A 144,179-nucleotide genomic window follows, 5' to 3' on the forward strand; every position below is an offset into this window, starting at 1 on the left:
TCATTAAACTGGGCTGCAATGTATGCATTGCATACAAGGTCAGGCAGTCCTGCATCAGCAGAGGAGTCATGATCTCAAGCAGCTCCATCCAGAGCTGGATGTATTATCCCAGGTGCTGGAGTCATGGCAGGGCTGTGTCACAGACATCTTTTATGAAAAATCCTTTCCTTAGGATTTTTCCTCCTGAGAAGCTGAAAGGCCTCAGGAACAAAATGTAAACATTGATTATCTGCTGCTCTGGAATGCAACAGGTGGATCTTTGATTGGCCCATGCTGGTTGTTTCTAATTAATGACCAATCACAGCCCAGCTGGCTCGGACAGAGAGTCCGAGACAAAGCCTTTGTTATCATTCCTTCTATTCTATTCTTAGCTAGCCTTCTGAGGTAATCTTTTCTTCTATTCTTTTAGTATAGTTTTAATGTAATATATATAATAAAATAATAAATCAAGCCTTCTGAAACATGGAGTCAGATCCTCGTCTCTTCCCTCATCTTAAGACCCCTGTGAACACCATCACAGGGCTGGAATGTGTGTTCTCTTTCAGATATGACTGACAGGACCTCTCCCAGTTTCATGTCACACTGCCTTGCCAACAGCAAAGTGGGATATATACAGCACACTAGTTAATTTATTATGTTATTCTGCCCTGTTCTTTCAATAAAAAAGTTTGGGAAGCACCATATCTAGAAAACCCTCTAGGGTGCGTGTCTCAGTTTGGACACAAGTCTAGGAGAAAACACCCTGGACTGTTTCCTTTAAAAGGGTTCCAACCATCCGTTTTCACAGATAGGAAATGAATTCTAGTGGATGAAAGCGAAAAAACCCCCAACGGTTTATTGACAAACAGAACACCCACAGAGCATGGGAAAAAGGCAAATAAACGCTAGATATTGAACAGTCAGACCTTACTAGAATATATATATATATATATATATATATATAGAGAGAGAGAGAGAGAGAGAGAGAGAGATAGATATAGATAGATTGTTTGTTCATAGATTGATTGTTCATCAACAACAACCGCAGCAACAACAAACAGGATCAGGTGCTTTCCCCTCCGGTGCAGTTCCGGGCACGGCCAGCAGGGGCGCTGGTGCTCCCGGCCGGGCAGGGCGGGTGCGATGGTTCCCCAGCGCCTGCAGGGGGCGCTGTGGCGCCAGTTCGGCCGCCTCTCTGCACGGTCATGGCGGCTTGGGCGGCAGAAAGGGAAAGAGAGGAGGTGGCTCCTCCTCTGAGTTTGCAAAACTCGCAGGGAGCAGCTGGTCTCAGTGCCACTCCAGGTGGCGAGCTGGACTGTAGCAGTATCTTTGGAGCAGCCGGCTGGAAGACCAGAGGCGAGTAGACCCCAGGGGTGTCAAATCAAAGTGCAGCACTAACCCCAAAGCAGCGGCAGAAGCAGCGGGGGTCCTGGCGGATGCGGGAGGCTGAACTAAAGTGTAGCAAAACCCCCGAAGCAGTGGCAGAAAACAGAGCAGGGTTGTGTGGATGATCCTTCCTTTGCGCAGCTCACCCGCCACTGCTGGTCCCGAGGCCGGGCTGCCGCACAGAGGGAACGGCCCGGCAGGGAGCGCTCCCGGCTCCTGGGCCTTGGCACAGCACGCACCGGCCCTGGGCTCCCAAATGGCAGAGGGGCAGAGAAACAAACTGGCTGGCCCTGGTCGCAGTGCCTAAAGGAGATTAAAAAAAAAAAAAAAACCAAAAAAAAAAAAAACCAAAAAATAACAAACCACAAGAGGGGAAGATATAGGACAAAAACCACAGGGCAACAGGACCCCAGGTCAGACCCACCATGCCGTATGGCAACTGTGTGGATCACCCCACCAGAAGGAAAAGCAGCTCCTGGCTCCCAGCCTCCACAGGATCCTGGACCACCCTTCACCCATCACAGTATTCCCAATTCCCAGGCTGGAATGGGGGGGGCAGTGGCACTTTTGGACACAAAACATGGTTATGGAATATGAACGATTCCCAAGACAGCAAGGGGAAAGAGAGGGGAAAACATAAGTAAATAAGGCAAAAATGTCTTCAACTACTAGAGCTGCACTGTGAGATGTGGGCTCATAGTACAAGCGCCAGTAGTAGAGTGGCTACGTTTCATGCTGTACATATATCTAATTATCAACTTTGTTGCAATGAGGTACAAACAAATATGATAGAATCATAGAAAGTCTTGGGTTGGAAGGGACCTTGAAGATTATCCAGTTCCAACGCTCTGCCATGGACAGGGAATCCTCCTTTAGAGCAGGTTGTTCAGAGTCCCATCCCACCCATATGTCCATCTATCTATAATATGCTTGCCAGAAATTAAATATTCTGTACTCAAATGGTGCCACCTATAAAAGCCAAGATCTGTACAAACATAGCAGTTTAACATTAAAAATAATTTACCATATGACCTGCACTCTCTTTCTGATTACACTGTTAATTTTAATGTAAATGCATATTTGTATTCTGAAAAAGATATTTCAGTATCTGTATTGTTTATAGCTGGAGTAGGGAAACACTTTATGGAAAGCAATTTGTTAAAATTAATTCTTCAGTTGCCCATGGATGTGCCATACTCATCATTAAATTTATTTCATATTAAAAATTATCGCTGAAAATATGTTAGTATATAATTCTTAGTTTATAATACATTTCTAAGCACTTCATTGCACAGAAGTCACATTCTACAGTCTAACATTATGTACAGATCACATGCTATAAATTCTGTCTCTATTTTACATAAGCAATTCAGCAATTATCCAAGCATTTTTCTGGGCAACTGTATCAGAACACATACATAAAGTGAATGTAAGAGTACTCATATACTGTCACCCTTAATAAGAGTAGAAAGACTCCACCCATATCTTTAGATAAAGGAATGCAATTCCACAAATTGAGGGGTCCAGAATCATTCTTTGGGATAAACAGAGGGGAAAGAGTTTTTACAGGAGTCACTTGGTGTCTAATCTTTCCTCTGCCCTCAAGGAATAATGATTTCTAAAAACATATGTACTGGAAAAAAATTATGCCCTTAACAAGGGCTAAACTCCTACAAACACACAAGCTCTGTAAATGTATAGCTGAAAATTATGTCTATAGGAAACTTTTGGAGAAAGTGCATGAAATTCATAGAATATTTTTCCCAATTAATGGGGCCCACATGGGAGGATTTGACAGAACAAAATAGACAACTACATTGCAAAATTCTATGTCTGAGATGCTTTCACTAGAATCTCATCATACTCCATGGAGATGAGTGGCATTGATGGCTAAAGATTTTGTTAGTTTTTTATATATTTTTTCATATATTTGTAGCTTTGTAGATTTTTTATATATAGTTGTATGGTTTCTAGGACTTTTCCTGCCCTTTTTCACAATAACCTAACCCTTATGTACATATTCTTGAAATTCTGTTTAGTCTTATACTTAAGAAGAGACCTCCTGACAAGGACATCTTGTTTTCCACCAGAACTTAAGAGACACAAGAAGAAATGAGTCAAAGAAGCCCCTGGACCAGCTCCAAAGGGCTGGCACAAGGGTGGGTTACTGGGGCAACCGATCTCCTATTGGATGTACCTGCTAGATATAGTAATTAATTAACCTTATAACAATTGTAGAAATCCTTTATCACGTGCACAGAGCCATATTTGTGCATCTGAAAGCTTTCAATAAAGAGTTGCTTTTTACTACTTAAACACTGTTAAAAGTTTTGTCTTTTGATTTTAGGCAGCAACATTACAATGGACTACACATCTCACCCTAAAGTGAGATGCACATAAAGCAAGTCAGATGATTTATGTCCACTAGGTGTAAACACATAAATTGCACATCTTATAGATAAGATGAATCCTATCCCATATTAATTTTTAGCAAAACTTGTAACTGTGAAAGCCCCACTACTAAGTACCCTTCAGCAAGTAGAAACACATTTCTTGGACCATTTTATGGGTTCTGCTTGCCCACAAATAGAAACTTGCATGCCAGAGAAAAACACATTTTTGTAACATGTTCAACAGAGAGAAGGCTTCAGATTTTTCCTAGAGATAAATAAACTTAATTAGAATTCAAAGGAACATTTTTGACTTCTTTCTTATTAAGGGATAGAATCTTCTCCATTTATGGAAAAAAGAGTACATCTACTAATGTAAAAAAATGTGGAAACAAGATGGTTTGGCATGCATTTCTTAACTGTGTTTCATCAAGCTTCTATTCTTTGTGTAAGTTCTCAAGTTTGCTACATGAGCAAATCTTACACAATGACTGTCATTAAACTCCTCATTTAAACAGTTGATTCAAGTGGAATATCATGGTTCTCTAGTCTGCCAGATAAGCACTGGAAAGCGTTGCTTTGCTATTTGATGTTTCCCTTCTTTTAAATTCTAAAGAATCCCATGACTTTCATAATAAGCAGCTTTACATTTTAAACTCAATGAGCAGAGACACTGAAGCAAAGGAGAAATCTATCATTAAAAGAATAAACATCTCCGTTGATGCTTCATTGTTGAAAGGCTTTCTTGAATAAAACAAAAACCTTTTCTTGCTTTGAGACACAAGTGGATTTCCAAATCCCGCAGTGGTCGCAACAAAAAATGAGTTCAAGTCCACGAAGCAGAGAGTATTTCTGCAAAAGCAAACCCTGTCAACAAAGGATATTCTGTTTCAAAGTACTATTGCAATGGAAATTAAGACTCTGGCATTTTTACCCACATGAATTCGCATCTTCATTGCAATCCTAAACAAAAGGATACAAGGAGTTTATGGGCAAATAGTAGATTACACTGCCGATTAAATAAGGTGCTACAGTTTGGGATTGAAGATAGGTTGCTTTCAGCACTTGCTTCAACAATAGAAGCACAGAGTGGTTTGGGTTGGAAGAGACCTCAAAGTTCATCTTGTTCCAAACCCCTGCCGTGGACAGGGACACATTCCACTTAGACCAGGTTGCTCAGAGCCCCATCCAGCCTGGATTTGAACACTTCCAGGGATGGGGCATCCATAGCTTCTGTGGACAACCTGTTCCAGTGTCTCACCACCCTCACAGGGAAGAATTTCCTCCTACTAGCCAATCTAAACCTGCCCTCTTCAATTTAAGACATTCCCCCTCGTCCTATCACTATATGCCTTGTAAAAAGTCCCTCCCCTGATGTCTTGAAGCCCCTTTAGGTACTGGAAGGTGTTATCAGGTATCCCCAGACCCTGTTTTCATAGGAGAGGTGTTCCAGTCCTCTGATCAGCAAAAGAAAACAATAGAAAAATTGGGAGTAGGCCTAAAGAACATTTGCACAGCAACTCTAGAGACTGCAAAAATACTCCAAATGAGTAAATTTTAACAGCAATCTCACATTTCAGTTACTTTCCTTGTATACTGCAGGATCACTGTAACTATAATTGTTTACATACATTTATATGACTGAGCAAGAGCTAGAGAGAAAGATTCCAATTTCAGCCATTTCTTAGCAAGGAATGATCTTACAGTCATTTATATTATACTGTCATTGATTTACACCTGTAAATCAACATATGAATTTCCCAAAAACCCAACAAACCAACACATACAAACTCACCCAGAAAAACAAACCTGCTGTGGTAACAATAGTTCACAAACAAATCTTGGAGACAGATGTTTCTTTTGTAGCTGAAGGGAGCATTTATGACAATGAAGAAAAAAGGGTTTCTCAGTTCTCCACAGTCTCCATTGCATCACTTACTGAATATTTTTTGTAAAAATCATTCCTCTCTTTCTCAAATTTGGTGCAGACTTTGTTTGCAAAATATCCATTTTTTAGACAAAATGTTATGATTGGAAAACATTAGTTCTAAACCAAAAAGCTGCCTGGCTGCCTCTTTTTCCCAGTTCTCCTTTACAGCCTTCTGGATGTGTAAGTGCACCAAAGGCAGTGACATAAAGGTAATGATCTCAGGGTACTTATTTAGGCTTTAACTGCATTTTAAACTAAAGAGTAGAAGTACAATGTCTGGTGAGGAAATACATGGCAAGATTCCAAAGGCTTTGACTTCTTATTAAAATCTAGAATTAAAATCTTCACCCTGTAACCAGCTTTGCCCAGAAGGAGGAGTATGGAGGACAATAGGTACTGTCAATGTGCATGTAACAAACTCATTAAAGCTGTACTGAAGTGTGAGTGCAGTACTAAATATCTGTACTTTGTACTTGAAGAAAAAAGTTATCGAATATCTTGGAGATCATTGAAACATTGTTCAGCTTGAAAAACTGGAGGGAGAGTAGGAAGGACTTAATATATCCTTTAGAAATATGTTTCATATGAAAAGTAGGCCATTTGAGAGTATTCCAAGGAGCACCATGTGCTTAGCATTTGGATGCAGAAGTGGTGCAAGGTAACCATCATTCACCACCCAAGTAAATCACTTGGACAACTTGCTTTAATCCAGTAGTGGTATCATTTAAGCATCAAAGAAAAGATTCATTATTCTTTCTTTGGGTTTCACTCATATAAATTTTAGAGGTCTTTTGCTATGTATAACCAATTCTTGAAATTCATCTCCTGCACAGGTAAGCAAACCCTTTCTCCAAAGCAGGAAAATGTCCCAAGTTTCTCTGAATTTCAAAGATGTTTCTTTTAAAGACATTTACTTAAACACAGGCATCACAATTCCTTCTTCCTCAGCAGGTAATTTCTCAGCAGAATTTGGCTGACTTAATTGGTCTCACACTTGATTGTAGAGAAGCTTAGTTCCAGAGTGCATATACAGCAGTTAAAACACAGAGATCATTATCCAGTCTCTGCATAACTACATGATACAACCCAAATTCTAAGAGGCTTCAACTGTTTTCCTTCTTAAAGTAGAACCCAAATATTGTGGTAAAACTTTAGAAAAATATCTTAATTAAATCTTGGGGAGTACAACATACTCAGGAGACCACAAATGCATGATCAGATCAAAGTTGAGTTTACACAAAAGAGGAATGGCTGAAAATTGCATTTCAAAAGATGAAATAGTTGTAAAAGAGAAAGAATGTAAATTCATGCTGTCTTTCTGTGGAAACACTTGTTTTTGTGAATCTGCTCATACAGAACTGTATAAATTCAAATATTTCAACAAATTTAAAACATCATTTTACCGTTGTGCATATGAAAGACCAAAAAAATTCACAGATCCTTCAATGGTGTGTTCAACTGTGTAAATTACAAAGGTTTAGGGAATACAGATAGTGGAAACTCGTCTTTTCCTAATACATGGAGGTTTCAGAAAATTTAGGAAAAATGGATTAAATAAGGTGTACATTTTTCTTTACGAGCTAAACCCAATCTATTGTGAATTGCAGCATTTTAAAAATCAGTAAGAAATCTCTTATAATCACTGAATAAATGCACAGGTTTAATATTGAGTATTAATCCTTTTCTTTGCATATGACCTAAAGACAGTACGATTCAAGGCACAACTTTATTACAGCTAAGCAGTAAAATGAATCTTGTTAATGAGAATTTGCTTGAATCCTATTCTGAGCCTTATATTGAGATATAAGTGCTTCCCTGAAAGATTACCTTGCAGTAAGTATTCATCCTCCTGAAACATAAATTCTGCAAATTGTTTTCTGATGGGCAAAAATGTAGCTCAATCAACAAAGAATGAGCAGTTCAAATAATGTAAAGGAGGAATGATTAAAAAAAAGAAAAGTAGGGCTTGCAAATTTGCAAATTATATCATCACAGAGAATCTGCCTGGTACTGCCTGTTCATAGTCTTAGCAAGATTATATCCTTGGAACAACACTTGAGAGCTTGAAGAGAGAAGGTGGCATCTCCACAGCAGCTACTAAGACAAAACTTTTACATATCAGAGAATAAGGAGGTTTTACTGGGTAAGTACATTCTGTCTGGGGTAGAAAGGCACAGCAATCACAAAGAAAGAGTCAGCTTGGAACATGACAGACAAAGAAGGAAACTGCAACACCACTGGAGTGTTTTTATCAGTTGCCCAAACTTCAATTTACTCCAAAGAAGAAATTATCTGCAAATGGTGAGGTAACTTAGGGTCATCTTTTTATAGTTTTTAACTTCCCAGTATCAAAACCATTTCATAAACATTCACATTAGTCCAAATTTCCAAGAAATTTCCACCTCCATTTTGTAAGATATTTCCATTTCTCTGTTTTATAAGCTACCATCTTTCCCACAAATAGTAGAAAATAACTTCAAGAATGTAATTTCAAAATGAATAAAATTTCCCAAAAAGGTAAAATGAGAAAAAAATGTATTTGAAAGAACTTCTTCAATATAATTTTACCTTGGAACAGATAACACTGGAGAACTGCTGTGACTGAAAAATATGAAGTTTTAAACCTCATCCACTGAAGATAATTATCTTCAAGTGTCAAGCATTAAAATAAAAAACACAGGTTTGCAAGAATTAAACCAGTAGAAACAAGTAAATACTGCAATTACACAGAGGCACTGGAAATTTTTGTAGGCTAGTCATGAAAGCCGGGTAGGCAGATCAGCATGGTAATTTCTAACTTCTGAATGGGAAAAGAATTGAGCCTCTCCTCAGAGTATGAGGGCTACATTGCCAATGAAATGACTATTCAGTGGTTGTAAAGCAACAGTGTTTCAGTACCACACTATTATTTACTACATCATATTTAAAATTTTCTGTTAAAAATGAGTTACAGATGTACATTCCCAATTCCCAGACACAGTTCTCACTAGGTCTTATCTGCACCACTTGCAGATGCAAAGGATCCACAAAGGAGAAAAAAATTCCTTTTCAGACAGAAAACACTGTCCTGAACATTTAAGAGACAGATAAACATGCCAAGAAAATAACATTAGAATGTGAATCCAAGCAATTTCTTTGGAAAGCCTTTAGCTACCAACAAACCTCCTATGAAACCTTCCAGATTTTGGCAGCCTTTGACAGCCAGAGGATAAACCACACAAATAAATGGCTGTGCTACCCACACCTACAGATTTTTCTAACTGTTCAACCTTTATTTAGTATTTCAACCAATTTTGAATGACCCTCCAGATGTTCATTTATCTGCTTTGTCAGGTCCCATTCCTCTAAGAAGAATTTTGGCTTCCAGAACTAAGGGTTTGCTCCCAAGAGTTCCTACAAGAAAAGGTCCTTACCACAAGTAAATCATTAAACCAAACCAGGAGTATAGTAGCTGTCCTGATCCAAAATAATGACAAAGACTTTCTAAAAACCAGAGACAATTGAGGCTTTGTACCCAAATATTTTCCTGGACATGTTCACTTCACTGGTACTAAACATACTGTGTGTCAGTACTGTCTGACTTGTCCAAGGAAGATACAGGACACTGTTTAACAAATAAACAGGAAGTTCTGTAAGAGGAAAGTAACTGAATTATAATCATCAGGGTTTGTAAGAAATGGGGAAATTATTTCTTTTGAAGGAGGAAACAAACACAAAGAATTCTTGCAGCACATTCAGCCAAGCTAAATGAGGTGAGCATATGTTTTCCATACTCTTTCCTCAAAGCACACAGAGATCCTGCCAGCAAAGTTCTGAAATGACATTTTGTTTAACTACTACTTTACCATGAATGTATCACATCAAAACTTCATATTCACAGGAATAAGGTCAGGCTTTACTCACTGATGTAAATCCAGAAAAAGCATCACCAGAACCTATAGATACTGTTTGTGCATGCAAATCACAAACATTCTTAATTCTCTCTTGTTTACCTAACTAAGGCATTTAAGTCCATACAAAAAAGGGGCAATTAAAAGCTCAAAAGGAAAACATATATCACATATGTAAAATAAATTGTATAGGAGCTACTAATTTACAGAATCAAGCTAGAATTAGGATTTAAATGGTCATTGAAATATATATGAGATTTTTTTTTTCTGTCCTTTGCTTACTATAAAACATTTGAGAACAGTATGGCATTTGGGATTGCAGTTTTGTTCTTAAAACTATTAAAATATATAAGCAAATCTACTTGTGTAGCTGTTAAGGACATTCTTGGGGAAGTTATTTGAATTTTCACATAGTCTGGCAACACATTTGCAATTATTTTGTTTTATTTAGAACTCATGAAATATAATTACAATTTAAAAGCTGATTCATATTTAAATTTGACCATTTGTAATTTTTGTTTAAAAGCTGAATATTGAAGTTAAAATAATACAAAATAGGATTATTTCAATGTATTGAGTATGGTATTATGATTACAACTGATTTTTGTGTCTGTAGCAGTTTTTATTCCAGAATTGCAATACGTTAATTATAGCTTCTGTTTGAAAAAGCCTTTGTCCCAGGAAGCCTGTTTAGCACATGTTTAGTGAGATAAATGCACAAGCTTAAATTTAAGTTCATTTTAATGTGATTTCCTGAACAGTGGTGTGGTTTTAGCACATAAGTAAGAGAGGTTTTTTTGCTTTACAAATGCAAATTTACAAAAACAGTGTCCCTGAGGTCTTCTTGACTCACATCTCTTTAATGGATTTTGCTCTACTGTAATTCAGAGAAATGAAACACAGATCAAGACACATATTTTTCCTTCATTTGGGGCAGATTTCAGACCTGGGACTTTTTCAGACCTAGGATTTCTCTGAAAAAAAATTACTTAACTGTGCAAAAGTGGGAACATAAACCCAAATCTGAGGTTACTCAGATTTCCTGGTTCTTTCAGATTTGCCTCTGAAATTGCAGAAAATTAACTTGCTATAGGAACATTAGCTCTCTGGTCAAAATGCCAGTGAGAGTCATTGCAGCTTTACAAAGCCAACAAACATAACAAGAATGCGAAACACATGAAGAACATAAAGAGATGTACAAGTATGCTCTGTTCTATCATTGTTACATGTGCTTCAGGAGCTTCCCTGGGCAGAGTGATTTAACCAAGTAACAGGTCTAAACCAGACAAATCCATTCCAGTACCAAGACACCAGTAGACACAAACCTGATCTCCTCTAGAGGTGGACAAACACGTTAATCAAAGAATCATAGAAGAGCTTGTATCAAAAGTACTTTTAAAGGCTATCTAGTCCAACCTCCCAACCACGAGCGGGAACATCTAGACCAGTTTGTTTGTTCAACAGTGAATCTGAGTCAATCTCCTAAATCTCATCAAATGGCACTTCTTTTCCTTTTTCAAGATGCTATTTGAAGACTATTGCAGTAGATTATAAGAAGATCTGGGTAGTGAGCAAAGGGAATGAAAAATCCACTCTCCAGCACTTGATCTGCTGCTTGGTGACTGCCCAGCCCTCTAATTTTTTAAGGTCTCTCTGCAGAGCCTCTCTGCCCTTGAGGAAGTTGACAACTCCTTGCAATTTAGTGTCATCAGCAAATTTACCTTCAAGTCCTGCATCCAGGTTGTTATAAGTTGTTGAAGAGCACAGTTGAAGCCTCTTCGATGGAGGATAGAGCCCTGTAACCCCACTAGTGACTGAGCACCAACCTGATGTCACCCCAATCCCTCTATGAATATGGAAGTTTTCTCAAAGGGAAATCAACTCTGTTGGGGAAATCCTGCTAATGATAAGCAGGAAAAATGTTATGTAACAGTACTCGATCCATTGTCATGAATGAGGGCACAGACTCTTTCTTCTTCCAAAGGCAATCAAATTTATTTGCCATCAAGCAAGGCCTTATATACTGTAAAACTAGGTAATACTGTGCTAAAAATACTCTGACTAAACTTATACTTGATAACATTCTTGTGAGCTAAAACAAACACACATTGGCAGCATGCCACCTCCTGTGTTGCTGTCCACATGTCCTCTTGACCAGTCAGCACTCTGATCATGCAGTGTCCATACACACATTAAATAACTTGTTTTTAGTCTTCATGCCTGCTGTACATTTCCCAAAGTGCTTTTTGTGAACAGAAGTAAACAGAAGCGAACAAAGGCCCTTTATTCTGTAGGACTTTTCTTATTTCCTACAATCAACAGAACTTAAGCACTTTGAATCTAGTATGTTTGTACATCCACTTTTCAAAAACACTGGAAAAGTCGTGATGATTCCTATTTTCTTGAGGAATAACAAACGCCATGAGGTAGGAACGAGGCAGAAGAGAGGATAGAGATTTCTGAAAAACTACCAACAGTTCCTTACAATCTAACTAATCTGAATACAGGCCCATTACCCAGTGCTAAGCATCAATACACACCAATGTATTTCTACTTCTTATTTTAGTTTGCACAGAGGAGGGAGGCAGTTGGTAACCCACAAAACTTTACACTAACTCATCAAAACTTTACAATGTTTATACATCTCAACAAATAGAAGCATCAGCATTCATTGGTTACAGATTACGTAACTATTTCATTAGTTAATGATCAAACCTCTATTTGCTTATTGTATCTCTTGCTTCTAATGTTAATTAGTCCTCACATGCAATTCATTCCTCTACTTGAGTCAGGGGCCCATTTTTAGTAGGTGGTCAACCAGTCGGTTGCTGCAATCTCCTACTGCTGTAATTATCTTTTCCCCAGTTACTGCTCAGTTCTGCTCACTTCATTCCTGGTGGCTCTCATCCAGAAAGCCCATTCATCTTCACTTCCCTATTTCATAAAATAAAGAATTAGCCAAGCAATTGCTTAATGAGCTATGCTTAGCTATAACTACTGATCAACAACTAAAAAAAAATTAATTGCAAATTTTGATTCAAGTCTTGAGGGCTCAAACCTCGCAGGGCGTGATATCAGTACCACAGAGCACTCACTCAGTGCAACACCTAATGCATAAAATTGTTGAAAAACACTAGGGGTTTTGTCATTTCAAACTGCAACTCCTGGCTGTCCCAGGAGCACAAAGGTCTGGTGGGAAGCAGGGAGCAGGCAGCACAGAGCAATGTTTATTAAGCCAACATCTGGGTTCTGTCCCGACTTCAATTTCTAATTTCAGAATTTAGCCTCAAGCAATATGTCATTACTTTTCTCATATTGGAGTAAGAATAACATAGATAATTACAATAACACCATTTCTGCAGAAAAATCTCATTTCCCAAAGTAGAATGCAAGTCACCTTGCCTAGCCCCTGCTAACACTCACACAGTTTGAAACTCCATCTGCTCTAGATAAAAAAAACTTTGAAAACATGGGCTTTCTGTGAAGCTGGAAACAGTCAAAAAGGTAATATGATCTTTAACAGACAGTTATTTTTCTAAATATGGTATCCAAAGAGGGTACTTGAGAGGTACTTTCCATTTGGGATATAGTTCTGGTGCATCTGGCAGTGAAAGGTGAACTAGAGCATTAACTTTGCTTTGTCACTGGTATCTCTGAATGTGACAGAATTAATGATTTCCCATGACCTGAGCACACAAGTCTACATGTTCTCAGAGATGGCAGTCTGCCTTATGAAGGTCTCAAAACAGCTTTAGATCTGAAGGGAAAAGATGATATAGACCTTTCTTGTCTCTTTCAATCTTTCAATACTTTTTCAATACTTTGAAAAAAGGACAAATTAAGACCAGAATGCCAGCTGGAGAGACCTGTACATTGATGAAGTTACTGAACCTGGGGTTTGTGGATTTTTGGTTATTTTCCAGGTGTCTAGTGCCCTGGTTGAGTTACTGAAGAACAGTCCAAATGCCCTGACACCCCAAACTTAGATGCTGCCATGAAAGTCCTATTATATTACAGATACTTTAACTGTCAGCAGAAAGTTAGAGGCTGCTCTGATTTGTGACAACAGCAAAACATTATTTTGCAATAAACTTAATAAATGTGCAATAAGACTATTATTAAATAATAAATGTAATTAAATAACCAGCTTATTAGTATTGAAAGCCTGGCACTGTATGTTATTTCTTATGCTATTATCAATAGTAATAAATACTTAGCTTGATAAAGCTGAACAGTGGCAGAAGAGTCTTTCTTAAATATTTGTTTTGCTTGACATCAAAAGCAGGAAGTCTAAATTGTTTCCCACCAAGAACATCCTGGAAACCCTCTCTGGGAATTGCAGCCCTCTCAGAAATACCACACTCCATCACTGAGCACTTATTTAAAACACTTGGAAGAACATGAGGCTGACACAATGTATGAGAACATTCTTGCAGTCTGCCCAGCTTGCTCTTTTTTTGGTCATTTGCCATCTTGCCAAGACATTCATTCCACCTTTCACACCATTACTCATAATGAGAAGATTTATTATTTTTATTTGAACACTGTGATCAGCATGATTTTTCAGAGTGCACATTGATCTTTTCAGATTTGTGTTCACAGAGATTTCTTGACTAATGTGAGCTGGCAGATGACGACCTCAGTGACCAGGAGATTGTCCCAAACATTGCAATCAAATAGCATGTCCAATGACATTGTGGCGTGTATATTTTTTTTCTAAATTGAATTAAGTCCAGGTTGGCCAGAGCTCTGATCAACCTGGTCCAGTGAAAGGTGTCCCTGCCTGTTGAAGTTCTAAATGCTGAGAATTTTAGACAGGAGGGTTGGAATGAGAAGATCTTGAAGGTCACTCCCAATCCAAACCATTCTATGATTCTATGAAAATAATGTCATTTTACCAAACCAGTCCCAAAGACAGGAAGGCCCCTCAGCAGCAGGAAACTTCTCCATGGAATTCAAGCAGACTGAAAAATATGCATTCAATTAAATCCATCCATTAAATGAAAAAGACAGATAAGATAATTAAACAATAGCTCTTTCTTGCTATGAACTGTAAAAAGATGAGGGGAAGCAGCATTGTGGCCATATACTGCACTGTCCTAGGAGCTAATGCCATCCTGCAGTCCTAAAAGGTGGTGGAGCCTGTTATGGAGATACCAATTTTGGAGTATGACAGGTGAGATACATGTCCATGAAGGACTGAGGAATGCTGTGGGAAAATGTTGCTGCAAATTCAGCTTGGCTGTATCATTCCTCTGCCTAAATCAATGGCACTGTAGGGGATGTAACACTAAGCTTTGGTCTGCTCTGGTATGTCCATTCTAATATTCCAGCTTACATACTTTCAGGATTATTTAGCAGGGATTTCGTTTTCCTGAAGTGCTTTTCTCTTTTTTTCTGAATAGTAATGGTTATCAGACTGCTGCCAGATAACATTTTTCTGTCTCTCAATGATCCATCAGCTGATATTCTTTCCTGAAAGCATTTCAAAGTGTCTGTAAGATAGGCCTAGGCTTTGTAGGCATTTCATCTTTCAAATCTGGTTTCTGTATTACCTATAGTTTTTGAAAAGCTACTTTCTACTGTTATTTCTTCTGTTATTTTTAAGAGAGGCTACTTCTGTACAGAAAGATTTTGAACTCACACCTATTAGAAGTTTACCTTCTGGGGTATCTGCACAGATGTCTGAGAAAGACCTCCCTGGAAGCTGTAAGGCATATTCACTCTCCATGGATATTTCATCTGTTTCAGTAAATAACAGGTAGCTCTGGGATGAAAACCAGATGAAGATGGTTCTGAAAAACTGCATCTCATTCCCCAGGCAGCAGGGTCTCTCAATCCCTGCAGAAGGGAAAGGCAAGACCTCAAATTGCAGCAGTTACACCCACCCAAGCTTTCAGTCAGAGCCCTCTTTTAGGAAGCCTCACTCTTAGATCCTAGAAAAGGTGATGTATTTAAAGGACTATGAAACAAAATTGTTGTTGCTGCCTAATTTTCAAGGCTATAAGAAAAGGTTGCTCACAGACCTTGAAGAAAATGTCAAGGTACAGAGGATTTTTCTCCTAAAACCTTTTTGTCCAGTTGAAAGTTTACTGCTCTCAGACTGGAGTGGAAGCAAAAATAATGTACATACTATAACAACCCCAAGGCACAAGATGAAAAAAAAATAGAAAGAAATAATTCCTATCAAGGTTAGAGAAACATAACACAAAAATTACAGTAATGTAGCTAACAGGTGTAAGAAAGAAAAATTGATGGATTAGATAAGACTGGATCAACATGTGACACCAGCGTGGCCTGACCCTTAGAGCAGAGGTGCATAAAGAGCAAATTACTGCCAAAAGCAGCTTGTGATTGACTGCCAGGAAGAATTAATTTGCCAAAGTGGAAGAGGAGGGTGAGGCGAGATTCATGTGTGAGAGAAGACAATGCATACATACTTCTGGGAGGTACAGTGCCAGCCAAACAGACCTAGTAGGCAACTTCAACCTCGACATGATTCAGAGATGTTTCGATGGCACAGCTGATTTCTGAGGCATGTAGGAGAAGGAAAATAAACCCCAAAGTTTCTGCACACAGATATAAAGACAACAGCCTGCACTTGGGGTGGGCCGAGGGTAATGACTGTTAAATGATACACACTACACGAGGTAACTGGTTTTTGGGTGCACAGTGTTTGTGGACAAATTCCCATGGGAGCAAGAAAATCTGAGTGTGTCCCACCATTACTGTTTGCTATATTCAGTATCAGGTGAGAGACTAAAGAGCTCGATGTTATATCTGAGAACAGATAACTACCTATGACATTTGGGGTCGGACAGGGGATGCACTGTAAAAGTACTTGTCCCATTGTCTCAGGTAGCAAGATGGGGGGTGTGGGGGTGTGTATTTTATTGCCATCTGTTAGAACCAGGTGGGGCAGCTACCTTCTGTTAATTGGGCCACCTGTTAAAACCAGGTGGGGCGGTTTGCTTTATCTCTTCCACAACCAATCCTCCCTCTGGGAAATATCTTCTTTTAATAGGCCATTGAGTGTCACTGCATGGCTGATAAAATTCCATCATCCCATTGGGAGATGCTCCACCCAGGGGAGGAGCCCAGCATTCCTACCTGGATATAATCTGAGATTTGGAACACCACAGGCAGCCTTTTCCCACTGGATTCCCAGAGGAGCAGCTTTATTTTCCATTGGATTCCCAGAGGAAGACCAGGCCCATCTACACCACCACTGGACTTTCAAAACAAAACTCCACCCTTCTACAGGATCCCTGCTCCAGCAGAACCACACCTGTCACTGCAGGAGGGCTACAGCCACCATTTAATGGGACTGCTGCCAACACCCTGACCCACAGGGTGTCAGGTCATAATCTGACCCTGTCACTGTTGTTTTGTATTACTGAATTTTTATTTTATTTTTATTTTTTCCTATAAAGAACCTTTATTCTTACTCTCATATCTTTGCCTAAGAGCCCCTTAATTCCAAATTTATAATAATTTGGAGGGATGGGGGGTTTACATTGTCTATTTCAAGGGAGGCTCCTGCCTTCCTTAGCAGATACTTGTCTTTTCAAACCAAAACACTGAATTTTCCTCATCATTTTTTTCACAGAACTTGAACACAATCCTATAAGGAGGTAACAAATGCCACTTGTTATCTAAAGTGGCTAGCAGGAGCATGTCCTCCTCACAGCATGAAAGCACATTATACTGATATGCTAGAGAGAGCCATAGCCAAACTAACATTTCTCACATGCCCTATGGAGTCTAACAATGATAATATTTTGATTTCAAAACTGAAATTCAGGCTACGTTGGCCAAAGGGCTTTCCAGAGCTCAAGCTGACCCCTCTGCTTTAGAAGAGTCTGAGGTACTTTTGCCTTATTCAGATTAAGAAATGTTCTGCCTTCTCACTCCTTCCAGTCCAAAATTCTTACCTGAGCATACTGTAACTGAGAACTAAGGTCAGGTGTTTATAATTTTCAGGACAAAATGACAGTAAATTTGAAGATTATTGCAGCTGGGTTTGCCAACATACATGTGCCATTAACCAGTACAACCAGTGAAAACTTCACTGTTCCTTCTTATTCCACTTTTGTCACCTAATGCCATGAAAGAACATGGATTATTTTTTCCATTGAGGAGATTCATAATGTTGCACATTATTCCATTAGCAACTGAATGACTATTCTTTCCAAGAAAAAGTGAAAGAGACTTCAGACATTAAAAGAAGGATTAGTAAAGGACCTGGTGACTTTTTAAGATGATGCAAATGTCTTTTCCAACTGCTTTTGAGTTGAACTTCCCACATGCCAGTTTAATTCTCTTTTCTAAGGCAACGAACAGCTCTCCTAGCATTGTGATGACACATGCATATAGATAGGAATCTGTCCTGAGCTCCCAAAATGCTTCAAAAGCCCAGAAGACTGCATTTAAAGTAATTACCAGAGCACTTGCCTTCAATGTATATACCACCTTGCAAATTGTCAGTACTACAGAATGCTCATGTCAACTCATATGGGACCAAAATTATACTAAACCTGACAGCAGCCACACTGACATCACATATGTTCCAAAATAACCCTTGCTCAAAGCCTCAGAACTACAAGAGCATACATTTTCTTGTAACAAAGCCATCATTTCTTTTGTTTGTTGCCTAGAACTAAAACTGGCAAACCAAGCCTAGGTTTCCCTCTAATGCAATTACTTGCTGATATTGTGCCAAGTTCAGACTAATGGTTTTCATGCATCAGTAAATGTATTTGAAGTGAAGATCCTACAGCAGATTTCATACTAACTTGAATATATTTTTATTACTAAGTTTTTCATAAATGGCCTACTTCTTAGCTTGTAGTTCTGCTCTCATAAATATTTCAAATATATAGTTTATCCTTCAACTTCCCAGGAATTGCCATATTAGCTATTGAGGTTTTTTCAAGATGAAATTGATAAAACAAGGGCTTAGTAATGGCCCTTCAAATGAGATAAAGGTCTCATTTTCTGTCTGTCATTAGTTTCAGCTGACTAATTTCTCCACACTGGGTACTTTTGTGTTGTGTGTGTGTGTGTGTGTATGTATATATATATATATATATATATATATATGTGCGTGTGTGTGTGTGTGTGTGTGTGTGTATATATATATATATATGCAGAGAGAGAGAGAGAGAGAGATACTATAAATTTATGTGGCTTTATCACATGAAGGAAAGGAAAATAACAGACCATTACAATTCTGTATGAGCTGTCACTAAGCACTAAGGTGCTCCAGCCTTGCCCAGCCTTTCCCCATCTCATAATTTTCTCCTGCAAAAAATGAAGCAACTCTGTGAAAACTGGGGGGTTAGGGAGGGGTGTTTGCGTAAAATCCCCATTTTAGGCATTGAGCTAAATAGAAGTGGAGACATGACAGTGTACTCCAAGAGATAGAAAGTCTAAATGTGAATACAACTCTATGACATACATCTTTCTTATGCTGACAAAATAAAGGCCTGTTTTCTGAATGTCTCCCTTGAAACTGTAAATCCAAATTCCACACCCACAGCAGTCTATAAGCAGTTTAAACCTAGAGTGGGTTAGAGAGTTGAAAGGAAGTGAGGCTTCTGCTCCAATGCAGGCTCCAGCCTTCCTTCTGTTTGAGGTTTTGAGGTTTAGGGGTTTAGAGAACCTGGGATAGAGGGCATGGGCTGTCTAATCTTTCACTTACAAAGTCTATTTACAAATATATTTTTGATCTATATTTTCTAGGCATGTAGGAGATAAGAAACTTAGCATTTATGCTCACATCACAGCTATTTTTTTATTTGTTAATGAGTATTACTGTTCAATTTTATTTTCTATCTTAATGGAAGCTAGCATGTCTGGGGATGGGGGGAAGAGTGTTTTTTAGTTCTTCTAAGATATAAACCACTAAGTAACTGCATCCACACATGGGAGTGTTAAAGAAAGTAAACTTTTTCTTTTTTTTTTTAAATCTATGTCAGGAGAACCAAAAAAGTTCTGAACCTCATGCAGAGAAGCCATGATACCATGGCAGAGATACCTTGTAAGAGGCTGTTTTCCATGGTTGTATTCTGTCTGGAACAAGTTCCCTTCTAATCTGAAATAGCCCAAGTGTATTGACTGCCAGGCGACACTGCAAGGAGTCTGAATTTGTGCAGAATGTAGTAGAAGATAGGCATTAACCTCTGTGTGTGGAAGCAGTGCTTTGATTTCTGGCAGAGGGCTGATTTCTGTTTGCTGCTAGGGTAAGCTGCTATTTAATTTCACGGTGAATTGTGTCACAGCTCTGTTTTTCTTTGCACTCTAAATCTTAGTAAATTGCCAAACACAATATACTTTTGCTTTAAACAACCTGTTCTCATTGTCCATTGATGGGCAAAATTCTAGCTTACTAAAGTGAGTATAATCCAGTAAAATCATTTTACCCTGTGCAGGCAGCAGTGCATCAACAGCTTATGTAAAGTATCAGCCTCTCTCTTTCATACTTAAATGGCCTGAGATTCACATGAACTGACTAACTCTATTTTTAATACACATATCCCCACAGAGCCCTGTCTGGTAGACAATGGATACAGTGACACTCATTTTAAAGATTAAAAATTCTGACACAAACAAGCTGTGGGCCAAATAAACTGTGCCTAATAAGATTCAAGAAGTCGTGCATGCCTCTTCAGAGGCTTCAAACAGTGATAATCTGGCTTCTCTCCACTAAGTCTCTCTTCTTGCTTTTTCCTGCATGCATTTCCCTACCACGGGTGGAGAAGTTGGAAGCAAAGCCTTAAACAGTTTCCAGAATGCAGGGATATTTTGTATTTTAGAAAGAAGATAAGAAACATACTGGGTAAGAAACATCACCATACCAAGAACGAAGTATAGTGAGCCTCTAAGTCATACATAATATATTGGCCTCTAAGTCATATCTAATATATTGGCAGTTGTTCAATGTTATTAACATAGAGCTATTCACCCAAGGAGAGACAGTAGCTGGCATTAGTGCAGTTATACAGATTACAAGAAGCCCAGATGAACAAAAGTGTCAAAGCTGTAAGAAAACCCCATTCTCACTCATTCTACCTCAGTGGTTGTTGAATCTGTTGAGGCTGAGAGGAGACTGATTATTTTATCATCGTTTCTTCTTACTATGACATACACAAGCTGATTTTCATAACAGCATTTTTCCTACCAGCTCTGAAATTTCTCTTATAAAATCTCTACTGATCATTTCCTGCTTTGCTTCATCTGATTTTTTCAAATTTCTGACAGACAGTTAAGTTATTCCACTGACTGGCATATGAACATTTATTTACATGCTTAAACATTTATGTAAGTGTTTAAAATGTGCCACATGGTCATCAAACTGGACTGGTGTTTCTCATACTCTATCTCTTGCACATTTCTTTTCTTAGTCAAATTTTAGAAGTCATTTTAAAATGGGGTAATTAGAACTACAGGCATACCACATCTTTTAACAGTCACATAATAATATTCTCCTTTGCTCTCACTTCCATGTGATTCTTGAGACTGAGCTTGATCTTTTGATCATCAAGAAGCAATATTCTTAACTTCATTTTTATCCTGTGAAATGCTCAACTAAATGCATAAAACATTTTACATAGAGGGCTTCCTTGCATGAGGATTTTTTTCAGATGGATCAGGGCCTTCAGTCCTCTCTTTAATAGCCAGGCAAGCACAGAAAATTGAGGTTTGGAGGTGCAAATATATCCCCACAGATATAATGGATGCTTTCAGATCATGTTTTGTTTGCATTAAAATGTTTGAGCCCTAAACTGACATTACATTTCATGACACAAAATAATCCAATGTAAGGACTTAATTAATTTGGGTTCTGATTAAATGGAAAATATGTGACCTGTTAAAAAATGATAATTTCTTTCTAAAAGAAAATATCTCTTCATCCATTAGATGACACAATGTTCACAGCCATAGGTACATCTTACATTAATTACTGATGGTCCAAACAACATATGGCTTAGTTTGAATATTTCATAAAGTTCTGCCATGGGGTTTAACTTTAAGTGAGTCTTCATTCCACCTGAAAGGCCCCCAAGACCTTTACTTCCCTAAAAACAAACCCAAATCAAAGAAAGGCTTGGACGGAATCCAGGCAACCTATTATAATTCAGAATTCAAAAGGCATTATCAGAAGGAATGGTCTAAAGTCACAGGAAAGGACAGAAATAACACAAGAAAGCTTTTTCTCCCACATTCTCTAACGTTATTTCATTTGTGTGAGAAATTATAAGGGAAACAGTAGACCACATATTTTCTGTGGATTAAAACAACATACATTGTTCAAGAAGAGCAGTCTCTAGCAGGCTTTGTATTTAAGAAAATGAAACACAAGCTATCATTAGTATTCTCAGCAGAAGATATAAAAATGGACTTACCTGTTGTCAAGTATTCCCTTAAGGTAGTCTGGGACTAATAGGAATAGGATATGGAAGCTCATCTACCCATTAAGTTCTTATTCAGGCTGTGCTAGCAAAGTACCTTGAAAATACCATATAAATGATCCTCAAATATGAAAGATTTCATCTACATTTCAGCTCCTGAGGGGAATTTTCCCTGTATATATATATATATATATATATATATATATATATATATATTCTCTGAAAGGCTGTCCAGGGTCCCCTCTGAAATAGTTAACAGGAACATTAATATTGTAGATTTTACATTATCATTGGAAAAGTGTCATTCTGAAGATGCACATGAAAGAATCCCACACTGTTGAGCTACCTGATTATCACCTAGGTTGACTGATCTTTCCATGTATCTTTATCTATCTAACCTTGCTTTGTCTTCCTAAGTGAAAATCTTTGGCACTGGCCAAAGCATCCTAAATCCCAAAGTCACAATCAAGTTTCTTCAAGATCTGTCTTGTAAATATGTTATTAAGGTCTTCTTAATGTAGATTTTTGTTGCTGCCACTTGTTAGTGGCCTATTTTCTTTGTCTATTTTCTTACCACATTGCCTAGAGGGGTAAAAATATGTAGGTGCCTAATATGTAACTCAAAATAAGATTCAAATCATCTGGGCTTCCTTTTTAGCTCTGTGAACAGAGGGCCTCAGAGCATTCCAGTCCTGTCATTTATTTTGTATTTGTAAATCCTACTTGGAGAGTAAGGGAATTATGAGAACTGCTGGGGACAAGGGAATAATAATCCTTACCAATATTTCCTTTGAAAAGCAGACCTTGAGTTCCCTAACAGTAAATCTTTCCAGTGGATTAGTCACAGAGACTCACTGCGAGAACATCATACTTCTGCTGACATTAAAATCTCTTCTAAACATATTTAAAACCATTTATTTTGTTTATGAAACAGCTATTTTCCAATTGGTGTTGTTCTGCTTATTGATTACTGAGAAAAGTCATTAAGTTTTCATTCACAGGCATTCAAGGTTATAAAAGATTTTCTTTCATTCATTATCTGCAGGAAAATGGCCTTTTCTACACACTAGTCAAAATATGGAACTGTTTCTCTGCTTAAATTGCATTAAAGGAGAACTCATGAAAGGCCTGGTTTGGGGGCTTTTGCCCAAATCATAAAAATAAATGAATCAAAGAAAGTCAAAGAGAATTTTTCAGGAGGCAATATGCATCAGATAACTTCATCAAACACTTGATTTAGGTACAGCATTAATAGGCCAAAGAAAAGTGTCACAAGCAGTATTTTAATTAAGCCAGTCCTTACAGGCAGTCTTTCTTTTAAAACCAAAAAAACAAACCATCAGTAGTTCCTTTTTGCTACTAGTGTTTCACGCAACTAAATAAATTAATTCTATTTACTCATTTAATTATAGGTACTATGTTTTGCTGAGTGGTTTAGGTTCAATGCTAATGTGAAGTTAAATGTTCATTTATGAAAAAGAGCGTCCAATTTTTATAGGATTTTTTCCTTTTTTTTTTGTAGGATTGAATTGAATCACATGAAAGAAGTTTGCAAGAAACCCACTACACCTAAAAGGCAACTTCAGACTTATAGACGCCATCTAGCTTTTGCACACCAGCTATTTAAATCAAGGCTCTCCAAACTTAAAACAGGACTTGAATGAGGACTGAAAAAAAACTTTAAATGGACTGAGATTTTATACAATGGACTGGAAATTATCCAAAGTTTAAAAGTTTTTATGTAACATTAGTCAGTTTTGTTTGCCTTTGCTCAGAGGGAAGGGAAATGAAGTTTCTTTTCAGGGAACTGTTCCACCAGGTGACATCTGATGAGTTTAACATCTGGACAGACTAGGAGTCATGCAAAAGATACACAAAAGATAGCAACCTGTAATGACCATCAACTCCAAACATCACCCCTGGCATGGTTGGAGACACCTGGTCTGGGAAAAAGAGATAAGAATGAGAACCCAAGCAACACCGGAAGCGAAGAAATCTGTATCCAATAGGAAATCAAATACTAAGAACTGCACGACTTGGGACCAATGAACATTGAACCAATGAATTTCTATGGAGTTTGACTGGATAAAACATGTGAAAAATCTACTAAAATTTATGTGTGATGGAGTGATTTTCTCTGCACAACCTGGGCAATGTGTGGATGAAATTACTTCTGTTGCACATCCTGGCCAAAACAACATCCTGGCCAGAATAAAGTAATACCTTGACTCTCTAACACGAAAAATGTTTTTGGAGAGTTTTTTTGTTTTTCCTGCAGTTTTGGTGACACCATAGCAACCACTTAGGACAGCATGAAAAAGAGGAGCTATACTATCACTTGTCAAATCAAGTATGGCTGGAAAAGGAAAGGGATTTGTTTCCAAATACAGAAAAATAAAATACATCAATTGCAGTATTACAAGACAAAATAGATAGTTAATCCAAATAACATTCATGTTGTTTTCATCAGCCTTTTTAGCAAACTACGAGGCATAATGTTCATTGTGAAGTAACCACATGTAATGAAACGAACCTGAGACCAAATCCTAAAAGCACTTTAATAAGATTATTTCACTGTAGAGACAGACCAGGGAACATGTGTCAGAGACTGAAATGTTTTAATTTATGACTTAGACATCTTCATGAAAGAGTTTTGCCTATAATAGCAAAACTGTATAAAAGCTGCAGAGAAAACTACCCCTCCCTTCCTTCCTTCCTTCCTTCCTTCCTTCCTTCCTTCCTTCCTTCCTTCCTTCCTTCCTTCCTTCCTTCCTTCCTTCCTTCCGCCACTTCCGCCACTTCCGCCACTTCCGCCACTTCCGCCACTTCCGCCACTTACTTCCGCCACTTCCTTCCTTCCGCCACTTCCTTCCGCCACTTCCTCTTTCTCTCTCTTGTTTTCTCTATTCTCTCTTTCTCTCTTCTTGCCTCTTTTACTATTAAATAAAAAGTATCAAGTTTTTTGGCAACAACTTCTAACCTCATTTGGTTTCAATCAAGTTTTGGGGTATCTTTCAAACGTCCCTGGATTAGATCCGTATTATTCACAGGGACTTAATTTTCTTTGCTCCTCTGTGTTTAAACAGCTTTAAAACAACATGCAATAAGGAAAGCTGAATTATTATTATTGTTAGTATTATTATTGTTATTATTATTATTGTTATTCATAAACTGTCCTGTTATTGCTCCTAGACATTTTCTTTGTTTTGTGTTCATTTTTTTAATTTTATCAAAGCATCACCATGCTCTTCCTTAATCTCATCTTTGTTTCCATACACCACCAGCAGGCATCTCACTAATTAGTTTTCTAATTTTTATAGGATATGTCTGTCTCTTTCTTACTCACCCTATCTCATTATTTTCAAATGAAATGGCATTAACACTATTCTTAATAAAAATATTTTTCTCAGATGCAGTCTTAAACAAGTGCTACAATTTATCTTTGAGCAAAGACATCATGGTATCAATTTAGGACTCAGAACAGTAACTGTCCTCAAATTCCTTCCAATCCAAGTACAGTTGGCTGAGAATTGATTTTTCCATTGCAATGTGGTGTTGGCATGTGTACATTGTATTGAGTGGGCTGCCTGCCAGCCTTACCACTGCCATGCAGGACTAATATAATATTATATAGACTTACAAGTTTAGTTTTTTGCAAGCTACCACAAAAAGAACTGGAACTTTTTCTTAAATAGGACCAAGATTGTTATTTGATTGACATTCCTTCCAAGAGAAACTAAATCATTATGAATTCCTGACTGAAATAGAACTGTAATTGACTCCATATTGAACAGTCTCTACTAGAGATGCTTTTTTGCAGTCTGGTCTAGGTTCTCCACAATGATTTCCAGGGCAGGGATGATGCATTTGCTACCTAGTAATAAATCCCCATCTGACATGTCTTGTTTTTTATTTTAAGACAAATACTGAAACTCTGTGCTTGACACTAATGGCAATGTTTCCCTAACATCATCTTCTCATGGTTTATCCACTGGGTTTATCCGCTGATCCAAAGAAACAGTTTCAGAAGTACTTTAAGCAGGAAAAAGTAGGAATTTTACTTAAAGGGAAAGATTTATATCCTTGCTACCAGGCACTCACCTACAACTAAAGTTCTCCCTTTGTGCTATTAAAAGTGTTGGATGTACAGTGAATAGGATCAGAAAATCCCCTGGGGCTAAAAGCACACCGATGAGCTTCCCACATTCATTTCAGCTCCAAACTACTTCCCAAGATGATTGTACCGACACAAAAAAGGGAGTGGGAAGAAACAGAGAAAAAAAGATGGATTAGTTCTTTTGATGATGTGCCAGCATAAAGCATTCATAAAGCTGCTACCTAAGGGTCATTTTGAAGTTTGTGCCACCCACAGAGTTTGTGGTTCAACAGAAGCTTTTCATTTCATAATAATTCTCACTGCACCATCACCTCTTATAATCCCTTTGGTACAGGTAAAAGTATTGGGGCATGTACATGAAGGAGCACTTTTGGGGGTAAGGAAGTGAATATATAACACATTTCATGATTTCTGGAGTACAGTTGAACTTAAGAGGCATAATTCAGATCCCAGTCTGTACAGAAACTTGTTGGATTTTCTGATTATTTTATTTCTTGATTCTAAGCTTTCTTTTCAATGCAATTCTGAAGAGCAGATCTAGAAAATCAAAAATCAAAAGAGAGGGGGGAGAGCATGAGAGAGCGGAAAACTCTACTGATTTTGAGTATCCAAGTCCAAAACTGTAATTCTGAAAACTCCTCTTCAGTCCCCATCTAATCTTGGCCATGGTGTGCAGGAGTCCTGTATCTCTTCTCAACTTTTGAATTCATAGAATCATAGAATGGTTTGGATTGAAAGGACCTTAAAGAGAATCTAGTTCCATGAGCAGGAACACATCTCCATAGACCAAGGTGTTCAATCCAGCCTGGCTTTGAACACTGCCAGGACTCAGCCACCCACAGCTTCCCTGGACAACATGTGCTAGGGCCTTACCATCCTAACAGAGATTTTTTTTCCCTAACATCTAAGCTAAATCTAGTCTTTCAGTTTGAACCTCAGTTTGAACTCCTTATCCTATCACTACAGTTCCTGATGAAGAATCCCTCTCCAGCTTCCCTGTAGCCCCTTTACATACTGTAAGGTTGCTATGAGGTTTCCACACAACCTTCTCTTCTCCAGGCTGAACAGCTTTCTCAGTCTATCCTCATAGGGAAGGAGTTGCAGTCCTCTTATCAACCTCCTGACCTGCTCTGGACTTGTTCCAACAGTTCCATGTCCTCATGTTGGGGGGCCCAGAGCTGGATGCAGCACTGCAGAGGGGGCTCTCACCAGAGCAGAGCAGAGGGGCAGGATCCCCTCCCTCCCTCCCTCCCCTGCTGCCCATGCTGCTTTGGGTGCAGTCCAGGATACATCTGGATTTCTTGGCTGCAAGTGCACATTGATGGCTCATGTTGAGTTTTGCATCAATAAAATCAACTTTTCCTGGCTACCTGGCATTGTATCCTTGCTCAGCCCAGAACTGCCAATCTGATAATGTTGATAAATCTAAAAATGCGAGAGAAAATCCTCAACCTAAATTGCTCAAGGATTTGCAGACTTTCTCAGGACATAACATGACTCTATTAATTTAAAAAAAAATGCACTTTGGTATTATTCTCAAGACTCCATTCCATTTTGTGTGAGTGGGATTGGGAAGTGATTCTATGAACCATACCAGGTACAATACCAAGCAGAAAAAATAAAGCCCACTTCCCCACTCCTCTTCCCCACTGAGCTCCCTGATCATTTAAATCCCCTAGCCACTTGCCAATGATACAGTCACAGTTTTTCTGGTCCTCTCTTTTGATCCCATATTTTCTTGAGAATTATCAGACTATCTATACATTATTCTTTTCCAGAGTTACAGAGCTATCTCAGGAGGAAGAAACTGAATTCATGTCCTGACCTCCTATGTAAGCTCTCTAAAAAAAAAAATTAGCTGCATAATGAGAGAGAACCTTGAGGATTGGTTTTAAAAGAAGAAATTAGGTCTTTCACAGATCTTAAAAGAAAGAAACTGATCTTCACTAGCTCAAAAGAAATAAAAATAATTTAAGACATATATATGGTCAGAAATATTTTAGTACATCCGTGGCAGTACCACGTACCTTCAGTGTAATTTGAACCATTTTAAGTGATACTTTGCACAGGGTTCATGCTATCCTGGATTTCATTTTGATGAGACAAACTTTCCTCATATTCACTTGCAGTTGCAGAGGGAAAGAAATTTAGGGTTCACTATGATGTTGAGGGGTAATACTTCTACTGCCTAGCACAGCACCTAAACTGGACTTTCTGTGCCCATAATGACTTGTGAGTTGTAGGGGGCAAGCAAATCTGAGCTATCAGAACTTCACTCTTTGTTGCAGCTTCCTGCATACACTTTCCAAGTCACCAAAGGCACAAATTTCAAGCTGCAGGGAGTAGTACTCTCTCTTAGCTTTGGGTTATATCAGCTAAGCTGAATAAAGCCTAAAGACTTAGAAATATACACAAATGTACTTAATATTTTTTGTGGGCATCTAGAAATGGACATGGAACTAAGTTTAAAATGAGCTATCTGTAGAAATCATAATCCCTCAGTATGGATTTACAAAATTAATTACAATTTTCCTAATTTCAATAGTTATAGTTTACAGTACCACTGAATCATTTAGATTGAAAAAGGCCTCTGAGAGCATCGAGTCCAACCTTTGACCAGTCACCACCATGTCAACTAGACCATGACATCAAGTGCCACGTTCAGTCATTTCTTTAACATTTCCAGGGATGGTGATTCTACCTCCTCCCTGGGCAGCCCATTCCAATGCTTAGCAATCCTTTCTGTGAAGAACTTTTTCCTCATGTTCACCAGGAGCCTTCCCTGATGCAGCTTGAGGCCCTGTCCTCTTGTCCTGTCACCTCCTGCTTGGGAGAAGTGGCCAACTCCCACCTGGCTACATCCTCCTTTCAGGGCCTTGTAGAGAGTGATAAAGTCACACCTGAGCCTCCTTTTCTCCAGGCTAAACACCCCCAGCTTAACTAGCTTAAGTTGTCATTTATTTTCAAAGATACTTCAAAATTTTCCATCAAAAATTTATTGAAAATAGGATCAAGGTAATAAGAACTTTTTTTTTCCCAGTGGTTTGCACACAAATAATATGTTGTGTCCTCTTTTGACTTCAACAGCACACTGCTGAATAACATCCTCAGAGCTGTCCTAGCATCATTTGAACATACTGCTGCAGGAAGATATTAAAGTGCTATTTAAATAGTTGTTAAATAAAAGCAGTCTTGCCTGGATTCTGTTACGTTTGAGAGACTGGAGAACAAATCAATGTGGCTGAATGGAAAAGAATGCGATCAATAGGGGGACAAAGTATATTTTCAAGGCACTAAAAATCTGAAAATTTAAAAGTTTCAAAATTGAAAAATTACCTGTCTGCATCCTTTTAAATCAAAGTTCATGGAATTTATAGAATGCTAGATGTCAGATAATACCATGCGTCTCAGAGCTTAGCATTGCAGTTTTCTGATAATGTACCTCTGAAGACCTAGACTTCAAAAACAGCTTTGGAATCATCAGCCATGATTTATGGAAGCAATAATTCCATTTCTCCCTATATTTCATGTCATTAAAAAGAAAGATTGGTCTGTCAGTTGAAATTATCTTTCTTCAGGTAGAGCTAAAAAGAACAGTAAAAACTATAAATGAACCACACTTCTGACAAGTGATTTTCCAAATATTAGCTACACAGGTACTAAACAAAAGCCTGAGTTATCTTGAGTGTTATTCAGAGCTTCTTTTCTTAGTTTTATGTGCAAGCCTCCACAAGGTATATCCAGCAATGCCGCTGGAGCTGGGAGGAGGAAAGTTTTGAGCCTCTAGAAAGGCTTAAAAACCAGAGTTTGGTTATTGGCATATAGCCCTAATTTGTGTCTTGGTATAGATAAGGACCCCAAATAAAAAGAGGCACAGAATACCAGGTTGAAAGGAACAGCAAAGGTCATCTGGTCTAACCTCTCTTGGCAAAAGAATGAAACTGGTTGGCTGCAGAAACAGCTTCTCTTCCTTGTAAAGAGAAACATAAATCACAGTTTCAGGGTCTGATTTCAAGTCTATTTTGGGTGCATACACATATAATTTTGTTTTCCTCTCAGTAAAGGGTAGTCACTAAAAGCAATTGCAAAGCTTAGGAGAGCTTGAGAGAAAACAGATGTGGTAACATTTACAGCAGAAATTCACTCCCTGGTTTGCTAACACCAGACAGTCCTTTTCCAAGCATCTCGTAAGTGTGCGGAAAGTACCTTTCTATAACTGATAAAATTTAGGATGCCAGTGAATTTCTGCTCTCTTACCATGCCCCTCTTCTGGCTAGTCCAAAAATTAACCCTGTCCTAGCCACAAACAGAACAATCTCCTATATAAGTGATGCCATTTTACTGTCCAATGTATATCATTATACAATGGCTCTTGAGGATTATTTTTCTACTTTCTAATGCACAGCTATGCTTAATTTCTCTCCCAAGTTTGCCCTCTGAGTTCAGGTCAGCAAACTATAGGTATCATTCTTTTTCAAATATCTTGGTTATCTAAGTAATCATTAGATTGGTCAGACAGATGTTTCACTGGTTCTATTAGCCTTAGCCAATAATTTTTCATTTATTTTTGATCCTTTATTAATTCTATGCCTTTATTACTGTTTTTCTTAGTCATAAAAAAAGGCAAAATGTTTAACAACTGCCAACTAATTTCCAAATCAGAACAGGTTTCTTGCTAAATCATGGTTTAGGTTTGTGAATGGAGGTAGGTATAATATTTTTGAGCCTGTGGACAAAACTAAACCAACAGTGTGTGAAACCCAAATCATCCATTTGTTCATATACTGCTGTGTCTGCAAAGTCATTCAAATTTTGCAGGACATTTATTCAAAACTTTCCAATATAAAGGGAAGAAAGACAAAAGGCAGACTGCTAGGAATCCACTGAGAGGCTGTTCTCATTAGGTTTTGACAGTAGAGAGCTGCCACTTTAGAAATGTGGAAGAGAGAAACCTGATATTGCAGACATCATTGAGCAATATACAATTCACTGACTCAGCAAAGGTTCAGAATTCACAGAATCACTGGGTTGGAAGAGACCTTCAAGATCATCAAGTCCAACCCAGCCCCAACACCTCAACTAAACCAGTGCACTGAGTGCCACATCCAGGCTTTGTTAAACACATCCAGGGATGGTGACTCCACCACCTCCCCAGGCAGACAGTTCCTCACTAACCACAGTCTGAAGGAGCACTTCATTCTTCCCTCTTAAATACTTAATCTCTGTGTCACCCAGAGCATTTTTTACATAGAAAACTATTCCTAGTTTCCATGAAACTCTTTTGATTGAGCCAGCAGAGAAGGGAGACCTTGTTGCAGTTTGGTCCCATTGCAAACCCTGTCACCAACAACTATGTGGGCATTACCTACTTGAAAACACTTGCTGAAGAGCTCATACAACTCTGACCAGACAGAAAGGTACAACACTTGTTTAAATGGCAGAGCTGTGCACTCACATTTGCAATCATTTAGATCTGATGGCAACAGTGGGATTACCACCAGAAGGTAATCAGAGAACTTCTGCCAAGTGAGACTTTAGCAGTTCACAGAACAATTAAAAATCTGAAGCAGTACTTTGGACCATGTAAGAGAGGATAGGTTTTTTTTTTATTTAAAGTGTTTTAAATTGTATTAATGTAGTTTTACACATTATTTAGTGACTGCTTAAAGAGTAATACAGTCTCAAGCCTCCAGCCCCACTAATTTTGGGTTTTTTTCATTAGTAGCAGAAAGCATGCTAAATCTTAGGTTCTCTAGCTGGTCAGAATGACCCCAAGATATTTTAAAAAGTCTCTTTTCCCAGCCCGGCGCTCAAATAAGGAGTCAGGGCTCTTCAGTTCTTGGTCTCAAGGTTTTTTTTGTTCCTTATCTATAAAATTCTTTCTCCTGTCCAGCTGAGGTCTGCTCAGCAAGACAGTCCGAGGCATTCTGCCTGCTCCTGGGGCGGTGTTATGTCAATATACTAAAAACTACATGTACTATATTTACAATTACTTTTCAATACCTATCACCTATGTTAGACAGTGAGCTTCTACTCTAAACCAATCCAAAAGTGCCACCATCATAGCAGAAGATGGAGGCCAAGAAGAAGAAGGAGGAAGGTTGGACATGCCCAGACTCCTCCATCTCGCCCCCTGAACCCCCATTCTAAAAACCCCAAAAATCTATTTTTTCACCCCATGATAAATCCACTATCATTCTACTTAAACTGTCGTGGCATGCAGATCTTCATATAAGGTTGGTAACTTGCTCCATGGGTCATAATCAAAACCACAGGCGTCTTGGGCTCTGTGCCAGGGTCTCTGAGCCCCCTGGCAGGGGCCTTGGCCATCCAGGACAGCCAGAGGGATGTCCTGAATTCCAACAGCTAAATACCTTTTAAACCATATGGTTAAAAATATTGTTTCAAAATCTAATTAATAAATCTTTGCTTTCATTCATTCACCTGTCCAGTGCACAACCCACCTTTCCACCAAGTCTGGACTAGCTACCACTAGCTACCAAGAATCAGTGGGAAACAAGAAGGGAACAACTCAGTTTGACTTTCAGAAATCTCAGAGCTAGCCAGCAGACATGTTCTTAAAAACTTCCCTGTACAAATGATGTGGAAGAAACTTGCTCTTTGCCTTTCCTTTTTAAGTTTCCTACGCCTGTGCTCCTGTTCCCCATCACATTCATTCTCCATCATCACCTATCATATGAAAGAAATACTGTACAGCACACTTCCTGCAATCACATGGGAGCTTTCAACATGCAGCCACTAGTTAATGTGCCAGAAAATCCTCCACCAGAATTTAACAGCACACAGGGTGCAAAGACCTGACAGAAACAAAGTCTTGCATATTTCCTTCTGCAAGGAAAAGCACTCAGCACTGATTTCAGAGGCAGCAGTGCCTAACTCCTAATTACCACTGTTTCCCACTGAGCAGGAGCCAGTTTCTTCCTCTCATAAACTTTGCATAGATCCAGCTTTTCACAGGTCTTGGATCATGCTTAACTCAGAGAACATCACTTTTCCTTCCTTGCAATTAGAGTAGTACATACCAGGAAAAATAGAGCCAGCAGCTGTTTGCCTGCTGATGACAATGAAGGGAATGCTATAGGGATGGAGGAAAGGTACTATAGAAGCCATCTCAAAATGGATGTTCTAAATGGGTGGTCACTGTTTCTGCACTAAATACTGTCCTTCACATCACCGAGATGAAAAATCACTCATTTCAGTGAAAAGCACAGATTCTGTTTTCTGAGACATTGACAAATAATTTGGATGAGAGACTATGTCACAGCTTTTGTAGAAGTCTGTCATTTTTATAACACCTTTGCATCTTAGGAATCTTACAGTACATTGTGTTATTTTGAAAATGTTAAATGTACATAAATAAATGCGTGTTTTCTTGCTCAGGGACTAGTCTGACTCTTATAGAAATCAGGTTTTCAATCTTCACATTATTAATAGCAGCAAGGACTGACCGGCCCAAATTTCTAAACTAAAAAATATGCAACAATAGTTTAAAATAATAACTACAAGGGAGGTATTCCATGAAATGAGAGGAAAGATATGTGTCCTGATAATTCTATTTTCTATTGGCTTCAATAGCCAAGAGATTTTATTGACCTTTCTAACATTTGATGCAGTGCAGTAACCAGAGAGAGAGATAATAAAATCTACAGATTGGAAAGGCCTTAAGGAAACAGAAAACAAAAATGAAGGGAAGCCTTGTGTCCTTTATTCAATCTGTCAACTTCAGCCTGTAAATTTGAGTTCATTTTACAGGCAAAATTAACTCTTTGCACTGAGTAAAGAGAGTCCCTTTACTATGCATAATGTCATAAAATTAATGGAATTCTATACTGAAAGATAGGCACATATAATATTTCCTGTGATTCTCTTGCCTTAATACACTGTGCCTCAAGAATATGGGCAGAAAACATTTTATGCTTAATCATAATCAAAATTGGCTATTCCAAAACAGAGAAGTTAAATTTCAGAAAATATCTATGCCCAAAAAATCTTCAGAATATTGTCAGCTAAAAATTTGTGAGAACTACTATTTACTTAGCTATGGAAAGCCAAGACAGACGAAAATCAAAGTAGCACTTCTATGATCCTTTTGAAATGTTTCTACTGAAGACTGTTATAAATATTTTATTGGAAGAATAGAATTTCCAACTGTCCCTTGAAAAGCTGTTGTGCTGAATTTAGAGATTCAATTCAACTATTAAAGTATCAAATTGAGATTTTAGTCCTGCTTTTATTGGAAATCAAAATGCAAGTTTATCCTGTGGACCCCCTAATGATGCCTCTATAATAGCAGCATTTTGGAACTAGACTCAAATGGTTTATGCCATTCATCAAACTGATACAAAAAAAGAAGAGATTTAGTCTTGAAATAAAATAGTAATTTTTCCAGACAAAAAGATTGCTGAGAAGATTCCATTTTATTAAAGATACAGAAGAGGGCAGCTGTTGTCTTTGATTATATTTACAAAGTATGAATCAGTTTTAATTTACTAAGATAGCAAACCAGAATAAATTAATGATCACAATGTGGGGACATATGCAGATGATAAGGATAATTACAGCCCCTCATTTCAATTATAATTTCAGCATGTTGCTGCTGGAAATATCTATCAGGCTTAAGGAAACAACTGCAGACTATAATTAAAAAGTTTACCGAGAATGGGAGAAAAGAATCCAAGATGAAAATAAAAGGTTTTGTAAAGAAGTAAATTGAAAGAGGAATCAAGGGCTCCATACCTGAATTCACTCTATTTGCCAAATGACAGTCTGACAGTTAAATTGCCATGTAGTTAAGCTTTGAATAGGTGCAAAACAAAGAGATTTTTATCCCTTATAGTGACAAATAAATCTGTTGCTACTTAAGTAACGGCACCCAGACAGAGCACCCCAAGCCTTGTGTATTAGTCAAGTGATCATTTTGCAGATGCAGAAACAAGGACATTAAACTGAAAAATATATTTGGTTTAAGGCCATAGAGAATAAATTTCTTTAAATTTACTGCAAATATGAGAAAAAACTACTCCTCTCCAGAATTAAGAGATACTACAGATTGTTAAAATATTCTAAGGATTTCTTGTTCAATTTTGTTTATGCAGTTACTTCAAATGGTGCGATAATTTTTAGCATTTGCTATCCCATCACAAAATGTACAAGTAACAAAACAATGTTATTTACAAATCATCTATGACTTTGAAATGGGGATTAATGTAGAACAAGAGGAAATTAGGGAGTGTTTTATATTGCACAGAAAGTAAACAGTTCAAATTTGCAGGAATAAGAAAAGACAGATAAACACAAATAAGTCTGACTTTCTGAATTAATTCTTCAGTGTATGGACTTACATAATAGGAGAAAATTATTTCTGCCTTTCTTTTCACTGTCTACTTGAATATTGATACTTTAGAGACTATCACAAGAAACTCTATAAAAGTCTATGAATTTCATTACAAATTTGCAATACTCTGGTGAAGCCAAATACTGTGAAGAAGAAAGCAGCAATCTCTGAACAGAACTGCATGAAAATCACTTATCTGCAGAGTAGTAAATTGATCCATCTGGCTGCAAACTGATTTGCAAGAAACATAAGTATCTAGTCCTGTCTGTCCATAAGAAAGAACAATTGGTTTGTTTTTTTTTTTTTTTTTTTGTGAAAATATATGGAAGGAAAAGGTTGATTTTACAACTATGTCTGAGTAACTCTATTCCCATTTGCAGTAAATTCTATAGTGAGACTGTATGCATTTCACATGCATGCAGCATGCATTTCCACTATATGTATAATGCTTTCATTTGCCTGATAGAATCAGTTACCAATAAGTATTGTACTGAGACTAGTCATCACAGTCAGGATTACTTTTGCAGTGATAAAATTACAAGAGATGTCACACAGATCATGGAAGTTTTATGTCTGTCTCTATTATTACTGACCAATTTTTTAAAAATGCATGTCTGGCAATATCAGTAAATTGCTTGCTCCCTCTGGTCTCCAATCTAATCCAAAGAAGCCAGATTAAAGCCAAAAATAATCAGCTATAACACCATAACCTGTTGTAACATTGTAACAGGCTCAGCCAGCCGGACAGTCCTTTGTCTCCCTCCCTGGATGCAAGAGGTATGCAGACAAATCCTGTCAGACACACACATCATGCGCAACACCCAAGGGTTCACCAGGTTTGGGTTATTTTGGATCAATTTATTATCCTTGTCAGACCCTGAAACTCATCATCTCTGGTCCTGACATCTTCTCTGGGGAGCACAGCCAGAGGCTGCCATTCAGAAACAGCAATTTCCTCCTTCCTCTCTGTGTGGATTTACTTTGGCAGTTCTCTGTAAGCTCTACATACTGGGGAGTATAACCTAATCATTCCAGGAGAAGATTTCATTCCACCAACGACTTCTGTTTCAATCTAATCAGGTGTCATTGGTATACACATTTTCTGTGCAGGGCATACCAATATTTCAAGTTTAGATTTCTGCTGCAGTCCCTCTCTTGGGAAAATGATAAAAGGTGCTCCTACCAGTACTGTATTAAGATTATGTCTATGTAACATAATTGTTTCTGAGGTAGCTAATTTCTTTTTGCTACTGCACAGATCAGTTAAGAAGAGACAGTCTCATAGAAAACTAATTTTATCACAAACATATTAAAGCAGAGTCTGTATGGCTTTTACACGTGGTTAAAATTAGACTAATTAACAACACTCCGTGATAGCTCATTAACAAGAAGCAAATATAAGCTCAGTACCATCATTAAGTGCCAAAGGCCAGCTAAGGCAATATTCATGTGAAAAATCAGGAACATCAAGGGATGTAGCTCTAGTACTGTTGATGGCAAAAAAGGATCTTATAGTATCTGGTTCAGAGTCACCACTGTGTAGCTGCAAGATTTTTCAGACATTCTTGAGTGTGAGTTTGTTCATAGGCCAATTAAACTACAGCCTTAGGGGATAAATATGAGAAAGCAGTGAAAAAAAAAATTTTTTTCTGATGCACTTCTCATAACAAGGAGAGATATGACATAGTGCTGTACAGGGACTGAACATTTTTACCAGCATAGCAATATACTGGATAAACCAATTAGGAGGTTTAGAAAATAAGGAGACTGTCAAACTATATCAGCTCTACACTTTCAGAAGAATACCTTAGAAAATCTTCTATTTATATATTTGAATATTCTTATTTTAAGTCAGGAGGCTATAAAATGACACATTTCATCTTATATTTAATTAGCTGGCTGAAGCAAAGTATTGTGTACCCTATATTGATAGTTTAAGGATTACTTAGGGGCACGGTTCAAAGCACTTAAATTATTCTATCAGTAAGCAAAATATATCCATTTGTATTAAATAATTTCTACTCATTCTTCTATATTTTATATAACTGTATTCACCATTAATAACTGTAATTTATTTTCTTATGCAGCCAAGACATTAAGAAACATAGCTATAGATTTATTCCTTAAATGAAACTAGGATATTACTCTTATCCATTTCAGCTAATCAAAAAGATGATTTTAGCCTCTCCCTTTAATGAAGAAATGTATATTGCAGAAATATGACCAGTGGTGCACAGCCAGGGAAAACACAGACAAATCAGTAGTAGCTTTTAGAAACATTACACAAAATTTCATTCCAGCAATGCCAGATATTTCTTGCTAGCCTATCAAGTTAGCAAGAAATATCTATTGAATCCAATTTTTTTTTCTTTAATTAAAGGCTATGTAATCAAAACAACTGCCAAAATTGAATGGGCTCAAAAGTGCAACTGCCTTGTAAAGTAGAAGATTCTCATCAACTTCAAGGAAGAGTCGTAATCAAGACTTTTAACATTTTAATTGATATAATGCACTGACTTATTATGTATAATAGTTCATGCACAGCATACAACAAGCAAAAGGCAAGTTCTCAGACATTTGTGTTGCAGTCACACCATATATTAGCTGTTTCAGTTATCCTGTACAATACATGCCCTGTATCTACCTTGTACAATTCAGCATGGCTGAGTTGACCAAAGAAATTTCATAGAATATTCTTCATATGTTTACTAGGTATGTAGATTTTATATTAAAAAAACCCAAACCAAACCTAAAAAAAAACCCACAAAAAAAACCCCACAAAAAACCCCAAAAAAACCAAACAAAAAACAACCAAAAAAACCACAAAAAAACCCCAAAAAAACACCACACACACACACAACCCACACCAAAATCAACCAAATCCAACAGTTTTTGTTTGCAATAATGCCTAGAAAACAATAACACAATTCTCCTACGAAATAAGAAATAAATTCCATGGAAACTAGGACAGATGCAGAAGAATGAAATAGAAAGTATAACCCATGGTGGCTAAGCTACTTTGCTGGGTCCTAAGAAACCTACTCTGCCATTAGCAAACATGTAGATGACACTGAGCTGGGAGTGAGTGTCGATCTGCTGGAGGGTAGGAGGGCTCTGCAAAGGGACCTGGGCAGGCTGGATAGATGAGCCAAATCAAACAACACGAAGTTTAACAAGTCCAAGTGCCAAGTTCTGCATTTTGGCCACAACAACCCCCTGCAATGCTGTAGGCTGGGGACAGAGTGGCTGGACAGTGCCCAGGCAGAAAGGGACCTGGGAGAACTGGATGGCTCCTGACTGAACATGAGCCAGCAGATGGTGGTGGCCAAGAAGGCCGATGGCTTCTGGTCTGTATCAGGAATAGTGTGGCCAGCAGGAGCAGGGAGGTCATCCTTCCCCTGTACTCGGCACTGGTGAGGCCACACCTTGAGTACTGTGTCCAGTTCTGGCCCCTCAGTTTGGGAAGGACATTGAGATGCTGGAGCACATGCAGAGAAGGGCAACGAGGCTGGGGAAGAGTCTGGAACACAAACCCTGTCAGGAACAGCTGAGGGAGTTGTGAGTGTTGAGTCTTGAGAAAAGGAGGCTCTTATCACTCTCCACAACTCCCTGAAAGGAGGCTGTAGCCAAGTGGGCTTCAGTCTCTTCTCACAGGCAACCACTGACAGGACAAGAGGACACAGTCTTCAACTGCACCAAGAGAGGTTTAGCTTGGACATTAGGAAGAAGTTCTTCCCAGAAAGGATTATTGGGCATTGGAACGAGCTGCCCAGGGAGGTTGTGGAGTCACTGGAGGTGTTCAAGGAAAGATTGGATGTGCCATTTAGTGCCCTGGTTTATTTGTTCAAGGAAAGACTGGATGTGGCATTTAGTGCCATGGTTTATTTGACAAGGTGGTGTTCGATCATAGTTTGGATGATCTCCAAGGTCTTTTCCAGTCTGGTTGATTCTGTATTCCTTTTCTTTAAACTAAGAAGAAAAGAAAAATGCTTTGTTTTACCATTTTGTATGCTTGCAATGAAGAATATTTTTTTTAAATTAGAAATGGAATCTAAATCTCCATATTTGTCACACTCAAAGTTCTGTCCTGTTTCGTTGGCTTTGTGGGGTTTATTTTGATTTTTTTTCAAAATGAACAAAAGGTTCCATGAAAGGTTCCATATCAAATTCATACCAAGTTTCCATTCCATGAAAGGTATGAAAGGTTCCATATCAAAATACATCTCTCCTACTAAAGATTATTTTCTAGAGTTTACTCAGATTTGAAACTTGTATCTATCCAGCTGAAACAATGTATTTCAACAAGAACTACATGGTTTTGCTGTCAGAAAAAAATCCCAACTAATGACATTTCACTAACATGGAAGCAATTAGGCACTATGATAGTTGTGTTAGCGTTCAAAAACACATAATCACAGAAGCAATTATATGCGGTGCTTTTTATTGAAGACCTCTGGGAATCAGGGTGATTTCCACCCAAATCTGATTCCGACCATGTATTCAAGGTGAATGTGTTTTATACTCTATCGTTATATAACTTTCATGATAATTATCAAACTTATATTGTTCTACTGTATACACAGATTTCAGCTAAACATAGCCCCCTTTAAATTTCCAACAGTTTCTCACAATTCTTCTTATGGTTATATAATAATTACATTTAACTACTAAACAATCATCACATCTAACAATTATATCATTTATCATACTGCTTACGCAGGTGCAGTGATCTGAGAAAACACAAGGTCTAATATTTTCAAAGACTATTTTTAACATTTTCCAGGGCTCCACTATCAGTTGGATTCCTGGGACTCTTACAAACTACCAGCAAGAATAATTATTGATCTAGACATTAATTTTTCAAGGGAGAAATGTGCAAGAATACAAGAATAATAAACTTGAAATGTAATAAATGTTAAGTTCAAAGATAAATGTAATGTATGCTATCATACTCAGCCATATCATCTTTCCCCCTAAAAACTCAGAGGATCATGGACACGATTCTTCACAATATCTGAAATTAAAGCTACTCCTGCAGACTGTTATCTGTAATGCTCTTATAATACCACAAAATTTCTAACACTGTCTTCCATGTTCTCTGCTATGGAAGTGTCTGGGACAGTTTGTGATTTTGAATGTCTGTCTTAGCAAGTATGGTTACCTCCCAGTGCAAGCATTATAAATTTAACATCACTGTGGTGTCCTTGGCTTTCACTCCAGATGTATTTCTTAGCACTGATTTTTATCCTAAGAGCAGTCTAAGAAATAATGTACTCCCAAGCCTGTGACAAAGGCTTTCTAAATGTGATTCTGTGTTAGTTGTGATTTGAAATGGCATCTCCCTTTTGTTCCATCATGGCAAATCTTCACTCTTGCATTAGTCTTGGCTTGCTTCATTTGCAGATGATAAGTACCCTAGTTTACACACTTACTTAAAAGCATTTAAACAGTAGATAACCAGTACTTTAAATATTAGTGTATCTAGTCAGAATAATGGCTTTGTATTTAACAGCAACACCAAAGATTTTAGGGGGTTTTCTCACTTTTCTTCTGTATTCTTTGTCCTTTTAACCACTATTTCATTCTTCTTCAATTTACTGGTAATTATCACATAGAGTTGCAAACATTTAGACCTGAGAGTGGTTGATTTTTACTCAGTTCTTGAAAATATTAATATGACAAAATGGTTTTGTGCTATTTGATTGGGACAGTAGGGGAAAACTTCAAAGAGCTCTAACTCCCTTAGGGTTTACATACTTTAAAATAGCAGTATATCTGTATTGCTGGGGCAGGGGAACAATAGACCTTCAAATTAATATTACATTGGCAGCAGGTTTTTACAGACTATTTTCAGGACTGTGTGCTGACTCCCTAGCTTAATGAACAGTTTGATTTAAAGCTTAAAATTATTAAGTGTTCCTACCAGAGTCATAAATAATGCAGTTTGTAATATTCCTATCGAGCATATAAAACTACATTTGTCTTCCATTAACAACATGCTTTTTAAGTAGCTTGACCTCTTCAGATATATGAGAACATGCAATTAATGCAATTTGTCACAGGTCCTTTACATTTTAATAAGACATAATTAGTTGTCTGTTTAGTCTAATTAACTTTGAAACCCTGACACTTCTTGCTCTCTATATAACCCACAGCTCCTTATTTGAATTGCTAATACTGGGCAGAGTGCCTCCATACAACAAGAAATTTAAATCTTTGTAAATCTGTGTACCTGTACAGACTAGGCAGCACTGAAATAACCTGCCAATATTTGCATTACCTTTTCCAAAGCCTTTTTTTGTCAATCTGTGACAATATATGGGAGTCAATAACATGGAGGAGTCAGTGTGGGAGCATTTTGGAAACAGGTGGAATTATTGTACAGTACTATTAGACTTCTATTAATGATCAATAAACTGAATAATTCTGGTTTAGTCATACTTCTCATATTTCAGACATGATTTAACAAATGAATTACAGACTCAGCCCAATGGAGATGTACATCCTTTGTTTTCTTTGAAGTTAACCTGTACCTCATGAAAAATCAGGTGAAGTATCAAACAGATGGCCTTGAAAACATGACATTTGAGTGATCACAGAAAGGTATTGGCTGCATAGAATTAACATTGAACATTGAGGTAAAATCTCCAGAATAGGTAAAACATGTTAAAAGCTCTGATATTCAGATTTCAAATTTTTTTCAGCCATATGATATGACAGTATATATTGATTTGAATGCAGATTATTACTTTAAAATATGACAGATTTATTTTATATTCTCCTCAGGAATATTTTAATTACTTAGAGGACTGAATTTGAAGATAAATTTCACAATTCAACAGAATAATAAATAAAGTACAAGATTTGTCATTGTGTCCTCTACTGAATAAAATAATTCTCTGCAAATGTACTGCAAAACCTAATGATCTTCAGAACTGTAGAAACATGAGAATGTAAGAATCTCGACAGAAAAGAAAAAGAGCATGCAGAGAACAGAAACTGTTCAATGAAGTGCTGATTTATGATCATATAGAGCATATATAACACATTCAATGGAAGGTTTTGTGAGTCAAAATAATATATATTTTTTTAATCCTGACAAGACGAATAATTTCATAGTCTCAGGTTCTGTGCATGGCTCTCCCAAAATGCCAAGTAAGGGGATGTATAAATCTCACCTACTATAACATACAGACACTGACAGGGACAGAATGAGCACCAAAACAAATATGAAGTAGAAATGATTTTTTATTACTTTAGGTACTTCTTGGTGTCAGATAAAAATGAAAGCATTACTAAAAATTTTGCAGAATGACAGCTATGCCTTGTGGATAACTACTACAGTTTGATATATGAGGCAGAAAATGTGAAAAATATTGTGAAGCACCACCTTGACACAATGATGGAATGCCACAGTAAGCATGCTAACTCCAGAAGAATATAGTAGACCAGTGTTAAATAAAGGTAGGAGACCTCAGGTCCAGCCAAAAAAACCAAAAAAGAAACAACTCAACACTATCTTTTGAAGAACAAAAGTTGCAAAACTTTTTTAGACAGCTGCCCAAGTTCTGATGGTCTAGTTTGAACAGAATTACCCTTTGGAGTTTCATAGGTACAGAGGGATTTGAAAATATTTTTACAAAAATATTACAAAACATCAGAGGGCACAGAAATTCCAGCATCATAGATTTTGTGACAACTGACAATGTATTTTTAAAAGCACTCAGATAAAGCATGTGAAGGCTCAATAGGCAGTAGCTATGTGGCTAAAGCAATTTAAAATAACTTTTATAATTTTATTTGTCAAGTCTGCTCCAAGACTGACTATAAAAAATGAAAAGCTGAAAAAAAGTAACTGCCAAATTCACTGAACATTCAGTAACATGCACACGTAACATCATAGACACAGACCATAAACTAGACAGTTCTGTATTTTTCATACTTCAGTATTGCCCTATGCTCCCCCTTAAATCCAGCACCCCATGAGAACCCCAGTTTGTGCTTAAAAGAAATTTAGAGAATATCAAAGGGAATAAAGCCAACAAAATCTGGCCAAAGCAGAAAGAAATCATCTTACTAAGTTCAGCAAAATGTAAGAACAAATCACATGAAAACAGATTTAGAAATATGTCAAATTTGTTACTAAATAATAGTGAGTAATAGATCTCTACTGGGAATAATGGGATTAAATATTGCATATGTGAGAAGTGAGAAGCAATCTTTCATTTAGACACGAGGAAAACTTACTTTTTTAATCAAAGCATTGCAGACATGCTTAGAATCATAGAATCATCTAGACTGGAAAAGACTTCTAAGACCTAAGACCTCTAAGATCTGTGAGAGATGCTTTCACTGTATTTGTTTCAGAGCTCATAAGCACTTAAGTTCATCTTTAGAAGACTATTCTAGCTCTAGAACCTTTCAAAGTGTTCTAATCATAGAAAGAAAAGTAATTCCTAATAAGCAGCAACATTTGAATGCAGGCAAGCTTGGATCAATAGCAACTTAGGAGATATTATTCAGTTTCATAGCACATATTTTAAGTGAAATAATTTTTGTGTGCCTATAAGGAAAAATCGCAGCAAGAGTTCTTACATTAATCTATTCTAAATTAACTTGAGCCAGATGAGAAAGTCCAGTGAAGAGTTTTGGCACTGCTGACAGTAGCTGACATGCAGGTATGATTGATGTCTGCCTTCCCTCCAAGGATAAATGGAAAGCTGGCAAATGCCACATATACATAATGTCTCGAATTTTAAGCCAAATTGGTTTTCAGACATCCTATTTGACGTTTCCCCCTCATCCTTCAAATTATTTCTTTGTGCATGTTGCGTGTTTATAGAATATGTTTTGCTGTATAGTCTGGTTTTATCATATCTCCTTTAGGCTTTCTCCAGGCAGCTGCAGTTATAAATTGGCCAAAAAGCACTGCTTGTAGCAGAGATGAAATAGAGATTACTCCTGACAAAAAAAAATGTTAAAAAAACAACCAGCCAAGAAAAAGAGAGGCCTTTGTATTGAGTCATTAGCAGAACACTGAATTTTTATTCTACTCACTCCAAACTGCCACCCAGGCTACTGCTGCTAACAGGTAGTAAAATAATAAAGGAGAACTTTGGTCTTTCTGATGTATGGTAGGAAGCTAAAATAACAAAAAGCATGGAAAGCATTTCAAAGGTCTCATTAGCATAGGGATGGTCCTGCTGGAGCAGTCTAATAAGGTTCAGGGAAGATATGAGTTGTGTGACCTCGGGAACACAGATCTCAGGACATGAAAGATGCCAGTGGAGGTTTTACCTAGTGTCTCCTGTGATTCTTCCACACTACTGTCTCTAGTTTGTCATGTTCTGCGCCTGTTACTGAATAAAATAAAATGACCTATGCTTCAAGGTTCCTCCTATTCCTGTTTCTATTTCATCAAATAGGAAAAAAATAGCAGTTTATAAGCTTATGGGTTATCTATTTACTCCTGGGAGACATACACAAAGCCTAGGGCAATGAATGTGTACATGATATTTTCAGTTACAGTCAGAACTCTGAGTGCTATTTCTGTGTCTGTTACAAGAACTTGGTGAGCCAAGGTCTGGCTATGAGTGGAAAATGAGGAGCTGCACAAGTGCTTGGCAATCAGCAAGCAGACACTTGTTTGTTTAAACACTATTAAGCACAGCACATTGATTTGCACTCTGTCATATTCACATGTAAGTAAAATGGATAAAATCCTGAGTGAAGAGGGTGGAACTCCAGATATTGATCCCCAGACTTATATTGACAACTACAGGTTAAAACATAAGTATAACCAGCCTGAGTTTCCCCTCGAGTTAAATCCCTAGGCATGCTGACAATGTTCGAAAAGTGAGAATTTACCTACAGGCAAAACAGTTTGTTGGAACTGTAGCACTTCAATTAGAGATAAGATGTGTGAGTAGCTGTGGACATCTCAGCAGGTGTTGGCCCTGTCTTTCTATTTCTCCATCAATTAAAAAAAAAAGGAATAAAAACTATAATAATAAATAAACAAAACCCACCAAACCCCCAAAGCTAGCTATCTGGTATCCTGCAGACATCCTTCTTTTGAAATCATTTAAATATTAGGCTAACATTTGCATTTTCTTCATGCCTGAAGAGTAAAACTCCAAATCAGTCTTGGAATGGATATGGGTTCTTCTCAACATTTGGAGACTGAAGAACCAGTGCTCCACAAGTTTTCCATTTTAAGATCAAACTAACTTGCATCAACTTGTTTTTACAGCAATCAACTTTAATATTATAGGCAAATGTTCATATAAAATTCTGATTCCAGGGTCTACTCTGAAATATTTCATTGAACCTTTCCTCCCTTAAGATTTTTTAATCATATTCAATGATTAAATGATATTTTAATCATATTCAATGCATTGATCATGATGCAAACTGTCCAACTTTGTCCTGGAGTTATGCCTTTGAAATACACACAATAACTCTTTATTAATAATACAAAAGGAGATATGATGTATGAACATGTTCTTTCCCAGCTCTAGCAAGTATTGGAATATTCAAAATTTGATTGATGCATTGAACACCCATTTATTTTAGATCAAATTTGTTGGTGAAGCCCTGATAGGATCCTCTCTATGCTAGATTCTCCATGCTAACTATTAAATCCAGAAGAAAAAGCATCAAGGAGCACTTGGGGGGATTGAAATTGCATCACAACGGACAATGTGATACAACCCTGCTGATAACAAGCTGAAACAAAACTGCTTTAAGCTGTTCTAGTCTATCATTAGAGCCAGATCTATGTTGACATTGAATGCTACTTACTTTCATATCTATGTTATCCAAGAAACACCTTGATGTGAAGATGACAGTTTTAACTATAATCACCATCACCTTATTTCTCAAAAGTAGATGAAAGCCTCAAATGTTGAACCTCTCATTAGATACTTTTCATGTCTCATTACCATACTTAGCTTTCCAAAACTACCAAAACAGAACCTTGTTTAACATCAGAATTCAACAGGTAATTAGCACAAAGTAGAAATCACAGAATAGCCTATCTGTAGATAGAATAATAAAAGCAACAAATATCTAAATTCTATTGCACATCCTTTATGTGCAACCGCATAAATCTTAATTCTGAGTGACTATATTGGCACAACTGCAAGGAGGCCTTTGCAACCTTCTGTCCATCACTGGCTTACAATTAATCTCTCCCATTTAGTCTAGAACTCCTGCTAACTAAAAGTACTAATCAATCTATCTATCAGAGATCCTGGAAGCATTAGAGAAAAGCAGAACATACTTTAATTCTCATCATTTCTCTGCCACCACACTCCTGGCACATTCACTTTGGGACTCTGCAGAAGAGAAAGAAAATACACATTTTTTTTCAAAACATTCAAATTCAAAGGACCAATAACACAATAAGTGGCAAGAGGCAAACTGCTGCTAACTGGAACCACAGGATATAAAGTAATCATTCCTGTATTATAAAATTAAACTGCGTCAAACCAACATTGTCCCAAATTCACTTCACAACCCAGCTCAAAACTTCTTGACATTGACAGATGGCTCAGTGTCTGAGACCAGTACTTCAGATTGCACCTGCCAAAATGATACTGATTTAGACAATACACTCTCAAGTGAGACTTTGCTTTTCATTTTAACCACTTCTCAAAAAAAGCAAAACAGTATTTTCCTTTAGGTAAGTTAAATGATAATATAATAGTTGATACACGAATGAGTGCTTGATCATCTTTTTCTCCCCATAAAAGCATAACCATTATAGAACAAAAAGCATTATTAAAAATATTTACCTGTATTTCTCATGAGAGCTGCAATGGATCAGAGATGGATATCTTTGAACTTATTTTGAATTCTACACAATGAATTTTTTATATATGGAAATCTTATTATTTGGTCTCTCTAGGAAAGCTTGGCTGATCAGCAATCCAACAGTCATTTCCTTGCCCTGAAACAAAACTTAAGGCATTTAATTAGTGATTATTTGTTCTTTACTGAGGCATACTTGCTGAATTCAGGGGGAGTTTAGTAGAGCAAGAACTGGAAATAAACTTGGGTGAAGATATTAACACCTATTCACCTGGAAATAGTATTTGTTTTTTCTCGGCTTACTTTATATAGCTGCTGCTGAACAAAACAGCACCTAGTTATTAACAGAATATTGCATAGTTATTAACAGAATATTGTAAAATGAATAGCTTATAAAATCCTCTAGAGAGATGGAGGAGAGGGGAGATACCTGATTTTTTTCAGAACTGTACATTGAAGTTCTGTTGTCAGACAGTAAGAGTCTTACAGGATTTCATCTGTGTCAAAGGGGACTACATAAATATTTTGATATACTCAAAAACCTCTTGGATACACTGCATAGAGAAATTCAGGTAGTTGAAGCTATAAAGTGAACTTTATTATACATTGCTGAGTTTTCTACTCAAACCACATCACAGCATTAACTCATACCCACCCCTGTTTTGTGTGGACTGAGTACACAGCTTTTGCTCTCATTCTTCCTTTCTTCCTGTAATGCTAAAAATTAGGGGCTTTGGCATTTTATTTCATCTACCATAGATTTCACTTTGGGCTTGCATTCTCAGGGGAACATTTTGGACTTGTATTTTGCAGGGACATATGGTACAGATGTACCATGGGTCCTTCTAGACTAGAAGTGTATATATATATATATATATATATATATATATATATATATATATATATGTATCTCAGTTATCTGTCATGCTAAATAAGCAGACTTAAGGACTTCTCATCCTTATTAATCTTAGCTCTTTAGTAGAAAAGCTTTAGCTTCAAATGGTCCTCACTTCTGGTTTCTATTTTACACATTCCAGTTTCTTTCTTCTCAGGTTGTTTCAGGGAAAGAGCAATCCAAGAAAAGCATTAATATATCACAAATGTCCTTTATAATATAGTTCTCTAAAAACAATCAAAACAAAACTTCTTTAATTCAAACCTTTTTTTTTTCCTTCATGATCATGAAGATATCTCAATATCAGTTCCCTAAGATCTCCAAGTGATTTGCTCATACTGTTGACTGACAGAAGTACCAACTCTGCCCCTGCAAGTAATAAAAACAAACTGGCAGAAGGTTTCTAAATATGTGTGCTACCTGTCAGATTCTGAAATAGAATTTCAGCACAAACCAGGGATATTGTACCTTGAACTTTACTACCTTAAAGGTAGTAAAAGACAATAGGAAGGTCTCAGTTATTTCTGTATCTGCCTGTGTTTCTTTAATTGACCAGCAATTTTTATTATATTAAAAGCAACAGGCACCTGTGCAACAGAGTGATGACTTCTTTTGCTACACAAAACTTCTGTTTTTCTTTTCTCCCCGCTCACATATTGCTTTCTTGTTCATGAATGTATCTTTGCCATATGAAGACATCATAACAGAAAGCTTACAGGCTAATTCCAGCCAGTTTCTTTGCAAAGTATTTATGTTTTAAATCATGCTCCTTCTGCTGATTCTGTCCTGAAAGCCACAGATGGCCAATTACTCATTTTCTCAACCATTCAGTCTAGATCAGGCTGAGATATCTTTGAGAAACCACCAAGTCCTTGAACTTTCAAAGTTTGGTAAGTTGATCTTCCCATCTCAAAAGGTAATAAGCACTCTTTTGTGTCTTCACAGACTTTACAGCACCGCTGCTGTGTATTCTTAACATGAAATCACTTTTTGTCTAAGGCTGGAATACAAACCTACCTTCCAAACAGATGCAGAGTCTAATACTCATCTAAGTTACATGTCATCAGAGTTATGTTATGTTTGTACGTCTCTGGAAATTAGCTGAGAGATAAGGAAAAAAGAACAGTTCACTTGGTCTATTTTGTCTGGCCAGATAATTGGCCAATAAATGGCAATAAAAACCAACAGAGCATTCCAACTGCTCATTGCTTAGGCTCCTAAGAGGCTCCAGTCTTGTATGATCATCACCCAACAGCTCTGAGCAGTCCAAAAAAAAGATGGATCAAGGAAAATATTTATGCATTTCAGAGTTGTATGGATGAGCTATAATTGACACAAGATTCTAGTGAATTTGAATTAAACTAAAAGGGAGGGCATTTGTGGATGTCGGGAAAGAATACGGTACAAATGTAAAAATGTTTGATGTGCAGAAGTTCCTGCAAATATGCTGAGTTATTTCTTCAAACTCCAGATTAATTATTTGTCAGTGTCAGCAAATATTTTGACTGTGTTAGCAGGCAGATTCAGGACTTAGTCAGAAGGTGTAGCAGTGCCTGGAACAGACAGCACTGAAGTGGTGTCTTACAGTTGTTCTTTACTACACAAGTTTGCTGTAGTTCGTGATCTTTCTTTTACCAATATCAAGACTTTTTAAAAGAAATTATAGCTTTCATTTCCATCACCCACTTCAACCGACAAAGCAGAGTTGTTCCTGATTGTATATAGTCACTCCACACAAATAAAGAGCAGCTGCTACACACAACTTTTAGAAAAATGTCTGAAAGGGAACACAAAGGCCCCGTCAACCATCTCTGTCTCTTAGTAGAATGAATTAACATTGATATAAGTTCTCATTTATTTAATCCATTAAAAAAAAGAAAAAAGTTTTATGTGGAGTTTTTTGGTGGGTTTGGGGGTATGGTTTTTTTGAGTTTTGATTGGTGGCTGTTGTTACTTAACCGGATCTTTTCAGCTAATTATATCCCTAAGTGATACTCAGTGCTAGCAGATGTTTAAGGGATTCACATAAATCACCTTCCTTTCCAGTCCAAGTGAAACCCTACCACTTCAACACTACAGCAGAGTGTTCTTAATCCCTTTCTATAAACTTTAAGAACATAATCTATCCAAGCTAGGCAAGACCCATACTAAAAGCTGACAAGTGTGCTACAGTGCTGAAGTAATGTCACTCTGCAAGTGACAATCTCCTATCCACAAAAGCCATCAAGAGATGCCTCTGTGACACTGTAGAGGAGACCAGCTTCTGTTTCACACTAGGCTTATGAGATAGTAGGTCACAGTGGCCTTATTTAAATCACTCCTCAGCTCTTTGGACATCATTCAGTAGTTGATTTCACACTTAGGGATTTATCATAAAGGAAGCTGTTATTGGAAAATACATCTCAATTTTTTATCACTTGACTTATCTTTAGGAAGTGATGGAAAAACAGGGACCAGTTTCTACATGATCCAGATCTTTCACTTCCTTGGCAGAGGAATTGACTTGAAATTAGAAGCTGAAGGCTGAATTTAATCTCTCCTCTCTTCAATGCTCAATGCCTTTAAACAAACCTCTTTACTTTCAAAGTTATGAACACCACTTGCAATACCCCCTTGTGTATTCAGAGGGTCACTCCTATTTCACCCCAGGCACTGAATTCCAGGGTGAAACCAAGATTCTTTTGCTCTGGGTAGATGCAAAGGAGAAAATACCAATGAGATATTCTTAAGAGGTAAAAAACCCACAAACTTTACTGGCAAAGTTCAGAAAATGAAGGAACACTGAAAATAAGAGTGCATACAACATAATATCACTTATGATGAGAACATAGACTTAGCCCACTGGACATAGAAAATCTTTAAATTCATTTGATGTTACATTCTATGGGAAGAAGGAGAAGGAGAAGGAGAAGGAGAAGGAGAAGAAGAAGAAGAAGAAGAAGAAGAAGAAGAAGAAGAAGAAGAAGAAGAAGAAGAAAGGGAGAGAAACAGAAAGACTTCTGGAAAGGAAAAATATAGCAGAACAGGCATAGCTATGAACTCCTGGAGCAGGGAGCTGAACTCAGAATATAGGAAGAGAGTACCTATTATTTAGAACTTTGTGGGCTCCCTAGCATTTCACTCATGTGAAGTATGCCTTGAAAGAGAATTTATTATTTATCATAATGACCCTTGAGAAGCTCTACTTCCCAGCACTTCATCAAGGTGCTGCAGTGTGAGCTGCCTAGATTTCAAGATTATTTTAACCAGGATTTAAATATTTATGCAGTCTTTTACTTCAAGATTTCTAATGTATTTACCAAACATTAACATAATATAAAATAAATGTTGTTGTTTTGTTGTTGTTGTTGTTATTGCTAAAAACATAATACATTTATTGGTTTGATTTTTGGCAGGAAAGCAATTGTGATACATTATCATTCCTAGAACTGTAACAGGAATTGCAAATGGAAAATATGCCATCCAGAGTTATTTGCTTTCTGCGACAGGCAGAGACATACTTTCAGTGTCAAACTAGTTTTGACATGTAATGTGAAGACCACGCTACCTTATAGTTATAACTATCTTGGGGTAACAATGATACAGCACCAAAGCATTTTATTTGTAGCAATGGATTTTTTGGGTTGCCTTAAGTAAATGAAAATACATCTTATGATCAATACCTCATTTTCATTAGAAAATGTCTTTTTTTAATCAGTCTTTGGTCTGTTCAAAGGCTGAATCCTCTGCATATTCTGTTTGGGATTGAGGTTTTTTTACAGGAGAGCTAGCTAAAATACTGAGATTTTTAAATACATTTTCCAGTTATTTTCCCATTTTTTAGCAGTGGAAGAAGTCTTCCAAACAAAACGTTTGGCAATGTTTCATGCTAAAATAATGCATGAACTTGTGCAGAATATGATTTGCTTTGGTGAAAACTCCAACCATGCTCAAGTTATACCTCATGCCCCTCATTGTCCTGGGGGTACATAGTCTAAAGGTTGTAAGCCTGTTTTTAAAAGCTACTAGACGTCAAGTACCTGAAGTTGTTGATTTCCTGTAAATTCAGATGTCTTATATGCATTTGTATTCTATCCTGGTCTGAGCCCTACAGTATTTGTTGTACCTTAACTAAACAATTGGTAAATAATCAACAAGATTTGACGTAGGACCACAGACCAATATTCAGACAGAATTTGCCATTGAAGACTGTGAGGTTCTGACTGATGCAATGGAGCACTTGGGAGCTGCTTTCTAAGCAAGGCACTGCTTGAAGCACAAAGAGTGGCAGAAAACAGGGCCAATTGGAGGCAGCAATAATATGTGTACAGAGACATGACATTATGTATACACACCACTGGAGCAGTTCTTAAAGAATGCATTTTACCTAACTGTTGAAATTTCCACAATTACACATTAGGCAACAAATCAGTACATCATAGAAAAAAAGTGTTATACTTTGAGATTCATTAGTATTGAGATCGGTTAGGTGCACAAGGAAGTTTCTTTGTCTAGGAGAGGCCAAATTAAAAAGTTTGGCCTTTCGAATGAAAGAGATACATAAATTAGCTATATAATATTTGCACACAATATTCTTTATTTGTGAGGGCACCAATTTTAATTTTAAAAAATTTAATAACCATCCTCTTTTGATTGTTTCTTCCATCAGGGCTTACTGCAGCTACGAAACATATTAATTTCATGTTTAGCAGCATAAGCCCAGTCAATTACCAGATGACATCCATGTGATGTATCTCACAGATGAGCAGTTCCCATCAACAATTTTAATTTATGCCTATTTCACACGAAATTTGTTACTCATGCAAATTATCCAGCTTAAAAGTTCACTGGGCCTGTGCAAGAATATCAATACTACATCAACTTGCATAGAATTGCAAACAGAAACTGGAGTTATCTCATGTGAGCAATAATTCTTTTCTGACCCAGTCTGTGTTGTGAACAATAAACAATACACTCTTTGACCCAGTTCGTGCTGCTTTCTCAGTCAGTAGTTATGGTTTTAATTAGCCATTGCTTTCACAGAGTTTTAGTTTTTTTTTTTGTTTGCTCTTTATGAATCAGAGATGGCATACAGTCTAACTAACCAAACCACTGAAGCTCAGGCAAAAGGAAGCAACTGTATCTGTTTATGTTAATCTCTTCAGAGACCAGGATTATTTGGATTAAAAGGAACAGCCATTCAGTCTTTTTCTCATCCAGGGACAGCTAATAATCTGACCAAAATTACTAGACCATTAAAAAGAGAGTCAACTCTCTACTAACAAAGAATGTGTTTCAACTGCAGAAAATCCTTTCCCCTGTGGAAAAAAATAATTTCACCAGTTTAGAACAAGATTTAAAGTGTGAATAACACATTGACACATGGTAAACTGGGTCAAATTTTAAATACACTTCAAAAATCAATAAAAATTCTCATAAAAATGAAATTCCAAGTGTCATGGTTTGACAAATGCCAAACACCAAATGCCAGGCCCTCACAAAACTCATTCACTTACCCTCTTTAATTACAGTTGGGCAGAGGAGAGGGAAAAAATGAATGAAGGCTTCGTGAGTTGAGATAAGGACTGGAGAAAAAAACATTCTAAGGGCAAAACAGGTTCAATTTTAAAGGTACAAAGGAAATTTATTATTAAGAGAGTCAGAGGAGGATAATAAAAAGTAAAGCAAGTCTTTAAAACACTTTTTTTCCCCTCAGCCCTTCCCTCCTTCTTACTAGTAGCACAAGGAGAGAGGGCATGGGGGTTTTGGTCAGTTCGTCACTTGAGATCTTTTTCCATTCATTCAGGGAGAGGATCTGTTCCCTGCTATGCTGTGGGGTCCCTCCCATGTGCAAACAGTCATCCCAAATCTGTTGTGATGTGTGTCATTCATCCACAGGGTGCAGTCCTCCAAGGATAGGCTGCTCTAGTTTGGAAGCAGGGCCCTCCCTCTCTGTCTCTGGAAGCAGGGCCCTCTCTCTCTATCTCTGGAAGCAGGGATCTCTCTCTCTATCTCTGGAAGCAAGGGCCCTCTGTCTCTGGAAGCAGGGCCCTCTCTCTCTATCTCTGGAAGCAGGGCCCTCTCTATCTATCTCTGGAAGCAAGGGTCCTCTCTCTCTGTCTCTGGAAGCAGGGATCTCTCTGTGTCTGGAAGCAGGGCCCTCTCTCTCCATTCAGGTCTCCCACTGGATCACAGCTTTCTCTGGCATTCACCCGCTCTGGTGTGAGCACTTTTCCCATGGGCTGTGAGTGGATCTCTGCATCCCCCATGAACCTCATGCATTACAGGGGGACAATTTGTTTCACCATGGTCCTCACTATGGCATGGGAGAAATTTCTGCTCCAAAACTTGGAGCACCTCCTCCCCTTCTTTCTTTCCCAGTGACCTTGGTGTCGTCGTCTTCTTTTCCCTCTTGTGTCCTCACTTCCTTCTCTTCTCTGACTAGAAGAAAAACTGCTGCTTGTAGGTACCATTGCCAACAAGTTCCACCAATTCAAAGATTCTTGCAAGATCCTACAGTGCCAATGTTATAGATGAGTAATGAGATGACTGGCTCTTGCAATTAAGAGATTAATATTGTGTGTAAGTTAAGAGAAGATTTATTGATGTATAGTTATGCTATGTAGCTTTTTGTGTAGGTGTCCTATGTTCTCCCCATAGTCCCCTTTCCCCCGTCTGTACTGTTGCCACTAGACAGCCTGGGTTGTCCAGGACAGGTAAAGAGAAGGTGCTGGTTTGATTTTCTTCTTTTAATATGTCATCACAGAGGTGTTACCAACCTCCCTAATTGGGCCAGCAGCAAGTCCATCTTCAGAGCCATGAGAGATTGGCTCTGTCCAACATGGCTGAAGCTTTTAGCAGCTTCTCACAGAAGCTACCTGTGTCTCCTCCCCACTACCAAAAAATCAGGCTGTGCCAAATCAACACACCAAGAAAAATGGAAGATGATGAAGACATCTCAGCTAGAATGTTGTGTCAAAACTGCAGTAAAATAATTTAAAAGCTGTCTGTAAAAATGATGGATCAGTATGCCTAAGTACTCATGATTTAAAATCATAGCTATTAAACAAAAGTGCTTTTCTTCTTTTTAATGAGTACCTAACTCATTAATAAGTTAGCTGCTTAGGTTTAAAATTCTTCAGTCTGGCAGAAACTAAAACAGTATAAACAGCTCCTAAATGGGCACATTACAATTATATTACCCCTTCAAGGACTACTAACTAGACAATAAAAAGAGAGGGCTGGCTTTATAAAATAATTCACCCTCCATATCAAAGTCTAATTCAGCTAACCTGTTTCTTTATTTTACAAGTGGGTATGGTGCCCTAGTGACTTCTGACTTCCAGAAACTGCAGCATTTGACTGTCCCATTTCCTCCCATTCACTCTTAGGCAGATTCTGTACTTCTCACTGGAAGAATTTTTATCTAAACAAATATCTAGAACTGTATTTGCCTTTGAAAATATGTTCTGATGAACATTTATTATTATTACTATTACCATTATTATTTTTACCATTTTTATCCTTAGCATGTATACCACAGTAGAAGCAAGCTCTCAGTTTATTCCATGCCCTAGCCACCTACACACTTCCTAACTACAACTTTCAGGGCCTAATTCCAAAATCCTGGGCCAAAAATGAAGCATAATATAAAATTAGAAAGTTTAACTCAAGCCAAGATTTCACTTATTGTGATGGATTCTTTATTGTAACCTCTGAAATAACAAAGAGAAAATGGAAAATCATAGATTTCCCTTCCTGATTTGGAAGGAACCCATGAGGAGTAAAATAAAGCAATCAAATCCTAATCAAAACCTGAGCAGTTTCATTGCTATGTCCTTCCAAGGTTGAGTAAAATGCAAGTTGCATACACAACTGGCTAAAATACTGTTTTATTCAAACACACTCCATCTTGCTGCATTTAAGAGTATAAATTCAAAATGTTGAGGTTTCTAGACTTTGGTATGGTGTTCCCTGTGGGGCAAGTGTGTATATATACATATATATATATATGTATATATATATATATATATATATATAAAAATGTATGTTTTTACATATTAAGAGCAGAAGATGAGTATTCAGTAGCTTCCTTTCATATCAATTTGGCTTCTAATTGCATTGTCAAAACTATTATCAAGACGATCAAGACATTTACCTGTAGCAGAACACAGTTTAAACTAAAGATTGGGAATACTTTTAGGGACAAATTTGAAGTAGAAAGGTCTAAGTGTAATACAATCATTCACTTAATAGAGAATTTCATGTTATGTACAGAACAACTCTGACAAAGCAGTTTTGTGTCTGACTCAATTCAACATTTTTTACTACAATATCCCAGTATCTCCTTCACTGGAAAGGGATTATTTCAAATTAAAAAGACAATTTCAAAATTAAACTTAACATCAGTATGGAAACTGTGACACTTGTTTTCAGAATAAAATTATCCATTTCCATAGCTTTTTTAATTTCCAATTATTCTAGATGCAATACCACATTTTTTGCATTAAAATCACTAAAAGGCTGAGAAGCATAAGTTTGCTTCCTACCCAATACATTTTATAACTGGTTCAAAACTGCTTAGGCATAGAAATAATTTTTACTAGGGTTGAGAAGTCAATTGAATGACTGCTTGTTGAGGTCAGGGAATGATAAGAACTGCCTCTATACATGTTATGAAGGCTATACAGAGCTTGAAAGTAGGTAAGTACAATTCCACTGCTGAAGTAAAGGTAGTTTGAGGGCTACTATTTATTGTAGATATAAATCAAAGCAGTGAAAAATGTGTTATCAGAAGCCATCAGAATTATGAATGTAGATGATGAAGTAAATACACACACACAAAACTCAGAGGATTTCTTTCACTTCCCCAAGCATCATGACCAGGAACTAACCTGAGGTATTTCTATCAATAACAATTGATAGAAGTTCAAACAGTTCACATTTTTCTTGCATATGTGCAGTGAAACATCAAGATGCAAGATGCAAAACAGAAAATACCCTTCAGGTAAAAGGAAAAAAAGTCTTCACTGGAGTGGTCTGTGATGAACATCCCTTAGTAGGAAAAAAGCACATAAGATTAAAAAATATTCATTGGTTGAAATTCATGGCAACATTCAGAGGGTTCTCAATCAATCAGAAAGTTTTATTAATAAATTATGTGCTTGACATGGAAATTGGTATGTTAGTTCCTGACCTACTATATAGGCACACAGGAGTGGGTTTGGGATAAAACAGAAAGGTAAAGGGAAAAGAGAAATTTAGCTCATGACAGGAGGGGTTGGATAAAGGTGTAGGGTGGAAGGGAAAAGAGAAATTAAACAGGTTATTTAAAAAGGGGGAGATTAATTAAAGAAAGGGAAAGAAAAAAGGGAAAAAAATGAGAAAAAAGAGAGGCAAAAAGGGATCACCAGCCCCTGTCAATCCATCTGATGGCATGCCAATCCTGGTCTCAGCATCAGTCCAGGCAGTAAGTGGCAATCCAGCTGCATCAGTCTGGCTGATGAGATGTCCAGGGGCTGGAGGGTGCCACTCAGGCATGGAGTGGGGTGGGGGGGTACCTCTTTATGGACAGATTTCACTGCCCCAAAGACAGGTTTCTCACTTTCTATGCTAATTAGTTATCATGCATAGTCTGTTCTTTCATATCTTTTGGGCCTGGGTTAGAGAGTTTCAGGGGTCTTGAGTCATCCCAGTCCTGCCTTACAGTCCATGTCCACTTGCTGCCAATCATTCCTACACTTCTGCTCTACTGTTGTGGGTCTTTCCTGTGAAAAAATGCTGCCCTATTTCCACCTGGCCTCCCTTCTCCTGCCAAAACTTAGTCTTTCTCACAGGATTTTAATAACAATAGTCCTTGGTTATTACCAACCATCCTTGTCTGTTACTACTAAGAGTTCCTTGGCTCCACAGCCGCACAGTTATCAGTGCTTGACACACACATTTGCCAGTTATCTTTTGGGAGTTGAGACCTCAAACAGATCTTACTTTGGACCTGTTTACTGATCTCAACAGGGTTGGCCTTAGTCACAGTAATTTTCCACCCTGGCCAAAATTCAAGTTGGTAACTTTCATTAATGGTTTGGCAACAGAAATATTATTCTACTTGGGTTGTTATTCAGACAAGAAAAAAAGTTTGTAAGGTTGCTTGTAAAAAACCAGGTGCTCATTAGACAGCACTAGTTCCTGGGAACAGACAATGTTTCTGATAAGCTGGAGAGGGGCTTTGTCCAAGTGCAGTTCATTGAGGCTGAGGCCTAATGAGAATTTCTCAGATAACAGTGCAGCCTGAGGGAGGATGTTGTGAGTAAAGGCAGCTTCTCTAGGTCTGTACATGGTCTAACACTAGGACAGCTTTCCCAGGGCAGATAAGGAAATCCCAAATTTTGAAATTTTAAACCTCAGCTGACAAAGCTCTGAGTATTCTGACCTAATTTCCAAATTGTCCTGTCCTGAGCAAGAAGTTGGACCACAAAGTTCTCTCTAACAACCACTTTTCTCTAATTCCAAGATTGGTATTAACTTGAAAGAAAAATGCAATATCAGCATACAGCACATTCCAGCAGGTTGTTACCAAGCAGCTCTGAAAAAAGAAGGCAACAACTTGACAGAAATAGGAGAAAAAAAAAAATCAGATCCTTTTCTCTCCAGCTGATTTGTCTTAATTTGCCCAGGAGAATTTCACTATCTGTTATGAGAGGCCCATCATTTGCCTGGCTTTATTTTATTGGAACTGCAACAGCAGATCAACATCTCTCACCTTTTTCCTTCCCAAGACCTGCCTTCTTTACATATTTTCTGGGGAAGAGAGAATTGTTGAGGCAGAGAGGAACATGTAGCAGAGTTAGGACACTCCACAACAGGTTGAACATGAGGCCACTGACAAAGTGTTTGGCATTTGTCCTCAGAGCACCAGTGGCACCCAGGCACCACTGCAACATCTGACTGTCAAGTGGAATGATTCTCTAATTAATTGTCTCCATTATTTGCTATGTCACAGACCTTTAATTAATGTGACAGTTTCACCAGTAAGGATTTTACATCAATGTCTGGATCAATCATAAAAATATAAAGTAGCCCTGGCCCCCAGGTGACCATGGCAATGAAGGCATTTCTTATTGATCTCTCCCCATTAGGAACTTCATTTTGACACCTTGTCCTATCCTGCTGTCAAAGGGGGAGCTGGGGAGGACTCACATTTTTGATAAGCTTCTTGGATGAAGTATGAACATAATATTATATCTGAGAACCATTTATTGATAAAGAAGGATGAGTGTTCCTACCGAATGGGGATAGAAAAGAGAGCAGAGAGAGAAAAAAGATAAACAGAAGACAAGGACAGATCATTACTGCAGTACCTCTGGACACAAATAGGAGACGAAACAAACAACATGCACAAGCTGGAATGTCCAAAGGTAAAAAGAGGGTAGTTTATTTCCCAACTCCAATATTTATAGACTTTCAAAAGTGACCATGGATTGGAGGATGAAATTGCCACCTCTCCAGCCACACTGGTCAAACCAACAGTCCATCAATTTTCTCCTCCTCCATAAAGTAATGCAAAACAATCATTATTTACATGAAAAGTGTGTGAGAAACTCCATTACAAAAATGTAAACATCCGAAGGTTTAGAAGAACTTAGAAGAACAGGGGGACAGTGGGGGGTTTCTTGCAGCCCGATCATGGAAGCTTTCTCTGCCCTGATTGACACTTCAGGTGAAGTCTCCAAGGGGACAGGGCTGCCAGCATGTGTACAGCCCCTATAGGAATCCTTCACCTCATGTATAACGTACGTTGAGGCATAAATAAGAATCAGATTGGTCTGCCTTACCATCCTGTGACTCAACATTTTTCATAACAATAGCAGTAGAAGAAAAGAGAACGACACAGAAAGAGACTGAGAGAGAGAGGAAGGCTAGGAGTATCTAGCAACTTGGAATTTTTAACATATTTAATATCATGTAGCAACAGAACAATATAACTCACATATAAGTTCAATATTCTGCATAGTCATTTTGGAAGCCTTCTGGACTTGGGTACTAAGTTCTCTATTTTGACTTCACACTCAAGTCCAACATGCTGTTCCACCTCCAAAACATAACAATAGCAACAAAAATAATAAAGGCTATTAACATTGTATACAGTTATTCTGTACTACAAACACACTGGTTCTCCGTCCTTTGGAGCCAGGAACATAACTATAACACCAGAATGAGGTAATAATTCCCCTGGAATTATTTCTACCCCTATTAACACACACTCTTTTCTTTCTGATCTCTTAAAGTATTCAATATAATCAATTTGTCAAGTCTCCCATAAGCCTTGTCCTTCTCTTAGATGTAGTGCAGTCTCCTCTAAGGGATGCCTCTCAAGCTGGACTCAACATTCCTCACAGGCTGGAATGCATGTCTTAAAATTCTCTCTCATAAAATGCCAGCCTCAGGCACAAACCTGTAAGTACCTTTTGCCCAGAGTGGCTTCATTTCACATGCAACCACTCCAGGGGGTGTTCCAAGTTGTCAGCTACTGCCTCCTGGTTTAATGGAGGTTCTATCTGGTCAGCTCATCTAGCCTGTCATTCCACTTCGCCACTGGATCATCCCCTGTTTGGTGAGTGGCTATCCATACTACTGTAAAGTCACTTTCCTTAGCAAATGCTAAGAAGTTTTGCCATTTCTATTCCTGCCAAACCAGGAAAAGGAATCCCATTTACCTCCCACTTATTCTGTTCCCAGAACTGAAGTTATTCAGTACAGCCCTTAAAGACAGCAAAGGAATTAGTATAGATGACAATAAGACAGAAGAACAGATATTCATGTTTGAAAATACTTCATACAGACACCAGTTCTCCAGCCTGGGCACTATCTTTGCCTCCAGTGTCAAGCTGTTGCTCAGTATTGGTCTGTAAGGTGACTTCCCAGTATTTCCTCACCTTGTCTTCTCACTTAGCTGAGGCATCTATCACTGAGTGAACTATGCATTTTGCAAGTGTGGGGAGAGGAGTCATGTAATTTATATACTGGAGGGAAAGTCGTGCCACTCTCCTGATCTGAGGTGCTCCATTTCTGAATAGTTATCAATTTAGTGGTCCCTTCTGTCACTTTGAAGATGTCACAGTAATGTTTTATTTGTGTATACCACCTCCTAACAGAAGCTCTTTGGGCCACCCTGTCACGGGAATGGTGTTCCTGTTAAAACTGGACTTTAAATGATTCCATCAGCACGTGAGTGCAAATCCAACTTCTTCTGCCAAAAGAAATAAAACATCTTTGGAAACAGTAAGTACACCAACACTGTTGCAACAAACACACGAACAAAAACACTGCACCACCAGAGTAATCTCCACAAGGGATACCCTATTTTAATCAATACAGTTCCCCTGTCCACCCAAAATTTTTCACTGAATCCTGCTTCATACACAGAGGAATTTGAGGGAGGTAAATGGTTATTCCCTCTCTCCCCTGCAGTTCCTTCAGCAACAGATTCTCTGTGTGTCGTTGCAGCCAGAAAAGCCCTAAGGCAGTACTTTTTCTGCCTAAACTGGGTGAGGTCTTTAGTTTCCTTGTATGCAATTTATCTGGTATACTCTCATCCCAGCTCAGACCTATTAAGGGAGGTGCATCTGGCCTTATGTTATACTTCTCTGCACATGATTTCTTGGACATCCTGTCTGGCCATTTTGACACTACTTGTTCTAGTTTTTTGGAGAGACTATCCATTAATCTTTTTGGGATTTCTTTCTGCCAAACTTGTGACTAAACTGCCTGTTTCATGAGGGGATGTTTCCGCCCACCCTGGTTGGAATAGGAGGAAATCCTGGGTGAAATTCTTCGACTAAATTGAGCATGTCTCACTCTACAAGTTTCTGTCCTCACTGTGAAATGGGGCATCCCAGCAATTACAGACACTGGGTGATAGTAAAGTATTTAGGTAGTTGAAAATACTACCTTGCTTATTTTTGTTGTGCGTGTGCTTGTTGTTTTATTAGATGTATTGTTTTACTCTTCATAGTAAGAGAAGTGCATGTTATGTTACACGCTCTCTGTAATTTCATAGGTTGAAACATGTTCATGTTACAGTTGTTAAAACAAAAATGAGGGAGTGCAGGGATGGGATATACCCCCACAAAAGCCTTATATATTCTTAATTTTTTGAATTGCATTCAGAATGACCTAAGCCCCTTACAACGAGATTCTTGTCGATTGCAGGCTTACTTAAGACTTATTAAGAATCTTGAAAATAGAAAATGGGAAGGACCCTTTCTGTTGATAACCTGGGGGAGAGGATATGCTTGTGTTTCCACAGATTCCAGTCCATGATGGATACCTGCAAGACTAGTCCAACCAGTCTTGGTTACTCCAACTTCATCATCAGGTGGTGGGGAAGCTGAGGGAATAAGATGAATAGAGCTTGGTTGGTTCAGGAAGTGGGCCAAACATCAGGAAGTGGGCCAAACATGTTCCAATGTTGGGGGTGGGTTTTTTTTTTTTCATTATTCTTGTTTGTATAAAACAAAAAAGAGGAAATTGTGGGCAGAGATGGGATAGAATTGAGTTACAGGCTGTGGGAGTCGCCTGCAGGTCTCTGCCTGACCTTGTGGGGAGGAGATGCCACACATCACACCCCTATGGAGAGGAGGCTGCTGGAAGCGGCCAAGCTCCTGAACAGCACATGATCACCCCATGTGGGGACATGGAGAAAGCACATTGCTCATGTGGCAATGTCTGATTGGTCGCTTAGTGAGAATGATCATATAAGGAAATAATGTGTCTTGAAGAAGTATTTAAAACCAGCTTGTTTCTTTGAATAAAGAATTCAGGTTCCCTGCTGGTCTTACTCTATGCCTCAGTCATTTGCAGGTCTCTCAGGAGTTTTGGGGTTATTCTTTTTGTCCATTTAGTTCCAAGGGGACTAAGGTGCTCATTCCAACATTTCTGAAAGAAGAATATCAGAATTTTAAAGCCCTGTACACATGAAAATTACTATTCTCCTGACACTTAGAATCATTTGCAGCTTCTTTCTCAGTTGGCTGTGAAAGTTTTAAAAACATTAAAGTCCTGATTCCAGCCTTTAAATTATTTTGAAATTCAAATCCTGTGACATTTGAAGTAGAATTGTTTCACAGCTGTCAGGAAATATAGAGGCAGAGTTGTTTCTCCCAAGTCACACAACAGCTTAGTATCTTACCAAGAATAAATATTTCTTTATGGGTCAGATCATGAACAATTTATTTTTTTCATACACTTACAGACATATAAGCAGTCATGTTTTATAGAAAGGATGTTTACTCTGAAGAAGGACAACAGAAAAATGGGGTGCTTCAAAATCTGATCAACAATAAAAAATGTTCATATAATGTAGCTTCATAGAGACCAGCACAGTATTCATGTTTAAACCTGCTATTAGAGTAAAAATATCCTGATGCTTTCTTTGGATCCTTTATGAATTTAAGATGAAGAAAAAGAAAACCTCAAGAAGAGGAAGAGAGAATTCAGATGTTTATGCAAAAGGATGGATTAGATTTCAGCATTCACTTTGCCTTAGGTACACTTCAGGGAAATTCATGACATAAATATGCATGTGTTTGTGCAAATAGGCATAAATCCCACGCAGCATTTTAACTGCCATTTTCATTTTGAAGTATACAGGGAAAAGATAAATATCTCTTTTATCACTGTTCTCTTTTTCTATACCACCATATATGGTATTTGCTTTTAAAAGTTTTTTGGCTCCCAAGAAACTTCAATATCCTTATTTAACTCTGCTATTAGGAGCCATCAAAAAACTCATTTTGACAGCCATCTTGATAGCTTTACACCCTACCTCTGAGTGGCAAGAATTCAGCTATTCACTAACTGTCTGTGACAACTCTCGCACACCTGCTACTAAGCCCATCACGGCAAGAAACAAGGTCTGACATGAAAGCTCTCTCCTAATAGAGAAAAAATGATCTTCTAAAGTTTGTAATGAAACTGCTGCCTGCAGCGGTGGAACCACACTGATTAAGACAGGACAGGACAGAGTCATTGTACAAACTGTAGTCAGTCAGCCAAAGGAAATTTCCGTCAGAGGAAGATAAAACTAGCACATGTCAGCAGAGCATGGCATGTGCCAGCACATCTTTACAGCTACTTTTTCCCCATTGGAAGTTATGAAGTGTGGGAGCTTGTCCTGGAGGGAACAGGCTGCAAACTGGCCACACATCCACACTGCAGACAACCAACCAACCTCACGCCTCAAGAAATAAGAAGCCACAACTAATGGCATCCAGACAGCTTATGGTCCTCTGCAAAGGACTCTGGGACCAGTTGGGAGTGGCCATGGAGATCAACAGCCCATGACTGGCCAGAAGGCTTCTAGAACATTCTATGAGAGACTATAGTGTGTGTATATATATATATATATACACATACATACACACACACACATATGTATATGTGTGTGTGTGTGTGCATGTGTGTGTGTGTGTGTGTGTGTGTGTGTAGGCCCCACTTTGAGGACATCTGAAGCAGCCCCTTTATGTTTTGTTTTGCACCCTCATTTGTGCCCTTTTATTTATTTTAATAAACATCTTCAGTTTTGGCACTTCAATTGTGCCTGTCTCTTCCTTGTTGCTGTGCCACATGGCCACACCTTAGTGGAACTCCTAGAACCAGAGAGTTTCCCCATGCGCCCCACACATCCCTCAGGCTGCTGATGCCAGCCCGTCTCCAGGTGTTCCACTGCTGGCTGGCTCAGAGATCACCAACTGTGACGGTGTTCACAGGGGTTTTAGAATGAGGGAAGAGACGAGGATTTGACTATGTTTTAGAAGGCTTGATTTATTATTTTATGATATATATTATGTTAAAACTATACTAAAAGAATAGAAGAAAGGATTTCATCAGAAGGCTAGCTAAGAATAGAATAGGAAGCAATGATAACAAAGGCTTGTGGATTGGACTCTCTGTCTGAGCCAGCTGGGCTGTGATTGGCCATTAATTAGAAACAACCAACATGGGCCAATCGAAGATCCACCTGTTGCATTCCACATCAGCAGATAATCAATGTTTACATTTTGTTCTTGAAGCTTCTCAGCTTCTCAAGAGGAAAAATCCTAGAGAAAGGATTTTTCATAAAAGATGTCTGCGACAACCAACAGTCGGACACATACCACAGCAATGAAGCAAACGGGATTATGAATCAGGCTTGGCCACCTCACCACCCCGTTGCTGCATATGCAGTGGGAACATAAACACTGTGGACATTGTCTCATGCCTAAAAATATTCAAGGCCATGTTGGATGAGGCTTTGAGCAACCCGATCTGGTTAAAAATGTCCCTGCCCATGGCAGAGAGTTGGAATGATATGATCTGTAAAGTCCCTTCCAACCCAAACCTTTCTGTGATTCTGGGATCTGCTTAGGGCACCTGTGTGTGCCAAGCAGGACGTTTTGGACAAAACGGACAACTTCAGTGGAAGACTTCAGTCTAAACCTCACCTGCTTAAGTGAGTCAATGAGACAACTCAGGTGTTAGAGAACTGAATAATTAAATAAATTAATAGAATAATAGAATAAATGTTCTAAATATCTATCTAAATAATTAAATATAAACAAAGAATAATTAAATCTTCTTTCTCGTATATGAAATGTGTTTGTACATACACATTTCTGGTTTGGAAAAACTAGTTCAGTGCCTGTTGTATATGGGTTCAGGATTAAAAATTACTTTTTCAAGCTGAATGGAAATTTTAATTTTTTTAATCTTGCAAATAATATAATATTTCAGCTATTCTACTTTCAACTGCTCTCCATCCCATTTCTGAGTCCAAGACCAGACTTTTGCTATTCTAAACACCTGTGTATTCTCTCAATTCTTCCTCTTTCTGTGTGTGTTGATTCAGGATTCAGTCTTTCAACTAACTCTTCCTCCTGAGAATTTAATTGGACATTAACTGGCAGCTCTTAGTGGAATAGTGGGCTCTGACTGCAGTTTTATCTAGAGGCTCTGCTGAACACCTCCCCCAGCAACCGGTATCTTACAGCAACTGCCAAGTAATTTCTACTATAGGCACTATAGTAGAAATTATAAACTGATTTTCTCTACTTTTCAGCAAAATAATTCTTATTCTTTCCCATGTGTATAACATCACCTTGATATTCAAAACATACATGGATTTGCAAGACAATCCCCACATCTTCTTCTCACCATTCTGAGATCAAATTATGAAATGTACAGAAAGCATATAAAGCAAAGAAATAAATAGTAAAAATAAATATTTCTCTTCTAATATTCATTTTCTGACATTTGTTCAGTATCACCCCAGTTTCTTCCATTTTCTCAATTAATAAAAATATTAAGAATTTTAAAATACCTTTACTATTAGTTCTAGATTTAGGAATTTTTATATATAATAGTAATTTCTGAAAATCTTAGAGATTACTACATTTGCAGTTGAAATGCTAGCTCCTAAACCTTTGAAAGCCAGTCTAAAATCTACTAACCTTGAAATGAGCACTATCAGACCTTTTAAATAATCTTCCATTATTTTCAGATCACATTTGCTATAAGAAAGGAAATAACATTTCAGGAAAGTTTGATGCTTTATGTTTTATCTGGAGTGTGCACAAAGCCTAAGAAAAGCCAGCTAGCCAGTTTTTGAAAACTATTCTGAACAATTCTGAAGACAGAATTTTAATTTGTGTGCTATTCAGAACTTCCACCAACATTTTCACTGAAAGTAAAATCCAGCTTTACCGATAGAAACATAAAAGTGAAAAACAAAACCCAAATCTTTCAACCTGCTTTTACCTCTTTAAATGTCAGAGGTTTGGCACAGTTGTAGTTTCTTTCTGAGGCTAATTAGAACTTCTCAGTTTTTCCTGGAGGTAGCATTTAATAGAGCACTGCTCTGCAGTATCTCTTAGCTTCTGAAATAAACAGCAACTAGAAAAACAGTTCCAGTAGGGATAGAAAGAGCCACCAGAAATAAAGCAGTACATTCTGAGTCTGAATGTGGGTCATACAAGAAAGTTCATCCCAGTATTATGGCAGTTATTTTTTGGAGCTATGCCATTGATAAATTGAATTTTTTAGAACATGTAAAGCAGAGACTTTTTACTTTGAAAACAAATGAAGTTTCCTACTTTCTTTGTATACACTGGCTTTCAATCACATTTTGAAATATGATATTTCTTCATTAGAGACAGAATAGAATTTAAAATATAGTTATATACACGGTAATCTTCTCTTATTAGGTTATAAAGCTCTGACTCCTTAATATCTCATCACACATCAGTGCACAGTTTTTAACAAGCCTTTCCCAACTGATGAGTCCATTCCCCTAGCACAACTGTGTAGCTCAAAAATCACAAAATACACCAGCTCTGCAACTGTTCTAATTTATAAAGTAGTTAATATCCCTCCCAGATTCCATATCTTGATCCAGATATTCACTTACATCTGAATCAGCAGAGCAGCATACGGAGAATATTTTGGCTGTTAATCAAAGACAGATGGAATACAGTGAGAATATAATGATTTTCTACTATCTACTGATGGGTTCAACATTCAGCTCTGAGGTTTCCTTATTATCTGTATGTTTTCTGCACTCTTCAAGGTAGGAAAAAGCAAGAGAACATGGAACATGTTCTCATGGATTGCAAGGAATATGGGTCATTCTGATTTTGGAAAGAGGATTGGAAGGGTAAAAGGGAGACAACTTGTGGGTTGAAATAAAGAAAGTTTATCAGGGAAAGCAAAAGCCACACACACAAGAAAAACAAAGCAAAACAAGAAATTAATTCACTGCTTCCCGTGGCCAGACAGGTGTTCAGCCATCTCCAGGGCAGCAGGGCCCCATCACAGGTAACAGTGACTGGGGAAGATACCACCATCAGTCTAAGTGTCCTCTCCTTCCACCTTCTTCCCTTCACTTTATATACTGGGCATGATGCCATACTGTCTGGAATATCCCACTGGTCCCTTGGGATCACTCATCCAGGCTGTGTCTCCACCTGCCTTCTCAAGCACCCCCAGCTTATCAACCCTGTTGATAACACAGAAATGTTTTGGTTGTGTTCCGCACAAATCCAAAACACAGCCCCATATCATCACTGGGAAGAGCCCAGCACTGTTCCAAGACACTGTTCCTAGAAATTGGTTAGAAAATAAAAGTGTACAGTCTTAAAAATTTTGTGAAATAGTAAAATTGTGCCACTGCGTCCTTCTCCCCTGGCCTTATTTAAATTCTACATCATATTATTTCTCATTTTAGCTGATTGAGATATTTTTACTTTTCTCTAAGTCTCATTTGGAAAAGTGAGGCTGGTTTTATTATGATTTATAAAGATTTAAAAATATTACAACTTAAGTCAATAAAACTGATTTGACACTGTTGAACAAAGCCTAAAGTAATGTGATCGTGCAGAAGTTATGAGACAGGAATGTCATTAAACTCTCTACACTTTCTCCAGTAACTTAATTAATTATAAGAATTTTGGATAGCATGCTTTCTAAACTTCAGCTCTCTTCCAAAAGCTCTAGAATTCAGTTTTTCACATATTGAAATTTCCTTTCTTCTTCAAATTAAATTTTCTGTAATATATTATTCTAATAATTTAAAAGAAAATATTACATTTTGTGTTCACCTTTGGTTCATTTAATCTACCAAAAAAAGAGACATTTCCAAATCATACTAAATCAGTACTAAATTTTGTGTAGAGAACTCACTCTGAGATATTTTCTACTGCCCATGGAGTCACAGAATCCACTCTTATTCACACACTGTCATGTCTATATTGCTTTTGAAAATTTTTCTCAGAAGAATCCTTATGTATATTAAAATAAAGCTTGTCAAATAGAATAGATATGAGCAGCAATACAGGTTCCTCCAGCTGTCAGAACCACTGTAAAGAGACCAGGCATTCATGCATGATGGTCAGAAAGTTTATTTTTGAACTTTGGGGGGACTTAAAAAAGACCCAAAAAAAGTGGCATTAGTGTTTTGTTTCTTTGTCTGAAGAAAGCTGATTTTTTCTGAGGTCGCTTTACATCGGTCCTACTGAAGATGTCCTGCAGTTCTTCTACACTTCTACATGGAGTCAAATTTATTTTTCTTAAAAGACATTTAAGTCCTGTATTGCTAGAGTGATGTGGTAGCATTCGTCTTTGTCTTAGGTTACAACGCAAGATGTAACCAAAAGTATGTATTCTATCACCATCCCTGAAAACCAGATAGGGCAGAGTTTTTTATCTCTTCAATGACCCATCCCTCATAACTCACTTCAGGGGAATATCTTCTGTTAATTTGCCATCAAAGTCTCACTGCATGACTGATAAAATTACAGCATCCCAATGTGAGATGCTCTGCCCAAGGGGGAGGAGCCAAGCATTCCTACCTGGATATAATCTGAAATTTGCAACATCACAAGTGGCTTTATCCACTGAATTCCCAGAGGAAAAGAGCTACATAATCACCACTGGACATTCAGAGGAAGACAAAATCCTTCTACAGGATCCCTGCTCCAACAGAACCACACCTGCCGCTGCAGGAGGACTGCAGCCACCATTTAATGGGACTGCTACCAACACCCTGGCCGACAGGATGTCAAGTTCAATTCTGACTCTGTCAGTGTTTCTGTATTATTACTGCATTTATTTTAATTTTCCTATTCAATGGTATTTCTGACTTGGTATCTCACACTGGTTTGCTTTCAAATGAGTACAGTGTTTTATATGACCAATTGCTTTCATTAAGTTTTGAAATAAATTCCCATTTTTATAGAACAAGTGCAAATAATCCTTGTACACAAATAATAAAACCTATATAGTTTAGTACAACAACATCTCTACATACAGGCATTTTTTAAAGACTTAAACACACAGAAATTCAAATATTCCTCCTCACTATCTGGGCTACGTGCCTTTGTGGCAATGCTAATTCCCAAAGCAACTTATTGAAGGATTTTCCAAAAGGTAAGATGCCCAGGACTTGCACATCTGTGCCAGAATGGCATATTTCAGAGATGCCTGTTTACTGAGGGCAGGGTTATTAAATACCAAACTGAAATGCTCTTGTAAAGTTACACTGGACCAAACTCACACTATAATTGTCATATAAGACAGCAGCAATCTCCTGAAAATTGTGTTATTCTTTGTCCTACCCCCAATGTCACTTATTTTTCACCAGAAAGCCTCTATGAATGTATACATAAACTCAGCTTGAAGCTGCTGTTGGACTTCTGTAGGGCAAGATGCTTCCCACCAGTTTGTCCCATGAGGAACTCTGCAGACTGGCTTTGAATGTGCCAGGTTCACCATATCAAACATACTTGAAGGTTATTTTTCCCTGCTATGAATGAATAATAGATATCAAAGTAGATCACAAAAAAACGTGAAAATTAAAACCACATGTGTCTGTTGTAAACACAGTGTTTAAATTGCTTTGTAGATTGGGTATTCTCAAGTGACAGATGCAGCTTTTTTGCCCACTGAAAGCTTTGAAATAGAAACTAAGTCTTTTAAACTGGTAACGATTTTCAAATGCCCAACAAATTGCTTTTGTGATTAATGATTAATTTGAATACTCAGGGGTAAACTCCCCAAGCACTTTGGATTAAAAAAAGATCTTATTCTCAATACACTTGTTCTGTAATGATGTAGTTTAGAAACTTACCCCTTTGCATTCAGGGATATTCATAATTTGGCTCAAAACTGATGTGCAAACACTAATGACTTTACTAGCAATATTATTCCCTAGGAAAACTAGAAGAGTTTGATTGTTTCAGGAAAAAAACCCGCAACACATTGAGTACCAAATTACTAAGGTTTACTTAATCATGGGTGTCATGGTTTGACACTGGCACAATGCCGGTGCCCCCATGAGGATACCTTCTCCCTGGTTTCTGCTGTGAGATGTGACCAGGAATAAGCAAAGCAGGCTCCTACTTAGGGAAGAAAGAAAACAAAACTTTATTAACTACACTACAACTATAGATAAAAAGGAACACACACATGGAAAATGAAAACCTTACAAATACATTTCCTCCTCCCCGCAGCAAATTTCCAATACAATACATCTATTCCCCAAATCACCAACTCTTGGTCCAGCACCACCCCTCAGACAATCAATCCTCAGTTCATCAAGAGGAGAGGAGTCCTTCTTGTACCATGGGCTTCCCCTGGAAACACAGTCAAAGCCTCTTGTGCTTCTGTGTCACTCGTGGCACCGCCCGGAGTACATCTGCCGTCATGACCTCTTCCTCTCATGTCCAGTGCTCTCACCACTGAACACTGACCAGAGCTGCTTCTAGGGTTGTCTTTTTAAGGATGCTTTGTCCCGATCCAAAAAAGGCACAGTCTCTCCTTTGGGACACCTGTCCCCACAATCTCTCCTTTGGGACACCTGTCCCCCCCATATTTTTTCACCCCCTGGGGCCGAGGGGCACCAACACTGAACCCTCTTGGTTCTGAGGCATTGCCTCCCCCTAGAATGCAGTCTCTGTCTCACAAGGAACATGGTTCTGTCCATGGCTGTACAAAAAGAGTACAGCAAAAGCCACTCCATCATCTCTTCCCACTAGGATTCTTCTCTACTCTTCCACTATCTCTCACTCGCCCAGACCTCTCTCACACTTGCACATTTCCTTCCTCATCTTCCACTCTATCTCTCTTCTAGGAAAGGTCAATGTTCCGTAAAGTTCTCATTCTCCAAAAAGGGGTTAAAAGCTCCTACAAGCGGCCGGCTGAACCCCCCCCCTTCTTCTCTGTCCCAGCCGTGCTGCCGGCACAGGCCCATGTTTATCCAGTTTCAAGGTTACAGTCTCAGGCAGCGGCTCTTTCTCTCTCTCTCTGTGTCTCTCAGGGGGTGCTGCCCGATGGCTCCCGGTCTCTCTCTCTCTCTCTTCCACCCTTCCACCCCCGGGCTCAGGCCTACCTCTCCCGGCCACATGGCTTTTCCCCTCCCCCTGCCCAGCCAGAAGCTGGGCCGGGGGAGAGACCCGAACTCTTTCCCGCCGGAAACCCAAGAGAGCCCCCCGGCGGAGAGCTCTGCTTTTAACCCCGTGTTCTCAGAGGCATGTCCATGTCCTAAATGGCCAGGTTAAATGCCAATATTAAAGTCTGAATGTCCATTGGCCCAACCATAGCATCCCAAAAAACACATTTCCTGTCAAACCACCACAATGGGCTTCTAATAAGTACATACTGAACAGATTTATTGATTCTCAAGACATTAATTTATCACTCTATTCTTTAGCCAAAAAAGAACAGAATACATTAAAGGATTGGTTAATAGTGTTAGTACATGAATACTTCTGGGGAATCTTCTTGTCTTTTCAGGATATATATTAACATTTGCTTGGATTATAGTAATAAAGGGAATCAGCCAAGGAAAACTTCCAGAGTCAAACCTCATCATGAATGTGCTCTGCTGGGCCCTTGGACTGCTGTTTTGGTCTCATATAGTGTTTTAATTAACATATTTTTCTACTTCAAGTTATTGCCTCAGCATCAAGTTTCCAAGAGTGCTCCTATGATACAGATTCTCCTCCCACCTGCCTTTTAGAATTGAGAGGCTCTTAACTCATGGCCTTTGTTGGCTGGTGTCATTCCAGGTCTACAGATTCACCACTGGCAAAAAACAAAACAAAACAAAGCAAAACCCAAACAAACAAAAAAAAGAGAAAACAGCTTTCTCAGAGTTCAAACATCATCTACCAACTTCACAGTTTACTTGAGGGGTTCCCAGCATTATTGGACAAATCACTGACAGACCACAAAACACCATCATCACATGCCCTTAAACTTTTAATTGGAAATCCAACTGAAAGCTTGTTACTTTTTATTCTGTCTTATTTGAAAATGAAGCACTTGAAGACCATCATCCTGCTCATGGGTCCTACAGGTGAAGCAGTCTTTTCCAACTCTAAGCCAGGCGCACACGTTACTAGTAAAAAACAAAGGCTTTTTACAGGTATTCCCTGTCAGGACACACTGACAGCAAGTACGTGCAGCTGCTTTCTCAGCAGCACTAAACATTCGCAAACTACAACCATTAAAACAAGGAGAGAACATAAGGAATATTCTGGTTTTTAGCCTGGATTTTCCCACTTGCTGTTCCTTACTGCTATCACTAGACTTGGGCCAGAGACAGTCTAAAGCATGTAAAAGAAAAAAAAATGAAAAAAGGTAATACTGCTGTGAGATTTGAAGATCTTGAATATATTGAATGTCAATGACCTGTGACTGTACTTGAAGACAAGTATAGATTTTTCCATTATAATCTGAAATAAAAGGACTCATTTTTATACTAATTTCTGCCAAATAAAAAATCTAATTTATTTGAGAAAATAACGAAAATAACTTACTATCAAAAAAAAAAAAAAACAAACAAAACCCTACTTACTCATTACCCAGAAGAGAATGGTTTTGGCTGAGACCTCTCAGCATATCAAGTGTTGCATGAATATTCTGGTTATCTTATCTATATGCTGCTCATTATTTAAAAACCAGGTTTAAGTCCACAATGATTGTGTGCTATCTGATTGCTAATTTTGCTACACTACCCTGTCATCAGTGTGGCTAAGCAAATAAGATGCATTGCTGCCTCTATGAAATGGGTTCTGGGGATTGGTTGCAATGCTTTAACTATGAAAACATTAAATACCATAAATTTTAGACACACGAGGTCCCAAATCACAAGCTTCTTAGTACATTAAGGAATAATTAATTTTGTATTCTCAAGGTTTGTGAACTTAGCCATAAACTTTTAAAACAAAGAACAATAAACACCATACCTCTGAAAATTAACACTGTATGCTGTTTATAACATTTGAGTCAAATTACTTGGCTTGGTTTTAGTCCCATTGGACAGACAAGGAGGGAGCCAAGGCTGAGAGAGAGAATAGCTGAGGTGGTTATTTACTTCATGAAGATTTCCCTGCAAAAAAAGAAAAAAAATTGAAGGAAGGGCCAGGGGTGTCTTTCTTGAGCACTTATATCATCTTCTTGGATCTTGAAGTCTAAGAAAGCTTAAGTGGTTTCTGCAAGTATGCAGAAAGTTCTGCAAGCATGTCTTATTGTTTGTCATGTTATGATCTCTGCCTAGTAATGGGACTCCTACATGTACAAGCTGGTAAACATACTGATGGTGAAGGATATCCCTGGCAAGCTCACCCTAAGCTTCCTTGATGGGAAGGATTTTATCCTGATGGCAGGATAAAAATAAAATTTGATGGAAGTAAGACAAAAACTGCAGCAACAAATTTGCCTTCTAGGAAAGCACAAGCTTGCAACAGCTGTCTCATGAGCTGATGACCTACACACAGTTATGTTTCTACACCAAAAGGTATAAAAGTAACTCAGTGCCTAACTAAAAGGAGCATGGGATCCTGGTTGGGAACACCTGACAAACTCCAGTTACAGGGATGCAGATCATCTTTAAGTAAAACTTTTCCATTATTGGTTAGCCTCACTCCTGGAAGCAGTTTGGTCACAAGTCACATATTTATAGGTGTATACAAGTAAATACTTCCTTCAGAATTGGAATTTTGTAATAACTTGAAATGTACATATATTTACTTTAGTCGTGCCATAAGTATACTTGCTTTCCTAGTGGTAATTTTGTGGTGACTTAAGCAGTTTGTGCATGTATAATTATGTTTTATATATTTTAAAAGTCACTATATAACTTCATGATCTTCACATATGGCTTGGTTAAGCCTCCTAAGTCACAACTGATCCCTTCCTGCTACTTCCTACTTGATCTTAAATCATACTCAGCTATTAAAACTTTGCTAGCAATCACATACAAACAATGGACATCAAATGAAGCTGAGATTTAAAACCGCAACCAAAATCTGCTTGGAGCTCTGCACCTTCGGTGCTCAGTCCTACAGACTTCAAATTCAACTGACCTTCAGTGGGCTTCCCCATGAATAAGGAGGGAAGATCTGGCCTTTATTTGATCTACTTCTGACTTCTTTTAATTCACCTTTAGACAGATCAGAGTTACCCCTTCATTTCTGCAGTAGCAGTATGAAGTGTAGCAGTATTGAATGTAGCAGTCAGAAAAGCAACCTGCTCTATCAGACAAATGTCAACATTACCTTTCTAGAGGAACAGTGTGGATCCTGGATCTCTAATCTCTAAGTTGCCCAGGCCTGCTGTTTATATCTGGGAGGTGTGCTATCCCCTGCAAAGGAGTGTGTGTGCTGTAACACGTAATGACAGTGCATCCCACCTCACAGGTGTGCAGTCCCCTGCAAAGGAGTGTGTGTGCTGTAACACGTAATGACAGTGCATCCCACCTCACAGGTACTGTGACCTAATAGTGTTCCCTTTACAACAATTTTCCAAGTGTCTTCAGATGAATATTTGCTGGGAAAAAATTAGAGTGAGAATTAATAAGGCAAAAATTGAGGAAATATTTTAAGATTTTTTTTTCTCTCCAGTAAATGTTAAAAAGAATTTCACTGGTTAGGGGAGATGACTCACCTCTGCTGGGACTGCACCTGGAGCACTGTGTCCAGCTCATTGAAAAAGGCTGGCCAGAGAGTTGGTAAATGCCCCATCTCTCACAGTCAGGTTGGACAGGGCTCTGCCCAACCTGTTCTAGAGGAAAATGTCCCTGCTCACTGCAGGGACATTGACCTTTAAAGGTCCCTTCCAACCCAAAATCTTTTATGATTCAAACGTGAATCAACTTTTCAGTTTGCATAGTTCAATTTATTACTCTTCAGACTTCATGCCAAATGTTTAATCTGATGCTAGCTTGGTTCAGTGGAAAACTTCAGGTCAGCAAGCAATGACTTCAACAGAGGAGCCCATCTGCTTCAGATTAGGTGTGACATAAAGAGCTCACAGGATCAAAGCCAAAACAGCCACAGAGGTAAGGTCCTGTAGTATGGAATAATTACCTTGTCCTCCTGGCCCAGGGCACATTTATCAGCTTACTTTATAAAATTATAATCTAATTAATATAGAATTTAGTATATGTTTGTTATGAAATTACCTTTTTTTTGTTTTTTTTTGAAAGAATGTAGGGCTCCAGTAACATTTAACAGACTTGTTGAATGGGGAGAGGAGAAATCCTACTTACACAGACCTCCTGTAGCCAGCTCTAACTTCGAGAGACACAGTTTCATGTGGATTCTTGGATATCAAATTGCTTTTGCAGGCTTGGAGTAATTGACTCTGCTACTTCTACTTTTCTGTGTTCATCTTAAAGACATTTCCTTTTATGCTCATTCACTAACAGCATCTTGGAAATGCTTTTTACATGCACTTTTCTCTCATGTATGTTTTTTGGTTTTTAGTGGTTTCGCTCCACATCCTGTGCTTCCATAACTTTGGATTCATTGCTTATGTGATAAAGTTCCCAAAATAGCCATGGAGAGCTTAAAAGCAGCTTCCTCACCTCCCATTATGTTCCCTTCCTCCAACATCTGGTACTTCACAATTCAACATGCCTATTTCATCAAGCCCCAGAGGCAAAAATAATGCTTTTACAGGAAGGGATCTGAAATCCAGGCACAAAATGGTGCGTATCCATAGCAGCTTGAAGGCAGGACTTTTCTCACCTAAGTGGAAAACCAGCACCAACTTCTGGCATTCTTATTCCAAATTAACCCTTTATCCGCATTCCTGCCTCTTCTTTTACTTTCTGTTTTACATATTGCCTGTTTGTATTTAAAACCCAGTAACAAGAAAAGTAAACACTGGCATGTTTTCCTTTTGGCCCTCTGGATATTTGCACTGGCATTACATGTACACATACCTTAAAATAGAAAAGATTTTAAGGAAATATAAGAGACCTTACTGAACCTTCTGAACTTATGCTGACAGAATCTCTCTAGTTGCTAAAAGGATATATAATCTAGAAAGATTTATTTCAGCACACTTGCAACCCTGCATAATACACAAGTATGGATGACATGCAGAAAACTTCCTTTCAGGAGACAGGGGGAAAAAGTGATGATACTGCTTTTTGTGGTACTGGAATACATGAGACACAACATGGGGAGGGTGGGTCCACTGGCTTTTTCACAGAATTTTAGAATGTTAAGGGGTTGGAATGGGTCTTAAAGGCCATCTAGTCCCAACCTCAGTGCTATAGGCAGGGACACTTCCTACTAGACCAGGTTGCTCAGATCCCCAACCAAACTGGCCTTCAACACTTCCAGGGATGGGGCATCCACAACTTCTCTGGGCAACCTGTGCCAGTGCCTTGCTGTCTCGGTTCCTCTGCGAGCCTCTCAGGAGCCCTGGGCCAGTCCCGAGTCAGCAGACACCGGGGGGGGCAGCCCTGACACGGCCGACAGCGGGGGACACTCTCTGTGTGTGCCCCAAGGGTACTGAGGGCACCTGGGCTGGGCGCCTGTGCAGCACAAGGGACACCAGAGACATCAGTAGAAGATAAAGGGCCGACTCTTAGCAGGGGTGAATCCAAGGTTTTATTAGGAGTGCCAAAGGAGCTCCTGCACCTCAGGGGCTTCCTGCCGAGAGCCCCGGGAGATGTGCCAAGGTCACATTTAAAGGGAGGTGGAAACCAAAAGTAGAGAACATTTTACCAACCAATAAGTGACTCTAAGGGATGGGTACTGGGGGATAGACATAGAGGAGAGCGTATGGGGCAAGGCTTGGGGGGCTGACTCCCGGCCTCTGGCTAATCACTCGACGACCTGGACCGAAACTTCTGGATGGAGGGGATGGGAGGCTGAGTGATTGACAGAGAGCCAGGGTGGGGGCTTGGGGATGATCTCATCCCAGGAGAGGGATACCACAGGTAAAGGGAGGGGGGTACAGTTTGGGATAAACCATTTGGGAAAAATATGGGGATACAAAACAAAACTACTTCAAAGTATTACAAAGTATAAAAACGCACTACAACACCTTGCCATCCTCACAGTAAAGAATTTCTTCCTAAAATCCAGTATCAATTTCCCCTCTTTCAATTTGTGCCCATTACTCCTTGTCCTATCACTGCAGTTCCTGATGAAGAATACCTCTCCAGCTTTCCTGTAACCCCTTCAGATACTGGAAAGTTGCTTCCAGGTCTCCATGCAACCTTCTCTTCTCCAGGCTGAACAGCCCCAGCTTTTTCAGCCTGTTTGTATAGGGGAGGTGCTCCAGTCCTCTTAGCAACTTGGAGGCCTCCTTCTCTAACAGTTCCATGTCCTTATCTTGAGGACACCAGGACTGCAGGCAGCATTCCAGTGAAGTGACACAAGTGCATAGCAGAGGGGAAGAATGACCTGCTTTAACCTGCTGGCCATTTAATTTTATTTACTTTCATTCATACTTACCTGAGAGATTGAAATAACTCCAAAGACAGGATTTGAAAACTAGGAATGTCCCACTTGGAGCCTAGAGTTGAGCAATATGAATAGTAAAGTGGGGAAAAAGATGTAAAACAAAAGACCTGTATAAAAGACCTCCTCACTGAGAGAAACAACACAGTATCCATTGAATATTACAGAGACTAAGTGTACACCAACATACTGGGTTTCTGCATACCCACCTCCACTTCAGCTTTCTCACTGGAAGCTGCTAAATATTACTGCCTGAGTATCAGACTGGAGAACTGTCAGTGCAAATACATAGACTGGTAATATTTCAATCTGTCTACTTGGATCAGAAGAAAATTTTTCTTTTTAAAGGGTAAGCAGCTTTAGTGTAAAAGATAGTGATATTCAGGATAAATCATGTTTTTCCTGGGGAAGAGGAAAGGGAAGGGAGAAGAGAAGAGAAGAGAAGAGAAGAGAAGAGAAGAGAAGAGAAGAGAAGAGAAGAGAAGAGAAGAGAAGAGAAGAGAAGAGAAGAGAAGAGAAGAGAAGAGAAGAGAAGAGAAGAGAAGAGAAGAGAAGAGAAGAGAAGAGAAGAGAAGAGAAGAGAAGAGAAGAGAAGAGAAGAGAAGAGAAGAGAAGAGAAGAGAAGAGAAGAGAAGAGAAGAGAAGAGAAGAGAAGAGAAGAGAAGAGAAGAGAAGAGAAGAGAAGAGAAGAGAAGAGAAGAGAAGAGAAGAGAAGAGAAGAGAAGAGAAGAGAAAGAGAAGAGAAAGAGAAGAGAAGAGAAGAGAAGAGAAGAGAAGAGAAGAGAAGAGAAGAGAAGAGAAGAGAAGAGAAGAGAAGAGAAGAGAAGAGAAGAGAAGAGAAGAGAAGAGAAGAGAAGAGAAGAGAAGAGAAGAGAAGAGAAGAGAAGAGAAGAGTCTGAAATTAGGAATCTGAAGTAGTTTCTTACTGTGATGCTGCACTGGAAAAGTTGTTGCACAGTGTATGCCCACTGCCATCTGCAGACAGAGAGCAGTGCTCAGAGACTCAGCCCAGGGAGAGCTGGTGAACCCAGGATGTCCCCATTCCCAAAGAGGAGCCACTCAGCAGTGTTTAAGTGTGCCAGCTCAGCTTTCAGAAACCTACACACATTCTAAAATTGTCTGTGACAGAAGCAGCAAGGAAAATGTAAAAGACAGCATTAGTAATGCACTTGATGTGTCTGCTGGCAGCAGAAGTACAGAAGAAAATCATATCCTCCTAAAATACATTCTAGATTGAAAAACAAAGGCAGTTACTATAAATACGTGTACCATAATTGTGTTTACTTTTGGTGAAAATTGACAGGAGCATTTCCAACCTCATTGGAGGAAACAGAGACAAGGATTTTATGTGGAGGCAGCTGAAAAGATAAGTGAATCACCTGTGTGAACAATAACATGTGATACTTTTCCTGTAATCATGATCTTTCCTTTCTGCAGAAACATTTAATGTATCTGCATGTAACACAGCCAGCACACATGCAGAATATTCCCATCATCATCTCTTGAAAACAACACCTTCAATAACATTATCACATTCCATGAAGCACCTGCTTTGTAAGGGTTTATGATGAATTAAGAAAGTCCTAATTTTAAAACAAAACAAAAAGAAAACACCACTTGTAGAAGAGTATGATTTAGAATTCTGCCTCCAGATGAATAAAAAGGCTTTGAAAAGTAAACAGAAAGTACTAACAAAGTTTCCCCAGTTAAGAATAAAACTGTGCTGAAGTTTCAGACAAACTTTCCTAACATTTTTTAATAAGCATTTCAAATACTCTTTGCAGAACATGCCCTTTTCTTTACTGGTACGTGTAAATTTCTTTTTTTTTCCTTCCCCCAAAAAGTGACAAGCAGTGTTTAAATTTTCATTTCATTAGGTTAAAATATGTCACTTTAATGAGATTTTGCTGAGATCAGAGAAATAAAGGCAAAAACACTGAAAAGAAACTGTGTAGAGCTTTTAAAATAGCACGGTTATTGTCAAGATCTTACAGAAAAAAATTTAATGAAGCAGATATCAGGAATGTTGCACATATTGAAATAAATATATTTACACATACTTTTTTATGACTGGTGAAACATCTATCTCAATTTTATTTGAAAGAAAGATCAAACTTTTTTTTAACTCAATGGGATAATTAAAAAGTAGTTAAATATCTATCTCCTTGGAATATCAAATTTAATGAACACATCACACATCTGACTGTCATTTTCATTCATTGTCAACTTCATTCCATTGAAAACATGGGTCACCACATCATCTCCAGGACTGGAATGCCACAGATATGCAGTAAATCCTGGCTTCTTGAAAGCACTTGAACTCCTCCACAGAAGGTAAAGAGTGCTGGTTTTGTGTAGTAATAGCATAAGAAAAGTTATGTCCAAATCTGAGACTGCCAAGTTGTCCTTCCTAAACCATTGTACCGTGGAACCTTCCAGCCACAAATTACTCTAGCAAAGCTGCATGTTGATGAATGTGCCTGCAGCCAAAGAAAACTCCAGACAGCATGGAGCAACTTCGTGCACGTGGTCATAGCTTCCACAGCATCTAGTTCAACAGACTAAAAAAGAGAAGTTTAATTGTCCTGGGTAGACAGAGCTGTATTTTATGGAAGAAGTCTGGAAGCACATCAATCTTCTCTCATATGTTTCTAGTTACTGTCTTTACTGTGTAACAAAACTGTCCAGTTCTTTTGGCTTTTGAGAACTCTCTACTTTTGCTGTCAAGCAGTAAAACCTAAAAATATTTCAAAATATACTCTATTTATCTCTGTTCCTCTTTGAACTGTACAGGAGTATGGAGAAACACTTATGAATCACCTTTAATGAGACGCAGAGCATTGTAAGTGAATGCATACACATCAACTGCATCAGCCTCATTAAGATTTAAAAACATTTCTTTCTATTGAAGAAAATTAAAATTATGGGGTTACCTGATGAAAGACTTAAAACTGAAGCATGATAATTAACGTGGAGGTGGCTCCTTGCTAAACTTTTTGTGCTGCTCCTGACTCTCAATTACGGACACAGCACATATTCAGTGTGCATTAATGCAAGGCAACATTGCAAAGGTGTTTAATTTCTTCATCCCCTGCTTCTGCTTGTCCAGATAACCTGGAGGACTTTTTATTTTTCTCTTTTTTTTTCTTTTTTTTATATTTATTTTTATTAAAACCCCCACACTCTCATTTTGGAAAAGCACTATAAACTTCCAGCCAACGTTACCACTTGGTTAATGTCATTTTTTGGAATCAAACTTGTTGGTTATTCTGCAGTTCTTCAAAGAGGAACTGTCAAATCCAATTTCTTTTTTCACACAAAATACTTCTTTTAGTCTTTCCTTGTCCAGAATATTCAAATAAAAGATCATGTAGTATATTCTATTTTGAGGCTTAGGTTGGCTTTGTTTTGTCTTTTCAAAGTCAAATAAGGACTGTGTGCTGAAATAAAGTTCATGATTCAGCAAATATGATGTACACTAATCTTTAAATGGAAAGACAACTCTGGCACAACTCCCCTGGTTATCAAGGGATTTTGTAGTAGATCACACTCATTAAGTACCTCACATCTAAAGATATTAATCAAAAATTCACACATTTTTTGCTTGTTCTTGCTGTATAACCATTTCATCAAGAATTCCCTCAGCTCTTCATTCATGTTTCTTCATAAAGCATTAAATAGGCAACACCCTCCTAAAAACCCATTCCTCTGAGGTACCAAAGAGAAAGTACCAAACTCTCCACTACTAATCCAAGTTCACATTGCTCAGCCAGAAACTGAGAATAACAAAAACAAACTGTGAAATTACTTTATTTTTAAAAAATTAATATGTAAGAGATGATTAAGTTATCATAGTATGATTTACTCATGGCCTAAAAAAGCCATTTTAACTGAACTCTGTAATAGAAGCCAGTTCAGAACTGCAAGTTCACATAAGGGTTGGAGGAGCTCTGACCAAATAAATGAAACAACATTATAAATGCTAAGCAAGAACAATCCCAAGCAAAGACTTTAGGGTAAAAAACATGCCACACAGTAGAGGCAAAGAAAAATGGCATTTCAAGTGCTTTCTGTTACTAAAGATTCAGCTAAAAAAATTCAAAAATTTTTTGTTCAGATTGTGAGGGGTTTTAATTTCAAAACCCACTTCTGCATAACAACAATTTATTTTATATATAGGGGTTGATGAACAGGTTTTTTTATCTGAGATTTATGAATTCATTTAGAAGAGAGATAAAATAGTCTTGAAAATACACTTTATTCTACAAAAAGACAAGTTAGTGTTTCAGCACAAGCAAAGAGAAGTCTTTCTGCCTTCTGGAATACAGTGTCCCAAAGTGTTTCATCCAACATGGTCACAAATTTCTAGCTGCTTCTAGATGAACTGTGAAAGCCTCCAGACCACAGCAGTCCTCACTGATGTCATAAAGTGCTTCTAATGGATTATTAGAAGCACTTTATTATTCTATGGAATATTAGTGCTTCTAATGGAGCTTGAATTAGGCAGAGGCACTCCGTTCCTGGCCTGCAGCATCTCCAAGGAGTGCTGCTCTGTATGGTTGTCACTTCCCTGGTGCCTTTTCCCCAGCTACTTGGCTCCTGTGCAGGAAGAAGTTATTCTTCCAGGCTAATCTGCCATGGGATGTGATGAAAATCCATGCCATTTTGATCCTTGGGGAACAGGAGAACTTTCCAACATAGGATTATAGAAGACATTAAAGGCAGTGGGCAGCTTGCTTTACTTTTTTTTTAAATCACTTATTTTAGAAACTTCAGTTTTCTTATAGCAGAAAAAGTTATGCTGACTCTACTTTGCTCCTTTTTAGTTGTACATTTCCATGCTGCCAGATTTCTTATTTTCCAGACCTTTTTTCCTGTCTCCTTGACTTTACCTTCTTCCTAATCTGATTAAAGCAATTCATGCCAACAGCAGAAGAAAGCACATCTTACTAAGGTAAAAGTTCGTTGTATTGCCAAGGAATTTAGGTTGGAAATTTGGATTCCTATGACTATGAAAACTTGATACCAGAGAAGACTGACTGTTGTAGGAATAAATGTTGAACTCTAGGCCCTTGGCAATAAAGGGAAGAATACAGGAGACAGAAGGGACGTGCTGAAAGACAAGAGATGAAAAGACAGTGGAGTGAACTGTAGCCTCTTCCTTTCCATAGTTGCTATCTTGAAACCATTTCAAGTTCTTGCTGTTTAGAACACATTCAGAACAAATTTAGAACACATTCATGGATAGCATTCCAGACATGGGTTCTGGTATTAAAACATTATTGTTTACTACTTTACTACAGAAAATTACAGAACATGAAATTACTGTTGCCTAAATTGATGTTGGTAGTATCATTCCAAAGGATTCTGGCTGCCAGCTGGAATGAAGATGAGACAGCATTTCTCTATTAACTGCTATAGCACATTAGCAGTGTTTCATTAGTATGTATCACCAATCCACATTTCAGGACATCAGACAGGCATCATACCAATTGACATGAGAGTACCTTCACTACTGCACACAATCAGTCCTTAACAACAGAGAGGCAGTTCTAATGGTGCCTAGCAAATTCTTGATGCAGGGACTATAGATTTGAGAAAAAAGACAGTGACTTAAAGGCTGTTCCTGCACTTCTGTATGAAGAATGCTTATTATACAAAAGGTTTTTAAAATGTGGAATTCGCTTTTAAACAGAAACTTCTAGATATATATTCTCTTGGCTTTAAGAGTTTGTTACTTTATTCAATGTAGAGAAAAGACTGAAAACACATAAATTTTCAAAATTATCCATAGTTTGATTAGTTTTTACCAAATATCAGGAAGATAAAAGCTATGTTGCAGCAATAAGGTGATCTAACATATGTTACACAGATAAAGCACCTGTGCAAATTTCACTGGTGGTTCAGCTGTTGGTATTTTTCCTACCTGTCCAAATATATAACCTTAACATTAACAAATGGTTGTGTGACCTCCAGCTAAGCCCAGGACCTCAAAGGAACGAAGATGCAGGGAAATGTTTTGCCTTACTCAAATGTAGTACAATGGGAAGACTAACAAAATCTGACAATAACATGTTTACATAGTTAGGAATCACAAGCCACATGCACAAGCCCCTCTTTCTTTTTACTTTTCCCCAGAAACTGTGCCCTGTTGATTCCAGTGCTGCATGAAAGAAAAGAAGCTCAAGGTTTAGAGGGTCAAGGACAGTAAAAGAGTACAATCTGATTATAAAGTGCTATGTGCTAAAGCCCAATACATAAAATCTGTGAGAATAGCTCAAGAAACACTCTAGCACTAGAATGTGTATGGAAAAAATAGTGGGCCACTCTGTAGCTAGACAGCTCTATGCTTTCCCTCTGTCTGGATTTTCCTGTTGTCAGGTTGATTAATGGGGTGTCTTCAATTAATCTGCTTTTGGATATCTTAAATCTCAACAAGTCCAATTCTTGTTCTTGCCACCAAGATTTCCAGTAGATTTCTTCCAGTATGTCAGAATGATAGATAAGTTCCTACAGCCAACCTTGTAAAGGGCTCATGATTGTTTTCAGACTCATGTACTCACCCTGGAGGTCCTCTGTACAGAGGCTTCCAGAGTTTTGGATCATTTAAAAATCTGTGTTGAATAAAGGTGTCATTTCTCTACTTGAGGAAGCTTTGGAGCACGCCCCATTCTGAATTTTATATAATTTTATATTATCAATCCTCACACTCAGAAGTAATTGCAATAAGGCCTAAGTAGCTCAATCCAGCACACACTTGATGTATTTATTTATGTGGCTGAAAAAGCCACGTAAAGTCATTTATAAGGTGGACCTATTATTTTTCTTTAGAAAGTTTTAAGCTCTCACAGGCAAGAAAGCAACATTATCAGTACATATTTTAAATCCAGTTGCAAAATGCTGCTGGTATGAAGCTTGTGTATGGTAATCGCTTTCACTGTTTAAAGAGAGAATTTTAGGAAAAAAAAGCACAACTGAAATCCCTTACATAAGGTCAAAATAAATTCTTATACTCACTATGCACTTTTGTCTGCAATAATGAGCTCAGTCAGGCTCCAGTGTAGCTGTACTGGCAATGTTGCTTTATTATAATTGTCATGAATTCTGCACTGAATGAGTGAATTTATGAGTAAGCAATGAGGTGGCAGATTGATCAACCACTTGGGAGAGATCCTGCCTCTGCTCCACACTGTGCATTCATACTCCAAAGTTTAAATGGCTCACAAATCTGGGGGCAGGAGGAAGATGGGGAGAAGACATTTGTGATCTTTTATTTGAGTTTGAGGGCGTGAGAGGGGATCCTTAGTAGGAAATGTTCCATATTCTTTGCTGTCATCATTGGTTTTCCCAGTCTGCAACTAGAACCTGGTACAAACAAAAAATTTAAACCATGATCACAAGTAATCCAAGACAGAAGAAAACTAAAGAACTAAAAAAGCTAATATTAATTACAAGCAAGACATTTTATAAATTAATGCTTAAGTTTCCTGGTCACCTCCACACCTGTCTAGAAATTACGACCACATTTAAACCCCATCTACTGCCTAAGATCCATGCAAAGCAACTTAAGGTACCTGTCCCCAGTTATACACAGAACTAATGGCATTCATATACAAGTGCAGACATCAACTTTCTGTAAATAAATAGTAAGTAAATGTATTTACAAAAATATTTCTCATTTTTATCCCATCTCAGAAAGATAATCTGCTTTGCCAGCTGTAGCTGCCAGCCAGATACCAGAGATATTTTTGCAAGTTCTCCTTCCTTCTAGAGCAAAGGAAGGCTTTTCCCTCCATTCCAGTCAATACCAGCTGCTGGACTGTTTTCTTGGAAGCATGATTTCATACATAGTGAAGGGCACTTCTCTCCCCCTGAGATCAGAAAAGTTCCTCAGAAAACAATCCAGGTAAAATCACATCCTTTTCCTGCCTGGTTTTCTGAACTGTCCAACACTTTTCACCTCATGCAATTATAATTCCCAATGATACAGTAAGGAGCTCAGAGTAGGCCTCTATACCATGTATTTATCAAATGCTTCAGTTCAGTCTGTGGGAATCCACAAAATCAGAGGTTTTTGGGAAAGCTGCAAAAGGCAGGCCTCAGAGACAGCAGAACTGTGATTAGAGCTAAGCAGCAGGCATGAGATTGGTCAGCAGAAAAATGATTTAAAAAGTAGAAAAGCAAGGACAAATAGAACAATGGTCTGTGTATTAATGCTTGTCTAGAATAACTCTCTAAGCTACAGAAAAGTTTATCTAGCAAGACCTTAGGAAGTTTGAAGCTTAATAATGGACATCTGTGCATTGTGTTTTAAGGCTTACAAGCAGGTATTGTATTCGAAATAAGCAAGCATTGTTTTAACCAAAGCTACATGTGCTTATAGTGGTTGGATAGAACTACTGTCAATGTGCTTTTGCTTTATGTGATTGGTCAAAAACCTTTTAAAGTAAGTTATCACATTAAGTTCTTGGTCTGCTGCCCAGGATGTGAGCTGGTGGCATCTTCCCATTATCATAACCATGTAATGAGACTGATGCTGGAAAATAAAACAGCTCAAGGCACGTTTCACAGCAGTCCTGCCCCGTTTGTGATTTATACACAGACCCCAGCCAGCGATACAATCTACCTAGCTATCTATATCCTTTAACATGATTAACTATTTGTTTGCTTTAAGAAGAACTTTACCTCTTAAATTTTGTTAGGGTTGTTGGTTTTTTTTTTCAGCAATGGTTTACAAACAATCAAAAGCTATTGCTAGTAAAAGTGTACCAACCCAAACAGAACCCCCCAAGAAGGATGCATCTGTCTGGACCCCTTCCTGTACGGAGTGTTTGAGGCTGTCAGTAGTACCAGGGGTCAGTGCAAAAGACACCTGCATGTGGTGCAAACAGGTGAATGATCTCCTCTGCCTGGTGGCTGAGCTTAAGGAGGAAGTAGAAAGACTAAGGAGTATTAAGGAAAGTGAAAGGGAAATAGACTGGTGGAGTTTCATCCTTCCATCCCTGAGAGAAGCCCACCAGGAGTCAGAGGACTCCCATGCCTCCTACCATCAGGCTGAAGGAGGAGACCTAGTAAATGAAGGGGAGTGAAAATGGATCCCTGCTTGAGGAGTTAATGAAAATTCCTCCCAACCCCCATCACCTACCCAGGTGTGAGGCCCTGGATCCAGAGGGTCAGCCAGACAACACCAAAGAAAATAATCCCGGAGAGCCTCCCAATTACACTTTGCCTGTTAGACTACCTCTAGCATTAAAAAGAGAAGAAGGGCAGTCATAGTGGGTGACTCCCTTCCAAGGGAAAGAGAGGGCCCAAACATCTATGGGACCCATCCCATAGGGAGGTCTGCTGCCTCCCTGGGGCCCAGGTAAGGCATGTCACCAGGAGACTCCCTGGGCTGATTCAGCCCTCTGATTATTACCCACTGCTGATACTCCAGGCTGGCAGGGATGAGATTGAAAAGAAGAGCACCAAGGCAATTAAAGGGACTTCAGGGCTCTGGGTGGATTGGTTGATGGATGGGGCAGGAACTCAGGTAGTGTTCTCCTCAGTCCCTTCAGTGGCAGGGACAAATGATGAAAGGAGCAGGAGAACCCATGTTATCAACAAGTGATTTGAGGGCTAGTGCCATCAGCAGAATTTTGGGTTCTTTGATCAGCATCTGGCCTGCTGGAGCCAGATGGGGTCCTTCTATCTATCAAGGGCAGAAGGATTCTAGACCATGAATCGTGGGGACTGATGGAAAGGGCTTTAAACTAGGTTTGAAGGGGAAAGAGGATGCAACTGGGCTCTCCAGAAAAAGCCCAAGGGTGGTAAAAGCCAGAGTCAGAGGTGAAATCAGCAGCCCAGGTGAGGTGCATGTACACTAATGCAGACAGCATGGGTAACAAACAGGAGGAGCTAGAGGCCATGGTGCAACAGCAAAGCTGTGATGTCATCAACATCACAGAAATGTGGTGGGATGACTCACATGGCTGGAGTGCTGCACTGGATGGCTACAAGCTCTTCAGAAGAGACAGGAGAGGGAGAAGAGGTGGAGAGGTGACTCTATTTATTAGGGAGGCTCTCAGTGCCATGGAAATTGAGATTAATGATGATAAGTTTGATAATGATGATGATGATGATGGGTAAGAATCAGGGTGAAGGCCAACAAGGCTGACATCCTGGTGGGAGTCTGTTATCGTCCACCCAACCAGGTAAAAGAGTTGGATGAATTATTCTAAAAGCAGCTGGAGGAAGTTTCAGGATCACCAGCCCTTGTTCTTGTAGGTGGCTTTAGCCTGTTGGATATCTGCTGGGAACTCAACACAGCAGAGAAGAGACAGCCTAGGACAGTCCAGTCCTTCATTCCTGGAAGGTCCTCCTTGTCACAGCTGGTGAGCAAGCCTACCAGGAGAAGGACTACATTAGAACTGTTGTTTGCAAACACAGAAGGGCTGGAAGGAGATGTGGTAGTTGAAGGCCCTCTGGGGCACAGTGATCATGAAATCATGGAGTTTTCAATATTTGGTGAAACAAGGAGGGACACCAATTAAACTTCCACACTGGACTTTCAGAGGGCAGACTTTGGCCTATTCAAGAGATTTATTCGGTGAGTTTCTTGGGAAGCAGCCCTTAAAAACAAAGGAGTCCAGGAAGGATGGGCATGCTTCAAAATAGAAATCTTGAAGGCTTCAGAAAATCTGAAATCTACAGGAACAGACTGTCTCTATGTGCCAAAAGATGAGACAACAAGGAAAATTACCAGCCTGGATGGGCAAGGAGCAAGGAACTAAGGAAAAAAAAGAGGGTAAATCATACCCAGAGGGTGTGAGGACAGAGGCTCATGTATCTCAGGAAATGCTTAAGGGATTTGATAGGTCATGTAGGAAAAAATCAGAGATGCAAAAGCCCAGTTAGAATTCAATCGGGCCACTTTTGTGAAGGACAATAAATAATATTTTATAAATACATTAATCACAAAAGGAAGGGCAAGGACAACCTCCATTCTGTTAGATGTGGGAAGGAATTTAATAATTAAAGATGAGGAAAAGATTGAGGTACTTAACACCTTCTTTGCCCCAGTTTTCAGCAGGAAGACAGGTTGTCCTCAGGACAACGTTCCTCCTGGGCTTGTAGGTGGGGTCAGGGAGCAGAATGGCCCCCCTGTTGTCCAGGAGGAAGCAGTCAGAGAACTGCTGAGCCATTTAGATACTCACATCTCTGTGGGACTGGATGGGATCCGTCCCAGGGTGCTGAGGGACCTAGCAGGAGAACTCACCAAGCTCCTCTTCATCATTTACCATCAGTCCTGGCTCACTGGGGAGGTCCCAGAGGACTAGAAGCTGCCCAGGGTGACACCCAGCCACAAGAGTGGCTGGAAGGAGGATCCAGGAAACTCCAGGCCTGTCAGCCTGACCTCAATGCCTGACAAAATGATGGAACAGATCATCCTGGGTGAGATCAAACAGCAAACCTACAGAATGGCCAAGGGATCAGACCCAGCCAGCATGGGGTTAGGAGGGCCAGGTACTGCCTGGCCAACCTGATCTCCTTTTTTGACCAGGTGACCTGCCTGGTGAATGCAGGGAAGGCTGTGGATATTGCCTATTTGGACTTCAGCAAGGCCTTTGACACTGTCTCCCCCAGCACACTCCTGGAAAAGCTGCAGCCCACAGCTCGGACAGGAGCACTCTGTGATGGGTTCAGAACTGGCTGGATGGCCGGGCCAGAGAGTGGTGGTGAGTGGTGCTGCATCCAGCTGGTGGCCAGGCACCAGTGGTGTCCCTCAGGGGTCTGTGCTGGGGCCTGTTCTGTTCAATACCTTCATTAATGACCTGGATTGAGGGGGAATGAGTCCACCATCAGTAGATTTGCAGATGACACCAAGCTCCTATCCTACACCAAGTTGTAGGATAGGAGGGCTCTTCAGAAGGACCTGGAACAGCCGGATGGATGGGCCAAGTCCAACAACCTGAAGTTTAACAAGTCCAAGTGCCAAGTTCTGCATTTTGGCCACAACAACCCCCTGCAGCACTACAGGCTGGGACAGAGTGGCTGCACAGTGCCCAGACAGAAAGAGACCTGGGGGTACTGGACAGCTGCTGACTGAACATGAGCCAGCAGAGTGCCCTGGTGGCCAAGAAGGACAATGGCTCCTGGCCTGGATCAGGAATAGTGTGGCCAGCAGGAGCAGGGAGGTCATCCAACTCTATACTCAGCACTGGTGAGGCCACACCTTGAGTGCTGTGTCCAGTTCTGTGCTCCTCAGTTTAGGAAGGAATTTGAGATTCTTGAACATGTCCACAGGAGGGCAAAAAGGCCGGTGAGGGGCTTGGGCCACAAGAACTGCCAAGGGAGCAGGGGTTGTTTAGCCTGGGAAAAAAAGGAAGCTCAGGGGAGACTGTGACCATGTTCACAGGGGTCTTAGGATGAGGGAAGAGACGAGGATCTGACTCCATGTTTCAGAAGGCTTGATTTATTATTTTATTATATAAATTATATTAAAACTATACTAAAAGAATTGAAGAAAGAATTACATCAGAAGGCTAGCTAAGAATAAAAAAAGAAAAAATGATAACAAAGGCTTGTGGCTCGAACTCTCTGTCTGAGCCAGCTAGGCTGTGATTGGCCATTAATTAGAAACAACCAAATGAGACCAATCACAGATCCACCTGTTGCATTCCAGAGCAGCAGATAATCAATGTTTACATTTTGTTCCTGAGGCCTCTCAGCTTCTCAGGAGAAAAAATCCTAAGGAAAGGATTTTTCATAAAAGATGTCTGTGACAGGAGACCTTATCACTCTCTACAACTCCAACTTCCTGAAAGGTGACAGTAGCCAGGTGGGCGTTGGTGTCTCCTCCCAGGAAACCACTGACAGAACAAGAGGACGCAGTCTTAAGCTGTGCCAGGGGAAGTTTAGGCTAGACATCAGGAAAAAATTCTTCACAGAAAAAGTAACTGGGCATCAGAATGGACTGCCCAGGGAGGTGGTGGAGGCATCATCCCTAGATGTGTTTAAAAAAAGACTGAACGTGACACTCAGTGCCATGGTTTAGATAAGGAGGTGTTAGGTCATAGGTTGGACTTGATGATCTCAAAGGTCTTTTCCAACATAATTCATTCTGTGATTCCATGAATACTGTTAAATTGCAGATGTTCCTACATTAAATGTGAAACTGCCTCTACAGTTCCATTCAGGTTGAAATCAATGCTGATGTTCCCAGTTTTCATTCATTAGTATTAACTTCAATGTGCAAATAAATAAGTTATAAGTATTAATTATGGTGTAAATAAATCCTTAGATATCAGTTCCCCATTTTACACTATTTAACTCATGAACACTAACACAAGATCTAGTACAAATACTGAAATTCAATTGAAATCTTGACTTTAATTTAAATTTTATCAATTTGTTTGGATATACTGCTTCCTCACATTCTCCAAAAAGTGAAAACTGGTATTCTTTATAGAAGTTCAACACTCACATGAAAAAAAAAAACTGATGGAGAAGGAAAATATTTCACAATTTTCATTCTGAAAAGTAGTCAAGACTTCGCATGGAGACTTTGCACAGAGACTTCTCTCTCATCTATTTAACAGGACACAGAATGTTTAAATGAGAACATCTGCAGCATTCTTTCAATACTCTGGGGAAAGCATGAAAAGCAATATGATAGAGCAGAAGCAATGGGGATTCTTTCTTTGCAACTCAGTCAAAATATGCTGCATACTCAATTTTTTAAAATTAAATTACTTAGAATTCTTAAAGATACCAGCTGTTGTTACTGTATCTGTGCTTGAAAATCCTCTGAGTCTAGCAGTTGGAAGCTTACATACTTATTCCATTAATTTAGATGACTGTGAACATTTCCCATAGAATAATTGTGCTGCATAATGCATGACTATTCATTCTCTAGTAATGTCAGTTGAAAGAAAGGAACAAGAGAGGCAAAGAAGCAGGGGAGTTTTGATGGGTTTTTTGGGAGTTGGTTTTTTTGGGGGAGAGGGGTTGTTTTTTCTTGGTTGTTTGTTTGTTTTGTTTGGGGATTTTTTGAGGTTTTTTGTGCACTTGGAAATTAATAAAGTCCAAGAGTGTTAGTGCTGCTTTCATAGGGCTTAAGCTGATAGGCCTAAGCCTCTGAAAAATCCTCAGTGGTAAATCCTTTGGTTTACATTAGCCACAGAATCCCTTTTTTTTTTATAGTCTGGGTATAATTGCTTCCAAAATGTACGTCTGTTTTGGAAAAGGACACAGAGCAAACCCGTTTCCAAACTGTGGATTCATCATCTACCTAACCATCTTTAACCTCCTGAGGGAACTTAGTTTCCAAGGTGATATTAAACCTAGGAAACAGCTTTATAGATGTACTTGATTTTGGTACTCTTAAAGCAGAAAAAAGTTTTATAGGGAAAAAAAACATCTCCTGAATATTAATGTTTTCTCTGCCCTTTTCTTGTTATTTTCCAGTTTTCCTTCTGGAGCTTTTGAAAATAATAGCTTCCTAAGGATATTGTAAAATACTGGAGAGTAGGATCCCAAAAGAGGTGGCCATTTGCAGAACCTACAGTTTTCTTCAGAAGTAAAGGCCAGGAGACTTCCAGTCCTTCTCTCTTCCCACCCAATTCTGTCTCTGAGCACTCAAACTAGACACAGCAGAACTCACAGAACTCTGTCCTTCATTTCTTGTTGATCAGAATGTTTTCTTTTGGTAGAGTCCAACACAGTTGGGTGTAGGGCTCACAGTTTCCTAACATGGCATATATACCATAATTATTATAAAGGCTAACAAGGAGAAGGAGAATGTTCACTGAACTGCCCATTTATTGGAGCAAGCTCTGTTTCATCTAAATTCCTATGCTGTACAGTCATCTAGAAGTTCCTTTGTGGTATCATCCCTAGGGATATTTACATTGAAAGGTTTAAGACAAGAACACTTAGAACACCTGAGTTGCCATAGAGAGATTCTACTTCACCTTGTTACATAAAACACAAGATCTCTCAGCAGACATTATCCAGTAGAAAATAACCCCAGGTTTTTAGACCACATCAGGTGAAGTAAGGTGCAGATGTAGGCCTCTTGGCAGGTCTTCCCATTCAAAAAGAAGGTATCAATACCTTGGAAATTCATTAAAGCATCCCAGTGCTAGTGCAAATGCGGAGAATGGATCATAGACAAGAGCACAGACATGCTGCAATGACACACAATGTGGAGTTTTCCTCCTCTCAGCCTCAATGCTCTCAAAACCTGTCCAGTGTGAGGGTGCAATCAAACTATGCCTTAAAATCTGTGAACTGTGAACTACATCTTCAAAAAGAACTTCAGTTTCCCAGCTGAGGGATTTCTTTTGCTTTAATGCAACATACCAAGTGTACGTTGGTACCTGGCTGACCCAAGAATCAGATAGGATCAGCAAACACCCTGAGATCCCATCAACATCAATACCCCCCGTAACTCTCAGTAGAAATATAACAGCAGTGAACTTTATGTGTACCACTGAGGCTGGTTTATGTAAATTAACTGAAGTAAACCTACCAAAATAAACTTGGGGGGTCTAAGGAAGTGAAGTGGAGATATTCCTAACAGGAGCAAAGAAACTGATAGAAATAAGAGAGAAAAATCAAGATTAGACTGAAAGACTGACTTGCTCTATGTGAGAATATGGAAAAATGGATTAAAAACATCTTTCTGCCAAGGAACAACATAAGAGAAAAATCTGGACTACTTTTCAAAAAACCTTTGTAAAGCACTTTAGATTCAGATACAAGTAACTTCTCATGCCATGCAGGTAGTTCTCACTTCTCATTATCTTTAATGAGAGCATAAGGCCATAAGAAAAATGTGGAACAGTGATTCATGCCATGGATCAAATATGACCAGGCTAATGTAGCAGAATAACAGAATCTCTGAGAAAAAACTATAAAAATATGAATACATTGTATAAATTTTGGTGAATGCATCCAGTGAAAAGAAGAGAAACAGAAATTGAAGATCTAATTAAAGTGAATTAAAAGCAACATTTTTGCATCAAACTGCTTTAACTCCTAACAACATACCCTCAAGAGAAAAAAAGCCTGTACTGGCTCTTTGTATGCAGGTTTGCCACTTGTTTTATTTGAAGAGAGATTGCAAGGAAGTTCTGAAGAATTAGAGACTTGTCAACTCCAGCTATCAATAGGTGGAGACTTGAAAATCATCTTCCTATTGAGATTTTCAACCATAAATGGCTTTTCTCTGCTTCTGAAGACAAACATGATTCTACCAGTATATGTAGTATTTAGAAATCATAATTAAGAATTCCCTTGATGACAATAGTAACAACTATGGGTTTAAGCACTAGATAACCTTTCTGCCTGTGATGAATGTGAAAATGAGCAGGCACTGAAACAGCCATAAGAAACAGTCATGAACTCAAGCGACAGCAGGAATAAAATGACCAGGTTGTATAAAAGAAAAGTGTGTGAAGTACTCAAGAATGAAATAAGAACAGCCTACATCAAGCAGGGCTGTGCTCACCACAAACAATGTACTCATCACACACAAAAAAGGAAGATCATTAAAGAGAAATTACTACCTGATCCAGCACAACACTTAAGACTGCAGAAGAGTCTACAAAGTAGAGAAATAAAAGGTCTCATATATGAGAGTCTGAAGTATATTCAGAGGAAATAGAAAATATAGTCAGAAATAGTTTAAAAAATACATTCTTCTGAACAGAGGGTCTACCAATAGAACATGTCATAAAGAATAATCTGCCAGTAGAAAAAAAACTGAAATATTTTATAATTTCATTACTTCAGCATTTCTCCTCATGAGCATTACTTACATTGTTATTGCTGATAATTTTTACAACTCTTCTGTGAGTTACAACTGTTTTGGTGATATTAATATTTTCCCTCTCTGCTTTATATATTTATTTTTCTTTGAAGATTTTTTCAATTCATTGAGTAACCATAAAGGAAGTTGTTCTTCAGGAATTTGTCTTTTTTTGTGCTAGTATAATTTTTTATGCCAAACTGTCATATATGAGTAAAAGTCTTTAATTTTGTATAGTGATGGTCCAAAATTGCTTTAATTCTTGGATATTGAGCTCTGTCCACATGAATGATATCCAAATAGAAAAGAAATTTTCATGTCTTATTCCACATGATATTTAATACTCCCATTTCAGGTTAAGAGTGCCCAAGATAAATTTTTAGTTTTAAAAGATCAACATTAGAACTACTCACAGAATTTCTCTGTTAAAACCAATCCACAGTTCACCATGATGTTTATAACCAAATTGACTATTTTTACTGCAGCAATGGATTGGCTCGTCACAGGGTGATTTCCCTTTCCTTTTAAGGTATTGGTACCCAGGATTAGAAGTCTATCATTTTCTCCTTTCAGTTTACTACTTGTATATATTACTTTCATTCAGATAGCATATAAATTGCAAATCTAGAGATGAGCATTAGGAAAAATGTCTCAAGTGCATTTCAATGCTTCTATTGTTTTTCTTTTAAGAACAATGTAGAGCTTTAAAAAGGCACAAATCCAGTTTCAGATCACACCATGTGATTTAATTGCCTACTGATTGATAGAGGAGTGAATTATTTGATCTGTAAATTCTCCCCTTTCACATAACTTCAAAGGGAGCACTCCTTAGTCTGTGCCTCTCCTAAGTCTGGGTGTCAGTGCATTTGTCAGTGGAAGCAATTCTGCCAGTTCTGCCTTTATTCTTGCAAAGGAAGAATCATAATTTTCCTGGTGCAACACAGCTACAAGAGAGTTGGATTGTTCTTTAAACATTAAGAATAAAACTGCTGTTTTTCCCCCTCCCACAGGTGCTGAATAGGTGATGCTTGACTGAGGGTGTCAAAAGGCCTTTTTGACCAGTGAGCCTTTCTGAACCTGAATTTAAATGCTTTTTGAGGAAAGGGAAAATGTTTGTTTTAACAGACTTCTCACACTTCAAATTCTACCATCAAACCTTGATAACCTTCAGAGGAATTCACTGAAAGACACAGCTATTCAGTGGGGTGACAAAAATGGGTATGAATATTTTTGCCATAGTGCTGTTATCTGATTTTTCAATCACTACTCATGTCTATTAGCCTTTTCTATTTATACATTATTTCTAAATACTTCCTGTGATAAAAATGTATCAAAAATAATGGTCCAGTTTTTGTAAGGTTGAACAAAACATGCAAAGTTCCAATGCTACGATTAAAGCACTGGTTTTGCAATATTAAAAAATCCCAGCATGAACAATTAGGCTTCCGATTCTACTGTGACATTATCAAAGAAAAACGCTTCAAATTCCTTCTAATTCCCAGTGCAAAGACTGTGGAACCTGCTCTGGTATCAATAAAGTTTCCCAATTGCCACGTAATTCTAAGATACAAATGACATTGGATGTAAAAATTCATAAATAATGATGATAAAAAGCCACTGTTCCTGTACATCTGGGTTCTCTCACTGATATTTTGAAGTGTCAAGGGCATTAAATTTAATTCCTGACTTTTTGTATGCACAATAAAGATTTAGATTACCAATCTAGTTTAAATCAGCAATATATGGGCGCTCATCTGCAGCGTCTGTAAATCAAGCAATGAGACTCAGCCAGTTATAAATCTAAGACAGAAACTCCAAATAGCAGACAAGAAATTGTCACTTAGACAGTACAAGCAGGAGGCATAAATTATTTTTGTCTGTGCAAATAGGCAATTAAAAGAAAAAATTAAGTAATGATTTTAAATCATTTTTGCTCAAGTACAAGAGAAATTAGGGTTTTGGAAAGAGGGTGGTCCACATTTGAAGGATTTTAGTATGGTCTCACTCAGCAAAATAATTCACAGTCCATAATCTGGCTCTGGAATGGAACAAATGTCCAAGATCTTACACACAGAATAAGAAGGAATCAGGGCACAGATTTCACTTCAGCTGGGATTTACACTTTTAGTAAATGTCCAGCATAAACATCACGTGACTGTAGCAGCTGAGAAAACATTTTTCCAAGCACCCTCATGTCATAGTCAAAGCAAAGTGAAAGGCAGAAAAAATATAATTAAAATCACCTTCTGCAATTTGCAAGAGGTCATTTATTGAAGCCTCCAAACTTTCTGCCAAGGGTAGGTGGGGGTCTTTCCAGTTTACTTCTCACATTTTACACTTCAAACAGCTCAAGAATTTTTTAGATTTCTAAAGGGTTTTGGTGGGTTTTTTTCTGAAGTTGATCCCAACTTTATATAAAACTATTTATTGTGACTGGCTATGTTTCACACTCAGAATAATTATTAAAGGACTATTAGTAAAGCCTTAACATGAAAAAAATACAGTACTGAGTGTAAGGTATCTTGCCTACTGAGAATGATAGGGAGCTGAAACTGTGGCAAAACTAACTAGCAGACTGCTTGAAATCACAAAACAAACTTCTGCAGCAACTTTTGTAGTGTAGATGTTGTAAGGGCAGTCTTTTATTCTCCAACAGTATGTCAAAAAGATGATGTGTGTGGTATTCCCCTGTTGTACAGAGCTTGACACTAAACAGGTCCCTGCTCTTCAATCAAGAAATAAAAACAATGAAACGCACCAGTACAGAAGATTTGCAGCATAAGAAACTAGAAAGCAATTTCTGATTTTCCCCTCTAAGGATACATAAAATGAAACAAAACAGAAACAGAAAATTACAAAACTGTATTTGGGTAAGATATTTTTGATTGTGTTTTTTACACAATTCACATATCACAAAGTCAACTTTGACATTGTAGTGCTGCCACATTTCAAGTTCAGCCATCAGTTTTAAACAGTGGGCTTTGATATTCTTATATGTTAATTAGTGATAGAAATCACAGAAGCTGAAATTAATCATTCATCAAGTGCTAACTCAAGGAATTTTGGATTGAGGCTTGCCAAGACTGTTTGATGAAGATTAAAGTAGCAGTGACATGGCAAGTGCTTGCATCACTCTAAGTCTGAAACCTTCCAAGATTTAGAGTAAGGGAGCTGGTAGTATTGGGAATACATTCCTTGCTTTGTCTAACTCTACTGGATTAGGAATCTGGAACAATTTACTCTTCTCCCTTGGAAATATGAACATAGGATACATTAACAATAATAAGGTAGGAGCTTATTAATACATTGCTAGTAAATTAAGAATAATAAACTATGATCAGGCATCATAGTGCATAATCCCAAACAATAGTTTACCTTCAAGTATCATAGCTACAGGCCAAAAAATACTGCACTAGCAATAAGCTTTTTATTTTAGGTACCTACAAGTCGCTACAGAAAAGGTGGCAGCCTTTAGCATGCTACTCTTCCTAGCAGTAAAACCTTTGAGGAAGTCTCTGAAACTCATGAAGTCTCCTAAATAAACTCAGTGTGTATGACAGCAAAAGAAGCGAATGAAAATGGAGAAGGCATCTTGAAGTAAGTGGGAGCACAGCAAGAAACAAAGACACAGAGTCTGGGCTTGGGGAGGTTTTTGTGGTGGTGATTTTTAAATTTTTTTAAAGCTTAGAATTTAAAGAAGGAAATTAAGAAGTAAGAACTATTTTGATGCCTGCTTTGACATACAACATGTGACAAGGATAAAGTCAAGTATTCCAAATGAGAAAACAGTTGGATTAAATCAGAATGAGAGCCAGCCCAAAAGTTACTTGGTTAAAAAGATGAGGTGGTAGGTGCAGTGATAACTTCCCTCTGCCATATTTCTGCTGAGAAGTGTGTTAAGATCTTGTTTGCATAGATGCACTTAGCATTTAGTTTCTTTTCATTTTATTTTAGCTGCAATTCTGCATTGCCAAAAAGTTTTTTACAGTGAAGGGGAGTTTGTTAATCCTCCTATTTAAAAGAAACATACAGAGAGCTCAGCTGTCTCTAGCACTAGCTCATGATTTATTTTACAAGCAGTTTCACACAGCTCTTTACTAAACAGACATTCTTTGTGCTTTATTACAAGTTTATTCCATTGAGTCATGCTCTCTGCGGGATGTTGTGTCTATATTTTATTTCACTCTAGCCATTAATTACCTTCTGGGCCCTGTATCATGTGTCTCACAGTCTCATTTATTACAACGGTACCTGCTAGTGCTGCTAGTCCAGGGGCTGTCAGTATTTCCATTAGAAAACCCATCTCTCAGGGGTTTATAAGTCAGCTGTAAAGCTTTACTCCTGGCTGATGGCTGGCATACATGGCCATAGCCAGAAGGGTTCTTTCTTTTCTTTCTTAAATTGAACTAAGAAAAAAAAAACCCTCAATGTTTTTAAGTCATAGAATCAGACATGAGTTTTGACTCCATGTTTTCAAAACTCAGAAACAGCTTTATTTCTTTAAACCAAGTTTGGCAGGCCATTTGTTGATAGTGTGAGCCAGTGCTGGGGAGTTTGGCTGTTTTCCAAGGATTCAAGTCATCCTTCCACTTCCTTTTCCATCACTGAACTTCCTTCCACAACACTTGCCTCTGACTGACAGGTCTGGAGTCTGCTCCTCAGAAGCTGCTGCTGTCTGAAACAGTTTTTGAATATTCCTGCAGATATGTGCCCTTCCATTTAAGTGCAGCAACAAATTGCTCTCTTCTGCCTATATCTCTATAATCATCATACTCACTTGTAGTGAATATCTCCATATGTCCATTTTGCCCGGAGAAGTTGTTGGTGCCCACCCCAAGAAGTGTTAAAGGCCAGGTCAGATGGGGCTGTGAGCATTCTGGTCTAGTGGATGGTGTCCCTGCCCATGGCAGGGGGATTGAAACAGGATGATCTTTAAGGTCCCTTCCAACACCACCCATTCTATGTTTCTATGAGTTTGAGCAGAACTGGGAGGATGCAAAACCTTGGCATTTCCATGCAGCAACACCTGATTTCTCCTCCATTTAGAACCAAAATGGGCATCCCAAAAGCTTCTTTGTAAGGACTCAGAGGCAAGATAGGACAGCCAGGGCCCCAAAAGTCCAAGCAGTCAAGGAGCAATCAGGAGCCTCAGAGAGCCAGCACTTTCCAGATTTAGCACTATAGCATGCAGATGTCTACTCCAACTCAAAATATAAAGCAATTTCTTCCAATTTTATTCCAATAATTTTAGTGCAACCTTTCAATGGCAGGCATTTTCCAAAAATAAGTCCTTACAAGGTATGCGGTATGAGGAGATATTCTACAAAAACTGAGGTGCACACTAGAGATGTGTTGGATCCCAGTGTTCTTATCATGGGGGAGTATCTTTACAGAAAAAAATAAAAAAGAAAAGAAAAAAAAGGTACACATCAACTACTATTTACTATAATAGTACAAAACACTTGGAAGACAGATGTTTTAACTAAATGTATGAAGTTTATCCTAGGTCACTTCCCAAATAGGCTGGTTTTCACATGCTACACAGGAGTTTATGAAAAATAAGCCTGGGGCATATGAAAGAAATAAGCTACAAAAGACTTCTTTATAGTCTTGATTCATGTGCATTTTGATTTATTAGCTGCATAGTGGTGGAGAAACAGGCAGTTATCAACCACAGACAGAGAACTGAGAATTCAATTACTGCATTTATGAGTTTCAGGTAAGATGAAAGTGAAAACTTCTTTAGCATGGTAAGAAGTGAATAATGAGGCTGATAAAGACCAGATAATGAGCACCACTAAATACTCTGGCAAAAAATCCAGTTAAATAGAATTACTACCTATAAAAATCAACAGTCCTTGCCATTAAGCTTTATTTGTCTTAAACTCCCTAGGATACATCCTGGTTTATCAAACTTCTTGGATAGAGGGTAGGTTGCTTATTTCTATGCTCTTATGTAAGTGAAGCGGCCATAAATTCTGAAAATTCATTATCCTCATTCTTTTATTTTAACTGGTCAGAATATTCTGCTTTTTTTTTGTCGTCCAATGCCAATACTCCCTTAGACTATCAGTAAGGAAGAACATTATATAGAAGATGAGATACAGAGACAAGAGGACAATAAATCTATAGCAAATAATTTACTTTATCCAGGAGAAAGAACCAAAGGAAAAGGAAAATATTGGTAGGGAGAAAAAAGTCTTTCTAATGCATACCTAGAATTCTCTATTGATTATACAACCATATTAACTATTAAAATAATCTTAAACAGTTTAAAGATAACCCAACTGAATCCAGGCTTTGCAACCCTTCCTCTGTAAGCATCCTTTTCAGATGCTCCCAAGAGCATTGTCATTATCCACTGGCTCTCATTCTGAGAAAATTATTCCCTCTCTAGTAAATTTAAGAGAGTTAAGATAGTTTACATCAGAATAAATTGGGGGACTGGGGGGGTATAGCTACAGAATCAGAAGTTACTGTCATAAAACCGGCCATAAGTTTGAAAGATAGATATGGAAGTTCTGTCATCTGTTGCTTTAGGATTTGCATTTGGGTCTTAATTGCTTCGTCCCTTGGAGTTTAACATCCCTTAGAGAAGGGGACTGAATTCTGAACTGAACTTGTGAATCTCAGCTCAATATTGAATACTAGATATAAACTCACCTCATGAAATTCCCTCTTTTTTGTAGGCCTAATATTTTGGCATCATCATCATATTCATAAGGAATTCAGGGTTTTTGCTATGTTAACCTTACAAAATCAGTCTAGTTCATTCTCTCTGCATCTGTTTGAATTCATCAAAGACAAAAATAAATCTTTACACAAGAAGAATATAGAGCAAAAGTGCCACCTCCAAATCCAGTTTCTTTGACTGATCTTACATTTCTACCCCCAGTTCTTATTTAGTGGGAGGAATAGTGTTTTCTTATATTTTCTCTTCAAGTTTTACGGTGACATTAAAGATTCACTTCAATCAAGAAGTGGCAGCTTTTATTTAAATCCATGTTCATATACAGCAAGCTTACTGTCCATAAATCAAACTGATATTTCTCCATAACTCCTCTCAAGCTATTCTGCTCTCTTCTCTGATTCAGAGAGGAAGCGTCAGTCATGAAAATTAGTTTCTGATTCATTTTCAGTTTATTACCTTGGTTGACTTAGCAGGCTTCCCTGCTAGCTCTGACCTATACTTGCCATTGTAAAACAATTAGAAGTGATGCCTCAAAATATGTACTGCCGTGGGTTTATTGAAATTAAGTTTTGCTCAGGATAACAAGCAGCATGCCTAGATGAAGACAATGAAACATTCAATGGGGAACGAAGACTTCACTAACTACAGACAGTCATGGCTTGTGGTCATTTTTCTAGAATTCATGTCAATATTGAAACAATAAAAAGAGAATATGCAAAAATTTCATATTAATATTGCCATTTCTGCTCCCTCTCCTGTGAAATTCAGGGGGCAGATTGAAAAGTGATATAAGTATCTCCTATGCCAATATTCAGGATTACTTGAATACCAGAATAACAAAGAAGTCACAAACCATTGACAAAAAATACTGCATTATCAACAGGCTTTTATTTTAGGTACCTCCAAGTAGCTACAGAAAAGGTGGCAGCCTTTAGCATGCCACTCTTCCTAGCAGTGAAACCTTTGAGGAAGTCTCTGAAACTCATGAAGTCTCCTAAATAAACTCAGTGTGTGACAGCAAATTAGGAGAAAAAAAAATGGAGAAGACATCTTGAAGGTTCTTAAAAAATGTCCTAAATTTAAATAATAAGTCAGAACTTATAAGGCAATCCTTTGAAAAGCTTGAGATACTGAGAGCTCAACATGGAGTTACTTACCAAGGAGACAATTTAGTAAAGTAAGAGCATGTCCTAACTATGACAGAAGCCTGTTTGTTTAGTTTTGTAATAATTTTTAAAAGTAATATAGTTGAGAACAATGAAGAACCTACAGCAAAGCTCAGAACTTTCAATATGAAAAGCACATATTTTATTAAAGAAAAAATATTTGTGTGCATTAAACTTGCTTTTAAAAGCAATTAGACATTTATAAAAGCTGTTGGTTATAGAGATACATTCATCCGGAATGCATTAAATGAACTTTTTCTGGGTTAGTTTTCACCTGATTAGCAGTCATAATAGAGTCATCCTTTGCATTAATTTATGTTTTCACTGAGTTATCACTTAGAAACACAGTGATCATCTCTGAAGTGCTCTACAGCAAGGATACCATAAATATGTACCTAAGCCACTCTTTGGCTGCGGCTGATGAGTGGGTGGAGAGTTTGCAGGGCTGAAAGTCAAATGAGGTGGAGTACAACACCTAAAACTCTGCTTTGGCAAAAAAAATTGATCAATGCAGAGGTGATAGAGGATCTAAAGATACTCAAATTCAGATTTATATTTCTCCTGATCTCATAGTAGTTCCATAATGTTTGGCTCAGAGGGTTTGACTTTTTTAGACCTTTAATCCCACATCTGTGTGCCAGAAGTGCTATCCAGATGCTGCCATCAATCACAGCAAGGTCCAAATGCAGCCCTTCAACATGGCCCTAGAGACATCACCCACAGGGAAGTGAACTCACCTGGCTCATTTTGCAAATCTATTAAATATTTGACCCCGAATGTTTCCGGGTGTGGGGTGCCTGGCTTCATCTGGTCTCGCTGCTGGACCCAAGGCTGCAGCTGTGGTGTTTTCACCCCAGAGATACCTCTGGCTGGCTGGATGCTGCAGCTGGGCACCCAGAACAAATTCAGGCAAAATAGGAACTCAGTTTACCTTTGGTGGAAAAGGTTCAGATGACGGTGAAGAGAAAAGAAGCGGGTTCTGTCATAGAGTTTTTAATCCAGAGTTTTATTTCAGCATGGTAGACCTCTGAATGTGGTAACAGCTCTCAGACAGACACCCCGGCCGCATGGTCTCGTGTCCTTTTAAGCGCCGGGGACAGGGGGAGGGGAGGGACAGGTGAGGGCCAACCAGGTGGGAGGAGGGGAAGGCTCCCGGGATACAGACACTTGGACAAGCCAATGAGCCCAGACCCGAGGAGCATCTGCCAACCACACGATGCCCTGTTGGAATGTTAAGACTGAGGGACAGCTCTTAGGCAGGAGGGCAAAAGGGGGAGGGGGAAAGGTTGGCGCATCTGAGGGGGCTGGGACAGGTCAAACAGGAAACTGCACTGCAACACAAATCTGCAAATATATACTCAAAGTCTGGGACCTCTGCTAATGGTCCTGAATACTTCACCTTCCCATTGCAGGCACATGGTCAGTATTGCCTATTCATAGTCGATTCAAAATTAAATTTTCTCTTCACCCATCCTGTTAACCAGTTACATTTAAATTAATTAAGACACTAAGTATAGTCATAAATAATTAGTAAGTCATATGTGTTGCACTGTAGAGCAAAATGCTGCAGTTCCTTTGGTGTTTAGCCTTTTTAATGCTCTTCTGATAAAAATGAAAAAAGAAAAAAGAAAAAAGAAAAAGAAAAAGAAAAAAAAGAAAAAGAGAAAGAAAAAGAAAAAGGAAAAGAAGAAAAAGAAAAAGAAAAGAAAAAGAAAAAGAAAAAGCATGTATTTTAATAGACTGGCACCAAAGATTGGTGTTCTACAGATCTGTACACTCCCTTCTCCAGGACACCCAGAGAACTGTGTTCATGAACAGCTCTAGACTGGAGCACTTGGGTTGGCAGTGACCACAGAGGTACTCATGGAGCAAGCAGGGATCTGGAAGGGGAAAAAGGATTATCTAATGGAATGTTTCAAAGCCCCTTGGCCATGTATCATTCTGTCTGCTTACAGATACTCTTCTTGGCTTCCAGGGGAGTAGGGTCCTGTCTCAGAGCAAGTGGCACTCTTCCCTCTGCTTAAGTAAACATGAGCTGTGCTGAGACAAATAATCTGGGCTGGTCCTCACCACACTGGCACATGCTTTTTGACATATTTCCTGATGCGAGGGGCTGCCTGGTATACAAAAACACTCACTGCAAGTATGGCATTTAAGTTTGGTGACAACCATTTTCTTGCAGAGTGAGCAGACCAGGTTATAGTCAATCTTCCCAGTGTGGTTATTGCAATTTATACTGCACCAAACAATTTCTCCTAGTTTTGCACAATATTGGCAAAGGGCCAAAGTCCCCTTATCCATGTTGAGTTTATTTCTCATTGCTTCAAACACTCTGACACTATTTCTGTGTGCTAAAAAAGGGACACAAGCCTATCCCCACACAGGTCTCCAAAACCCATCTGCATCCTAGGGAGCATAGAAAAGCATATTCCTGCAGAGAATTACCTCTGCAGGGTTCAATCCCACAAAAACTATTGCATGGGAGTACATGGACTGAAGTGGGAAGCATTTGAATCCTGAAAGAAGAGATTTCTGCACAAACCAGTTCTTCTCATACATTTGCAGAAAGTGAATTAAAATGATAGAATAGTTGAATTAGCTTCTCTATAAGCTTTACCCAGGGGTGTACATTACCTAAATAATGTACATAAAATAAAAACAAGATAAAAAAATTGTTCTGATTTTCATACATTGATCAAAAGCATTAGAAGGATGAATTTATTTTTTGTTGTTTTCTAAACTAATACACCACACTAAATATGTAAATTCTGACTCTAATCAATTAACTACAATTCAAGCTGCAGACAAGCTGTTGTTCTTTAGGTATTATATAGATTGAAGTCTCTGTCACTTTTAAGTGCACCATTATCTTCCACTGAAATGTTTGATTTATGATACAGACACAGTGGAAGTTTTAAGTTTTATTCCCCAAAGTCTCAAAAAAATAAAGACAAAGCAAGCATGTAACTAGGAATGACACCAAATGACAACATCCTAGCAGTTTATACAAGAAATGGACTCACATGGGTAGTGCTGTGGAGGGCCAGGGCAAAACAAAATAAATGGGTCACCCACGGTGGGGGGAAAGGCCACTTTGGGGTGATTATATAATACATTTTTGACAGAATCTTAGTCATTCAAAAACAGCTTTCTTTTCCCCAACCAAAATCAACATGTTTTTCCTCTACTTTGCTTTGACCTTGACCACAAGCATACATCCTTCCTGAGAAACAATTCTAAGTCAACAACGTAAGCTTCATTATTGCCTACATTTTTCAAACAGACAAGAATGATGCACAGCCCAAATCCATGCTTGAGACCCTTGTGAAGTGCAGTGATCCTTCTGTACATGGAGGGGCCTGGAGGAAAAGCAGCCTGATTTGGGTTGTCAGAATTCACATAGTTAATTTAGCACTGGCATGAGTGTGAACTTAGAAAATGTCATGTCAGCGATGTCAAACACAGCCATGATGTTACTTTAACTTTTCAGTTAATAGCACAGTACCTAAAGTCACTTGATAGTTATTTGGTGGGCAAGAAATTTTGACTCAAAGGTTGAGCTGGTCAGGATGCCCAACTAGTTGCAGGTAACAGGGAGCCTGTTGTTCCTGGGCAAGCACACCCGGCAGAGAAGGAAGGTGCACTTAATAACTGCAAAGCCTCTGCACAAAACAAACCCACCACATTTCAGGCAAGCTGGCATGCACACATTATCACACACTGTGCTAGACATGCCACAGCCCACACAGAAAAGGAAAAGGAGCCCTCAACTCTGAGATCAGAGTTTACATATTTATAGATTAGCATAGAGAAATCTGCATCCTCACTGCCATGGCTCTTAATGGAGCACCACATAGTCCCTGCAGAGCAGTCTTGTTCATGCTCAGGAAGATGTTATCCAGACTTTAGTGAGTGCGTCTATTGGTGAACAAATCTGTTGACTTTCAGAAACAGATTTAGATGTTCTATGAAGGGTAAGTTTAGACACTGTTTTAATAAAATCTTTTTATTTGTGTGGAAATAGACAAAACAAATATGACAGATATTCTTTTCAGATATTGATGCACAGAGAAAAGCAGCAGAGATACAATATGGAAAGTTGCTAGAAGAAAAAATAATTACAACTTTACAATGTCCTGTAAAACTGAATTGGTGGATGCTTACCAAATTTTACTAGAGAAACAAGAAAAAAACAGTAGTGTTATAGTAATGGCATAAAATTCTTATTGGCATTCCCAGAACAAGTTTCTCAATGTTTTTCCCCAAAGTATTTTTTAATCATCTACTGCTGTAGAAATAAGTCAATATTGAAAGGAAATAATTACTAGTCCAAAATTGCTTTTTCACTGGATTTTACTTGGAGAACATAGAAATCAGTGGGCTTATTCTAAAAGAAAGGGGATTGTTGCATTTTGCAGAAGGCATTCTAACCATAGAGACAAATTTAGATAACATAGCAAAGTGTTCTTATGTTGCTCAGGGCAGTAGCTCTGGTGTAGATCCCAGTCTGACAGAGGCTGCTGACTGGAAGTCCCAGCACTCTGCTGACCAGGGACTGATGAGTACCTGTGATGGTGTTCACAGGGGTTTTTGGTGGAGGGAAGAGATGAGAATCTGACTCCATGTTTCAGAAGGCTTGATTTATTATTTTATGATACATCTTACAGGCTAACTAAGAATAGAATAGGCAAGAATGATAACAAAAGCTTTTGTTTCAGACAGAGAGTCTGAGCCAGCTGGGCTGTGACTGGCCATTAATTACAAACATCCAACATGGGCCAATCACAGATCCACCTGTTGCATTCCACAGCAGCAGATAATCAATGTTTACACTTTGTTCCTGAGGCCTCTCAGCTTCTCAGGAGGAAAAATCCTAAGGAAAGGATTTTTCATAAAAGATGTCTGCAACAAGTACCCACCATGTCTGCCAAGCATGGGGGACACACTCCCAGAAGCTCTGCCTGTTTGCTCCACACATCTGCTCTGACACTTGAGCTCTGTGTCCTCAACTGGACCTTTCCCAGACCTCTGGCCACTGCACACTGACCCACAAGACCAGCATGGGGAGAGTGCTCAAGTGCTCTGCCAGCAAAGCAGAGAAGCAGCAGCCTGGGGTAGCAGTAACATCCCCACCTGCAAGTGCCACTAGAAAAAGTGACATCAGATGCAGGGGGAAAAACTCCCTACATGCTTAATATCTAGGACAGCAAGTGTTATTGAACTGTTTTGCTTTCCTTCTGCAAAGGAAAAGGGATGAAGCTGTTATTCTCCCAAATACAAAGCTGTGCGAAAGAGAGGCTGACTAAAGCCTCCCAAATTTACTCTGTGGCTACAGGCAAGCTTTTTGTAGTGAATTAAGAGTCTGAACACACCTGTGATTGGTGGCCAGGCAGAAGGAGAATCTGTGCCTCAGGCTGCCCAGTCTGCTCTGGGTGAACAAAGAGCAGAGCAGCTTCTCTCTTGTGCTCCAAATGGTGCAAAACATGCTCTCACTAATGCTACTCATGGAGGTTCTGGAGCTGATGTCCAAGAAACAGCTGTTTTCTGATCTCTGTAGAGCTTGTGCCACTAGGGTTTTAAACCTTATTCTTAAATTATGCAGAATCTGAGATTTTACCTAAATACTGCAGCAATAGGGACATATTTTAAGTAGCAGTGATTAGTTTTGCTACCTATGCTTAATCTGAGAACAAACACTCAGAATTCAGTAATTCAGTCTAGTTATTCACCTCCCTTCCAACTTGGAGATAACTTTGGAAAAAAAGAATACTATTCATAATGGAAGTGTTGTTATTTTATCTAACTTGGAATTAAGGTGCCGCCTACCAGAATAAATCAGGAGGATTTAACTGGGTCCATTGAAAAGAGTAGGTCAAAAGCAAATCTGTCTGCTTAGATAACTGCTAAGTAAAATACACTATAATTAGATTTCTATATCCACAGATACCAAGAAGGGGGTCATTATACCTGCTCTTCCCAAGAAGAATTGGTACTATTCAGTAGTTAACTGTCCATGTCCATTTTCCCAAAAAATGGTGATTATAACAAGTACTCATCTTCAGTTCTTAGCTACTTGACAAGGATTATTCAGTGCTTAAAAATGCAAGCTGAATACCTTTCTTAATTATTACTATTAATGTTGAAATGTCTGACTTAAGAGTCCCAGGCTTTTTCAAGATAGCCAGATGCCTCAGACATGCAACAAGGGGGCAAGAAGGAAGGAATGAGAACTTCCCACACAGTAGGGGGGGTGAGGAATTTAATTTCTAATTGCAGACACAAGTGTCTCTTCACTGCTAAGTACCAACTGCAGAGAAGCAGCAAGCCATGTCTATTCTTAAAGGATTTGTTTGGTGGTGGGCAGATGCAGGCTTTAACTTCAAAGAGGGAGAAAGTAATGAATATTTTAAAACACCCATGGGTAGTTTTGAAGAGTAGTTAAAGTCTGTTCCAGCTACAGAGGACGATTCAGAGAGAGAAGGCCACCAGCAATATGCCCTCCATACTTCCACAAATTCCCTTTCAAGCATAAGGTGCTTCACTTATCTTCCTGCCGTTACCTCTGCCAATATAATTTTTCCATTTGGAATAGAGAAATGCCTCATCACCAATGCCTCACTAAGAGCTGTAAATTCTGTCATGAAGCATCTGAAACACAATTCCTCTTACTTTAGCAATAAGAGTTCAAGCCGCGAATTTTATGCCTTAAGGTGTTAAAGATTTCCCTACTAACAACACACAGGAACAGAACCAAACTTGAGTAAGCCAAAGCCTTTGACATATTCCAAGTAGCATGCCCTGTCAAGTTTATCTTTTATCCATCTCTTGTCCATGAGATGGAGATATACATAGATAAAAATGAGTGGAAGAGCATTGCATCAACTGCTCTTCAGAATCTGTTTATTTATATCCATTACTTTTTTTTTATTTTTGAGGCAAGAGGTTTATATTTATAGGGCCCAGAAACTTAAAACTGACTGAGATTCAGATCTCATAATGCAATACTGGGAATTGATGCCTGACAGTTGACAGTCTGCGAAGTGTAGGTAAGCACCTAACACAGTTTCTCTCCCTTGGATTTGGTCACTTAAATACTTTGGGAATCTGAATTACAGTCAGGACACTAAGTAAAGCAAGAAATATTGAAACGTTCCCTAAATTGGCACCAAACTCTCAGAGGAACCTCTGAAATGGAAGGGAAGGGACACTCAGAGAAGTTACACTGAAGAAACCTGTAGTTTTTTTAGCAACTACTATAACACAGATGCAAGTTGTAGCCCACAATCCTGCCATACAGTCCACAGGTCTGTTTGCCCAATGCTTAGGACCCAACCTCATGACAAAAAAAGCTCTGGGAAAGTGGGCACTTATTCCTGGACTTAACATCCCTGTGATTTTTGTAAACTTGCCTGTTAGGTGACGTTTACACTTTTGGTTTGGTACAGACTTTAAACCGTTGCTGATGAGTTTTACATACACAGTGGAATTCCTCAGGGCTAGTTGGAGAGCAGAGGAAATTATGTGTTACTGGGTTTGACTTCAGTAACATCTGTGGAATTAAAATATTTCTTTCCAGAGAGACTGAAGTATGTATATACCTTCATACTAACCTCAGTGAAAAGGAGGCAATAACTAGTCTGGCTGTGTATGGCCTTGCTTTCATTGCAAAGCACACTGAAAAAAGAGTTTAAATAATATTCCATGATGCCAGAGACTTACAAAAAGAAAATAAAAGAGTCAATTCTGATAAAAGAAGATCCAGCCCATGTACAGAAGACCAGCGGATAAGGTGTGTGCAATTCCTCAACTGGGGAGACCACAGGAATGTTTCAGGTTTCTCACATCTTCTCTCAGGGTCTAACTCCACTTGCTCCTACAGCTGTGCTTTCTCCTTTATAACATAACAAAATGCACTTGAATCCCAACTCCTTTTCCACTCCCCTGGCATGAAGTCTCCTGTTTCCAAATCAAACAAGCAAAACACTTACAGAAGAAAAGCAGAGAACATAATTACCTCCCCCTGCTAAGCATGCTGGCCTCAGATTGCAGAGCAAGACCATTAAATAAAGTAACCCAAAAGCCTCCAAACTCCTACCCCTACCCCAAAGCAAGACAGCCTTTGCACAGAGCCCACCCACCACTAGACCCAAAAGATTTTACTGTGCTCACAAGGTAAACTCTAGACACTCCAGAATTAAATCCAAACTACCTTGGAGACTTCGTTGTTTAGGTATTGCAAAATATGGCTCAGATTATGAGCCAGTGAAGCCATAACTCACCCCTCATGTTTTTCTTAAATATAGATCAGCCTAATATGTTGCAGCCTTATATTGCAGCCTAATAACAAAACATTTATGTGGTCCTTAAAGCATAATATGAAACTACAGTTATTCTGCTTGTGATTCATACATATTGAAAACCTCTTTCAAAACACTGCTCTTTCACCTGTGAACTGCAAGAATCTATTTCTCTAGTGAAGCATATATAAGACTAAGGACTTTTCTGGAACTAGCTTTTCCCCCAAAATATGCCAATGTGCATACCTGGTGGATGTACCTCTTTTCTTGAAATAATCTCTGAATTATAGCATATATTGTACTAAAAAGAAAAAAGCAGAAATATGAAGGTTGAGTGATTGACTGACTGCTTTATTCATCCAAGTTATTACAAGACCTAAGGAAACACTTCAGTGGGTAAGCGTATCACAGTATGTCTAAGCTTATCATATCATCTGGTTATGGTTAGAATCTCATTCCAAAACCATCCTGCCATTGAAATAAATGTGTCCCATAGCACAGAAAAATGACTAGATGTGAGAAGACAGTGAGCATATAGACACCAGATGGATAATGTAGTTCTGAGCTATGTAGAACACAAGTGAACACTATTTTCCAAAATTTCTTTTCCTTCTAGTGTATTGGAGTTTAGAGGAGGAAAATAATATAAATAGTTTTTTATAACCTGCATTTTAACAATTTGCTGTGAAGTTATACAGTGAATTTTTTCTGAAATTTCAAACAATGTGCAGTATCTTGTTAGAATGATGTGAGAAAATTCCTTTAAGACTTTTTTGCACATTATTGTAGCCCCTTTATTACAAAAAAACCCTTCATCTAAATTTTCAGAGTAACAATTTTTTGAAAAGAGGAGAAAAGCAGGAGAAGAGTAAGAGCATCTTTGCATTCAATACCATCACCAAATGCAGGAAACTTCACATGGTTTTAATCTTAGGGCAGCTTTCAGTGTAATTGTTGGTTCTACCCTTACTATTTGACTCCCCAAAATGGCAGAAGGTGATGTTGACACAAGATAACAAGTCATGGTACAGAATGTCTAAAAGAATGAAAAACTGGAAATGGTGTAATAATGATAGTCCATCACCTTGATTCTGAAACTCCTGACTAATTTGAGGATGGATGTCCATCCTTTTCACCAAGCCACTCTGATTTTTCTACTTCATTTTCCTTTTCCTTTGATCTTTCACTCACTTTGAACAAAATGAAATGCAGACTTAAGAGCCCTGTCAGGAGTGGGAAATCATGTAAACTTTAGAGCTGCCAGAGTTAGCTCTGTCAGCTGCTCTAAGTGAAGGGTTGTACAGCACAAGGGTGTCTAACATATAAATCCTAATGAAGACTCTGTGAGGTGGGACACCTGGTTATAGTGAACTGGACCAATCAGAAGTGAGAGTAAGTCAGAGTGAATTTTCAGGTATGTTCATAACTTTAAGACTTTTACCCCCCCAAAAAAAGAAGTACAAATTACAAAATACCTAAACTACACAACAAAGTAAATTTGAAAACTTCACAAGACCAAAGGTATTTTCTTAATCCATTTTGCTTCCTATAGCAGCAGGGAAAGAAATTACTCTAAAATTTTGAAAAACTGCACTTCTATTAGCAACTGCTAGCCCAAAGTACTTGGAAAGCTACTTAGCATATGTTTCTTTATGAATGTAGTTATTTTTTCCCACCACAGCAATACAAAATAAAGAGGAGAAATTTGGTTGTAGACTATCTTTTCCCAAATATAAGCAGTCCAGTCTTCAGTGCCTAAAGCTGCTGAAGATGGTCAGTAATGGCTTCAAAAAATAACATCTCTTCCTCCTTTTGACTGAAATAGCATATTCCCCAGAGCGAAAAAATATATTTGCCTGTGGCTGAAGACTTGTTGAGGATTGTGAATCAGGATTTCCAAACCACCAGCAACATTTTTTCTGCCATCCCCTACCTGGAGTATTAAGTTCCCCACACAGGCACAGACCTGGGAAAGCCATGATTAAAATAGCTTGTGAAATCTGTCAGATCACAGAACAAGGTGGGAAGGAAAGCTGCAGATTTTCCTGACATGAAAATCTGAGGACATTGAAGGACATTTCTGGGGTTCCCAAGAAATCCTGAAAAGACAGAGAACCCATGTAAGGAATATGGCTCTGTATCTTCTGACATTTGGATAGGTCTAGTAGAAAATACAAATCTGATCAAAAAGAACCACCCCACACCCCACAAATATATCCAGTTCCACTTACATGCTTCTATTAAAAACTAGCTGTGTTCACATCCGAGCCAAAGAACTGAAACATCAAGTTAAGCCAAAGATGTCATGTTTCCTCACCACTCCACTGAGTTACTATACCAAAATATAGTGAAATTATGTAGACAAACATGAACCCCAATTTACACTTTTTTCTCATAAGACTAAAGAAATTGCACACAAAGCAGCTTGTTAAGAAATAAGTAATATTTTTTAAAAGGCATTTAGCAATCTGTTCCTGCTACAACTCCTTTCCAGCCAATTTGCACCTGTAAGTTGTAGTACAACTGCTTTGGAATCCAGAAAATATGAGTTGCATGTTTTTATTACACATGATATGTATAACAATATCATTAGTGCATATATACATAGTTTTCCTTCACTACCTTTCACAGGCACTTCAGCAAAGTCTTCTTATGTGTATCCCGTATAAAATCAATGTCAAATGGTAGAAAATTGGCAGAAACAGAAGAATGAGTTTTGTTCATCTTCTTTTCATTGTCCTCTGCACCAAAAATGGATTTCTGAATGTCCCTGTGACATTTCTGCCTTCAGATAAAAACTTTGCCTGAAGTACTTTATTCTCTTTTAAAGCAGAATCTACTTACCCAGAGGGAAAAGACCCCAAGACTTTCTGCAATCAATAGTTCTTACAATAAATCCCTTGTCAATGAATACAACACCAAGGCAATCTGTGCCTGGGATTTTCATTTCCCCATGGGCGGCACTCAGGTGCCCATTTATATCACTTTGTGCTCAGATATTAACATGAAACATTGCTGGCTCTTTCTTCCATAAAGGGCCACTGGTACCAGTGGTAGAGACTATTTTTGTCTCATAAATAATCAATCAAAAATCTGTTCAGCCTTTCTGAAGACATGTATTTGTCACATGGCACATGGGGGGGTTGGAGAAAAAATGTGGAATAGATCATAGAATGGACCTTAAAGATCACCTAGCTCTCCTCCTTCTGTGGACAGGAACATTTTTTGCTATGTCAGCTTGCTCAGAGCTCCATCCATCCTGGCCTTGAACTCTCCCAGGGATGGAGCATCCACAAATTCTCTGAGCAACCCATGCTAGTGCCTCACCACCCTCACAGTGAAGAATTTTTTCTTAATATTTCATCTAAACCTACTTTTTCAGTTTGAAGACATTCCCCCTTGTCCTGTCTCTACATGTCCCTACAAAAACCCCTTTTCCATCTTTCTTGTAGTCTCCCTTCAGGGACTGGAAGGCCTCAATTAAGTCACCCTCAAGCCTTCTCTTTTCCAGTCTGAACAAACCCAATATGCTCAGCCTTTCCTCAAGGAGAGGTGCTCTTTCCCTCCAGTCCCCTTGGTGTCCCTCCTCTGGAGTCACTCCAACAGCTCCATGTCCTTCCTGTGGAGGGAGCCCAGAGCTGGATGCAGCTCTGCAGGTGGGCTATCACCAGAGCAGAGGGGCAGAATCCCCTCCCTCCCTCCCCTGTGCTCTGGATGCAGCCCAGGACACTTTTGGCTCTCTGACCTGTGAGTGCCATGGCCAGGGCATGTCCAGCCTCTCCTCCACCAGCATCCCCAAATCCTGGGCAGGGCTGCTCTCCGCCTGCTCATATCAGCCTGGATTGATACTGGAGGTTGCTCTGACCCAGGTGCAGCACCTTGCACTTGGTCTTGTTAAACCTTGTGATATTCCCATGGCCCCACTTCCTGAGGTTGTCCAGGTCCCACTGGATGGCATCCAATCCTTCAGGTGTGTCAACTGCACCACTTAGCCTGGTGTCATGGGCTGAAGGTGCACTTGATCCCTCTGCCAGCGTCATTAATGAAGATATTAAATAACACTGTTCCAATACAGACCTAAGGGATGCCACTTGTTACCGATGTCCACTGGGACTCTGAGCCATTGACCACAGCTCTCTTGAGGTGACTGTCCAACCACTTTCTTATCCATGTAACAGACCAATTACCAGACCATTTAAAGAAAAATGATATTTGGATTATCAGAGCTTGTTGTCATTCACATATTTTCCAGTATAAATTATGAATTGCCATTTCTGAAGCATCAGGTCACTGTTCTTATGAACTCCCATATTTGTGGTGTTTTCTGAGGTCCCCATCACAGGGAGGAATGAATGAATCTGACTCCATGTTCTTAGAAGGCTAATTTATTATTTTATGGTATTAGATTATATTGTATTAAAGAATATTAAACTGATCGATACTAAAGAATAGAGAAAGGGTACAGACAGAAGGCTAAAAGATAATAATGAAAAACTCATGACTCTCTCCAGAGTCCCAACACAGCTGGCTGTGATTGGTCATTAAGAAAAAACAAATTCACATGAAACCAATGAAATATGCACCTGTTGGATAAACAATGTCCAAACCACATTCCAAAGCAGCAAAACACAGGAGAAGCAAATGAGCGAATACTGTTTTCCTTTATCTCTGAGGCTTCTCAGCTTCCCAGGAGAAGAACCCTGGGCAAGGGGATTTTTCAGAAAATATGATGGTGACACACATTAACTTGCAAGATGGTCCCAGATGGCATGAAGACATCAGACGTGCTTTCCTCCAATGCCTTTGTCATTCCTTGTCACCCACTATGTGACAGGACAGCTGCTTTCAAAAGTTATGCTGAAGGAACACCAGGATGCATGGTCAGAAGCACAGGTGCTGTCTTCCTGGACAGGTATATTTTATGCAGAATTTCTTGCTTTTGTAACAGAAACAGAGGGCACCTAAAATCAAAGGGTCGAAAGTATTATGAAAATACATGAGTAGGAATGAACATTAGTCCTTTTACTTGAAATTTCAGATATGCTCTATAGCAAAAAAAAAAAAACAAAACGGCCTCTCTACTCTGAATCTGTGTATGCAAAAAGCTTAGGGAATTACAGAATATTCAGATATTCAGGATCATCACAAAATAATTGTATTATTGCTCTTCATTGAATTAAGTCGTTATTCAGTCTCCCTCAATTTAGGCATGACATGCCTGACAGGTGTTTCAGGCAGGAATAAATGTAGCTCCTAGGGACAGAAACATATATTCAGCTTTGTTAGTGAATTCAGTCAGGTCAAATTTGTTTTCTGGAGATGTTGGAGGCAAAAGAACTTAATAAATGTACTTGGGAAATTGAATGGAATATGGCAAAATGTATGGAATTTTTACTTTTGCTAAATGCTTCTTCCTCTGTCTAAAAGATAGTTTATACTTTTTCAATCTTTTGACTTGCCAGTTTAGACACAATTAGCCTAATATTAATTCATCATAATTAGCAACACTCATTCTACTGCAGTGTCTGTTGAATTATAAACGTTATGCATCTCATTGTTAACAAGAAAATTTAAATTAAAATGGTTACAGCAGAGGTGTGTGCACCAGAATTTCACTGTTCCACCCTCAGTCTGTGACAGTTCTTTACAGAGACTCACATGGGTAAGTTTTCTCCAGACTCCATTTTTAAAACTGTTCAGAGAAGAGGATGCAACACTAAGCTCAGATATTTCTGTATAATTTTGGGCCACTCTGCTGGAGTTTCACATCTATCAAATGGTAACCACAGTAAATGTCATTCAATACCCTTAGATATTTGATTTAGAGTAGCAACCAGTCATGCACACAAAAAGCGAATTTCTAAGTAGTCAGCAACATAAGATTGCAATTCATATATCTTTTTAGTAATAAAATTGCTAACCTACTTGTAATTTAGGATAGGCATGTCTTCTGGGCCAGCCTACCATGCAAGAAGCTAGAATTTGGAAAGAGCTCCATAGGAGCACAGTTAACATTCTGACCTATGCTGACACTATTATCATGAGGAGGAAATTCAGAGAAATAGAAGCAAAAAGAAAGATACAATGAGTTTGTTAAAATCTATATGCACATTAAGAAGAGAGAAAAAGCCTTTCAATCCCTTTGACATTTATAAATGCCACCAGTTAATATTTTTCCAAAGATATTTTACTTCCAATTCACTTGCATACTATAATCAACATAAATTAGTGTTTGTCATCAATATTTTAAGGTTCCTGACTAGAACTAGATATTTGATTTCTCAGCTGAAAGTAAAAGCTCTGCTGTACTAGATAAGGGTGTGCAAAGAGAATTATTTGACAAGAAGCAATGTAAAACTAAAGGAGACAAACATATCACACCAAAAAAAAAAAATGGGCTGGAGAAAAACAACCTGCTGCTTCACTTCCTGGCAAAAAAACCCCAAAAAATACAAAAAAGCACAAAGAAAAAACAAAACAAAACAAAACAAAAGCATAGAGGGATTGCCAGGAAACTAGCTTTTGAGCTTTTATGGCTAAGAAGGGAGTGAAAGACCTTCAGTCTCACACAGATGCTTCTCTAAGACATGATAAACTTTTTCGAACACAACTTCTCCACTGGGACTCCATTTCAGGTTACCTTTTCCTGAGTACATGTTCAATAACATCCAAAAATATCATTTAAAACTTAAACACTGCAAAGGACTCTCCAACTGCATTTGGAGTTAATGCAGATGCCAGTTTTGTTATTTGAAGATGAAACTTCAATATTGTTACATAATTGAACGGAATTTCCATAGCTGTCACCTATAACCTTATAGTAGCATCTTCCAAACACTGCCATTTTTGATCATCCAAAAAAATCCCTATCCTGATCCTCCAAAAGGTTTTAAAAAAGGCAAATGCCATATACAGATTAATTAACACAGTTGTCTGAAGGTCTGCATTAAGCCAAGATAAGAGCAGTTCACCAGAACACAACTATTTAAGTGATCACTGCTTTTGTTTCAAATCAATACTCAATTAAAAATTTCCTACAGTCTTAGCTGTTAATTGCTTCACAGTAGAACAAATAACATTTTAACTGCCTGTAGGCTTGTTAACAAGCCCATTTCTTTCTGTTGTAATTGCATCTCTTCTTGGCACCCTCACATGTCTTCCTTGATCCTGTTGAAAGAAATTGAACGAATGGATGATAGGAGAATGTACACATAGAGATTGATTGTACACATTTTGATTATAAAAAATCTATTGAGATAAATAAGAGCAAGTAGAAAAAGTGTAAAAAGTGATAATTTTGATCCAAAATATCTTTCCAATGTTTTTTGTTCTTAATTTGTAAAAACAACTCAAACTTTTTCAAATTTAAAAAGCATTCAGAGTTCAAAAACAGAAGATATTTTAGAATATTCAAGTTTCTTTTTATATATAGTTTGCAATTGGGATGATATCAGTAATATTACCACAAAATCTTACAAAGAGAGTAACAAACATCTATCTAGATGTAGAAAGTATTTTGTATCCAAAGTTTCCAATGCCCGAATCACAAAAGAAATTGCTTGTTGGCATCTTATTCCTGCAGCTTACAGAACAGCAGAAATCAATACACAATGCTGGACTTTATTCTCACCATAAGATAAGCAGTGAAACATCTGCTCTGCCTAAAATGAAAGGACTCTATTTTCATTTAGAGACTTCTTGCATTCCCTAGGTCATTGCATCACCCGCACAGACCTCTGCTATTCCTTCCTTTCTGCAGAAGAATTCATATGGCGCTTTAATTTCCTCCTTCCCAGAGTGGTCACATACCCTTCTGTATGTTTTTTTCTGTTCCGGGAAGCTGCTCAGACCTCGGAAACACAGGGACTTGAAGGAGTACATCTCTCTCACACAGCTCCACTGCCCCTTATTTGTCAAGATTAGTTTGCTAGCAGGTTGTAAAACTTCAACAGATTTGTTTGCAAGCATATCTGCTTTTACACTTGATCCCTTGCCTACCCATCCCTACCTGCCACTGAACATCTGTATTCATGGGCTTCTGGGGCCTTTATCTAGAATAGCCTTTCACAGCTTCTTCTCCTGACTTAATTACATCAATAAAAGAATTGGAAAACACCTTTAAAAGTAATGAGCTCTCTCTCACACACACACTACTGCTGTTTCTTTTCTTATGTAGTCCATAAAATGTAGCAGGAACTGATGATTCTACTTTACAAAGGGTAACTAACTGGCAATACAGTGTACAGCCCTCTGTTTATATCTTACTTATTAATAGCAATAATAAACAGTAAAACTAATTCATGCAACAAATCAGGGACCTTAATCTGATGCTCAGGATCAAGACTTCAACAGGTAAACTGTGACTGATATTCTCTGAGTATCAGTGAAGATTAAGAACACTGAAAACACAGCTTATCTGATTTTATCACTACACCTTGTCACACTGTTTTTCAAGTACAAGGTGCAGCCCATGTGAAATTATTATGTCTTCAAATACACTTCTAATAGGAATTTTCAAGGCTTCCCTGCAGCTCACATTCTTAAAAATAAAAAGTTCTGCATGTCTACAAAACAATCTTCTCTTAGTAACCATCAAGAAATTTTCACACAAACATCTAATGAGAAGACAAAGATATAAATCTCAGTGGGATGAACTAACATAACTCTCTCTAGACTAAACTAACTTGATTTGTTTAAATCCATTTTTATAGAAATATGCACATGTGTTCTGTGCCCCATTGTGGCCCAATCACATCCAAGATAAGAAATGAACATTTCTGATCAAAAATCACATATATATATATATATATATATATATATATATATATATATATATATATATTTGTTTGTTTTTCTATGTTTATTATTTGGTTATTGTTTGAAGAAAACATGAAACTAACAATAAATTATTATATAGCCAACTGGCTATCCTCCTGAAATATTAAGAGGAAAAAGATCAAGTCACTGTATGCCAATGAACTTACAGGAATGCTTCTGCCACAGCAAATGCAACTGTCCAACAGTGCTGAAAGCAAAATTAAATACTGGGGGAGGTTGTTTCCTTTGATTTTTCTCATGAAATATAATCTAAGAATCCTGAAATCACTGTTTCTAGAGACCACACAGGTGTCACTGACATATTTTATGAAAAATCCTTTTGCCCGGATTTCTTCTCCTGGGAAGCTGGGAAGCTTCAGCTTTTCCATGTTTTGCTCCTCTGGAATGTGATTTGGAGAACTGTGTACCCAGCATGTGATTTTTTTTTTTAATTAATGGGCAATCACAGCCAGCTGTGTCAGACTCCCTGAGTCTGTCACGAGATCTTATTATTCATTCCTTTCTAGCTTCTGATGTTTCCTTTCTCTTTCTTAGTATAGATATAATATAATATAATATAATATAATATAATATAATATAATATAATATAATATAATATAATATAATATAATATAATATAATATGATAAAGTAATAAATCAGTCTTCTGAAACATGGAGTCAAGATTCTCATCTCTCACCTCATTCTGGGGGCCCTGCAAATACCACCACACACAGGAATCACTAATTTAGTTTAATTGCACTATGAATCTTGCCACTGGTGGAAAAACTTTGATGAAGCACAAGGGAGAGAAGTCAAAAATAGAGAATTTCATATGCCATCTGAAGTTTTCAAGTGAGCTGTGTTCCTGTTTTCCAAATAGTAAAATTCAATCAGAGGGTTAAAACACAAAATCACTGCATTGTTGTACATTCATACCTCCAAGAAGTTCTGATCAAAAACTTGCAGGAAACCAGTTTTTAGCCTTCAGCTTGTCCTTGGAAGGGACATGTTGTGGTTTGTTCTATGTTTGTTCAGTTCTCCCCCCAGTTAGTATGTTAATGGTTCTGCCCGAAAGTTCCAGTACATGTCAGTCTCTGTACCCCTCCCACGTTGTCATGGTTTCCAGAATGTATCTTGTTGTTCCCCTCCCCTGGCTGCCTGCCTGTCACCCAGCACCACTGCCTCCTTTTCCAGAAGCTTCTGTCTGAGGTGTTGGGTGATTGGTTCAGGGGCCAGGGCCCCACCCGCAACTGTCTTCTGTTGGCTCCTCACCACTGTCATTCTCCAATGTATCTTCTGTACCCCTCTCCTGATTTGTTGTTCCAAACCCCTCCCTTTCCCTTTATAACCCGAGGCTTTTCGCTGTCTCGGGGCTCGGACTTCAGCTCCCTGACCCGTCACCTTCCTTCTCCAATAAAGCTCCATTCCCAAGAAGCCGTGAGTTGCCTTTTCTTCAGCGCCCTGCAGCTTTGGAGTTCTTTACCTGCGGCCACTCGCTCTCAAGCACGACACCGCTTGGGCACAGGGCCTGGGTTTTGCGCCTAGGCAGTGCTCGACTGGCTGGAGGCTGGCTGGACAATTGCCTCTCTAGCCTGGGCATTTTCTATCACCCGGCCACTGCTCCAGGGACACATAGAGGAAGTGATCTCCCAGACTGCTTTTATAGTCATTACCTCTTGAAGCTCACAAGTTTCCAAATGTGTTACCTCCTTTTAGAATGACAGACAAGCTCTGGCAGGCTGTTGACATCTTAGTGTTTCCCACAAACACCCCAGGTTCTGGCTGTCAGTGGGGTTTTAAAGCTTTTTAAAGTCTTCCTGCAGTTATTTGAATGGTGTAGTCCATTTGGATGCTCTCCTAAGTAATTTTCCACTGGTATATACACAATTACTCCTTAAGAGGAATAGTGACATCTGTTCCTCACAGAAAGAAGGGGTAGACTGAGCAGTACTGTCAACCCTCAGCCATTTTTTCTTGGCCAGTGGCTAAAACAAAGTTTTACATGAGAATTTAACACTAATGGGATCAAGAATCACTCTTAAAATTGTGTGCACAGCAACAGTCTGGAAATTTTGCCTTTTGTCTATTCTTTCTTACACAACTTTAGCTTGCATTGATTTCACAGTGATACAGGAAGTCAAATCGGGAAACATATTCTCAGTGTTCTATTCCCACATTCCCAATGTATTCTACCAGTTCTTGTAAACTACATCACCAAAAGTAATTAAAATTGAAAAAAATGGATAAGAAAAGCGGAGGGAAAGTAGAGTTCCCTCCTTCCTTATGTATATACTTAATGTTTTTAAAATATTTGCACAATGTTTTTCAAAATTGAACTTTTCCACTGTGGAAAAAAATTCTTATATAGTTATATTTTGGGTCACGTAAATAAGGATAGTTAGATATCATCAGTTGCTTCCTGTTGACTGTTGAATGAAGCAATTTCTAGACTTCTTTTATTTTTGAAATATTGATAAACCATACATTCTTTTCACATAATCCGGAAAAATTCATCTTCATTTTGTAGGTATGGTAAAGAAAAATAAGACCTTTCCCTTTTCCAGATAATTTGTGTAACAATAAGAGGCAGTCTCCAAATTTTTTCCCATGAAAAATCTGCTGAGGATTTTATATAGTTTTTCTTCTAAATGCCCTATTCGTTCTATCTATTCATCAGAGCAGCACTCGAGAACCAGCTGTCACTGAACTTTATCCATCCATAAAAGCAGGAGAATAAATTATATATAAATAAATCCAAATTGTATGGTGACAAAGAGCACTCAGTATGCCTTAGTTAATAGCAAGTGTGTCCTGATAAAGGATAATGATGATCTTTAGTGATCTTTAGGTGATCTTTTTCTTATGAAGAAGCTGTAGACAGCAAATAATAAATGCCTGTGCTAAGCTAAAATAAATTAAAATGGAAGATAACAGGAAGGAAGGTTTCCTATGTACAACTTGAGAAATTATAGCATCAATAAATAGTAACACATTTCCACTCTGTAACATTTATTAATACTCCTCCAGGAAGTTCAGCACAATAAATTAACATTCCTCCTTTCTAGAAAATTCTGAAAGGAATTGGTAAAATCAGATCATCTGAATCCAGTGTCCTGGATTCAGGAGAGTACCTTTTTGAATTAAGATAAAAACCATGCCTAAGTCTTTTATTGACTGCATTAAAACTTTCTTTAGGGGATTATGTCACATAAAGGATAGTGGCTGAGAAATTTAACCTATATAAAAAGATATTTTAAAAATCTAAAATTATGGTGCTCTACGGTAAAAAGAACTCAGCCAACCCAAAACTTAGACTATAATAAACAAAAAACAAAAACCAAAACCAACTAAAAAAAAAAGACAAAAACAAAACCAAAGTTGTATCATTCTTCATAATGAAAAAGAGTGTCTTTAGAATAAAATGGGACTCTGACTTCTTTGACTACGTGTTACTTGGGGTAATTACATAGTGCCTCACTACAGCCCACAGAATCTACCTTTGGTCTACCATGGTCCTTTTCTTTTGCATCGAAGAGTTGTCACATTTTACCCTGCAAAAGGCCACATTTCAATAGGGGTGAACAGCTCTTGTGTATTGCTTGCAAACAATTTCAAGCTTTAAAAGCTTCACAGGGCTACTTGGTCAATTATTCCTTACAAAAGATACAAGGAACATATATAAAGATGTACCATTTTTTCTCAGACATCACGTGGAATAGTTGTCCAGCACAATGACAATTTCTCTATAATGATAAAATTACTTCTTTCCTACTCATTCTTGTGGAGAGATGCTGTTAAATCTTCCATTTAAACCCTAAAACCCCCAAATGAGAAAGATTTGGAAACTGTACAATTTTCTTTGGGTTTCTTTAATAATTTCCTTAACAACCTTTCTAATGTAGCTCATGATCAATTAATACAGATAACATAATCTTATGACTCCAAGAGTTTCATAACAACCACATGAGATCACCTGCAGCAAGAGCAAACACATCACCACAGTTTTCTTTTTTTAAATAAGCCCTTACTACTTAACAACAAAAACAGCAATGTTTTGCTGTCCTGTGTTTTGCAGAAAGACTCAGTTCTGATGCTCTCGCTCCTGCCAAGAACTCCTTCCTGCACAAACATTTACTCTGACTTCAATGTGGTTATGCAAATCCTTGAACCAGGAGGCAAACGAACTCTGGCATGTAAAGAAACCTCCAGTTAATTGCATTCTTAAATGTAAGCAGAGGCATAAATTCCTTGTTGAATTTTGCTTAAGATGATAGTCAAGACAGAAAAAAATGAATTAGAATTTTACTTGAAAGACTCTAATCATCCATAAGGAAAAAAAATATTACTACTGTTTAACTGTATTGAAGTTGAGTAATTTGGTATCCAAAGAAAACTCATCCATGTCTGGTTCTAACAAAATACCATAACATAGACATAAACCTCATTTACCCTCTCTTAATTGTCCTTTGAAAATATTGTCATTCCAAATTTAAATCTTTTCACAAAATTCTGCAGCCACTCTTCTCCTAAGGATATCACTCTGGAGAGGAAAACAGTAAAATAAAATTGAGGGGGATTTCCAAAAACAGTTAGCGTAATCCAACCTGAGCAATGCATAATAAATAATTATGCAAAACTCAGAAAAAGTAGATGAAAGTAGACACCATATTCATGTCAAAGGCTATTGAACACATGACATAAACCCCATATAATTCAGTAGCAGCAGGATTTCCGTATGCCCCAATTTTCTCCTCCAAATGCAACGCAGTTGATTTATAACTAGTATTTTCATGGAAAGTGAGATGAAGCAAGTGGATGAGGCATCCTCCCTTTCAGAGAGGGGCAATGAGAGGTTCCCCCACCTTCAATCAGCCTCCAAGCCACTGCAGGATGAGAAGATGGCTTTGGAGCATCTTCTCTTGACTGACTTCAGGAGGAAGAGGCCAGTCAAAAAACATGTTCAGAGTGGGTCTGTATTTGTAAAAACCAAAACCAATAACACAACAGGCAACACCACCAGTGAATATTTTATAAGCCAATGTTCTTTTCGTAGTGTGGTAATTTTTTGAGGAAAACACCTGCCTGTTTGCCACTGAAGAAGGGCTAATAAACCTATAGTCTCTCTCAAGAGCTCCACAAGCCCAGTGGACTACTCTGCCCAGTGCAGATGAGTCTGTTCTTCTGCCAAATGTTGCCACTAGGGAAAATCACAGGCTTTCTGGCCACTTTCAATGTCCCAGGGCACAGACATGAAGCATGAGGAAATCAGCCCCTGAATCTCTGCACAAGTCCTAAAAGAGGCACTTACAGTTCCTGCGGTTTTTAAATGAAACTATCCCAGCTCCTGAAGAAAAAAACAGTGTTTATCCCTTCTCTGCAGCAAAAGCACCCTGCTCCTGTTCTCCTTAATCACTTAAATGCTTTCCCAGCAGCAGCACATGGAAAAAGATCCTTTCATTCCCACAATGCCTGTGCTAGCAGCAATACCAGAACCAAGGATGGCAGCACACGCCTTTCTTAGTCAAACACTGTTTCTTTCTCTGAATTCTGACCTTCAGCTTCCCCATTAAAAACGTTGCTTTTGGCAGAAGCAAAAGTTCTTAACCACAAAATCAGGTGAAGCTGGAGGAAGAGGAAGAAACAGTGATGAAATGAAAAAAGCAAGCATTTGACCAGAAATTACACTGTTGTAAGAATAACATTTCCAACTTATTTGTCCCAGCAGAAATAAGGGAGTGAATGAAATGTTACCATTCCCTTTGGGATCCTGAGGGGATGAGGTGATACCATGAAACAAGTCTGCCAGGTGACTTATCTTCATGCCTTTCCCTTTCTCTCCTCCCTCTGAGAGTCTCACCACGTCCAGTTCTCGTCATACCCAAACGGGCATCTGCAGCCAGCAGGGACAGAGCCACTCCAGGCCATTTGCTGCTTCTGACTCAATGACAAAAGCCTCAAGGATGATCTTGTAAAGATTGTGTTTTACCTAATGCAGCCCAAATAGGAAGCGGCATCTCATTCAGAACCTCCTTGCTGCAGAGAGATGTGTTTGTATCTCTCAGAAGAGAAAGTCAGGAAAGAGAGGGAGAATTTATGCCTGATTTTAAAAGATGTCTGGTTTACTGTAAGTCATTGGCCTGTTTTGCTAACCTCTTTTAACTGCTGCTGCTGGGAGCCTACAGCCTGTTCTCTGCTTGTGCCCCACAGTGGGATGAGAGGTGTGCAAATATGTATAAATTTGTTTATAAATTTGTGTATGTGCACATGTTGCTTTGCCTTTTGCACCACCAAGGCAAAGCACCACAGCAGAAATCTATTCTCTCATTTTCAAAGGGTGTGGGGCTGGGATACTTAACAAAATGAAAAGCTATCAGCTAAAGAGAAGCATCAGAAAAACAGCTTTGGAAAGGAACAGGCCACGCACTTTGAGTCTGAAACTGCCTCAAGTTAACAACACACATAAGAAGAATAAACTCGTGGTGCTGTAATTGAATTTTTATGGAAATAAACAGGTGGCAGATTTACTATGGCTGCAGGGATAGCAGGGGGTGAAATGCTGCAGCTACATTAACCTGTTTAATTTAATAGCCTCTCTACTCCAAGAGGGGAAAAAAAGATACTGTGCTGTTAGTTCAGTCAGCTGGATGCCAAATGTAAATAACTGCAATTACCCTACTATGCCCATGTGCTGGATGGGGAAGGGCTTTGTGCCAAGTCCCACTTTTGTTGTCATGTTTATTAATTAAGCTCCAGGAAGTTTAAAAACACAACAGTTTTCATAAAAAATCAAGGCAAGAGGAGCCTGCATATGGCAGCAAGTGCAGGGTGTACCTGAGTCATCTCTGTAGTGTCTGCTGCTTAAACCCAGCACTGCATCAGAGATGTGGCCAAGTCACTGCCTTCATTGGCAGGCTTTTAATGCCTGCTGGGGTATTTAAAACTGGTCAGCATTTAAGAGCAACGTTTAATGCTCACAGGGATCCTACAGCAATTCAGCACAGGGAATCCAAAACCATTATGTATTTATAATCAAGGAAATTGTATGGGGAGGGATGGAAATATTAGATTTAGCTTTTTTACCCTAACTGCTGATGCAAAACAAAAATAGGTTGAAGCATTAAGAACAATATATTTGCATCCTGGCATGAGAGAGGTATATGAAAGAAATGCTGCAATAACACTTGAAGAGGGCTCCAGAGCATCCCTATAAAATTACACATTAATGGAGTGGGGAAACTGCACATTTAGGCAGCTGCCAGCCAAAAATGGGTTCCAGGACTCTGCCCCTTGTCCATATGGATGATGATACAGGTTTATTAAGTATATGATCAGTCTTTAATGATGTAAAATAATAACAACACATTTCCTGGTGTACTGCCCTTAATAAGTTTATGCAGCCCCGTACTCCTGTGAGTAAGTAGACCAGATTAAAATACATAGAATTCTTTTTAATTTAAGTAAATGAAGGTTCTTCTCTGGAAAATTACTCTGTTCAAGAAAAGGAATTACACTTTCTGATAGTGTACACTGGCATTGACTCTAAGGGAGCTAAAGTCGTTTATATGTATTGTGGGTCTGGTCCAAGCAATCATGTAATTAAAGACTGCAATGCAATTGCATCTCATTAGTATGACTGAGATAAAGCTTTAATTTAGTTACTACCTGCCTTATGAGCAAAATATCTGAGGTTTTAACATACTGCCACTGTTAGTCTTAATGTAATTTTCTATCTTAAAAGAGTATATCTGAATAAAAGAAGATCCCATAATTTAAAACACTTTAGAAAAACATGACTGGAAGAATGCATATTGATCTCTGTCTCATTTACTATGTCCTGTGCAATATACTGACTGCACACACAAGAATCCTTCCTTATTCCTCACTAATCTTCAGTAAATTTTTTGCTTTAGTTGTTTATTCATGGACAAAAAAACTCCTTTGTCTTTCCCTTTAAAAGTTTCTGCTCAACTTGCCAAACATCTTCAAAATCTTCATCACCAAAATACTTAGCCCTACCTGCCACTCTAAATGACCTAAGAAGGTCAGGAGGACAGTGAAAATGGAAAGGAGAAATTAAAGATAACTGTCTTTTAAGGCAAAACAGGTAACATTTAGCCTGGGAAACTGGAGTCCATTTTTCTATCAGTCTAGATATTCTCTGAATCTCAAGAAGAAAAGCAGGACCTGGTACTCCTGGCTCCATTTTAACTTGCTCCATTGCATTTTCTGAAAGAATACTGATTTTGAATAGTTACAGTGATAAAAGTATAAAACACATGAAGAACAAGGGCCAGGATTTCTGACCCAAATGATGCATCTGAGCAAAAGATAAATTTAAACACGAGTAAGGACTTTATGTTGCAAAAATACAACTGCTAAAATATAGCTCATTCTGAGACATTATTAATGGTCCTCCTCTTAGCTGCTATCTATGTTAAATATTGCAATGAAAAATTAGAGTATGCAAAAGATATGGGATAATAAATCTGAGGGTAAAAAACCAACACTGTTAGAGAGATGATTCTTATTTCCTTCATTTCTCTCAATAGTCTTCAGCCTGATCTGCACAAAGCTGCCATGTGTGCATCCCTAGTCCTAAGGAGAAAATCATAGAATGGTTTGGCTTAGAATGGACTTCTAAAGGTCAGCTAGTTCAATCCCTGTGCCATGAGCAGGGACATCTTCAATTAGGTCAGGTGCATCTAAATGATCTATCCAACCTGACCTTGAATTTTTCCAGGGATGGGACATCTACCACCTCTCTGGGCAACCTGCTCCAGTGATTCACGACCATCACAGTAAAAACTTCTTCCTTATATCCAGTCTAAACCAAATCTCTTTTAGTTTATCACAATGGGCTCTGGTAAGAAGTCTGTCTGTGTGGGAATCCACAAAATCAGTGGATTTCAAAAGGCAGGCCCCAGAGGCCGTAGAACTGTGATTAGAGCAAAGCAGCAGGCATGAGATTGGTCAGCAGAAAAATGATTTAAAAAGTAGAAAAGCAAGGACAAATAGAACAATGGTCTGTGTATTAACGCTTGTCTAGAATAACTCCCTAAGCTACAGAAAAGTTTATCTAGCAAGACCTTAGGAAGTTTGAAGCTTAATAATGGACATCTGTGCATTGTGTTTTAAGGCTTACAAGCAGGTATTGTATTAGAAATAAGCAAGCATTGTTTAACCAAAGGTACGTGTGCTTATAGTGGTTGGATAGAACTACTGTCAATGTGCTTTTGCTTTGTGTGATGGGTCAAAAACCTTTTAAAGCAAGTTGTAACATTAAGTTCTTTGTCTGCTGCCTGGGATGTGAGCTGCTGGCATCTTCCCATTGTCAAACCATGTAATGAGACTGATGCTGGAAAATAAAACTGTTCAAGGCACGTTCCACAGCAGTCCTGTCCCGTTTGTGACTTGTACACAGACTCCGGCCAGCGATGCATCTGCACCCTTATTATAAGCTGCCATTAAGTATTAAAAGGCAGCAAGAGTATTCTTCAGGCTGAGCAAATATTTTTCACAGCAAGAGGTGCTCCATCCCTCCAACCAGAGGGCCATCTTTGTGGCCTCCTCTGGAGTCACTCCAACAGCTCCATGTCCTTCCTGTGCTGGGAGCCCAGAGCTGGATGCAGCAATGCAGGTGGGCTCTCAGCAGAGCAGAGGAGAGAAGAGGGACAGAATCCCTCCCTCCCCTGCTGCCCACGGTGCTCTGGATGCAGCCCAGGACACATTTGGCTCTCTGGGCTGTGAGTGCACATTGCTGGGTCATGTCCAGCCTCTCTTCCACCAGCACTCCCAAGTCCTTCTGGGCAGGGCTGTCCTCAATCTGTTCATCCCCCAGCCTGGATTGATACTGGGGGTTGCACCAACCCCATCCAATAAACACTGCTGTCACCTTTCCTGCTGAGACACCACCCCAGAAGCAGCACGAAGCACCTCAGAACGGCAAGAACAGAGATTCCTTCCACAAAACAAACCAAAAAAGAAAAAATAAATAAATAAAATATTTTTTTAAAAAAAGGGCAAATCCCATGGCTGGAGGAGCTGGAATTCGGAGCTGGGCTGACACTACCATCTAGTGGGGATCGCTGGGAGAGCCAAAGCAGGGAGGCAGCACAAAGCAGCTGAGGCAAATCCAGTATCCTCCCAGCTCTCTAATGCGCCTGCAATTCGACTGGAACCACGCTGAAAAGGCTAAAAAGTAGCCTTTAAGCCTATTACCCCTTCTCCTGGGGCAAACAGTCGGGTGTTTTCCTCAAAAAAATAGCACATTACCAAAAGAACACTGGCTTATAAAATATTGACTATTAGTGTTGCCTGTTGCATTATTGGTTTTGATTTTTACAAAAAAGTAAGTTACAAATTACAAGTTACCAAGTCTCACAGTGTGTGATGCTTTTCAGGGGGGTCCCAAACGAAGCAGGAAGACTTGATGGAAAATATTTTATTTGAGCAAAAACAAAAAAAAGATCAGGACTCTTTAAAAGCAGTCAGGAGTCTGTCATGCACAGGGAGCAAAGGATGATCCATGCACTGTTTCTAGGCTATGAGAAACAGCCCATATCTGGTAAAAAAACTCAGTATTTCTTATTATTGAGTCTCCCACTGAAGTATTATCACTATAATTGCAAATGAAAAAAGCAGAAAATTACTTTATTGATATTTTTAATTGGATTTTTTTCCTTTTTCTTTCTTTTTTCCCCTTTTCCTTCTGGGTTGGTTTGGGTTTTTTGGGTTTTTTTGTTGAGGAATTTTTGCTTGTTTGTTGTTGTGGAGTTTTGGGTTTTTTTCTAATTGGGTGTTTTCAATGTAAATAAATAAAACCAGAATGTCTTTTTCCTTTTTTTTCCTGAAGTTCTGTTAAACTTCAGGAGGATTTCTGTTCTAGAAGAAATATCTTCAGGCTTCCTGGTCCCTCCCAGTACTGGGATTTAGCACACAAGGAGAAGACATTTTTATAGACAAAATACACAAAATACTACACTGGTGGGGACCTTCTTAGTTGGTAGCCTGTGTATATGTGGCTGCTACAAGCCATAAATGTAGGAAAATTATGTTGCTCCTCATGGTGGTATAGGATAATGAAAGTGTTCAAACTAGAAAAACATGATATAGGTGTACAAGTGTCCTTGGAGTCTGAAGACATCATAAACTACTCATGTTTTTATCTTTTTACTACCAGAACCCCATAATGCCTACATAGGGCTTTCCCATCAGTTTTTCCTCAGTTGGCCTTTTATATGTAATAGATAAAAAACCTCTCATAGCTATGGCTGTAATATTCATTTATGTAGTACCAGTAAGCAAGAAAGTCTGATTTTATTTCTTCTTCAGGAAAACTGGTGGCTTTTAATCCTTGTTACTCTTTGGCACACATGAATGAGAAGTTAATATTCCTTTCAACAAACAAAAAAATTTTAGGTAAACCAAATAGCTACTAGAATAAATCTTGAAGGATTTCCCCCTGACATGATGATGAATATTCCAAAGAACCGAGTTCTAGATGAGTACAGGAATTTTACAGCCATTCAACAATGTAAGTGTAAAACCACTGCAAAATGAAGGCCAAAGAAACTTTGTATATATTTACTTATCATACTTCTAAATATTTTTGCCTCTTTTATGCTGTTGTCTTCTTTTTCTTGTTATTATTTTCTTGTTGTTTCTGTATTTGGTTCCTGCCACTAAAGCATCTCCTGTTTGTTTTCTAGGACATATTTTCAGTCTGGAGTAACATATGCAACTTATATTTAGGTATTCTGATAATGATTCTTGCTTTGGATTTGGGGTTTTATTTCCTTACTTGCTCAATGGTTTCTTTATAGCATTATATGTCAAAACATGCCAGAATCTGATTTTACTAATAGATCATCTTGTTTGCAATTATATGGGTGCATGATACAATATTCTTCATCTTCCATTCCAGGAGAATTAAAAAGCTTTTGGTTTAATGGAGTTTTGGTTTGGATTCTCAGAGGATTATGTAAAACATTCCTCTAATCTGAATGTGATATCCTGGAATTTTATTGTTCACAAGCACATAAAAGGTCTGACCCAAGCGAAACTCTATCTGAACTTGAGTTTATTCTGAAGTCACATCACCTCCATCCAAACTTTTTTTTTATTTTTCTAGATACAGAATTTTAAACCAAGTGAAATTCAATTCACATTCAACCTACCGTCAGTGCAGTCACCTGAAATGTTTGAGAAGCTTAGAATGGTGGAACAAGCCATATTATATTTGTGAGCTTTAAGGTAACTTAAATACCATGCAAAAATAAGTCCCATGGCTCTGGAACATTTCACATTCCAAAAGTCTGAACCACCACAGCTGAAGCATCACTTCAATTTACATGTTTCCATTTGTTTGCAAACAGATCACAGTGCTTTTCTGTTAAACCCACCCAGGAGTGGGAATATGGACACATTAAGAGCCCCCAGTTCCTGCTTATGAGAATCAGCTGATGTCAGTGGAATTGGGTAATTTACACTGTTCGAAAATCTGGCCCTCTGGAATTTTCCATCAAATAGAGCTAGAGTAACAGTTAAATGGCTAAGCATAAACTAACTGATAGTGAGCATAAATAAAACAGTTGTCCGTTTTGTAATTGGCAAAGTAAGAAATAGATTTTTCCGATAAGACTTAGTTCTTCATCTTGCACAAAAGTGCATTCATCTGAAATTTAGATGCTGAAAATACTTGACTATAACTTGCCTTAACATGCAGAACAACTTTAGGCTGGATACACACAGACCTTCCCAGCACTTAAAATGACAAAGCCCCTGCAGTGTTCACCAGCCAGTGTTTCCCTCACCACTCAGGGATATGCTGAATTTCTCCTGCTGAAGTGGCTCTGCTTGCAAAAAGGGATTCAGTGTTAAATCAGTGAGGAACCCAGCTCAGAGAGATAATATCTCTCTCTATTTCTCAGTAGTGGTAGAAACCAAAAAACCCTCAAGCCCCCTGAAAGCTTAGCCTGACACTGATAACCTCTCCAAGTGAGTCCAGAGGAGACCCAGGATTGTGATCATAGACCTGGAATATCTCTCTTGTGAAGAGAGGCAGGGAGAGCTGGGGTTCTCCCTAGAGATAAAAGCACACCAGGGGGACCTTAAATTACCTTCCAGTACCTAAAGTGACCTACAAAAGTCTGGAGAGGGACATTTTACAAGGGCAGGTAGTGATAGGAAAAGGAGGAAGGGCTTCAAACTGAAAGAGGGCAGATTTATATCGGATATTAGGTAGAAATTATTTACTGTGAGGATGATTAGGCATTGGAAGAGGTTGCCCAGAGAAGTTGTGGATGCCCCATCCCCAAAAGTGTTCAAGGCTAGGCTGGATGGAGCTCTGAACAATCAGTCTATTGAAAGCTATCCCTGCCATTCTGTGATGCTTTGATTAATAGGATTTTTCTGCTTGTATGCTTTTTCAGAGCAGGGAGGGGTTGGCCAGCTTTCACAGCTGTGCATCCTGAACACACACAGAGACATTTCCCTCTCATTTCTGAGTAAGGTATCTAAACATTTCTCTTGCTTTCTGCTGGGCAGGCTAAACAGCTTCTTACTCAGCATGCTGGTTTTTATCAGCCCCAGTCTTGGGCTTTTAAGAGATGTTTCCAAATCCAGGTGGTGCTATTCAAGGAACACAGGTAGCAAAAGGGCTCTGGCTGTGTTAGCCGAGTCCACTGATGACTGGGCTGGGCGGTGTGTGCCCAGGGAGGCTGTGGATCCAACATAGCCATGCTACACCCAGTGCTCTGAGACAGAGTAGAAATTCTCCAGAGTAGCAATCCATTTTGATTTAGGTGAAATGTACATCTTTGAGTCTGTAGTTAAAAAAAACAACCCAGCCATCTGAGCAAAGGAAACTGGCTCTCCCTGTGCATCATCTCCCTGCGCATCATCTCCCTGCATTGAAGCACTAATCCACTAATTGTGACCATGTTCACAGGGGTCTCAGGTTGAGGGAAGAGATGAGGATCTGACTCCGTGTTTCAGAAGGCTTGATTTATTAATTTATAATATATATTTTATATTAAAACTATACGAAAAGAATAGAAGAAAGGATTTCCTCAGAAAGCTAGCTAAGAACAGAATAGGAAAGAATGATAACAAAAGTTTCTGTTTTTGACAGAGAGTCCGAGCCAGCTGACTGTGATTGGCCATTAGTTAGGAACAATCAACATGGGCCAATCACAGATCCACCTGTTGCATTCCACAGCAGCAGATAATCATTATTTACATTTTGTTCCTGAGGCCTCTCAGCTTCTCAGGAGGAAAAATCCTAAGGAAAGGATTTTTCATAAAAGATGTCTGCGACAACTAATCTTAGTTTTTTTCTATGGCTAGAAAAGGTTAATTTGCATCCTGATGAGGCAATGAATTAAACTGGATTTTTTTTTTCTTTTGGGGGGATCTGAATCCAGACATAAAAATCTTTCTCATGCTCCTATCACCCCCTAAAATTTGTTCCATGTGTCTTCTGAAGCAGTTTTTCTCTGCTTCAATCATCACACCCAAATAATACAGTCATCTCCCAAGTGCCAGCCGCTGCCATCTTCTCAGCAGGAAAAAAGGGATCTTTGATCTGAGCTAATTATTCATCTTGCCGCACACCTACTACTACTGTTAAAACACATAACACATCAGAAGTAGATTGTGCTATATTTCATGAACATTCACTGCTGGCACTAAGGGACATGCCCATCTGTTATTTGCTCTTCACTTACTGATAAAACAGGAAAGACAGAATGCTGATGGGCTCTTTGAAGCAAAAGCCTTCACTCTTTTACAATTAAAGTCTATAAATTTTTTTTTTCAGTAGACAGCATGCAACCTTGCTCAAATCAAAATTACTTCTACTAAATTAAAACTAAGTACTCTGTACTTTTTTTTTTCTGTATCATGTAACTTTGAGTGATGGAAACTTACACCAGTGTGACTTTCTTTAAATTGTATTGGACTTTCTCCCAGCACAATCTGCCTTTCTGTTATCTGGATTTCAAACATATGCTCTAGTCTCTGTTTCAGCTGTGTCTTTGTAGAAAAATCTGTGAGGGGATTTGTGCATTCTGGCTCAGGGACCCAAGGAGGGAATCAAGGGCAGAAGGCAGAGGGCAGATAGGCAATGCAAATATCTGTAGGATGGAGGCTTTGACAGATTCTGTCCTTTCAGGGGTTCTTTCTGCTAATTTTTATGGCCATCACAGATCCCAAGAACTTCCCAGCACAGAGGACAGACAGCCTATAACACACCAGGAGGGAGTCACAACCCACTGGTAGCAGACATGTATAGCAGGTGTTTGTTATAAATTTTCACCAGGCTGAACAAAGACACCAGACACGCGTTAGGAGCTCTTCTGTTTTCTTGTATATTGTCGCAGACATCCTTTATGAAAAATCCTTTCCTTAGGATTTTTCCTCCTGAGAAGCTGAGAGGGAGGCCTCAGGAACAAAATTTAAACAATGGTTATCTGCTGCTGTGGAATGCAACAGGTGGATCTGTGATTGGCCCATGTTGGTTGTTCCTAACTAATGGCCAATCACAGTCAGCTGGCTTGGGCTCTCTGTCCAAGACAGCAGCCTTTGTTATCATTCTTTCCTATTCTATTCTTAGCTAGCCTTCTGATGAAATCCTTTCTTCTTTTCATATAGTTTTAATATAAAATATATATTATAAATTAATAAATCAAGCCTTCTGAAACACGGAGTCAGATCCTCATCTCTTCCCTCAACCTGACACCCCTGTGAACACGGCCACAGTACATCACACTCCAGTAAGTTTTCAACTCCCACCCACAAACTCCTGAAAGGTGCTGACTCACAAGCCACAACACACCTCCAGCATCTTAACAGGGATGGTTTTCACCTCCTGGAACATGCAGTAGGGGATAGAGCACAGGTTTTGTACAGGTAAATTGTGTTTTCAGAGCGTGAGTCACTCCCTCCTTTTTGTCACTCAGAGCAGTCACCACACTCCCAACCTCCATCCATCTGTGCATCAGCTCAGATTTAATCCCAAAAGTATTAAAAGTTACCCAGGAAGATTTCCAGTTTTCCCACATAATGTGGCAGCAGCTCATCTAATACATGTTACCTGTGTCACCCCTCGTGCCCTAGCAGTGGATCTCTGGCCAGCCCTGGAGTCTTCATTCAGCACAGGAACACTAGGCAGCGACCTCTCTGAGGATCAGAAATACTCAATGCCACTCACATCAGTGACAGGGGACATAGAATTTCTCTTGTTATACATCTCAAAGCAATATTTAAAGCTTTTTGGAGGAAAGTTAATTTTATGATAATAATTAAACTTTCTGCATGCTGTTATTCTACAGGCAGGAAGTACAGGAAGAGCCATCCTCTGTGATTCACAGTCAGTGAGTTCTGAGCTTCCAGGATTCAGATGCACTATCCAATAAAGTGCAACAGTTAACAGCACCTTCTGTGTGCTTCTCACGATATTTGAAAAAAAGTAATTGTTCTGGCAAGGTCATTTCTACTTCTTGAACCAATTAAACTGCTTAAGGAGAAAAAAATAGCCTGCTAAGCACAGAAAATTCAGCTCTAGGTTCAAAGTACCTGAATAGTTCTGAGTAAATAACCTTGTAACTTTGGGACAAATTTGCTAACACAAACGTCTCTGCACAACCACTGTCATTTTGCTCAATGGGATCAACATATAGAACACCTACAATATAGCCTTGTGGGTATGCACCTTCCATATGAGATACCCAAATAACTAGAACAGCAAAATTTTGCTGTCCTTCTTCGCCACATATTGCCCTATTGTCTACAGTAATCTACAACAGGACCAAAATCTGAGGAGGTCTGTTGACTGGTGAATTCTTACTGCTTTGGGAGGCTGAAGGTCTTTATGAACTGAGTCACTGAGCCACAGACATCATACTAAAATATCCTAGGAGAACACTTCATGGAAAAACATCAATGCTCCCTGATTATATTATTATTCTATCTTTCCCATACCAACAAGCCTTCAGAGAAGACTGATGATTCTGTCTTACTGTCATGACTTAACTCCATCCAGCAACTAAGTACCACTAAGTGAGCAGATGCTCACTCACTCCTTCCCCACTGTGAGATGGGGAGGGGAATCAGAAAAAGAGAAAAAACCCTCATGGATTAAGGTAAGAGTTTAATAATAGAAAAAAAATTAAATAAATAAAATAAAAATAACAAAAACCATTATAGTGATGAGGGGGAAAAAAAGAGAAAGAAATAAAATCCATGACAGACAAGTTGCACATGATAAAATTGCTTACCACTGACCAATAGGCAGCTCATTCCCAAACAGTGATTGCCCTTTTTTTGGGTAACCCTCTCCAGTTTATACTGACCGTGACATTCTAAGATATGGAATAGCCTTTTGGCCAGTTCAGTTGTCCCAGCCATGGTCCCTCCCAGATGCTCATGCACCTTCTCACTGCAGAGCCTGGAGCTAGAGCACTGAAAAGTGCTTTATTTAGGGTAAGCCCTACCGAACAACAGCCAAAACATCAGTGTGTTATCCATGCTATTCTCATACTAAATCCAAGCCACAGCACTGTACCAGCTGTTAAGATGAACATGAACTCTGTCCCAGTGTGAGTAACAACTGCTCACATTGGAAATTTAAAAAGGCCTATTAAACCTTGACAAAAATACAATAAAGGACTACATAATGAAAAATTCCTCAGTGCTGGGAACTGCCCTTGTGGCTGCCACATGACCAGTTCATCTTCAGGCTGGATGCTCAGTCTTTTATAGCCCTGGGGGTTGCATCAGCCAGCCATGGCCCCTCCCAAAGTCTGTCAGTCAGCTCTTTACCATTCATCAGTGGAGACTGCTTTGTAACTGGATTGGAGCTCAGGAGTTGCCATGCCTCACCCCCTAAGCAACCCCCTAAGCTTTTCCATTCCCAGCTGCCCCAGGTAAGGACACATTTCTTTTTAACCTGTTCTAGACAACCCAGGCTGTCTGATGGTCACAATACAGGGGAGAAAGGGAACCATGGGGAGAACAGAGGACATCTAAGCTACAATAACATAACTATACATCGCTAAAGCTTTTATTAATATTCCCACAATAATTATCCCTTAATTGCAAGAGCAAATCTTCTCATTATCCATCTATAACACCAGCCTGAACTAGGACACTTACCAGCACCAGGGGAGTGTTTTGAGATCCTCAAAGAAAAGCATGTCTGAAGTGCAAGCAGCAAGAGGTTTGGGCCAGCAGAGGAGCTGAGCAAGCCCAGCTCAGGCAGCTGGAGCCTGCCAAGGAGTTTTGCTGTTCTTCATGGAGGGATAGGCCTCACAGCTGCAGTTAGCACCTTCATCTGGTTGATCCCTAAAAAGTTAAGTTGGAAGGCAGCTGAAGGTAAATGCCATGCCAAGTGTAATCAGCCCCTTATGTGCCTCTGGCTGAAGGACTTGGTCTGCCTGAACACACTACTGATGGGTCAGCTGGGCTTATCTGGACTTGGGGGCGGGGGGGGGGGGGGGGGTGGGGGGGGGGGTACATTGGTACAAAGTCAGGATAACCTCACAGTGCAAAGATCTCAACTGCATTACTGCTTTGCCTGCAGCAATCGTTGTTATCTCCTCTGTAGGTATATCTGTCATTGTTGCAGCTGGACATAATTACATAGCAATTTGTCAACACTTTGGAAAACAATGCATAGTTTGCAATAGTGTGACCTCACTCTCACAGAGTGCTCTGACTCCATTGTTCTTCTCCATTCAGCATGCTTGTCACAGTTTTCTTCCTCTTGGGCAGAATAAACAAAAAAGGATACACAAAAAAACCTTTCCTCCTCCAGGCAATGGGTAGCCTCCTCTGGGCACTGTGCTTGTGGTGCACAGTTCCTCTCCCTGGAGGCAGAAAGGGCTACGTCTCTCTGCCAGTCCTGCAGCATTTCCGAGCCACTACAACAGAAAAAGGGATTTGGTAGCATCAGGTCATGAACTTTGTGTCATATGGAAAGGGCAAGTTCCTCTGCCCCTTCCCCTGCCTAAGAAAATTAACAAAAGGAAACAAGGGAAATCATGCACAACAGAAGTAAAAAAAATGCTGGTAAAAAGTAGGCAGGAATACCTATGTTTGTGCGTTATTTTCAATGGGTTAACCAATGGTTTTCATCTCTAATCATCTAATACATCTTTTCTTGAAATACCCCTATATCCATGTCCATCTACATAGATACATATAACCTGGTAAAATTAGTTATGTTTTTAGCCTGCTTTCATGCCAAAAGACAGCTGGGAGAAATACTAGGGACATTATTCTGAACTTATCAGTAGTCTGAACTTATCATTTCTTCCTTTCAAACAAGGTCTATGGATTATTTATCCATTCCCTTCAAGTGTGAACACATTCTGTCATTCATTATTGTATGAACATCCTTAGGGACAACATCCTGCAATTAGAACGCCTTCTGTCACCTTCCTGCTAGGCCCAGAGATAATGCACTATCCAAACATCACCTCATACATAACTCGTTCATTTAATTCCCTGCAGTACACTCACTCCTCACCCTTCTATGCACTTCCTAAAGCATTTAAATACCATCTTCAAACTATTGTTATGAGACTAGCCCACAAAACAGCACACAGGAATTAGATCAGTTTTTTGGAGATGCTGTAAAGACGACTTTTCTCTGACCCATAACAGTGTTTTTCATGGTCTTTTGGCAGCTCAGTCCTTTGAGAAAAGAAGGCTCAAAACCAAGCCCTTCCTAAAAGAGAGCTGCAGCTTTTTGCTTTCTCTGCTGCATTTCAGTTGTTTCCAGGGCTTTACTGAGCATCCTGGGTTGTATGATTTCCTTTTGCTCAAGTGTGTCAACAGCATATCAGCTCTGTTCTGGTGGTGCTGCACTCAGCATACAAAGAGTGCAGGCAATGAATTTCAAAACAGAAATGCTGGGAGCTACAGAGAATATTCTTAGTGTGACGATGTTCACAGGGGTCTCAAGTTGAGGGAAGAGACGAGGATCTGACTCCATGTTTCAGAAGGCTTGATTTATTATTTTATCATATATATTACATTAAAACTATACTAAAAGAATAGAAGAAAGGATTTCCTTAGAAGGCTAGCTAAGAATAGAATAGGAAGCAATGATAACAAAGGTTTGTGGCTCAGCTCTCTGTCCAAGCCAGCTGACTGTGATTGGTCATTAATTAGAAACAACCACATGGACCAATCACAGATTCCCCTGTTGCATTCCACAGCAGCGGATAATCAATATTTACATTTTGTTCCTGAGGCCTCTCAGCTTCTCAGGAAGAAAAATCCTAAGGAAAGGATTTTCCATAAAAGATGTCTGCAGCATTCTTAGTTTTTTGAAGCATTGCCACAATGCTCAAACTTTGAGCACCTGCAATGAAACATCTGTTTGGAAAAGAAAGGTTATAATTTATAACAGCAAGAGTTTCTATTGTAAAACAAACAAAACAAAACAAAATCCCAAAAATAATCAAACGTCTGAGGGAGCAAAATATCAAGGAAATATCAATTCCTCCTCAAGCAACCTTCTGGAGAAATCAGCTATTTCTTTACAAGAGATGCCACTTAGGAGAGAAGCATTCTCCACTTTTCCTTCTCAAATGAATTTTGTGTTCAATAAAAGCACAAGCATGTGATGACATTACTCTTCTAACCCTTGCCAGTGCCTGGCTATAGTTAGTCTGCTTCCAAAGCCTGTCAGGTGATCCTGTTTTCTCTGTTGTTAAATAGACTGTTTTGTGCAGTTTCTTCCCTCTGCACAATAATGAGTAGACTGGTGTGTGTCACTCCAGCACTGTCATTAACAGCAGGCTGGAATGAGGCCATGCTTTGCTGGAGCAGAGCCAGACCAGAGAAGTGTCTTAATAAATCCCAACACTTTTCTGAGAGAATACCCCAAACAAAGCAAGCCAGGAAAATTCCAGAAAAATATGTTTTCATTGAAATGTATGGGATTTTCCAAACATCAAATATTGGGTTTTGTTAATTTTTATTAATTAACTTCTTTTAAAAAAAGCAAAATCTTGATTTTGGCGAGAGGGGCCTGAAGAAGTACAACTGGTTTCTTGTCAGATGAAGCAACCCTCAGGAGCCTAGGGTCTGTTCTGAAAATGTCATTGCTGATGAAAGCCCAGCAATTATTCTCTGATTCACAGCCAAGGAGCAGGTTCCACTTGCTGGCTGCCACATGTAAGAGCCTATACAAGTTTCTCAAAGAGGTTTTTTCCTCCTACTTTTCCCTAGGTTTTTTGGGTTTTTTTTTTCCTCAAGTTTATCACACATACTTCCCCCCCCCCACCCCCGCCATTCCCCCCAGAAATAAAACAAAACAAAACAAATATCTCCAAAGCCCCAGGGCTTTTGAATTCCTCAAAACTGCAAAAAGAAATCTGTTTTCTGCTCACTCTGCTCTCCAACACTGACATCTCCAGAGAGTTCACAGTAAGTATGAAATGCAGGTCTACACAACACAACACCCAGGGTGACCATGCAGTTAAAAATGAAATTTCTTTGGTGTCTCTACAAGCAAAAGAAAACCCCAACAGTAATTGAGCAATGTTGCCTGCTCTTAGGTATTTCTCTCATTTGTTTCTCTTTTGGTGGAATACACTATACTTTAAATATTTCACTGGAGTCATCAGCAACACTGTACTGCCTCATATGGAATGAATTAAGCTCCTTGGAGAGTTAGTTTGGATTTAATGCTGGGTTTAATGGTCTAGCTAGTGTGGTTCTCTGAATAACCTGAGTGTCATTAAAACTCGCTCTGTGTGGAAAGATATAAAGATCCAAACCAGATGAATCAGTGCTACATCTGCAAAATTAGTGCAGTGTTGAATTCTGATCCTCAAAGAGTGCAATGCAGAGCAACTGCAGGGGTGACTTATGAGGCAATTTTTCTGTATTAATTTAGATGACATACTCTGCCCTGCAAACATAACTCAGGCATTCTTCTGTCCATGTCACAAGTGCAATCCGCTGAGTCAGCTCTTAGTGGCTCTTGATTTCAATGCCATAAATTTCAGCAGCTGGTGACAAAACACATACTTGTTCTTGTTCTTGCTGACTAGAGCCAGAAGTTAGTTTTACTTTTCCCTAAACGTGGAGCTGGGTTTGGTATTACAGTGGTGCCTGGAGGTATAAGTAATTGTTCCTGTCCAAAAATTTTCCATAAAAACAATTCACCTTTTATATTTATAAATTTACAAGTGTCTGTGTTTAAAAAAGAATCAAAAGGTTTTAGACAACTGAAAATTCAAGAGATGTGAAAATCTGCTTTATAGTTGGTATGAGTGGGCTGTACTGACAGGCCTATTTAAAACTGTGGTCTCTTTCTGTTTTAAACCTCAATATTTTTGCCTTAAGCATTCCTTCAGCAGTGGCACCTATTTAATACAATCACAGAATCACTTTGGTTGAAAAAGTCCTCTAAAACTATGAGTCCAACTGCTAACCGAGTACTGCAGTTGAAAAACCTTGTCCTTAAGCACCACATCTACTCATCTTTAAATATCTCTGGGGATGGTGACTTAAGGACTTTCCTGGGCAGTCTATTCCAGTGCTTGGTAACCCTTTCCTTGAAGACCTTTTTTCCTAATATCCAATCTAAACCGGCCCCAGTGCAACTGGAAGACGTTTCATCTTGTCCTATTTGTTGTTACTTGGGAGAAAGGACTTATGTCATTTATATATGTCAAATTCTAAAAGTAAATTTTTTTTATTTTACTCTTAGCCTAATAGGAGCTTTGGTTGCTCTTTCTGCCATTTTAATGCTTTTATTTGCTGGCACCTTGTGTGCTGTCATGCCATGGCATGAGAGAAGTTTGCTTTCTTTTTGAGAAACCATAAACACTGCCTAAAGGTTCAGAGACCTTTACTGGTAATAATGTCCAATATCCCCAGTTCCCTCTGTCCTACTCACACACTTAGTATCAGCTGGTAAGCCAGACTCCAGGATGGACTGGAGCCCATCCAGTCCATCCATCCCAAATAATCAGTTGAGGTCCCTTCCAACCCAATTCTTCTCATTTGATTCTTGTATGCAAATATAAAAGTCCTACAAAGAAATGAAGCAACATACAAAACAACAAGAAGTGGTATAAATAAAGGGAAGAAACCAGGGCAATTTTAATCCTGAGATTAATTCCTCTACCATTTGAGATGGTTAAGTACTTCACTAGGAAAATGTCCAGTTCCTAAGGCTCATTTATAAAACGCACTAACTTTGAGAGAAGTCTTCCAGGATTACATTCTTCCTCTCCTCACAAAATGTGCTCAGATTTTTTGATGATATTTCACAGAGGGACAGCCAGCCCTAGAAGAGCTGATTAATTGCACTTCCTGTTCAATGGGATAGGTGAAATGTTGGAATGCAGGCATCTGGCCTAGCAATACCAATTAGGATTGTAAAATGACTAATGAGATGAGTAATGGCTTAAAATTTCACCTTTCCCAGAAATGAAAAGTGGAGGGAGTTAGTTGCATTTATGTGCTAATTCCTCCTACACAGAGACCAGGTGGCTTTTAGAACTTGTTCCATTGATTTTCTCTATTTTTCCCAAGTTTTATTTATTGACATTCCAGCAAGAGAATTCTTCATTCATAGCAGCCACATAACTTATCTTTGCAGAGTTTTACATTTCTTTCTTCCCTCCCTTTTTCCTGATCATTTTTTTTTATAACTCAGAAGCCAATTTTGCAAAGTTTAACTGTAACAGCAGTGTAATGTTGTTCTTTTGCTTAATCTCGTTTTCACTTATAATAAACAAAAATTTGGCCCTCAGAACAGAGGTTGCCTGCAGGAGATAAATGATGGCTCTGCACAGCAAGCTGAAATTTTTGCCTTCTTCTAGGCCCTTGTTCTGTCCAGTATCATGTGTCTAAGTCACACCTGAAAAAGCACTTAAGCACATACCTGTTTATAGGAGGCAGAGGTGGTTTGCTAACTAGGAATGCACCACTCAGCTGAGGACT

Source organism: Agelaius phoeniceus, chromosome 4, assembly GCF_051311805.1.
Source record: "Agelaius phoeniceus isolate bAgePho1 chromosome 4, bAgePho1.hap1, whole genome shotgun sequence".
In the NCBI taxonomy this organism is placed as follows: Eukaryota; Metazoa; Chordata; class Aves; order Passeriformes; family Icteridae; genus Agelaius; species Agelaius phoeniceus.